This window comes from Henckelia pumila, chromosome 3 (assembly GCF_033568475.1).
Source record: "Henckelia pumila isolate YLH828 chromosome 3, ASM3356847v2, whole genome shotgun sequence".
NCBI classification, from domain to species: Eukaryota; Viridiplantae; Streptophyta; class Magnoliopsida; order Lamiales; family Gesneriaceae; genus Henckelia; species Henckelia pumila.
The window spans coordinates 58,548,794-58,691,034 of NC_133122.1; the positions used below are offsets into that span (position 1 = coordinate 58,548,794).

A 142,241-nucleotide genomic window follows, 5' to 3' on the forward strand; every position below is an offset into this window, starting at 1 on the left:
AGTTTCCTAAAAAGAAACAGGTTCCACTAGTGCTTTTCCTGTCCACCTTATATCCACCAAAGCCGGCATCACAGTATGCTTTTAAATAAAGAAAGAATTTTTCGAATACCACAAGCCGAGATTTGGAGTATTTGAAAGATATTTGAAAATGTGTTTTAAGGCGAACATATGTGATTTCTTTGGACATGATTGAAATCGTGCACACAAGCAAACACTAAACATAATGTCCGGTCTACTAGCAGTAGCATATAATAAGGAGTCAATCATACTACGAAAGGAAGATTGATGTGCTCATCGGTGTGGATGATGATTTTGTGTTCTCCATTCCAAACTTCTTTAGAATCTCCTTGATGTATTTGCTTTGGTTCACAAAGAACCCATCCTTGCACTGTTTGATTTGCAATCCGAGGAAATAGTTAAGTTCCCCCATCATGCTCATCTCAAAGTGTTCCTGCATAAGCTTGGAGAAATCTTGACAAAGAGATTCGTCAGTAGAACCAAATATTATATCATCAACATAAATTTGCACAATCAAAAGATCATTTTTGACATTCTTGGTGAATAAAGTAATGTCGATATTTCCTCTTGAAAAACCATTTGAAAGCAAGAAAGTAGACAATTTATCATACCAAGCTCTAGGAGCTTGTTTCAATCCATACAAAACTTTGTTTAATCTATACACATGATCAGGCAGTAAAGCATCAACAAAGCCATCAGGTTGTTCAATATAAACTTCTTCTTTCAATTCACCATTCAGGAAAGCACTTTTAACATCCATTTGAAATAACTTAAAATTTCTAGAGCATGCGAATGGATTCTAGTCTAGCAACAGGCGCATATGTCTCATCATAATCAATGCCTTCTTCTTGACTATATCCTTTAGCTACAAGCCTAGCTTTATTTCTAGTGATAGTGTCATGCTCATCAAGTTTATTCCTAAACACTCATTTAGTTCCAATAATAGATCTATCATGCGGCCTAGGAACAAGATACCAAACATCATTGCGTTTAAACTCATTCAATTCATCTTGCATAGCAATAATCCAAGAATCATCTAATAAAGCATCATCAATGCACTTAGGTTCAACATGTGAAATAAAAGCAAGATGATTGCAAATATTATTAAGAGAAGAACGAGTGGTTACACCCTTCGAAGGACTTTCAATGATAAGATCTATAGGATGATCTTTGTGAAGCGTCCAATCCTTCGGAAGTGGTGTTTCCTCAACAGAAACATCTAAATCATTTAGACTTGATGAAGCCATCTCTTCTTCGAGTAATTCTACATCATCATTGTTAGTGCGAGAGACTATTGACATAGATTCATCAAATACAACATGCATAGATTCTTCAACAAGTAAAGTACGTTTATTAAAAACTCTAAAAGCCTTACTTGTTGTGGAATATCCAAGAAAAATACCTTTGTCGGATTTGGCATCAGATTTTCCAAGGTTGTCCTTACCGTTATTATGTATGTAGCATTTGGAACCGAAAGCTCGAAAGTAAGAAATGTTAGGCTTTCTCCCTCTCCATAATTCATATGGAGTTTTCTTGAGAATTGGTCTTATTGATACACGATTAATGATGTAACAAGCAGTGTTAATTGCTTCAGCCCAAAAATATTTTGGTAGAGAATGCTCACATATCATGGTCCTCGCAATCTCCACAAGTGTCCTATTTTTCCTCTCAATGACCCCGTTTTGTTGAGGAGTCCTAGGACAAGAAAAATTATGACCGATGCCTTTCTCTTCACAAAAAATTGTAAAACTCTCATTTTGAAATTCAGTTCCGTGGGCACTATGGATCTGTTTTATAGAAAGATTTTTCTCATTCTCAACTCGTTTGAAAAAAGTTTTAAAATAATCAAAGGCATCATTTTTGTGGGCTAAAAACAATGTCCACGTGTAACGTGAGAAATCATCCACAATGACAAATGCATAAAGCTTCCCTCCTAGGCTAGCGTTCCTCGAGGGACCACATAGATCTAGGTGAAGAAGTTCAAGGGGCATAGAAGTAGATATTAAATTTTTGCTTTTAAAAGATTCTCTTGTATGTTTGCCAAGTTGACACGCATCACAAACAGAATCTAATTTTAAATTGAGTTTTGGCATACCAACAACTAAATCAAGTTTAAAAAGTTTTTCTATGGTACTAGGACCAATATGACCTAGTCGTCTATGCCAAAGAATATTGTCATCAACATTCAAGGATACAAGGCTTTTAATATTTGATAAAGATAAATTGTTTAAAGAAACCTTGTATATATTTTTACTTTTATATCATTTGAAATTTATGGATTTGTCAGTCATGAGTGATATAGGCCCCGTTTGGATTTGGTAGACATTTTTAAAAAAAAGCACATTTTTAAGCTATAATTTTTTGCTTTTGAAAAAGCTCTAATTTTGACTTAAAAAAGTGCTTATATAAGCACTTTTCTGGTCAACCAAACACTTTATTAAATGAAAAGCACTTAAAAAAGTGTTTTTTTGGCCTGGATTTTGAAACCAAACGGGGCCATAGTGCAGTGTTGGGGAGTGAATTTGACTTCATAACCTCTATCGCACAATTGACTTATGCTTAGTAGATTATGTTTAAGCCCTTTCACTAGGAGTACATCATCAATCAAGCAAGATTTAGAAATACCTATTGAGCCGATTCCTTCGATAACTCCTTTGATGTTGTCTCCAAATGTGACAGATCCCTTCTCCTTTGGTTTGATGGATTGGAGTAGCTCTTTATTTCCCGTCATATGTCTAGAACATCCACCCTGCAAAAATTGATTTTGGTACCCTTTAGTTCTTTTGGGTCCACAATGTTAGAAAAAAGAGATATAAAATAGACTTCTAAGAGTTCAGTCTCTCATAGCAACATCATCGTCACTTTCTAAGAGTGCTCCCAGTAGTAGGTAGGGCTATGGCCTCTTTAAAAACCTATTTTCTTGGATAGAGCAGCGTTCATCAGGAAGACCAGTCGCAAGTCAAGGCAGTTTAAACCGGTTTATGATGAACTCCCTTAGATCATGATCTCATAATGCCAACTGATGAGTTGTTAAGTACTCTTAGGCCTCCATTTCATATAACTCTTTTGATCATTTTGAAATCTCAAGGATCTACATTTATATCTAGCATGACTAATTTTACAACAATAAGAGCATGTAGGGGGTGATCTCATTTTTGCTTTAGCAATTAGACTAGTAAAGTCTATTGATTTCTTACCGTACCTTATTCCACCCTTATCAAAACTACATTTCTGCATGCTAAGTAGATTATTCAATTTATTACTACTGACATTGAAATTATTAAAAGATTTTTCTAAGTGGGCTATGTCATCCTTTAATCTTACGTTTTCATGCCCCTTAGTTTCTAATTTATTTTTAAGGTTTTTATTTTCCTTTCTAAGTGACTTAGCCATATCAAACATTTGTTTATATGCATGTAGTAGTTCTTCATAGGAAGGTACCTCGTCATCGTCGTCGGAGATGATGTCATCACTTTTAGCCATGAGGCAGATGTTTGCTTCCTCCTCGTCATCGTCGCTATCACTCCAAGTGGCTATGAGTGTTTTCTTCTTTCCCTTGTCAACTTTCTTCTTGAGAGGACACTCATTTGCATAATGGCCTTATTGTTGACAGTTGTAGCAGGTAACTTCTTTGTCCGTCTTCTTTTTGAAGTTGTTTTCTCGCATAAATCTTTTGAATTTTCTTGCAAAGAGTGCCATATCATCATCTTCATCTTCTTTGGATTGGCTAGATAGAGCAATCCCCTTTGCCTTGATATCTTATTTCTTTATTTCCTTCCTTGTTGACAGTTCCAACTCATGGGTTTTTAGAGTCCCATGAAGTTGATCAAGGTCATAGGAAGCGGTGTCGCCTTTGTTGGATTCTATGATAGCCGTCCTCTTGGCATCCCACTCCTTGGGTAAGGCGCGTAGAGCTCTCCTCCACACTTGTTTGGTTGGATATTGTTCCCCGAGTTGGGCTAGCTCATTGATAATTTGAGTAAGCCTTCGGAACATAGTATCTACATCTTCATTTGATTCCATCTTGAATGTTTCGTATTTAAGTTGGAGTAGATCGATCTTCGTTTCTTTGACTTGATTAGTCCCTTCATGGCATATCTCCAACTTGTCCCATATCTCTTTAGCGGATGAGCACATTGAGATCCGGTTGTACTCGTTCATATCTAAGGAACAATGAAGAATATTCATGGCTTTAGCATTTTGAGATATAAGTTTCATATCCTCCTTAGAAAAGTCGTCCATTCCCCTTAGGAATTTTGACACCCTCAACTTCTTTAGTAGGTATGTAGGGACCTTTCACAGTAACCTTCCAAAGGTCATAATCTACGGATTGGATATATAGGGACATTCTGTTTTTTCAATATCCGTAGTTTATGCCATTGAAAAGAGAAGGACGATTTTTTGATTGCCCTTGAGCATAGTCGCTCGCTAGATTTGCCATAAGAACCTTTTTGAAAATATTTTGAAAAAGGTGGCTTTGATACCACTTGTTAGAACCTAATGGGGGGGGATTTAGGTTCTATTGGCAACTTTAGCAATTTAAAGCGATTATGCAAATACGCAAGCGTAAGACTTAAAGCAATTAATAATAAGTGCAGTAAATAAATGCGTAATGTAAATAAAGCAGTAAAAGGGATAAGAGATGTTTATGGAAATTCGATGATAAATCGTCTACGTCTCCCCTTCTTGGTTAAGATCGATTAACCAAGGATCTACTAGCACTTCGAATGACTTGGCTTTGATGGCTCCAAGGATAACCTTACAACTTGACACGATCACCGCGCCGATACAACTCAATACTTGGCCTTAAGAGCTCCAAGGATAGCCTCAACAATCACACAACACTTGGTTTTGCACTCAAGTGTTTTCACCAACGATTTTCACAACCCCGGATACAACTCGATATATGAATATATTTTGAAAGCTCAAAGGGGCTACAAATTGCTCAACAAATAGCTCAAATAATGCTTAAGAGGATTGAGAGACTTGAAGATGTTGGGATACTTGATATGGTCTCGGAATGTCTCTATTTATAGTTGAAAATTCGGCATCGATCGGAACTTCCGTTCCCAGCATCGGAGCTTCCGAAATTTGAATTCTGAGTCACGCGGTTTGTACAGGATCGAAACTTCCGATCTCACTTCGGAGCTTCCGATCGACGCATTAAATATGTTGTCGGGCAAAAGTCTTCCGAACAAGATTATCAGGCCGCCGTAGTAGATCGGAACTTCCGATCTATGATCGGTGCTTCCGATCTCGTCACTTCGTAGCTTCCGTTCTGTTTCCGAACAATATAAAATTCCTTGAAAATAGATCGGAGCTTCCGAACCATGATCGGAACGTCCGATCGTCTCTTAGCTTCCGAAGATCCTTCTGATCCTGATCGGAGGTTCCAAACTCCAATCGGAACTTCCGAACTCATAGTATTATAAGTCTTTGAAATTTGTTTCTGATCTTGAATAAACTTGTACGAAATTGAGCCTTGAAAATTTTAACTCTGTAATAAGCTCATTGTAAACATTAGTAACATTTTAACCTAGATTTGTTAATAATCAAAACATAAACAAAAGGGCCTTGTTAATGCATTAAAAATATTAATCTCACAATCGAGATTTATATGTGTTTAAGGCGTAACAATACCGATACAGTTACTCTAAGAACACAGACCGATGAAAATTGAGCTCGGAAGCCCAATTTCATCTGCCCAAAAAAACTCTTTTCCCTCCCAATTAAGGGTGAGGAAACGGCCGCGTGTGAAAGTTTCTGCGTGCAGTCATGTTGGTAGACCTCGCGCGAACAAGCCCGCAAACATTTTATTTTTTTTAGTTTTTCTTTAAAGAATTATGAATGACCGGATTTATCCGAGATCGACAGACAGATTAGTCTGGTCGTCTTAAATAATATTAAAATTAAAACTAATTAAATTTTAAAAAATAAAATTATCAAAATGTCATTTTTAATTGTGTGTATTTTTTAATCACGTGTCACTTTTAATTATATGTATTTTGTAATTATATTTTTTTAAAATTTAATTATATTATATTTTTAAAATTATGCGTGTGTTTTCAATTTTAATTATGTGATTAATAATGTGTATTAATGTATTTTTGATCAATTATGAATAATTTTACTACTTTTAAATTTGATGATGTCGGAATTTTACCTCGGGTTCGGTCTGGTAGAATGGATCCTCCAAATTTCCAATGAAGCAGGTCGGGCCAGGTACACCAAGTTCTGCACAAGCAACAGCTAGGTCATGGGGCGCCGAAAGTGTTTTCGGCGTGACCCCTCCGATGCCTAAGTCAGTGTCTTGAAGGCAGAGAGTATGATTAATGTGAAAACTAAGAGATATGAGTGCGTGAATGTAAAAGTGAGTAATGAATAATGAATACCATAACAGTACATGTATTTATAGTAAAAATAGAGTAAGTTACCTAGTCGAATTATAACATGTCATGGAGTAGGACTCTTCGCTCATTGGTCCGCCCTTGAGTTTATCCCTATCTCATTCATATCTGTGCAATGGTCAAGCTTATCTCCAATGTATTCAAGTTCCACTTGACCTATAAAACATACCAAGCCCTATTGGGCCCCAGCTCGAGTCAGCCCAGTAATAAGCAGCCCAGGTCTTGACATGCCCTAACAGGTAGAAAACTGGGCTGGACCTGATATATAATAATAATCCCAAAATTGGGCCAACCCATAATGAACGGGTTCGGGTCAAAATAATTTTCCGGGGCATCAATAGTACCTCCCTAACTGGTCTAAAAGAAGAATGAAGTTAGACTAAGAATTCAGTTCGGACCCCGAACTATGCATGTGTCATTCGACCAGTTCAGAATTTAATTCATGCAATGTGTTTCTTTTGGGCGGTCCAGATCAGGATCCACGTGATGTGTTTTTAATGAACGGCTCAGATGTCCTCTATTGGTTCATTTCCCGAAGCCAAAAAAAAACATTGCTTGTCCCGTCCCGAACCGTAGATCAAGTTAAAAATCAACGGTCCAGATCGATTCACCACCTCTATATATACTGGGCGGTAAAAATTTTGTTTTTTTACCTTTCACTCTTGTACTGTTACGCTGCAAAAATTTCAAGAGCTTGCCCGACCCGGACTGCTGCGTCTGTCTTGTTTGTGTAAATCCCGAGCTACAACTCTTTCACCTGTAAGTCTTACCGTCCTTACACTAGGTTGATTAATATGTCCTCCCCAGACGAGACTTCTATTCGGGAAATAGTAGCCTTTTTTGAAGCATCCAATTCTCCCTCTAACAACCCCGAGCCCTCCGATTCCAATAATCCAAGCTCGGAGCTGGATCTGTCAGAGACTCGTATAGAAAAATTAAAGCGACTGCACAAACTTAGGTCGGATGAGGCCCGATTATATGCCAAAGGGAAACAATGGTATGAAGTCCTGGCCTCCCATCTAAGTCCAGACCTGGGTCCCCTCATTAGGGAGAAATCGGGAATGCCCGATACCTATGATCTTATAATCCCGGGTCGTAAAGACCGGGCTCACAGACCCCCCCCCTAACTTCTTGAGCTTCAGCCTAGATCAGATCAAGATGGGTTTAAGATTTCCAGTCCCGAACTGCGTATCCTATTTATGTCAATACTTTTGTGTGTGCCCGAGTCAATTATCCCCGAACTCTTTTAGTTCAATTCTATCATTAGGTGTCCTTTTTTGTTTCTTCTGAATTCCCTTAGACATAGGAAATTTCATTTACTTTTTTCAAATTAAGAAAACCGCCCCGGGCCGCTTCTATATTTCCATGCGACCCGAATACCCCTTTTTGAAGGGTAAGCCTAGCTCACACAAAGGCTGGACAAACAGATACTTTTTTGTCAACCCCAACCAGCCATGGGAATGCCGGTCCAACTGGGCTATGAACTTCACCAGTCCTGAACCCCCAGCCCTGCCTACTCATAATTTCACCAATTTTATCAACACCATGTCCGCGCAAACTTTTGATATTGAGAGCCTGATTGAGGAGGATCTGCTCTGTCATTATGGTTTCAGTGGGAAGGGAGTAGAGATCCAAGGGGATGTAGGTAGTACCCCTGTACCCGTGCTATCCTTATCTTAGACTGATTCCCCTTATGCCTTTTATTTACTGTATTTTTTTTTATTTGTTTAGACGACAGGATTAGATCTGCCGCTATGCCTGCCAACTTCAGAGCTGCACTGAAGAACTTGAAGAGGAAGAAAACAGAGGATAGTGAGGCCAGCACTCATCCCGAACCTCCTCCCACTGAACAGTAAAAAAAGAAAGCTTCCAAAACCAAGGAAAAGCCCAGCACTAATCTTCCCGAGCTTGAGCAGCCGTCCATTGTTTCCTCGTCCCGAGCCCGTGGCAAGGAACCTGTAATAGAGTTCGGGTCCCTACCTGACGCTGAGCCTCAAGGAATGCCCGATCAGCTCGGGGTCCCAAAGATGTCATTTTTCTCAAAGCCCGACCCCCAAGGGTGCCTGGGCATAATGCAGAACTTAATTTCCCGTTCTAACTTGAAAATCCTACAAGCGGTGCCACACCTAGAAGCTGAACAAAACTTTGCTTTGGCATCCTTGCAGGTATGTTGCGATTTTTCAATCTTACCTTGTATACTGATCTCGCACTTACAGAGCTGGCATTTATTATCACAGGCTTTAGCTTGGAGAGGGGGGATCACTAGCCGAGCTTTCAAAACCCGAGAGGAGCATGCCCTGAATCAGGAAGCCTTCGTAACTCGGATTTCTGAACTCACACGAAAGTCTCGTGAGATGAAGAAGGAGCATGACGAGGAGGTGACCGAGATGAGGGTGGAGATTGAGTCCGGGCGAGATGCTCTTGAGGCTGCCCACAAAAAGGCTGCCGATCTGGAGGTGGATAAGATTGAACTAGAGAACCGAGTATGGGCCCTGACCAAGGAGCTTGAGGCTGCGAAGGAGGTCGGGAAACAGGAGTTCCTGAACTCCGTGGATTTTGCCAACGCTGTAGCTGAGAAGGCGGCTACCTTTTTTGATGAAGGCTTTAAAGGGTGCCTTGCCCAGTTCAGGGCTAATGGGTATTCGGAGACCGAGCACCCCGCCCTTTTCCTGGACTGTACCAAAGCTCTTGACGACATGCCCAACGAAGACTCAAAAGAGACCGAGCAAGAGAAACCAGGAGATCCCGACCAGGGCTCAAAGTCACAGGATGCCTCCGCCCCTTGATTATTTGTATAAATATTGTTTAAAAACATGATCTAAATGGTAGACCCTGCGAGGTCCTTGATTTTGGTTGTTGCCCAGGTAGGGCTGATACATTGTTTACTCTTTCACGTATGAATGTTTTTGCCCAGTTCAGGTTTATTTAAGAATTCTCCTATTCTAACATGGTTTTACTGTTATAAATGTGCATGCAAATCCAGCCACAAAATTTATCAAGTATAAATCATTTAAGGGCCCGACCTACACATATACCCGGACTGGTTGAATTCCAGTTGAGTCAAACTTTACCGTGTAAATTACTGAAAGCTCGTACTAAATATACCCGGACTGGCTGGATGACAAAACCATAACCTTAAAAAATTTTAAGGACTCATCCTATATGCACTCGGATTGGCTGAAAATTTAATCAAGAATTTATTGTGCAATTCATTAAAGGCCCGATCTCAATATATCAAGACTGGCCAAACCGAGCCAAATTCTGATACTTGAAGGCCCGAACTTAATGTGCCCGGGCTGATTGTAAGAAAATCAAGCTACAATTTATCGTGTATCATTAAAACCCAAGCTATATGTACCCGGATTGGATGAATGAAAATCGAATTCATTATACCATTAAAGCCCGACCTCTACATGCTCGTTCTGGCTGAATGAAAATCAAGTCATAATTAATCAAGTGTATCCCTAAAACCCGAGCTACATGTACCCGGACTGGATGAGTGAGAATTGAATTCCGACCTTTAAGGGTGCTTGGACTGGTTGAATGCAAATTAGTACCTTTTATAAGCTCTTTAAGCTCTACTGTGATCCTCGAGATTGAATCATACTTGGCTTTTTAATTACCCACCAAAATGTGGGTGTTAGTACTGCTCATTACTAATTTTAAGTACCAGACCTGTCTGGGTTTTGAATTCCACTGGAGGGCCACTGAGGTGGACTTTGTGTGTCAGGCCTTCCTGGGCTTTGAATTCCACTGATGTGGGCCACTGAGGTGGAATTTGTGTGCCAGACCTTCCTGGGCTTTGAATTCCACTGATGTGGGCCACTGAGGTGGACTTTGTGTGCCAGACCTGCCTAGGCTTTGAATTCCACTGATGTGGGCCACTGAGGTGGACTTTGTGTGCCAGACCTGTCTGGGCTTTGAATTCCACTGATGTGGGCCACTGAGGTGGACTTTGTGTGCCAGACCTGCCTGGGCTTGGAATTCCACTGATGTGGACTTTGAGTGCCAGACCTGCCTGGGATTTGAATTCCACTGATGTGGGCCACTGAGGTGGACTTTGAGTGTCAGACCTGCCTGGGCTTTGAATTCCACTGATGTGGGCCATTGAGGTGGACTTTGAGTGCCAGACCTGCCTGGGCTTTGAATTCCACTGATGTGGGCCACTGAGGTGGACTTTGAGTGACAGACCTGTCTGGGCTTTGAATTCCACTGAGGTGGACTTTGTAGGGTAAGTTCCATAAAACAAAATTGACTTTTGCATTTAAATTGTTCCAAAAATTGACGCTAAACAGGACTTACCATAAAGTAAACAAACCAGGACTGACTTCTGCAAAATATTGAGAAATAAATAGCGCAAAAAGAATGACTAACTGGTTATCCAGCTTAGGGAGCTATAGCATGATGAGGCCCGAGCTGAGCTACTAGGGATAGTATTTTTTCAAGTGTTGAGCATTCCATGTCCTTTTACCCCTCTTGCCTTGGGCATCTTCCAAGTAATATGCAGCTATTCCAGCTTTTCCTATCACCTTGAATGGGTCTTCATACTTGGCCTCTAGCTTTCCTCTTTCCCCTGGATGTTGTATCTTTCGCATAACCAAATCTCCCTCCTGGAAAACCTTAGGGTATACTCTTTTGTTATAGGCCTGGGTCATTCGTTTGCGATAGGCTGCGAGCCTAATTGCAGACCGGGACCTGTGCTCCTCAAGTAAGTCCAAATCCATTGCTCGCAGTTCTTGATTGTTTGGGCCGTATGCCATGATCCTGGCACTCTCTTGTCCGATCTCTGCTGGGAGAACAGCTTCAGTCCCATACACCATGCTGAAAGGGGTTTTACCCATACCGGATCGAGTTGTAGTTCGGTAAGACCACAATACTGAAGGGAGCTCGTCTGCCCACTTGCCCTTGGCTGCATCCAATCGTGTTTTAAGGGCTTGGACTATCGTTCTGTTGGTAACTTCGACTTGTCCATTCCCTTGAGGGTATGCTACAGAGGTGAAAACTTGTTCAATCTTCATTTCCTGGCACCATGCCCGAACTTTGGATCCACAGAACTGTCTCCCATTATCTGATGCCAACCTGCGAGGGATTCCGAAGCGGCACACTATATTTTTCCATAGAAAATTGAGCACTTCATTTTCTGTAATTTTGGCTAAGGGCTCGGCTTCAACCCATTTGGAAAAATAATCGACTGCGACCAACAAAAATTTTTTTTGTCCTGTGCTAACAGGGAATGACCCCACAATATCCATTCCCCATTGATCAAAAGGACAAGCGTCCACCACTGCCTTCATGTATTCTGCAGGTCTCCATTGTAGGTTAGCATGTCTCTGGCAATTATAACAAGAATTAACCAGATCTGCTGAGTCTTTCCGCATGGTTGGCCAGAAGAATCCTGCCAAAAGTGCTTTTCGAGCTAGGGCCAGACTGCCCAGGTGACTGCCACAAGACCCTTCATGAATTTCTCGTAAGACATAATTGGCCTCATCAGGACCCAAAAATTTTAACAAAGGCTGAGAGAAAGATCGTTTAAACAGAATTTGATCGATCACGACAAAGCGGAGAGCCCTTCTCTTAACTTCCTTTGCTTTCTTATTATCACTCGGTAATTCTTTCTTGATTAGATATTTGTGCATATCATATCGCCAGTCTCCTTCCGGTACCTGAGCTATAATTTCATCCAGAGTTTCTAGTTGCGAAACAAGTTCCCGACCTGCGACAATGAGATCAGATCGGTTACTCAGAGCACTTGCTAAGAGGGCCAAGTAATCTGCCTTCATATTTTCAGTCTGGGGGATGAGCTCTAAGTTCAACTCGGTGAACCCTTCTTTGGCTTTGTCTAATGCTTTGATATATCTCAACATCTTCTCATCTTTACATTCAAATCTCCCGTTGCTTTGTTGGATTGCTAATTGGGAATCGGAATACAGATTAGCTCGGGAGATGCCCAAGTTTCGTGCTGCTTTGAGCCCAAGAAATAATGCCTCATATTCCGCTTCATTGTTTGAGGCTTGAAGTCTAACCTGATTGAAATATTAGTTTCTTCCCCCCAAGGTGAGATGATCACAATTCCAGCTCCGCACCCGGACTGACATGATGACCCATCTACGAAAATCTTCCATAATTCTTCTTGTTCTAGTTGTACTATCTCCGCTAAGAAATCAGCTAGGGCTTGAGCTTTTATGGCTGTCCGGGGCTAGAATACTCACTCAACTCTATAATCCATCTGATAAGTCTCCCTGATGCATCTGGATTAGCTGCAATTTTTCCCAGAACTCTGTTGGTGAGCACCGTGATGGGGTGTGAAAAAAAATAAGGACGCAATTTTCTCGCAGTGATAGCTAAAGCTAAGGCTAGTTTTTCCTGCGTTAAATAGTTGAGTTCAGCTCCCTTCAAGGCATGACTCACAAAGTACATAGGCTGATGATTTATTCCGTCCTTCCTGACTAGGACTGAACTGGCTGCTCGGTTGGTCACCGCCAGATATAAGAACAATTCTTCCCCTTGGATAGGCTTATTCAACACGGGCAACTGCTGTAAGTAAGCTTTCAAGTCCTGGAAAGCTTTCTCACTTTCATCATCCCATTCAAAATTTTTCGTTTTTCGCAGTGCCTTAAAGAAAGGGAGGCTTTTATCTGATGATCTGCTTATAAACCGGGCCAGTGCTGTAATTCTTCCTGTTAATCTCTGTACTTCCTGTATATTCTTGGGGGAGCTCATAGTAATGATGGCTTGGACCTTTTCGGGATTAGCTTCGATTCCCCTTCTTGTAACCATATAACCCAGAAACTTTCCAGCTCGGACTCCGAAAGTACACTTGCTGGGGTTTAGCTTAAGCTGATAGTGCTTTAAAGTCTGAAAAGTTTGAGTTAGGTCGGTAATGAACTGGTCCGAAGTTCGGGTCTTGACCAGGATATCATCTACATAAACCTCGATATTTTTTCCAATTTGCTGCTCGAATACTCTATCCATCAACCTTTGGTATGTAGCCCTGGCGTTTTTGAGTCCAAACGGCATGACCACATAGGAATAGGTTTCTGCTGATGTGACAAAACTGACCTTGTCTTTGTCCTCTTTTGCCAAGGGAATTTGGTGATATCCTTGGTAAGCATCCAAAAAGCTAAGTAATTCATGCCCTGCAGTGGAATCGACAAGCTGGTCTATTCTAGGTAGGGGGTAGCAATCTTTAGGGCATGCTTTATTCAAATCTCAAAAATCTACACACATACGCCATTTTCCTGTAGATTTCGGGACTAAGACTATGTTAGAAAACCAGGTCGGGAAGTGGATTTCTTCAATATGCCCAGCCCTGAGTAGCTCGTCCACCTGCTCCTTTATTACTGCATCTTTTTCAGGACCGAAGTGCCTTTTCTTTTGAATAATAGGGCGACAGCCCTTTATTACATTGAGCTTGTGCTCTGCAATTTCCCAATGGACCCCTACCAGGTCTGAAACTGACCACGCGAAGACGTCTTTATTTTTTTTGCAAGCATTCCAGTAGTAGTTGCTTCAACTCTGCTTCAAGGGTACGGACAATTTTTACCATCCCCGAAGGAGGGGAGATCATTATTTCTTCAATTTCTTCTTCAGCAGTGACAGATGTGTCTTCTATCAAGTTGACTTTTTCCATGCCAGCAAATCCAGGTCTGTCAACATTATGAGTCCTGGCTACTTTTTGCTCTATTCTGACTTCCTCCACATAACACTTTCGTGCAATAACTTGATCACCTTGCACCTCACCGACCTCATTACCCACTGGGAACTTAATTTTCTGATGCAGAGCTGATGCGACGGCCATAAAAGTGGTCATGGCAGGTCTACCCAGTATGGCGTTATAGGCAGACGGAGCCGTCTACTATAATAAAGCTCACAATCCTGGTCTTGCGACCGTTGCCTTTCCCAAGAGTTAGGGGTAGATGTACTAACCCAACAGGCAGGATTGCATGACCCGTGAAACCAAAGAGTGATGTGACGATGGGCTCTATTCTGTACTATCCCAGGTCCATTTGATTGATAGCTTCTTGGAATAGAACATTGACAGAACTGCCTGAATCCACAAATATCCGGGCCACATCGTAATTCGCGACCATGGCCCTTATTACCAGTGCATCATTATGGTTGTTAGCAACCCCTTTTAAATCTTCCGGCCCAAAAGAGAGGGTCGGGCCAGTGTTGACAATTTGATTGTCAATCTCCATATTTATTAATTTTTGGCTGCTAGTTTTCCTAGCTCGATTGGAATCTCCATCAATAGGGCCTCCTGAAATCATATTGATAATTCCCCGAGCAGGCGGAGCCGGTCTTTGATGAGCTCGATCATCCCTGGGCTGGTCCTGATTTGGGCGATTGAAATCCTCATGAGGAGGAGCAGTCCTAGCTCTCTGTCTCGATCTTCCTCGTTCTTTCCTGTTCGGACGGTACCCCTCTTGTCGGATCAATATATTTTTTATTTCAAAATGTTGTTGTATTATCCTCTCAATCTCCTGATCTAATTGTCGGCAGTCTTCTGTAGTATGCCCATACTCATTATGAAAGTGACAATATTTATCTGATTGCCTATTTCGGGGTCCATTTTCCGTCCACGGAGGCCTTTGTGTGAGTTTTCGATCGTCACAAATTTGTAGGGCTCGGACTTTACTCATGCGTAAAGGAGTGAAAGAGGTGAATTCTCCCAACAATGCAGGTCGGAATGGCTGTCCCATCCCTGAATTATTGTTTGGAACCCTATTGTTCTTTGGACTTTTTGGCCGTTCCCTCTTCACAGCTGCCCACGAAACCTGTATCTCTTCCATGTTGACATATTTTTCAGCTCGGGCAAGTAATTCTTCATATGTTTCTGGCGGCCTCTTTATTAGAGATTTAAGAAAATCTTTTGTATCCAGCCCTTGCATGAAGGAACTGATGAGCAGGTCTGGAGTAGCCATGGGTACCTCGAGAGCCAAGGCACTAAACCTGCGGATGTATGCTTTCAAATTTTCATGTTCTCGTTGCTTGATTGCAAAGAGGCTGAAAGTAGTGGTAGGATGCTTTTTGCTGCTAGCAAAGTGATACAAAAAGGATTTGCTGAAATCCTTGAATTCCTTGATCTCCCCAGGACGTAGCATATTGAACCATTGCTGGGCTGGTCCTATGAGAGTAGTAAGGAAAGACCGGCACTTAATCTGATCAGAATATTTATGCAACAGAGCTGCATTCTCAAAGCGTGCCAAATGGTCTTCAGGATCCCCTTTGCCATCATACTCCCCAACATGAGGCAATTTTAACTGATTGGGGAGGTCGGCGTCCAATATCTCCTGAGTAAAAGGAATGTTTCTTGTTGTGGTAGCTAGGTACCCGGACTGTTTTTTCCTTAACTGCTCCATCTCCTCCTTCAACTTTCTGATTTCATCGAGGTGGGCATTATGATCAATGTGCAGTGGATTGGCCCCTGCTCTTTTTGCAAAAGCCCTCTGAACAGCCTGAGCTACTAGTACCTTTAAATTTGGGTGATCTCCATTCTGATTAGCCATCGAAACTCTTTTTCTTCAAATTCCCACAGACGGCGCCAATTGATGATGTCGGAATTTTACCTCGGGTTCGGTCTGGTAGAATGGATCCTCCAAATTTCCAATGAAGCAGGTCGGGTCGGGTACACCAAGTTCTGCACAAGCAACAGCTAGGTCAAGGGGCGCCGAAAGTGTTTTCGGCGTGACCCCTCCGATGCCTAAGTCAGTGTCTTGAAGGTAGAGAGTATGATTAATGCGAAAACTAAGAGATATGAGTGCGTGAATATAAAAGTGAGTAATGAATAATGAATACCATAACAGTACCTGTATTTATAGGAAAAATAAAGTAAGTTACCTAGTCGAATTATAACATGTCATGGAGTAGGACTCTTCACTCATTGGTCCGCCCTTGAGTTTATCCCTATCTCATTCATATCTGTGCAATGGTCAAGCTTATCTCCAATGTATTTAAGTTCCACTTGACCTATAAAACATACCAAGCCCTATTGGGCCCCAGCTCAAGTCAGCCCAGTAATAAGCAGCCCAGGTCTTGACATGCCCTAACATGTAGAAAACTGGACTGGACCTGATATATAATAATAATCCCAAAATTGGGCCAACCCATAATGAACGAGTTCGGGTCAAAATAATTTTTCGGGGCATCAAAATTTAAATAGAAATTAATTAAATTAAATTAATTATTAATATTTCAACACCATCTATACAAATTCATCACACCACTATAGAAACATACAATGAAGTTATCAATGATAACGTACATCATCATGCGATCAAGTTATCAATATATTCATCACTCTAAATTCTTCACATTGTTAAACATGCTCTAAATGTCTCTCACTTTATAATATAGTAATAGATATACTAAATTTATATAATTGATTTTGAAAACGTACACAATTTACAATAGAATCGCATAAAATCAAATGTGATTCCAATTTTTTGTCCATAAAAAATATTGACATAGTTTCTTCTTCTTCTTCTTCTAATCCGACAATCCGACATAGTTCCTTCTTAGAACAGCTATATATATAGTTTTGGATTTTAAAAAAACATTTAAAAATATACAAAATTTGCATATTGAATTCAATTTTGGCTGCTTTATATTAAATCATTGCCGAGGGCAGACGAGGGTGTTCTCCACCGTATTTCTTATTCATAGAAATTAAATATTTTTATTTTAATTTACAGGTGACATATCAAAACTCAAAAGATCATTAAATATTAAGCAGATTTGTACATTTTGTGGTTGTCTACTTGTCTTTTTTCTTATAATATTATTATATAATAATTTGACGTGCTTCTTCTATCATCTTTTAATTATTTGCACATCAAACGTTCTTATTTGCTAATTATCAAACAATCGCCATCGATCGGATTAATTAATTTGATTAATAAAAAATTTAGGCGTTAAGTTAGGTGTAATTAGTATCGTTAATTCCAAAAATTATAATATTTATACCAAATAATTAATCGTTTGAGAATTTTTATGATGATCAGGGACAATGACTTCAGTGATGAAATTCGATAACTAAAACTTAAATCGGTTTATAATTAATAATTAACGACAGTCGACAGATTAATTAATTAAGCTAGCTAGCAGTGATATCAGATGCAACAAAATCAAATCCTATTAATTACTTTTGAATATTTGATCATAATCTCATGTTTTTGTGAAAAAATAATTGATGGAAAAGCCCCTTTCACCTTCCCAACTAAATTATCTTGATGGAAAATCAGACCCTGATGTTATCAATAATTACTTCATTTCTAGGCTTAATCATATTTATACTCGATCAATTTGTTTATATATAAAATTATGATCTTAATCAAATAACAGAATATATAAAATTAAATTACAAAACAACTAATTATAAACCTTAAAAACTATTTTTAAAAAAGTGAGTAGTTCTTCCGTGAGACGATCTCACCGATCTATATCAATGAGATGAGTCAATCTGATCTATATATGTTTTGAAGTGAAAATTAATTATTTTAACATGAGAAGTAGTATTTTTAAAAAATATATATATAAGATTTGTTTTATAAAATTGATTTTTAAGACAATCTCATACGAGTTTTTGTGTTCAAATGATATTTATTTATTTATATAAAATGTATACACATATAGGCAGCTCCTAAATGGAAATCACATGTTCTCTCTCTACTTTTGCAGGCCAGAATAAAATTAATATTTTAGGAGTATGTTTTAAATTATAATTAAAAAAAAGTATCCTCAATTAGTAAATTACTTCTGGGCATGATCAAATTGGATTCGGGTGTTGGCGTATATAGTTTTGACGGATTATTCTATGCTACACTTGTAGTACTTTTCCCCCCATAATGTGGTCAAATATCAACCATTGGATTATCAACACTTATGTCACTAGTAGAAAAATCGCGTAAGACTTCGGTTAATAACTGAAGTCGTAGAAACTTAATTATCGAAGTAGTGTCACGTGAAGTAATAGAGTATTTTTTTTACTTCGCTGAATCGCCGAAGTCTTATACCTTAAATTACCGAAGTCTTTGGTCATTTTTTGGAGGCAAAATTGGACCGATGCCGAAGTAAAAACATATATTTTACTTCGCTCAATTCATAAGTTACGAAGTCAAACATATGCTTATACTTCGCTTATTAATGAAATTACTGACGCCATAGAATAGCTTTTACTTCATCAATTTCGTTAACAGACGAAGTGATATAATATCTTTTACTTCGTTAATTTCTTATATTACCGTAGTAAAATGCATTCTTCTACTTCGTCTATTAATGAAATTGCTGAAGTAATAGAATTTGTTTTACTTCGGTATTTTGATTAAAATACGAAGTAGAAGATAATGATTTACTTCGTTTATTCTAAAATTGCCGAAGCAATAGAACACATTTTCTAAATTAAAATTTAGATACAATAATGCCATAAATATATTTTTGAAACATAAAAATACACTAATAATATTAATAAATCCATCCCGAAACTACACATACATAAATCAACAAGTACTCTATCCACCAAAATAACCCGAAATTATATGCCACATATCCACACATATTCCTCAAAACTAAACGTGTATACATCCACACGTATTTCCTCAAAAATAAGTATTATCCCAATTTGAAATGACATATTCAACCACCTAAACGTGTACACATCCACACGTATTTCCTAAAAAAAAAGTATTATCCCAATTTGAAATGACATATTCAGCCACCTACATGCGAGTAGACAAATTCACTCCATTCACTTCTAACTTCATCAAATTGTTCTTGACTGTACGCCTTATTCTTGATGCATCCTACAAACTGAAATTTAAAAAAAGATAGAAATGTCACGGTAAACCAACAAGGTAACTAGTTGCAAATTGAAATCCAAAACAAAGGCAGCAACCTATTTTCAAAAACAGCTTCCTGGAAACTAGAAGTGAATGATTTGAAATAAAAAACAAAGGCTGCATCCATTTTATTTGTATTAAACTGTCTTTGTTACCTGACATACGACCAAATTACATGTATATATATTCACTTAACTGTTATTAATGTGAGGCCACCCTCCAATGAGCTGTAACTTTTAACAAGAGGTTTCCAGAATTCAGTGAACCTATTTTATATATGTTATCATACACTTGTCCGTATCCTTGCAATTAGGACCACTGTATAATGCGATCTTTAGCAACTAGCTAGAGCTAAGTCATGCATCGTCATAACTTATATATAACTTATATACAAAAATCGTTTATACAAATTGTTATGGGATTGGAGTTCATTTTATAAGTTATTTTATAAACTATTTTAAACGCTTATTTTCATTCAACAAGAGACAAAACATCACATATATGTTTGAAGGAAAAAAATACATTGAAGAAGAAGAAATTGTTGAGCAATTTAAGGAAAAGTAGAATGCATGGACACAACTAGAACCATGTAATTAGTTAAATACATTGTTCGAATCCTTAAGCTTATCCTCATGCAATAGGAGAAGCATTACACTTGCAATAAACAAAGAAACAAAAACAAGGCAGAGTGCTGCTTCAAATAGCTAGCTAGAAATCCTATGACCCAAAACATAAAAAGCACAATCTCCATTACATAAACACACAAAAGAGAAGAAGAAAATTTCATACCAGCAACAAAAATGCTGACTACTATCACCACTTTTTGAAATTCTCCTGCCATCTCAGATAATTCAGCAATCCCCAGGGATAGTTCCCCAGCAGATAAGGTCCCCAATGCACGATTAAATCCTTTATTAAGTGTACCCCCTACAAATATATACCATAGATAGATTTCATCTTCTAATTCTATGATGAACATATTAGTTTACACTTTATTTGACCACAAATCTACTGTTACACTAAAAGCAATATCTAGAATAATTCAAGGCAGTGTACTGGTGCTTTTGTCTACCTGAACATCTCAGATTTCACTTTTGCTTTCCCTGGAAGGTTCATCCTAGCAGACATGTCCATCTGAATCAAAAAATAAATAATATTATAAAGTTAATCATCAATAACAATGGAACCATAATAGAATAATGTTGTAAATATTCAGTGTTAGACATTAGGTACATATATACATGAACCTCCTTTTGCACCTTAATAAAAATATCAGTTGGAACAGAAAGACCCTCAGTTTGCAAGTCTTTTTGCAGCAGCATTGCTCTTTTTGATTACATCAGCATAACTTAGTGAAACTTAACTTATCTTAACCATGAAAAAACATCATGTAAAATCTTATTTTTTATATGATACAGTGGGATAAAAAGTTTGTTTCACCTTCCTTTTGAAACAACATAAAATATTGGTCAAAATTGGGTAAAACCAAATTTCCTAGCTACTTGTTGTATATATAAATACCAAGGAGCGCTAAGTTCTGAATCCAAATCAAAATTTGGCAAAGCCGCAAAAGATAAGAATTTCAATTTATATAAGCTTGATGAAAATTCAATTTTTCAATATAGTGTAAATGCAGAATCGAATTCTCGAGCCTAAATGGAAAAACCCAAGCTAATGCTAATTGTGATGGGGTGAAACCTTTTTTGGTAGCCATTTCACAAATCTGCTAGTGGACAAGCTTATTAGTTTCAAAATTTTCTTCTTGGAATCTAGGAACTCCCAGAAGGGTCATCCCACCCAATCCAAAAAAAAAAAGGAAAAAAAAATTAAGAATAAAATAAATGACAAACTAGATACAAAGACTATGAATTATAATACCAACAAATAAAAGGAAAACCGGAAATAACATACCTAGAACGATTTGATATGGTAAGACAGAGTATTATTGAATTTCGAATTCTCTTGCTCTGAAATTGCAGCAACGTGCATATCAATTGGCTAAAATGAGCCAAAATGCTAAAAAAAACAGAGCTGGAATGATCTTGGGCTTACGAATCAACTCTGTTATTCTTTCTTTGGCCTCCTCAAACTACAATAAATATCAATTAAACAAAAAATATGCAAAGGTAAAAGATATTGAAAGTAAACTTGAATAAACCTTTTGTAAAGAAAAGACAAAATCTAAGAATCGGGAAAAGGTGACGGCATTCTTAAACCCTATTTTGCAATTTTCCCTCATTTTCCAGTAAAGGTAACATAAACTTCTCTTAATAAACGTCACATATGATGCAGCATGTGTGATCCATGTAGGAGATGTAAACTATTAGTTAGTGGGTTGAGACTGTAAAAAAACATATATCTTCGTATAATGGACATGAATCACTCTGTTCAAGAATATTATCATTTTGTGTTATATAATATAATATATATATATATATATAAAGATAGCGATAAAGAAAAATATGTGATGCCATTCAAATCTCACAAAAAAAAGTTTCACCTTGGGCATGAAGCTAATAATATCAAATTTCAAAGAAAAATCTTGCTACAAGAACTAATGTTTGTTTTAGTTAGCACCAATACCTGCAAATCAAATTCTGATCTATTAAGCTTCAGAAGGTACAACAAATAAAATATATTATCGACATCAGCATCCAATGGAATCCAATACGGCCGCCGCTCAGCCTCCACATAAGATGCGTTACTTCCAATAAAGCATATATATGCACACACATCTCTACAGAGCACCATCTTTAGTTAAATAACTTGAATACATATATTTAGTTAAATAACACAACATAAATCAAACTCTTGACATCTATTTATAAATTTAATGACATAATTATAACTAAATTAGTGCAAAAATCGTGTTAAAACTGCTCTAAAATAACGTTGCACAAGGTTGGAGATGCACGCACGCATGCAATATTCCTACATTATTGATCAGATGGCCACATCGACTAAAATTGATATAGTGTTTGTAAAGAGTTTTTGATATGTTTTTTTCTAAACATTTACCTCTAAAGTTCAAACATTACTTTCGATTATGCACAAACTATTTACAAGAGAAGATCAAAAGGATGGTTTGCAAATTAAAACAACAAACTCCATCTCCTTCATTGTACTCTCTATTATACTTCTTGTACTCTTTATGTTCTTTTAGCTACTCTATGATGTTCTTGATTTATTTTCATAGAAAACTGTCTACTACTACCATTTCATTTATGTGGCAAAACCAAGAAAGTCATTCCAAACTTTAAACTTAACTTACATACTACTTGAAAATGATTCCGAATGATGCTCAAAAAATGAAAAAAACCAAGAAAATTCAGTACATATATATTTAAGTTTAACTAACATACTTCGACTAGCAATTCAAAAACACAACTCAGAAAAAATTAATTTAGAGAACAACTGCATTACTTTTCAGAATGTTAGTGACCCTCGCCTGAGCTAGATAAACATAATCCTTCAAACCAAGGAGCAATTCTGGTATCTGAGATTTGAAACATAAAATTCATTAATGAGCAGAAACAAATTGAAAGGGATCCTATTTCTAAACTGACTAGACATCAGTGTATATCATGAGCATAAAAAATCTTCTCTACGCTCAAGGAATTGTTTGAGTGTTGTTAATTAACAATTTTTTTGTAGTGATATGAGAGGCTAATACATCAGGCTACCCTTGTTTTCGCATCATTCTTGTCTTTAGTGATACAACTTCAACCACTAAAGCCTTGTAGTATCTGATGCTGTTCAATTAACTTACACTTTGAAACTTCACTCTGGAGAATAAAGTGGGGCAAAGAGATAAAAATTTAGTATACTTCAGTGAAGCTAGTGCAGCTCCGGTTTGTCAGCGAAAGGAACAGGGTAAACAAGGCTAAATTAAATACAAGTTCCAAACATATTTGAACGAGTTCCTGGAAACGTACATAACAGTTATATGACAGTTACAGTAACACAAGCCCTCAGGCCCAAGGAGTACCTGAAATAAACTCACGAATCTTATCAGGATTTTGAGCATTCAATTCTGCACATTCTATTCCCTTTGAACCAAATGGAACACCGACAGACTTTAGTACTCACCAATCCTGAAAAACGAGGTTATCTTCAATTACGCATCATAATGAAACATGGTTCACTGGAATCTGGAGGAAATCATTCTATTTCTATATTTTATTGTCATATCATCTAGTATAGTCATTTAACTAAAGCATTTAAATGGTTTTTTTTTCTTTTGGACAAACTACAAAAGCTCCTAGTTTACAATTTTGCAGTTCACCAGCCCCGACACATTTCTATAGCTCATGACTATTTCACCTAGCTAGCAGTCAGTAAGTTGATGAAATGAATTCAACCAGCCTCCATGAAAACACATCAATTTCGGGTAAATCCAGTCAAACTGAAAATATATTCGTCTACATAAATCAACATTTCATTAAGAGTTAAGACACAACGTCAACTGCATTGATAATTAATTCAATAGGCTACATTTTCTACAATTAGTTTCGACATCTTCAAAAACTAAAAGTGACAGGACAGTGAACTTACAATCACAAGTACAGTTCGATTTAAGTTCAGATTAAAGTACATGCTTTGCGGCGATATTCCATAGGTGCATATTAACTCGTCAAATGTTCGACATTTTTGTTTTTGGTGATGAAACAATTTAAAAAACAGGGGAAATGGAACAAAGACCACTAATATGCGGTTCATAAGCATATTTTTAGTTTCTTCGAGGGAACAAAGATAACGAAACATTGAAAATCAAAATCAAAAAAAGGAAACCCGAATTGATTTTTTTAAAAAAACATAACCCGATTTCAGGAAAAAAAAATAGAAAACTCATCCAAAAAGTACATTTAAAACCTGAATCGATAGGAAAAGAGAAGGATTCATACGATTATTCCATCGGCGAGAAGCTCCTGGTAGTGGTGGAAGGCTGGAGTTGTAAATCGGCGGCACGCTAGGGCTAAAGAAGGGGATCGATGGAGTTCGGAAGAAGGGATAGGTGGAGTTTGGAAGATGGCGAGCAGCTCTTGGTGGTGGTGGAAGGCTGGAGTTGTCAATCGGCGGCGGGCGCTGGGGCTGAAGAAAGGGGATCGATGGAGTTGTGGAAGAAGGGGATGGAGTTTGGGTTTTTTTACGATTGTGTAAGTCAACGACAAGGTTTAGAAAGATATAGAGAATTTACTTCACAACTTACCATTAAAATTTTATTTTTTCACTTTTTACTTCAGCAAAACAATACCTGCCGAAGTAATATGTCCTAAAAAATTAAGTGAAGCCCGTGTTTTTTTAAATACCGAAGTAAAATGTGTGTTTTTACCTCATTAATGTTATTACCGAAGTTATATATTACATATTACTTCGTAATTGATAATTGCCGAAGTAAAATGCGAAATTTCTACTAGTGTGTCAATTTCCATAAAAATATAAGGGTCCTACGTGATCTATTGATATTGAAATATGGGGAGAAACAGTACTCCCGGTGTAGCATAGACTAACCCTAGTTTGACAGGATCCACGTACAGTGTATCACTCGAGCTTATATGGATTTAAAATTTGTGAATTCGATCACTACATGGTCAACACCAAATCTTTTAGAATCGTTGGATTATTATTTTATAAAAACAATATTAAATTTTTATACATAAATTATATCTTCACAAATATTAAAGCCATATATGCTCGAGTGAATCACTGTGGATAATGTCAAACTTTAAATGCCAACAGATTAATTATTATTTTATAAAAACAATATATATTAAAGTTTTATACATAAATTCTAACTTCATTTCATTTCGATATTTCTGTACTACCCATGCAAACGCCCAACGATTTTAAATATTTGAAGGAAGGTACGTATATGACTTTAATTTCCAATATTGAGGCATATGTATAAAATATAAATAATAAATTAAACCAATATTGGAGAAATCAATTTCCAATACCCATTTGTACATGTATCATTAATCGATAGCACTCAAGCCGGCAGAAGTCAAGAGTATAGCACAAATACAATGTAAATTAAAGCAGATTGTAGATATGATATAAAACTTACATTTTAATTTGTGAATACATATATATCGGGAAAAATTTCATGTTAGTTCAAGTGAAGGAAAAATTTACTTATAGCCCAATAAAAAATTACATTCAATATTTTCGTATTGAAAAATTTGTGGAGAAATAAACTGTATCTAGACATGATTATCTGATCATTAGACATTGATTTCATTGGTTACAGAAAATTAAAGGGGTAGAGTGATTGAGAAAACAATACAAGACAAGGTTTGAAAAATAAGTGAGTGGTTTGTGATGTAAGAAAAGGGTTTTCAGAAGTTGATAATTAGGTCTTAGTTTTTTTGGAAATATTTATTTTGTTGGTTCAAAAAGGTTGATTTAGAGTAAAGGACAATTAGAAGATTGGAATTGTTAGATGATAATGGACCACACTTTGTCTCATCTCTAACAATTAAATCACATACTATGTCTATGTTCTTGTAATTGACATGAATATCATTCCACAGATTTATAAGCATTCAAAGTCGAAGAAGATTTGAATTTTTTTTTATAAATTAATTAGACTGGGAATCATAATGTAGACCATCTTTTAGAAATTAGAATAGGAGCCTGATACTAATGTGGAGCAAATGAACGAACCATAAGAGGATTTGAAGACTAAGCAAGTTAATTTAGTTTCGTGTGATTGTAAAACATATGGCCGTAAAAATAATGATTATAATAGTAGTGTAGTACCAAAAGACTATAAAAGTATAGGGTTATTTATACAGATATCTATTTTATACAGAGATTTGTATGGTGTTATTTGTATAAGATTGACATAGATGCGATCAACGTAGTTTATCTAACCAAATCGTATTGGGCTTTTTGACTAATTTGGGCCCTTCAATTGGTGGGTTGGGCTGCCAACCGAACTGGGATTTAGTGTTGATTTGGGCAACCGACCGTTTCGATAAATTTATACAATATTCGGTGCGACCGATAACAATATTAATTGATTATATTACTATGTATGATTTTTTCGTCTAAAATTTGACTAAATTTATACAAATCAATATGGTTATACATGTACATGGTTTATCATCCATATGGATGGATTCTTTATGGTTATACATGTATAGTTTTTTTTAAAATATATTAATGTGAGGTATATATATCAGAAAATTTGAATCACACATGTTAAATATGACGAAATTTGAATCACACATATTAATGGTTACACACATTTTAAAAATATATTATTACGCGATTTTCACGACCTAAATATTATTGGGTTAATTCTATGAGTTTATTCGATGCACACATAAATAATAACAAATAGTAACGATTGCAAGATTTCACGACATAAAAAATATCTTTCTGCAAAATGGACATAAATAAAAAGAATTTAGTAACTTAAGTTAAATGTATCATTTTCAACGCCTTTCTTGTCAAATACGGTTGACTTCAATTTCCCGTGATTTGGTTTATTTGTGTGAGACAGACTCAACCTCAATTTTTTTTTCCATGGCCACAGAACAAAGTCAACGCATTCCTACTTTGAGGTAAATTATAATATACTATTAAATAAATTATTTCTGGATTTAAAAAAAAATTATTTCTGAGAGGGCATTCTTTTAGCGCGTAAAATTTCAAGTGGTTCAACTTTATTATATTACCGTATAATGGATTGTATTTATCTAATTAAATTCACTTAAAAGCCTTTTTATTTTTTTTTTTATTGAGAGCCCGTTTGGAAACAGTAGACATTTTTAAAAAAAATACTTATTTTTTAAAATAAGTACTTTTATTAAAAAATCATGTGTTTGTTTACAATAGACGTTTTTTAAAAAGCACTTATTTAAGCCCAAATAAGTGTTTTTTTAAAAGCAAAAAATATTGGTTTTTTGGCTTCTACTTATGTTTTAATTTAAAAAATTATTTTTTTAACATTTATCCAAACACTAAAACTACTTCTACTTTTTTTAATAAAAGCACTTTAAAAAGCTGAACGTATTTAAGTGCTTTTTTAAGCCAATAACTTTTGTTTCCAAACGGGCTCTAATACATATATCATATTAACTCAGTATTGTAAATCAAATTTTGAATAAATTAAATAATGATGAAATATAAAATTTGTCTATAAATTTTATTTTTCCTCTCATTTACTTAATATATGTGGGAAAAACAAACAATCATATGAATTTTAGAAGGATTGAGCTAGTATTATCATTGTTGTGGATTTGTATCCTATTAGTTATTTGTTTTTGGAGAAAAATGCACTACAGTAAAGACAAATAAATAACTATATACTTCACCACCGTTTTCTTTTCTTTTCTTTCTTTTTTGTTGATATATGTATATATATTGTAGTAGATATATAACTTGTACTAGTTTATAACTAATTTTTTCTACTTTATATGTACAATTGTTTAATTAATTGATAAGTGGATAACGTTCTTTAGAAAATATTGATTTTAAGTTTTAATACTTCATCTAAAAAAATTTATAAATTATTACTTGGATATATATGTTATTGTTTTTTCAAAATTATTTTGAGATTGACATTTTTATCGGGTACGTACATGTATCATAATTAAAGACATCAAACATTCAGTTTTAATAAATTTGATGAGTTATAATTAATCATTCTAAAAAATATATATACTTGAAATTAATAATAAATTTAAATGCTTAAATGATTTATTTAAAGGGATAATATTTATTCATATTTCATCAGTTCCAACTTCCAAGTACTCGATATATATGTGCCAAGATTATAAGTACTCTTTGATAATTTGTCAATATGATTTTTTTTTTTTTTGAGACTAATTTGTCAATATGATTAATAGTTCCCGGATTGGACAATTTCTGTCACGTCATCGCATAGGTTGCAACAAATAAGATCCGGGTCAATTCACACCTGAGATTAATTGGTTTCTTGAATATTTTTTTTTCTATTAACTTAAAGGAATTTTGATAAATATTATTGCTTCATGTGTCACATTTTCAAACTTTAGTATATATATGGTGTATAATTTAAATTTTCAACTCCCATAAATAATTCTTGTTCAAATATATTTACCAATTCCATATATAGCTATTTCACATTTCAAATACGCGTATAATTGCTTGAAAACTTGGCGTTTACCTTATGTTATGTGGTGTTCAAAAATTATTATTCAATATTTATTGTGACAAGTCACGTTTAAGTTTGAATAATTTTCAAGTTTTATAGCCTATAATAGTCAAAGATAAATGATGATGCCTAACCTTTTGCATACAAATTGCAACCAAAAGACGATATATTCATACTTTCTAAACCATTTTGTTCTTGTGCAGAAAATATAAATTCCGTCTTTTAATTATTTTTTAAATTTTTTTTATCAAAGTACTAAGATGATCCCGCACGATGTTGCCTATATTTTCGCGAAAAAATGATTGAAAATTGACAGAATTAATCAAAAGCCGATTTAAGACGACTTAATTAATTACATAAAAACTATACAATAATTAACTTTATAATTATTTCCACATTTTATTTCTTGTGTTTCAGGTATATTAGTCATTCAAAAATCCGCAGTCATCCTCCGCTGAAACGAGACCCATTCAAATTTTTATATAATTTCCCATTCAACAGTCAAACAAATTAACATGCTTTCCATCAAATATTATAAAAACATAATACATAAAAATTTCAAACTCACAACACTATATATACACAACAACCACACCCCATAATATATATCAACATTAATTTACAAATAAACAAAATTATATCACTTAATTCTCAGAGTATCAGCTAGCTAGCTAGCCCAGTTTTTATATTAATTCGTTTAAAAATATATTTTATATATAAAAAAGATGAGGGTTTCTGCAAAAAGTATATTGTTTATGATGGGATTAATCTTCGTATTCAGCATGAAATCACACGAAGCTGCTCGAATTCTTGGCGAAGAAAAGGAGCAATGGATCATGAAGGGACCAAATCTTTTACTACAATCGTTGGAGGGCCGGAGTCTAGCTCGAACACCGACGCCTAATGGCTGCACATGGATACCCGGCCCGCCAGGCCCGCCATGCAAGGCGTCCATCAGTGGTCGGAACTTTGCCGGCAGAGTAGTGAATGCTCCTCCGCCGCCTCCGCCACGGGTCGACGATGCTTACCCCGGGCAAAATATGATGATGGAGTTTGGTGTGGCGGAGGAGAGTAAATGAGAGATGAAATCGATCGTTTGCATGCGGAAGGAATAAACAGAGATCATGAACATAAATAATTTGACAAATATTTCACACTGACTTTAATTTTGAGAAATTTGTATTTTTACTTTTTCGTTGTTTTTTATTTTTGTTTCGTGCGACAACCAAATTATTACCCATTTTTCATTCTTTTGTTGTATATTTATTTATTGAAGGTAAGGGAAATGACCTTTTCTTCGTTATGTTTTTCATGAGCATATTTAAAACCTTGAATTTTTTGGCTTTTTCTTGGATTGATGATGAGCTTGTTAGTTAAATAATCAAATCGTACGTATATATATATACATTCGTATAATAATATACACAAGGATTGAGTATAATATTTTTTGCCTAAATAATTTGGGATAACTTAAGTACTACTGTACTACCTCAATTTGAATCGACGAATCTGGTAATTTTTTCATATTCATATGAGTATATACGTCTTTGCTTTATGAATAGGATATTTTTTGGGCATTTCTGATTGTAATATCAAGTCTAATTCCCATTGGCATTTTTCATTTCCAGGGTTTTATCCTCAACTACTAACTTAAAAAAGAGGCCAAATAAACTTTCCGGTTATGAATAGTGTGTATTGACACTGGAATTAGGGGTGTAAATGAACCGAATCGAGCTGAATAATGGTAAAATTTTAAGGCTCGAATTCAGCTCGATATAATTATATTCAAGTTCGAGCTCGATTCGAAGTTAAAGCTCGAAATATTCGAAAATGTTCGAAATGTATATATATTTATTATAATTATATTATATTAATTAAATATTAAAACTCACGAACTATTCGCGAACTATCCGAACAAAATAATTTTGGCTCGAGCTCGTTCGAAAAAAAGTTCGAACATGTTCTAATTCAGCTCGAGTTTGAAAGTTCGAATACAAATCAAATATTTATCGAGTCGGCTCGAAAATCTCACGAATATGTTCGATTTGTTTGCACCCTAGCTAGTTTCAATCTTGAATCTGTTATTATATACGAGACTCAAATGATATATGGACATGCAAGCATGATAACTAATTATATGTTGTTCTATACTCCACGAATCTAGGAACTTTTGCTCGGTAAGTTTACTAATTACTTTTAAAAAGTACTAATAATACAAGATCTAAAAAAACAATATAAAAGAACTTTTAAAAAATTTTTCATGCACGGGACCACTATAGATTACATTATATATATAGTGATTTAAATAAAATTTATCAAATATAGCATAAATTTAATCATAACTTATAATATATATAGAAGGTATAGAGTATTTGTTGATATATATATATATAGCTAATTAAACTAAATTAAATTAATTAAGGTGGTTAATGTTGTTTGTGTATATAGTTCGATTGGAGGGTTTGAAATGTTCAATTCAGGCTGAGATTTTTCCGAAGAAAGACTAATTTTCTATTAACAGAAAAATTTTCCAGTCAATAAAAGGAAAATCAGAAATTAAAAACAGAAACGGAAGATTTTGGTCCAATTATTTTTATTTTCTCACTTGGTTAGCGGAACAAGTTTACTGCATTTGCATCAAATCTCACACGTCTCATCATATGGGTTGAATCCATGCAACATATCAAATATATTTGGAAAAGTTAATAAATCATTTACGCTCGAATAATTACCTAAAAAAATAATATTATATAATTAAAGTTTTCAGCCTTAAACTCAATCAACTACGAATCACATCATCTGACTGTTCCGCTTGGAACGGTCGATGCTACCCTTCGGACAGTGTTAGAAGATAAATCTAAGAGTTCAAATTTTTTCACTCGAGATGTTCGTGCGAATATCACATGTGAAAAAAAATTTGGGCCCTTAAATCTAGTACATAGACATTGTTCATGTGCTAGCATTGACTAAACCGTTTTGCTTATGCATACTATACATGACATTTAAATTTCGCAAACCTGCAAAATGCGAAGATGTCTGATTTTTATGAAACAATGTTTTCCACTCTTTCAAATTAGCCATACAAAAATTCGCAGTCATCTTCAAATTAATTAAGTTAGACTTATTCAAACTTTTTTATAATTCCCGTTCAACTCTCAAATAAAATAATAGAATATAACGTGGAAAAATAATAAATTTTCAAAGCCACCAGTACGCGCGTACTATATATACACAACAAGCACACTGCACACCATATTATGACGAACATTTAGTTTACAATAAACAAAATATTGTATTCATTTATTTTGTTTGAAGAAAAATCAAGATGAAGGTTACTGGAAAATGGTTCTTATTTATAATGGGATTGATCATCTTAGTACTCAGCATGAAATCGTACGAAGCTGCTCGAATTCTTGCTAGGGAAGATCTGAAGGGACAAAATCTTTTATTACAGCCCTCAGAGGGCCGACGTCTAGCTCGAACACCGTCGCCTAACGCCTGCACATGGATGCCCCGGGGGCCGCCGTGCTGATGCAGACTAGTCGCTGCTCCGCCTCGGCCGCGAGCGGGTAATTGATGATGTTTATCCTGGAAAAAATATGACTATGTTTGTGACAAATAGCTTACATGTACTGCCTTCCAATAATTTTGTATTTTCATTGTCTTGTTCAGTTCATGAACCATGGTCTCTTCTTTTTTATTTTTTGGGGGAGAAAATGATTGTCTTTCGTCCAATTGTACAAGTTGGGTTATTTCCTAGCCTCACTCGATAAATATAAAAATTGAAACCGTAAAGTAATACGTTTTCATTGATCGATTGAATAGGATATTTGTTTCAAAACTTTTCGTCTTGTAAATCATCATATATAGCTCCATCTTTGTCCAATAACTTGATCATTTTCATTTGTAGGATAAGTGTATCCAAAACTTATGGAGAGTCCGAAGGTGTCGTATTTCGCAGGGTAACCAAAATTTAAATTTGTTCAATATTCAATGTAGACTGAAATTCGAAAAAATTAAAGACCGATTTCCTAATTAAAAGAAAAATATTTATAACTCAATAAAAAGGAAATTAAAAATCAAGAACCGAAGAAAAAAAAACAAAGAAGGAAAAATTGGTCCAAGTTATTTTATTTGCTTCCTTGGTTTGCGGAATATGTTTACCGCAGTCGCATAAAATATTTGCGTTGAATCCATGCAACACGTTTATACTTGACCAAATAGCCCTTTTTTTTTTTTTCTTTTTTCTTTTTTTCAAAAAAAAAAGTATCTCATGAGTCATGAAGAGCAACGCAGCTTGGTAAAACAAAAAAATAAAATAAAAAATCACAAAATTAAACTTTTATGAGACGGTGTCACGAGTCAAGTCAATTTACTGAGATAAATTTCGTATTTGATCCACAAAAAAAATCAAATTTTATATCAAAAATATTATTTTCATTTAAATATAGATTGGTCGACTCATCTCATGGATATAGATGCGTAAAACCGTATCGTAGAAACTCTACTATCATATATGTGAGCTAAAACTTCAGTTGATTCTTACACTTTGTATAAAATAAAAAGCATGTCAGAACTAATACCTGCACTATAACCAACAAGACATACACTGATACACAGCAATGCACATCAAAGGCATTACCCAAATTGAAAAGAACAAAACATCAACTCCCAACCTATGCTCATTTTAATTCAAATGAACCAAAAAAATCAAATAAAGAAAATGGAATCCATGAGTATTTAATTCTGTATGTTCCATCCTTCAAGCAACCTTTCTTCCACTTCTGGAAAAACTATACATGGAGCAAACCCGTAAATCACAGTCACATTAGGCAGACACCTGATCAGTTTCATCGATCTTCACCGCCGTCTTCATGTTTGGATCATGTGGATTGCTCCCCTCCGTTACTCTGTTTTCATCCCATGTATTCAAGATTTTGGAAACTGGAAAGTGAAAAAGAGATACATGTAATTTATATCTCAATATCCCTGTCAATATCAGCTACTTTCTTTCCAGTGTTTCACAGAATATGCACCATGATTTTGAGTCGAATGCAGCTGATTCAAGAACACAGTTTTCATGGAGTAACAATAATTTTTCCAGTCACGGGATTGAAAATGTATTAACTCAAAAAATCAGTCATGGTTAGGAAGTTGTTACTCTGCAAATGAGAAGCCTCAGAGGATTAAAAGTCATCTTTTATTGAATTCAACTTGTCTCAACTCTTGTAGCTGATGAGATATTTCAAGAATTAGATTCAATCCATCCTTTCCATTATGAAGCAAGTTAGATGCATGCTTGAGGAAATCTCGGTCAGTCTCAAGTGCATCCAACCTCTGGTGAAGTTCTGCAATTTCCTTCTCAAAAGCGGAGGCGCCGGTTTCTAATGGTTTCGCTCTTTTCCCTGGAACAAAATCATTCTCCTTGGCACGATCTGGATTCCCATTTGAAGGATACACGTTCTTTTGTTCACATGAACCATTATCTTCATTTTCTCGACTTATTGATGCCTCTCCGGTACGAGGAAGATTCCCAACCTCGTTTTCCATCTCTTCACCATTTTGAGCTTGATGGATCTTTTTCTCCAACTTCTTCAAACATTGCAAGATGTAGTGTTTTTCATCCACAAATTGCGAGGCTGAACCATCCATGGCTGGGTTACATGTTCCATTAATGCTCTTTTTAATATTATTATAAGATCTCGAATCACTAGAAGTGCCAGGATTATTTTCTTTACTGGCTCCTAATGATTCATCACCAAAGTTGTTTCTGTAGAATTCTAACTCCGCTTCAAAGTCCTGCAATTCCTTCTCCTTTTCAGCAATAACATTGTTGGCTCTATCCAGCGCCTCCACATCATACTCTGCTTGTTCCTCCATCATTCTTAAGTATTGCAACGCCTCCATGCGAAGTGACGCTTTCTCCTCCTGTAGTCTGGTAATCATGGCCATGGCTTCATTTGCTGCAACCGCAGCAGCGTTTCTTTCTTCCTCCAATTCCTTGTATAAAGAATTCACGTAGACTTTATCCTGCTCAACCTGTTGTTTTAGTCGATCAAGCATACTTTTACCTTCAATATCGTCACCACCGGTTCCCTCCAAATAATCATGTTGGTTGCTCTCATTTGCCTGATAAGAGGAATCCTCGGGTTTTCTAAATTCAGTGTGTTCATTATGAGCTCTAGGACTTCCATCCTTCGAAGACAAGCCTGCATCAGATGTAGAATCTTGTTTTAGGGACTTCGTATCTTCTTCTTCTTCTTCTTCTTCGCTTTTAGCAGAGTCACGGGCTTTGATTGGCTCAACCGGTTGCACGCTTGATAACTCTCTATTTTCCATTATGTGAGTCGAAACATCGGTCATGTTCTTTTTATTTGACTCTGATGAATGAGCATCGTCTGAAGAAATTCCTGCAACAGCTTCTATATGCTTCACCATAGATGTAGTCCCTTTTTCCCTGCTTTCGTCGTCATTTAATTCTGCAAATTCAAATTCACTTGTTAAATCAACCACAGATGCTATAATGATCATGTTTGTTATCTCCCGAGTCATTTCTTGCGTAGATGGATGATATGTATGCTTTTAAAATACGTTAAGATCGAGAGCTTACCCTTGAGAAACGACGAGGCGTTAGAAGTCTCTGCAGGCACATCTAAAGAATCTTTTCCAACACCAAGTGGTTGGGAACTGTTGTCTAATGTAGCTAGCTCCGGTGTCACGAATGCGCTTGGTTTATTGTAAGCTTCTGCCCAGTTAAGCTCTCTGAGACCGTGTTCTATGAATGTATCTACTGATAAAGAACTGAAATTCTTATCATCACTCAAATCCAGCAGATTTGGTAGATCAAGAAACGAAGGTTTCACTTTCTCATCCTGTGTTACAGGTGGACCTTTTAAGCTGGATTGAGCATTATAGTCTGGTTTCCTTTCAATTTTACAGCGACAACTCGCATTTCCTTCTTCATCATCCTCTGAGAATACGACCTCAGACTCAGAATCAGAGGAGATTTTCAGCTTCGTATAGCCCACGTGAGACAGCGTGTCGACACTATTTCCTAAAGCAGAATGTTGCATCATTGGCCCTGAGAATTTCTCTCTTAACCTCTTCATGCTATCCCTACGACTAAAACGACTACGACCTGGCACACGAGGCAAAGGAGGCTTCAAATTGGCTTTAGAAGCCCCAGTACTAACTGGAGAAAGCCCGAGTAATCTTTCAGCATTAGATTTAGCTCTCCATATCTTGTTGCAGCAAGAACACGTCCTACGCCCTGAAGAGCCAAATCGTGTACCCTTATTCAGCATTAAGTTTTGGAGAATGGATCGTTCTACATCAACCCACAGCTTACCAACCAACAACCTATATGTATCAGAATTAGATTTTTGCTGCATAATAATTGGCAAAAAACATTCTTCACACATCCCATTAACATCGGCAAGATTATTGTGTACAGAACAAGGCACTAGAGATGACATCTCTTCTCTGTGGTTTCTGCATACTAAACTCCAATAGTTTTCTGGTTTCTTTTTCCATGGAACAAGATTGAGCCTCGAGCATAACGGACAGGGAGTTTTGAGCTCACAGTAATGAGCAAATTTTGTGAGCAAATATGAAAACGCCGCGTCCACGAATAGCAAAAACATCAAGAACCATTCACAAGCTGCGGATGACAATAGAGTCATGAATCCAGGGGATTTCCTCTTTTTCACAGATAGAACCTCAGCAGCCATTAATTACCAGAGTATGATCCCCAACATTCACATAAATCAAATCCCAAATTGCTTCTCACTCTTCCTTAACTTAGAAAATATTAAAGACCCTTCCACAGGAAAACATCAAACATCGACAGCAATCTGCGGCATTAAAAACAACGAAAATAAATTAAATCAAACAGCAATCAGAAAGCTAAAAAAAATCATTAAAAGCCAACCACGAAAACTTTTGGTCTCAAGAAAAATTGCAACCCAGTATCATCTAAAAGGCATAAGAATCAAAGCACACTCAAACCCATGATTCATAAATTCACATACATATTCATCATGATCCCGATTTCAATCAAGAATTAAAAAAAAAAAAAAAGAAAAAGAACCCTAAATTTTGATCAACCAATCATGTAAAAAAAAACCCATTTATTGAATCAAAATAACATCAACAAAACAAACACATTGCAAGCGTGAATCGCAAGATGCGTAGGTACCAGTGTTTGTTGATGCAAGACTGATGAAGGGAAAAGAGAGAGAAGCATGAAAAGGATATGAAAATATGATGAAAATGGGTGTGATTGCTAATTGTAATAATCTGCCATGAAAATGATTATGCAACCATTAATTATGCAAGAAAATGGAAAATAAAATTTAAAAAAGAGACCCAAAAAAAAAAATTGGTGGGATCGTTGTCCCGGAAATAACTGACCGTTGAAACCAACTGAATTTCGGATTTCCCAGGCTCTGACCTTGTAAGCAAATAATCCTTGTTACGTCATCCTACGTTTCTTTATTTTATAATTATAATTTTTATTCCACAGTTTAAATTTATTTATTTACGGCTATAAATTTATAATTGTGGCTGAGAAATCAAGTAAATTTCTTGGATTATTATTGTTAGATTACGAGAATTGGCATATAATAAAAATCTGTTGCATGGGTGTAAGATTTTTCTAGCCATACATTTTTTATACAAAATTTCATACGAGATCGTGTACAATTTTGTGAAACGCGATTCATTCCGTTTTTATACTAAAATATTTTTTTTACTGTAAATATAGATCTGACCGACTAACAAGAAACTTGTTATCACTACTACTACTACTATTATTAAGGTATTTATGATATGTCACTAAATGTACTGTCTTCAAGATATTATTATTTTAAATATGAGGTGATATATTGATTAAAAAACACACACACACACACAACAATTTTTAATTTTTTGTTTAAAGACAATGTGAAATAGGGACATGCAATCTAGTAAATAAGTTGAAATGTCACATGACACACCAAAATAGTCGGTTTGATATTGTTTTGTTTAAAATACCAATAGATAGATGATGATGAATTGATGATAACCTTTTGTTTTGTAGAATAATTCTACGTTTTATGTTTTAGTTAATTTTGAATATATCAACTAAAATATAATTTCCTAAAAATTGACGATGAATATGAGTTTTATAAACATATAATGTTAACACTTAAGCATGCGCATGATGTATGTCGAATAATTGGTCATATTTGATGAATTCTAAAACATTATAATAACAATTAATAAAGATATCAAAGTGATTGTCATCATAAGTAGACTTTTCCCAGTTCAGAAAATTATAAGTACCAATTTACCCAACAAAAAAATAAAAAAAGAAATTTTCTCAATATATATATGGTTGGAAAACTTTTTTTATTTTGCTTAATAATATATACATGGTCGAAAGCTTTTAATCAGTCAATTGGCAATATTATACAACATATTATTTATTTATTTATTTATTTATTTTGCTACTGATAAATTCGTGAACACGTTTGATTAGATGTGGGAGACGTGTGATCATGATTTGTGAAGGGTGATTATGTCCCAAAAAGTGAAATTATGTGATTATTTTTATATTTCTAATCAAGTTTGTCTCATGATCCTACTAGAGTTTAAAATTCATAAAATATGACTTTTTTTTTGTTTTTAATGACGTGAGAATGTGCAGCTGTTTATAAAATATTACTCTTACTCGAACTCATTCAAGTTAGGCTCGATCAATATTTTTGTTTAAGCAGAAATCAAATATGCATCTAGATATTATTAAAATTGTACTAAAATTTAAAATACAAGAAAAATCTAATCAAACTCGAATTAGCTTGATGGAATACTTGAATTCGAATAAAAAAATGTTACTTAGTTATCTAGGCTTGGTCAACTTTTTTATTTTGAAAATGATCGGCCCTAATATATTTGAGTGCATTTGAACATTGGTTATAAAAGTTGACCAAACATAAATAACTAAAGTAGTAATTGAAAATGTTTAAGAAAGTGATTATGAACTTTAATTTATAATTTTTTAATTTTTTTTAAATAAAAACTCATAATTGCACATAATTTTATAAAAAAATTATATTCATTTTTAAAAATATTTCGAAAATTTTATAAGAAGATCATATTCATTTTAAAAATATTTCGATACACTGGCTAATAATAATATCCTGTAAAAAGCACTACGGCTTCATTTATGGGCCCAAACAGTGTGGGCTAAAGTTATTAAATGCCATCTTGTAAACATTTGGGCTGATTTTGTAACAAGATCTTATAGGGCTTTTCTAATCTTCTAACTGAGCCATGTTTTCTTTGTGATCAACAGCCCAATAACATTTGAACAGTTGAACTATTTCTTGCACCATCGACGATCTTGATCCGCCACTTCCGAAGATTGGAGCATGGTTGCTGATTCTGCTCGGTGTCTCGGGATTTTATTACAGAAAATTTATCAAAACCCATGAGCCGATTACCAAGAAACCTTACTGTACGTGATTTTCACTTTTTGAATCCCATTTCTCGTTTTTCTTGTGTTCAAAACTGATCGGCATTGGGTGTTTGTCTCAATTTTCAAGCTCGGGGGCATCAGGGGTTTTGCTGTTCTTGGTGCGAAAGGATCCCATTTACAAAGTCTGAAGATCGAAGGGATTAAAGACATTATTGCTGTCGCTTCTGGCAAAGGCGGCGTTGGAAAGTCCACCACTGCTGGTACTTCAGGACCATTTTTTTCTTCAATCGTTTTCTTTTGCCCCTTCTCCTCTTCATTGTTTTTCTGCAGTAGGTGTATATTAAGTGATTCTTGTTGGTTTTACTTTTGTCTGAAGCATGGTTTGCGATAAATAAGGTAATATGGCTTTTATATATTGCTGTGGCGGTCATTCCTACATGCTGCCTAGGCCCTGAGTACCAGGATGTTCAGGAATCCAGCAGAAGTCCGATGATTCCATAAGAGAAATCAGCACAGCAAGTTAGCTTGTTGGGTTTGGTTTGCCTCCCGTCCTATACAGAGGAAATTTTGAATTTTTACTTATAATTGTTCTTAAAGCTCGTATCTTGCCCCCTTTGAAATAAGAAATGGTCCATTGGCTCAGCTTGATAGATTTTATGGGTTTGCCCCTTCTCTGCGCATTTGTGGCGAGTGAGTTAATTTGTCTGTTAACGTTGCCATTATATTATTTAATTCATGTGGTACATTTGTAGTTAATTTGGCGGTTTCGCTTGCACGTAAGTGTCAGCTCAAAGTTGGTTTGCTGGATGCTGATGTGTATGGGCCGTCAATTCCAACAATGATGAAACTCCATGGAAAGCCTGAAGTGAGTTCAGGTGGTACTTCAATCTCCTAGATGTTTAGTTCTCTTTTACCTGTTGCAAGATAAGCAATAAGTGGGATGGAAGCAATAGAACCTTTTTGGTAGCTAGTTTAATGGCATTTTCAATTGCTGGCATAACAAGCCCGCTTTCACTCTTCAACCAATCTTGTTACACAGTTTCTAAAAGTTTTTCAATTAAAATTTTAGCATCTTGTGTGTGTGATCGAACCGAGAAGCTCTTACTTTGTATAATTTTCATATCAAATTGAATCATTGAGCGAGTGAATATAAATTCTTGTTAGAGGACATATATTTATGCTTGACTCTCATGTTCTTTACATGTTTATTTGCTGCACTTATTTTTTTTATTTAGAAATTTTAAGCCAGCTCCTCTCATAATGTTCTTAATCCTGATGTGTGTGGGATTGTGCTGTCTTTGAAGCATTAGTTACCCGGAAGTGCTATTATGTACTTCCGTGTTTTTGTAATTGATGGTAATATTTTATGATCGTGCATCTTTACAGATAAGAAAATGATCCCAATTGAAAACTACGGGGTCAAGTGCATGTCAATGGGATCTCTTGTGGCCGAAGGGGAGGCAATTGTGTGGAGAGGTCCTATGGTAGGCCTCGCAAATGTGACCTATAGTGTCTTTTGTTGTGTTTCCGATTGGTTAGAGAGGGCCGCCGGTGAGGAATAACATGTTTGTTTCTCGGATTGGTACTAAACCTTATAAGCAATTTTAAACACACTCAATTCCTTCAGGTAATGAAAGCACTAGAACAGATGACAAGGGGAGTTGATTGGGGGATCCTCGATATTCTTGTGGTGGACATGCCCCCTGGCACTGGTGATGCCCAGATATCCATCTCCCAGAGATTGCAATTATCAGGTTAAGACTTGAAAGAGTTATTTTCGAGATTCGACCTAAAACTTTTGCTTTGAAGCACTTTGTGGCCAAGTTTTGAAACAAGGGTCACTTAACATTTCATCGTAATGATTTATATGATGTGAATATCACATGTTGGATATCGTTCTCTTGTTATGTTAACTTCTTTTCAAACATCTATACTTAGGATCATCTGGATTGGTTGCAGGATCACTAATTGTTTCAACACCACAAGATGTTGCGTTAATTGATGCTCGAAGAGGTGTCAGAATGTTCTCCAAAGTCAATGTGCCGGTATGATTGTTTCTCGAGCTATAGTAGCTTGTATTTTGCATGCTTCTTGAGAGAACCCGACTGCAAGCTTACGATTTTTCCTAAGTCTGAGAGACTGCCAAACTGGGGAATTCTGTATGCTTATCATAATGGTTTGAAGTAATAGATGGGCAGATTACTTCCACGAACAAGTCCAGCAATCTAATGTGCAGTTCAATTTTTAACCGTCGCTTCTATTAATTTGAATCATAATTTATTCTCGAGTCACTGTTGTTCTTACAGATTTTAGGAATCGTTGAGAACATGAGCTACTTTCGATGTCCAAACTGCAGTGAACCTCACTATATTTTTGGCAAGGGCGGGGCTCGAAAAACGGCACATGAAATGGGTTTGAAGTTTCTTGGTGAGGTATTGTTTCCATATACTGTTTGACCTGTACTCCACATGCCTATCCCGTCCCCAATTCTCTTCCTAAACTCGATATAAAATATAACAAATATGCAAAGTGGAAGCATGCACCAGAGCATGTTAATAATCATTATACACATCAAAGTAAATGTGTTTGACCTGTTGAATCAATCGGCTTCGTAGATACCGTTGGAGATGGGAATCAGAAGCGGTTCCGATGAAGGTGTTCCTGTTGTAATATCCAGTCCCGATTCTTCTACATCGCAAGCCTATTTTGACTTGGCTCATAAAATTGTCAGCGGACTGAAAGAACTGACCGAAGAGCCATTCTCGAGGCCGGAAATTAACATATAAGAGACGCAGCTAGTTGACTTCAACAATCTCCATGGCCCCAGACCTTACACTCTGTTTTGTAAGACATGGTATTGGCGTGCTACTGTATATGCCTGTGCATTACATATGCAGGCAAAATTTTGTATTCTTGGAAATTAGTTTGAAAATTTGTAAAATGCTGGTTTGCATAATCATCACTTGAACTTTGCAGTCTCGATAAAAAAAATAAATAAAAGTAAAAATAAAAATAAAAATCCGAGACTACAACATCTGCCCAGTGTGGTTTACTATCTCCGGCTAATTGCTTTATGTTTGACAAAAAGAAAATATAGGGTCCAAATCGTGGTCCAAGTTGGTGAAGGTGATAAAGATATGACAAATATTAGGAATTCGATTTCTCTTGTCGACATTTTCTTGGATTAACCTGTCGCACGTGACTTGATCAGTGTGGTTTACGTGACAAAAAGAAAATATAACAAAAAATAACTCTTAGGTCAAGTTTTCTGGTAAGTTTGGGTCGAATTTTTCAGGTCTAGTTTTTCATCATTGGGAAAATATTTCATCTTGAGTCCAAATTTTTATAATTGGGATTTGGGTTTTAGATTGGGTCGAATTTTTCATTAAATTGGGTCGAATTTTTCATTTTGGGTTTGAGTAGAATTTGGTTCAATTTTACAATTGAGTAGAATAAATTGAATTTTATTGTGGGCAAAATTATTTTTTAAACATCAATCCCTTTTATTCCATTAAAACACGATCACTACCTACTATTTTCTTAATTTCTCAGGATCGAACCTTATCAATAATTTGGTCTCACAGATTCTGAGAGGAGAATCGAAGCTTTCTAGCTTCAGCAATGGTGGAGCTGGAACGACACTTTTGAATATATTCCCCAAACATCTTTGCTTTCCTCTTTCAACTTCAACTTGAAATTCCCTTTGATTTTCGTTCCCATTTTCTCACAAGCATTCCGTCAAACAAGACACGGTTATTCTTTGCGATCACATCTTGCGTTTTACAGGAACCCAATTCTGGATGCATAATCACGTCGCCTTGTCTCTTAATACCAATTATGTACCTTTTTCTTCACTCCCAAATTCCCTCCAGAACCCTAGATTAAATCCCACTTCGGCGGGGGAGGGTTTCGGTTATTATTGTCATTCGTTTTTGAAATGCAAGGGAATTGGGTTACCGGTTCACAAATGGCGCCGTCCTAGTTACTTCAGCTACGGAAATGGTTCTGTCGAGGATGAGAGGATTATAGGCCTTGGGGTGAAGGAAATTGATGTGGCTACACTGGGGAATCTATGTGTTGATATTGTGCTCAATGTCCCGAAACTGCCTCCGAAACCATTGGATGAACGTAAAGCTTACATGGAAGAATTATCCAAGTTGCCTCCCGATAAGGTTCTATCATATATCTAAATTTTCATAGAGTAGCTCATCTTTAAGATTTTTTGGTTAGTTCTTAGTCATAAATATAAATTTGAAGCTGTGACCATTTGATGCTTGCATCAAGCTTGAATTTTTAATTTCATTATAGGTATTAAGTACTACGGTATTATTTTGTTGAACAATACTGATGAAACTCTGTAATCACAGGACTTAATGATATTTTTCCTCAGATATACATATATATGTGTGTGTCTGTATAATTATATATATATATATATAATAGATTTATATGAAATCAAGATTTCATACTTAGTTGAGTGGAAAAGGTTAGGACTAGATCGGAAAGAGCTGATCTTGGAGCTTCCCAAACACTTGCTATAATCATCTCGTCTTAGATATTATTATTTGTAAGGAGTGGAAACATGCTATTATTTATTCATGAGCAACTTTTAGGACGTCAACTTTGATTATTAAAAGGTTAGCACATATCAGGGAAATAACCTAGTTGCAGATGATGGTACCTATTACAATTCAATCTTATTTAAAGGGTGGCAACTATAATCAAGAAACAGATACTACTCCTTTAACTACCATTAAATTGTGTTTCTGATAGCAGTAGTTAAAAGAGGCATGCTGGGAAAAGTATGGGATTCTCCAAATAGGAAGCCCCTTACCTATGCTTTAGAAGTTAAGAGGTTCTAATTTCTGGATGTTCGACATGGGGATGACATAAAAGGTTTATTGTATCAATCTCAGACTGAGTTATGTTGTTGTATTTACATTATTTGAACAAGTTAACTGTTTACTGTGCTGAGTCTCATCTTTCTAGAGCTGTTGATAAGTACTTGCAATATGGAACTTGTGTTAGCTAGCGACCAAATAGTTGCAAATCTTGATCTTCCTTCCAACAATTAGGGTTTTCCTTTATTTTTATCCATTCATCTTCTCTTCTATTTTTAAGTTTCATTCAAAAATACTTAAGTCGTCAGCATTTGGGATATTGATTATAAAGTTCAATTGATAGCGATACTGGGAGGCTGGTGGCAATTGCAATGTGGCTGTGGCTGCAGCTAGATTAGGTCTTCAAGTTGTTTCCATCGGTCATGTTGGTGATGAAATCTATGGCCGTTTCCTCTTAGATGTGCTTCATGATGAAGGAATCACTATGGTTGGTATGAATGAGCAGAATGATGTCATCGATAGTCTACATGCAGCCTACGAGACTCTTCAATGCTGGGTTTTGGTGGACCCCTGGCAGAGGCATGGTTTTTGCAGGTATAACAATCAGTCAAGAATGTTGAGCTGTTGTCCATTTGATTAACATGATAGATTCTATTCAGTGAAGGAACTTCCAATTTCTTTTCAGTCGAGCAGATTTTAGTGACGAGCCTGCATTTAGTTGGATGAGCAATTTGTCCTCTGGAGCAAAGAAGGCGATAAGAAGGTCCAAGATCATTTTCTGCAACGGTTATGGGTTTGATGAACTTTCCCCTCGACTGCTCATGTCTGCTTTGGATTATGCTGTTGAAGTGGGAACGTCGATCTTTTTTGACCCTGGACCACGAGGAAAGTCCCTGGTTGTCGGAACGCCTGAAGAACAACTGGCCCTTGATAAGTACTTAAGAATGAGTGATGTTCTTCTATTAACTTCTGAAGAGGTGCGAATTTTGATATATAATTACTCCACATACATCATTATAATTTCCAGATCAATGTGTCAATTCTAACTATTTGAACTCATCATTTTACAATTCAATTAAGGACCGTAGACTTGCCATTATTCTTGCTAAGTGCTATATGGAGTTGATGCAGCTCTTTTGTTCGTGGTTTTGTGTTATTTCAAGCTCTAAATTATATCGTTTATTGGACTTGTTCCACAGCTTTTGTTTCTACTCCTCATGTGCAATATTTCTCACAGAAGTTGTCTCCTTATTCTCCTTATTTTCTTTCTTTCGTGTTGAACTGTTGTTTGATCTATTAACTATGACCGGTAATAAATATGTACCTAGGCTGAATCATTGACTGGCTCCAAAGACCCAATTTTAGCGGGACAAGAGTTGCTTCGGAAAGGAATTCGCACAAAGTGGGTGGTAATAAAAATGGGCTCGAATGGTTCAATCCTAATCACCACTTCAAGTATATCTTGTTCCCCTGCTTTCAAGGTTTCACTGTATACATGACACAGTTTTCCCTCGCTTATTCTTGTCTTCCCTATTCCGTCTCTTCGAGTTCTTGTCGTTTTTTTTTTTTTGGAGTTCTGGTATATATCATGCTTTGGTGATCCCGATCTCTTCAATATTTGAACAGGTGAATGTCATTGACACAGTTGGGTGTGGAGACAGTTTCGTGGCCGCAATTGCATTTGGATACATTCACAAATTACCTTTGATATGTACATTGACAATTGCTAATGCGGTGGGCGCTGCAACTGCTATGGGTTGTGGTGCTGGCAGAAACGTCGCAAAAACAAATCAAGTGATGGAAATCTTGAGGGAATTCAACCTCAACGAAGACGACCAATTTTGGGACGAATTGCTTGAGGAACATTCTGGCGCAGAGGAAATAACACTGCTCACGAAAATGGTCGTGAATGGAAGCAACAAATGGCTCAAACGCGCTTCCTTGCAGAAGGCCGTCTGTGAACTCCTACCTAAGCTTCAATCCTCACAGACAAAGCAGGTTGGAGCATGTTGATTAAAACCTTCCTCTTAAATTTAAGTACAACCTGGACAGCTATCTGAGCTACATGGTGGGGGTAAATCAGGAATTTTCACTTATGAAGAAGGTAAAAAGACCACAGCTTCGACCGATTTTGTCCGCTTGATTTTCGACAGCGCCGTTCGGTATTCAATAGAAGGGTGCATCAAATTCTTCTTGTACTATAGTATTCTATCTCACCAGGTAATGGAAGATGTTAACCTGTCCAGATTTTTGAAGTATCCAGTTCCAAGAGCACTGTAGGTTGTTTCTATTTTATTTAAAACTTTAAATGATACGGTTTAGATAATTTGTAAACTTATGCCTGTGATTTAGATAAATTAATTATCCAATTTGAAGGGTTCTTGCATGTTACACCTTATTTTTGTCATCTCTTTTGTTTTTTTTCGAAAAGGTCATCTCTTTTGTTTTAAATATGCGTATCGAGGCAAGTAAGCTATCGGCCCAAGTAATAAAATCCAATTTTTCCAACAATTAGATTATCTAATTTTTAAAGGGATGCACACCCAATTTGACTCGGTCCAAAACGAGCGTGTGCTTTATATAATGAATAAATGAATTTGTTGGGAAACAATGACATTTGTACTTGTTTTTCGTTTCTTGTTCCTCTTATGTTTTAGAGTTGTTATTATTATTATTGGTTAGAATTATTAAAACAAAAGATATGATCATATGATCCATGTTATTATTATCAAAGGAAAATTAAATAAATAGTGGATAACCCAGCAAATCTTGTTGGAGATGGAATTGGATTCGCTGTAAATAACTATAATTAAGTTGAGGAGACTACTGATTTTTAGGTGAAGAAAAAGAACACATCACAAGTTCACAATAAATAGTCGGCTTCCTTTTTCAAAATCAAATCATCTATCTAGAAGATAATTTAATTTAAAATATGGACTTAAATAATAAAGTGTCCATATTTTTTTTTGGGCAACTTGTAGATAACTACATAAATCAAACTAACTTTCAATTTACTTCCTATATTTGTCTTTCCGAAAATTCCCTTGTCGTTATTTTAATCATTATTATTTCTTGAATTATCAAATGTGGAATCGGATTCAAAATCTGATTCACTTGATTCATCAAGATAATAAATATTTTCATCGTCGGATCAAAATTCAATTGTTTCTACGAGATAGAATCCAATAGTATATATTTCTTCAAGAAGTTTAATTTTATTTTTTTTTTCGTTTCGTTTTGGACATTCATTCGCATAATGTCCTTCTTCATTGCACAACCAACATGTGCAATTCTTTCCTTTACCCTTTGGGCAAGGTGGTTTTTTGTTATCAAACTTTTTATAAAATTTTCTTTTATAAGGTTTTCTGAAAAAAAAAATTTTAAATTTCTTAAAAAGATTTATAAGGTTTATTAAATTTATTCTGTTTCTGTCGTTTTATATATTTGTGTAACATGTTTGTTTTGCAACCGTATTCTTTTACTGTGAATTCCATTTTGTCACAACAAAGTTTATTGTTTTGTTTGTAGGATTTAGAGATTCTTTTATTTAAAGTTACTTCATGACATTTCTTTGTTATTATGTCTTTGATGAATTTAATAGCTCCTCCAAAAGTTTTAGCATAAGGACTAGTTAAGAATTCATCTTTACTGTTTATAGGTATATTAGATATCTTATTAAAGATACTTAGTTTATAATGTTTCTTTTTATCAGCATCTATTAATTGATAATAGTTTGTTTCATAATCACAAATAAATTCTTCTAAGTAACATAAATTGCATAATTTAATATTATCTAAAATAAAGATTGCTCTATTTTGTTCTATGTTCTTAGCTACCAAATTAGCATCATTATTAGAAACTCCTAAAAATTCTTGGTACAAGGCATCAACAAATAGTTCGAAATATCGATGTCCTGTCATTCCTTGTGGTAGATTAGTAATTACTAGGTTTTCAGCTCAAGTTCTTACTGCTCCTACCAGTGTCATTTTTATCATCCCATGAGTTAAAACTTGAATATTCTCATTTTTGTCTAATAATAGTGTTAATTGAATTTGTACTGATAGTTCATTTGCCCAATGATCTATCTTTGATTTTCTTTCTTTGGCTGTTGAACAACCTAAATCTAAGATATTCTGTTTCACAAATCTTGATGTTTTTGATTCTCTAAGAATATCTCTAACATCTTTATAAGATCCAGAGAATTGGTCTCTGTTATATTTAAATTCTTCATCATCTCTTCCACCACTACCTTCTACATTCGTTCGTAGATTTAATCGTGGTCTAGAATCATCTTCAGATTCTGATTCTGAAATATCCATATCTCTGTATTGTTCTGAGTCCTGATGTGAATGATATAATTCTTTTGTATTTACTCCTATTTGTTCAAAATCAGATGAGTCGGTTTCACTAAACATCTCCATACTTATGTTTGTCATAACTAAGGGGATTTCTATACCATGATTCAATTTTGAATGGTGGTTCTTTTTCCATTTTTCTTTTTCCTTTATCTATTGGAAGAACTTCCTTAAGATAGTTTAATATTTCATTACTATGTCTTTCTTGTTCAATTATTAATCTAGTCGTTGCTAAATCAATATATTCTTTGAAATTCTTCTCTAATTCTTGTATTGATAGATTGATCTTATTAATATTATTTTCTAAATCTCCTAGATCTTTTTTTAATTTTATTAAGGACGTCATTGCGATGAGGTTGACTCATTAACAATAGCTTGTTTAATTTTAAGAATATTTTGATTCATGGTTCCAATCTTATCAAGAATATCTTCATCATTTCTAGCAAATGATAATGATCTTCTTGGTACAGACTGTTTTGTGATTTGGAGTCATCTGAACTCCATCTTTTATAGGGATTTATTTCTTCAATAAATGCTTTTCGAGGGTGTTCAATTCTTGTAATATTTTCAAACATTCTTTCAACAGAAATAGTTGGTTTTGTTGAAATTATTCATGTTTGAGAATTATTACTTATTGCTAAACCGACAACATAGTTTATATTGATTGGATGGTTTCTTGTTAACATAAGATTATTTCTATAAAAGTAATAATCTAATGTTAAAATGTCATTTATGTTTTTATCAAAAAGAGATATATTGTATTGTGGATAAATACAAAATTTTATCTTTTTGTAACATAAATTTCCTTCAATTTTTCCAAGGATAGAATCCTCGAAATTACGTATTCTTTTGTCACGAACTGTTATTTCAATTGGTGTATCTATTCCTTCTCGGTAGTGAGCTGATATTATTATTTCAATTCCTCCGATATGAACATATTTCAGTTCAGATCGTTTTTTTTCACTGGCTTTTGCCATGATGGTATTAATATCTTGAGTTGTTAATAACTTCAGAGTATTAGACCTTGATTTGTTATTTATTTTACAAGATCGTTCTTTTGTACGAATCGAATAATAAATTAAATTTTTTCTGGGATTAATAAAATTTGAAATCTTACTTAGTATTCCTGGTTGGTCTATTATATTTGTTTTTGAATTAGAAAACCCTGTTTTCTGTATTTCAGCAAACTTACTTTGGTTGAATATAATATTCAAATTATACTCTTGGTTTTCTTTAGATTCATTGATCTGACTGTTTTAATTTGAAATTGTTACTTCTGTCATTTTAACAGATGATAGAACTTCTTAATTTTCTTAAGGCTATTAAAAGCCTTTTTGTTGAATCTATCTGTTCTAATAAATTCTGAAAATCTTCGAAATTATCAATTGAAGATTAACAATTTTTAAGATGTTTCAAATTGTTTTCAAAATTTTCTATATCAAAATTTATATTTTGAGAATATAAATTAAAGATATTCATTTTTGTATTTTCATACATTTTCCATTTAGTAAAAATTGGTACTTTTATTATTTTGTTTTTGTTGATCGGATTTCGATAACAAAGTTTGTTCTTATTCATAACATATTGTTATGTCTTCAATTTCATCGTTTTCAGAAATTTGAATTATCATTTTCCAGTTGCTTGAAAAATGTTCTTTTTTATGATTTTTGAAATAAAAGGTTTGGAGATCTTTTATTTTATTCCATAATTGATCTATTTGACGTAAATCTTTTAGTAAGATTATTTTATCAAATAAATTTTTAATCTCAATATCTAAAGTTAATCTAGGCATTAATAATCTGCTTTATTTAAGCTCTGATACCAGGTTGCGGAATTTTTAAAATTCTTATGAATTTTCTGATTCATGGATTTACAGATCTGATTCATTTATAACATATAAATGTTTTCATATTAGTTTGGTTCCATTCATGGGTTATTAATACAAATTTTAGTTGATAAATTGATTCAAATATGGTTAAATCAGAAGTATTTAAACGATATTCATGAAATGTATCATATTCATGATCATCTTTTATTTCGAACCAGTTTTTTATTATTAATCTTCCATTTCTTATAAAGGATGATGACATGATTAATGTATTTTGACTATTTCTTTGAATTAAGGGCTGCAGGAGGTTTAGGAAGGTTACCTTGTTTGAATAAATCTTGGTTTTGAGCAGAGGCCAAATCCTTGCTTTCCCTTAACGATCACTTGATCAACTGGTACTTGCTCTATGGATCTCCAGGTTTACTCTAACCATGAATATTCAATGGTTGGTTTCCAACCTTATCCTCCTTACGCCCTGCTTGTTTAGTTATTAGCCATAAGGCTTATTTTGTTTCTGATTTTATGTTTCTTAGTTTCTGATAGTTTTCATACGTCTTGTATGAACCAGATTGTAAGAAACTTTAAGAAGAGAGAGATACTCAAACTTCACTTTTTTTTTATAGCACAAAACATCTACTTTTATAGACGTGGAGAAACGCATACATAATTAAAAATAAAAGAAAAGAGGAGGACCACCCGACACTACATAATGGAAACAGCTCATTTTACATCTGAGTGGATGCCTTTAACATGTGGTGTGGTCCACGATTTCATTTGTTTTTACATTGTGTCACTCTCTGAATCATTGGTGCATTCGGACCATTTCTTTATTGGTTTGTCTTCTTTGACAGCTGCTTATTCTGTCTAAATGGGTTGGCAATGTCCACATTTGTGAGTGAAAATCATTGTTCTTAGTCTTTGACATAACATTTGTTGGGTTTCTCGGGTCATGTCAACTCTTGCTTCATAGATTGGAGCTTCGAATTGAGCTAACATGGCTTGTTCTTTCTTTTGGATTGTCTCCTTGTGTCCAGTGGTTAATAAAATTTTACTGGTTGTAAAATTTATTTTAACCTTTGAGTTTCCATCAATCTTTCCTGTCTTTGAGATCATATCAATCAATGTCTTTATTCTTATCTCAGGAAGTGTTGAGATATCCATTACTGGTTTCTCTTCATTTGATCCTTCGAATAAGAACTTGTCTTTTTGTTTTCGACATTGAATATATATCATTGGTTGATAGAATTTGTTATCATCCCAATCTGGAAGGGTTGAGTGAATACTCAATGTTAATACTGGATCGTCCTTAAAGACTGCTTTCTTGAATTGGATGATACTATTTCTCAACTAATATGGAAATAGATTTATTTCTTGATTGTTGGGACTGACTTCCAATCCACTTAATAATCCATTTGAAAAGAATCTTGCGACTTCATGCGCTGGAGCACCTTGCAGTGTTCTTGCTCTTGATATGCTCTGTGTGTCACAAGTTTGTAGTCAAGATTCTGCAGATGGTTTTTGGCTATTCTCAAATAGTTTAGTGTTTCAAAGAATTCAGTCTTGAGTTTTTCTGAAAAATTTGTTTTTTCAAAAATTGGTTTTTGTGGTCGCAGATTGACCATCTTTCTTTCTTTCTTTTCAAGGGCACTTTTAAACGTCCTTTCTTCTTTTTTATTTTTCTCGGTGCTGGCTGTGTCCACCGGTTCTTTTTTTCTTTTCTTTTTCTTTGTCAGTGTTGGCTGTGACCGCTGACTGTTTCTCTTTTATCTCCATTATTTTGTCAAATGGAGTTGCCATTTTGATTGGTGTTCTTGGTGAGGATGATGATGATGAAGTTATCATCTTTTCTTCTGTTCTTTGAATTTTTCTACTCAAATTCCTTTCTTTTAGTTGAAGAATTTGAATTTTTTACTGCAATTCAATCAATTGTTCTTTTAATTAACTTAGTTGCTCCATCTTGATTATACTCTGCACAAGAAAACATATTTATATATATAATGGTTAGTAAAATAACTCTTTTCGTGAGTAATTCGGATAGTTTTATTATGCGTATCATTGCATTTATAAATTTTTTTGCAAGAATTGAATCAATCTTAAATTGATTATTTTACTCAAAGAGTAATTTATGTTTCTGAATATAAATCTCATTTCATTAATTTATATTCCCCATGCTTTCTGAGGCATGTTCGGATGACTGAAAGTCATAAAATAATTCATGTTTCTGAATATAAATCTCATTTCATCAATTTATATTCCCCATGCTTTCTGAGGCATGTTCGGATGACTCACAGTCATTTTTTTGATCACTTAGGATCTCCTTTGTTATTCCGTTACTACGGATAGTATAGTTTGGATGAAGTTCTCTGGTTAATGCGTCGGGTAATGAATTATCTGTTCTTTTGACATGTTGGATCTCGAACTGATAATGGTTCAATTCCAATTGCCATCTAATTAGCCTTGCTGCATTTCTCCCTGCATTTCTTGATATTTTTCTTGTCTTAAAATATGTTAAATTCATATTATTTGTTCTTACTAAAAACGGTTTAGAAATAAGATAAATTTCATAAGTTCTAATTGTGAATATTAAAGCTAATAATTCTTTTTCATTCGAATGATAATTTAATTGTGCATCTTGAAAAGTTCATGATGTATAGTTGCATAATTCTTCATTATTTCTAGTAGCTGTTTTAGTAAGTTCTTCTAAATTTCTTTCTCCAGTATAAGCTTTTAAACATGCTCCCCAGTATTCATCTGAAGCATCTGTTTCAATTATTATTATATCTTTATTTGAAGAAAAATATAATTCAGGAAGATTACTATTTTTTTTTAATAGTGTCTATGTAATTAGTATCTTCTTTTGACCATTTCCACTTATAGTCCTGTTTAAGTTTTACCTGAAGAGGTTTTCTGATTTCTGCAAGTTTCTTAATGTAATTTCCAGAATAAGTTAATAATCATAAAAATCTTCTTAATTGATCTTTATCCTTGATTTCACTAGAAAAATCATGAATTTTCTTAAGTATATGCGGTTGTAAACAATGTTTTCCATCTTCTATTTGTAATCCTAAATAATTTATTTTTGTTTTGAATAATTGTGCTTTCTTTTCAGAAAGTATAATTCCATCTTTATGACAAATATCTAATACTGTCATGAGATCTTTATAATGTTGATCTAGTGTTTTTGAATAAATTAATATGTCATCTATATAAACACAACAAAAATCTATATATGATTTAAAATATTCATCCATATATCTTTGAAAGATACCTGGTGCTTGTTTAAGTCCGAAAGGTAATACAGTCCATTGATACTGTCCTTTTGGACAACTGAATGCTGTAAGTAATTGTGTTTGTGGTTCTAGTTGAATTTGCCAGAATCCTGATTTACAATCTAAACTGGAAAAATATTTCATTTCTCCTATATAAGATAGTAAATCATTCTTATTTGGGATATAATATCCATCCATAATTGTTGCTTTATTCATCTTTTGATAATCAATTACCATTCTTTTCTTATCAGTATCTTTCTTACTGACATAAAAGACTGGTAAAGAGTGTGAACTTTTATTAGGGATGATTATCTTAAGTTTTAATAATTCTTGAACTTCTTTTTCAAATATTTTTACATCATCCATGTTACATCTTCTTGGTGCTTTATGGATTGTGATATTAGGGTCTTTGAGTTTTATTGAAGCAATGAATTGTTTTCTTTTCTTAATTTTGTCCTGAGGATTTTCAGAACAAATATCATGAAATTTTCTCATGATTTCTTTTTCAGGATTAATCGTTAAAATATTTTCTATTTTTAGTTCTATTGGATTTGTATTTCGTTTATGAAAATTCTTTGTAAATCCTTCATTTCCTACGCGAAATGCTGTTCGTATTTTGGGAATGTAAATCATTGATGATCCTTTGTTTAAAGTTATGTGATCTTCAAATTGTGTAAAGGGAAGATATTCTCTTAAAAAGTTATTTTCTATTATAATGTCAATTCCTGATTCTATTTGACATATAATGGGTATTACAAATTTTGTTTCTTCTATTTCTATTTTTAATTTTTCTGCTACTGTATTAAGCATGATTATTGATCCATCTCCTATTCGAACTTTTAATCCTTTATCATATTTCTTTCAATAATGATTTGAAAGTATATGCTTGCTTTCTAAATACATACTTGCTCCTGTATCAACATAAACATGTATATGATATGGTTTATGTTCTTTGATTTTAATTTGAATTTTTATATATATATTATTTGGATTAGTTTTGTTTTTATTATCTTTGTTTTTATTATTCATTCTCTCATTTTTTTTATTTTTTTTAATTTTAAGAGATAAGGGTAAAATTGGTATTTAGAAACAAAAGTTTCTCTCTCCAGGGAGTTGAAAGTAAATTTTATTTATGTAGAGATTTATAAATAAGTTATATAGTGATTTAGGGAGTGATTGACAGTTAACCCTTTCTTTTTATCACTCTTTATTAAATTAATCAAAATTTAATTTTATATTATCGTATGAAAATTTATTATGATATTATCCTCACAAATTTAATCAGTATAATACTGGTGATCCCAAACTCCATGTGGACAAAGTCACAAAACTAAAAATTCGATCGAGAACATCAAATTAATTATCCTCCCAACACCTTCTAGAGCTTGATAAATGGTGAAAACTTTGATTCCCCTCCCAACACTTACGCGGACGAGCATATCACGTATACAAGACTTTTCCACTATAGTTTACTCGGCGAATACTGAAATAACGATAATATGTACATTACCTCGCCCATGTTCATTACACGCAACTGCAATATTTTAATGCATGTGAGAACGTACAATTAGCCATGTGAATCGCAATTCCAGATTCTAGAAATAAATTAGATTGACGAAAATGCTTACGTCTTTAATTTATTGACCGAGTTTCCAGAAATGGCAAAAGAACTCCAAAATATAAATACTACGATGATGATACACCGCATATATTTACGTAAAAATAAATATAGCACAAAGTGGAACCAACATTTTATTCACATTATAAAAGGATTTACTCATTTAGATCATTTTATACAAATTAAATGTACATTGAAACAATACGTGTACAGATAGAATCTCACTTACCACAGTCAATTCTCGCGGCTTCATAAAATTATTCACACTCCTAAAGATTTCGACACTTTGTTCCACTTTGTCTTAATTATTTTGTAAGTGTCATTAGTTTCTCTTTTATTATTACCTATTATAAATAATTGCTTACCGTGCAAGAGTTCTTATACACACAAAGTGTTCGTTCTCTATCTCCAAGCCCATTTTGTGGTCTCTTTTGCTGACACCAGTGGGGCACTTGTCTAATTTAAATTCAACAAATATTCAATTATACATAGGCGTTAAGCATTCAAATCTACCCATATCTATCGAAATTTCAGTAAAAATTATTCACAGACACGAGACAGAACGTCTGGTCATACGAGATTTACTTGATATTATTTCAAAGTTGACCAACTATGGTATAAAGATGATACGTTTTTGTTTTTGTTTTTGTTTTGTTTTTATTTTTGTTTTTTTCCACGTGAACTTATGTTGGGTTTATTCGATGCTGACAAATGGACAAGCATCAATGACCCAAATTCATTTTGCATCTCAATGCAAATAAATCTGAGTCTAGAGTAACTATCCCATAAATACCATCCAATTTTACCCACGAGTGACTCTTGAAATCTAGAAAATGATTCTGTTCACCGTTGAATTTATTGTCGGGGCCCAAGTGCCAAACAACAGAGCTTGAAAGAGAAGTGGGCGAACGAGTAGTTTCCTGTCATCTAATTTGTGTTCAGTGTCCCTAATCCGACATCATCGCTTGCGTCAGTTCACAGATCATTACCTATAAATAAATGAAGCTTTATTTTGTAACCATGAAAAAATTCATTCAGCAAATCAAGAAACCGAACAACAAAAATGGAATCCCTCCATTTCTCATTTCCACTCGCCTTATCCATACTTCTTCCTTTACTTTTCTTGGCATTTGCCATATTCAAGAACTCGCAGACGGCTTCCTCTAAATTCCCAAGATCATACCCCATATTCGGTTCATTTTTCGCACTCTTGAAAAACAAAGATAGGTACGTGCAATGGACTTCGGATTTAGCATTGGCCAGCCCGAATCTCACGCATACGATGCGACGTGGTTTCGGGAAGAAGGTGGTTGTAACAGCCAATGCAGCTAATGTACAACACATTCTCAGGTCCAATTTCCAGAACTACAACAAAGGTCCCTTTCTGAGAAGCACTTTAAGGGACTTACTTGGAGATGGCATTTTCAATGCTGATGGTGAGAGCTGGAAGTTCCAGCGACAAGTTGCCAGCCACGAATTCAACACCAAATCCCTTCGAAAGTTCGTGGAAAACGTAGTGGACTCCGAACTTTCGGATCGCTTGATACCTATCCTCAAGAAAGCTGCGTCCGAGGGAACTGTTCTTGATTTTCAAGATATCCTTCAGAGGTTTGCTTTTGACAACATTTGCAAGATTGCTTTCGGGTATGATCCCAAGTACTTGCTGCCATCTCTGCCGGAAGCTGAATTCGCAGTAGCATTCGAGAATGCTGTGAGACACTCTAGACAAAGGTTCAATTCATTCGTACCACTTTACTGGAAAATCAAGAGGGCTCTTAATATAGGGTCCGAAAAACAGCTCAAAATTGCTGTCAAACAGGTCCGAGACTTTGCGAAAGAGCTGATCAGAGGGAAGAAGCATGAACTTCAAGCAGAAAATTCACTTGAATCCGTTGATCTTTTATCAAGATTCTTGAGCTCTGGCCACTCGGATGTAGATTTCGTCGTAGATATAGTGATAAGTTTCATTCTGGCCGGGAGGGACACAACTTCTGCTGCATTGACATGGTTTTTCTGGTTGCTTTCGAGTCATCCCGAAGTGGAAAGCCAGATACTGAATGAAATTAAAGAGAAAGCAGAGGAGCCATCGTACGATGAAGTAAAGGACATGGTTTACACCCACGCCGCAATTTGTGAAAGCATGAGGCTTTATCCGCCGGTTCCTTCCGACACAAAGTCAGCGGTGAGCGATGATGTTTTGCCTGATGGGACAGTGGTGAAGAAGGGGATGAGGGTAGCCTATCACCCCTATGCAATGGGGCGAGTGGAGAAGGTGTGGGGCGCGGATTGGGCCGAGTTTCGTCCTATGAGGTGGCTGGAGAGGAAGGGGGAGGCCGGTAAATGGAGGTTCGTGAGCCGGGATTCGTACACGTATCCAGTGTTTCAGGCTGGACCAAGAATCTGTCTAGGAAAGGACATGGCTTTCTTGCAGATGAAGGCCGTGGTGGCCGGCGTTTTACGGCAGTTTAAGGTGGTGCCGGTGGCGGAGGAAGGGAAGCAGCCGGTGTACATATCAGAATTGTCGGCCAAGATGAAGGGTGGCTTTCCGGTGAGGATTGAAGAGATGGCTGAGTCGGGGTCCAAGTCCTCATGCACCAATTGAATGAGATGATGCATATAAAGTCTCTACATCCCATGTGTGCTCATATACCAAACACTATCTATTACTTCTATTAGTATGTAACAAAGCAAGAGTGTGGCATTGTAACTAATATTAGTATTTTTAAGTTAACTTCCAAAAATAAAAAAACCTTACTCAATAAATAAAAAAAAATCAGATAAAAAAATGCAATCAACAATTTATATTTATTTTCATACAACTTTCACAGCTCACGTTTGACATATGTTAATTTCAAAATTTTGAAAATCAGATACCAGTAAATTGGTGGTCGATCCAATATTCCTTCCTTCACCAATGATTTTGCCGGAGATGCTTGTTCCCTGTTTTCAATACATAAACCTTCTGTTTCCATCTCCTGGAAACAATTTTGCAAAGAGTTGAAAGTGATTCGCTTCGTTACATCTTCTACTTCATAAGCTGGCTTCTGTTGGAAAAACGAGGAATCAAGTTTAGAAATTCCGAATAATTTCTCTCCTTTGATAGTATAGTCTACAACTATAGATGTGGTGTATGCATCTGATAAAAGATTTGAATTCGCCATTGTTTTTAAGAAGCTCCACCACGGCAGCTGCATCATTATTCTCACAAAATCCTCGCATAAGGGTATTAAAGGAGGCTCACACCCGGATCACACCCATTCTTTTCCATCTCAAGAAACAAATTATTTTCCTTTTCCAGCTGCCCATCCATACAAAAACCATGGATCATTATGCAATATGTCAAAGAATCTGGCCTCCCCAACTGACTCAAATCTCTCGGACAACTCGCAAGCAGAGCCGTGTTTTTCTGCTTTCCATAATCCATCAAGTAGACGATTACAATGTTCGGATATAAAGAGCAAAAGCCAGGCTTTTCAAGAGTCTGAAACAGCTGTACCGCCTCTCCAACGAAATGGTTCTTGCAAAAACCATCTAATAATATACAATAGGTGGCAGAATCTGGTGACAAATCATATACTTGCAACTTAGAATAAAGTTCCCATGCCTCCAGAACTCCTGCCTTCCCGAAATAGTCCAGTTAACTGAGTGTTAAAAGTAAATGTGGCTGGCTGGTATTTCTTGCTGAGCATTTCTTTGAAAAGTCTCATAGCTTCATTCAGTTTGTGACACTTGCAATAACCATTTACAAGTACAACACATTGTAACTACTAACATCCAGTTCAATGCCCTTTGCGGCAATCATATCAAACAACTCTCTAGCAGTATTCAACCTTCCAAACAGTACCCATCCATCAATGTGGTGAATGCTATAGCATCAGGCATTTCACCTCTCTGAATCATCAGTTCCAAAAACCCATTTGCTTCATCGGATTTTCCCTCTTTGCAAAGTGCATCGATCCACCATCTCAATAAACAAACTCTTTGCCTGATCCCACTGACTCACCTTACAGAAACCATGAATTAAAGCGGAATACAAAACCACATCTGCCGAAACTCCTTGTCCCTTCATTTCTAGAGATAAACTCTTTACCCTTTTCCACCAACCTCTCTTTGCAAAGGCCTTCTATAAGTCAGCAATAATAAATCAAACTGGGCTCAAACTTTGTTTCGTTCCCAAGTTCCTCATGCAACCTTTATGTTTCCACTCTTTCAGAACCCAATCACTTAAGTCCCCCAAGTCTCAAAATTAGTATGAAAACCCATTCAAACAATTTTCTTCAACAAGTCAAGTGCATCACCAATCTTACCTTCCATGCACAGCCCCTTATTCAATGAAGTAAAAGTAACAATATCTGAATCATAACCCCTTTTCACATCCCACTCATGACAGCAAAACCAAGTTCAGCCCTTTTTAATGCACATTAACAATTAAGCAAAACATTCATCCCCACAAAATCAGGTAAAAAATTAGCTTCAGCCATTCGGTTATACTAATCTATACATAAAAATCAGATCTTGATACATCTTAGCTGTATCATTCCCTCTGCAAATTCTCCTCTGAAATCCCCCGGCCGCTGGCCAACGTAAACAAGGGACCTAATATTTTTTAAAATTAATCACATTTAATTGAAAAAACCATGACAAGAATATTATTCAAGTAAAATCCCTTTCAAGCCTATTTTTTGTGCCATTTGGTGTGAAAATGAACAAATGGGGAGGAAGATTTGTCGATCGCATTATGTACACAAATAAAATAAATTGGATGTACACAAAACGAAACATAATAATCACGAGGATATAAATTATATAAACAAACAACAAAAAAAATATGTAATTTAATCTCAATGAGAGGGCAATCTAACTTGGCAGAGACCACTCAGACCAGAGTGCGGACGATGGCAAGATCAAGTTGGACTAGTTCAACAAATCTGTTTTCTTGTTGGGTTAGGGGCTGTTGTTTAAAGCCCAACAAAAAAAAACTTGAATCGATGGTTAAAGTCAGGCCCAATAATATATATTTAATCTCGTTTTAACCGATTTTAAAATTAACCGAACACAAAACTGATTAAACCGACCGATATTTTTGGAGGAAAAAACTTTGACCGGTCCGTATTCCAAAGAGCAATATTTCTCTTAATGGTATGAGGAAATATATTTGTCACGTTTCGAATTTTGTATCCACGTGAAAAAAGTAGAGATATCATTAGGTTTTTTGTCTTGTGAGTTCGTTTCACGAATCTACATAAGATGTCGAGCCAATCTAATTCACAATAAAAAAATAATAATATTTGCATAAAAAATAATAATTTTTCATGAGTCGAGTCGATTATAAATTTCATCTCACAAAACTAACTCGAAAGGTTGTCTCAAATCGATTTTGAACGCATGAGAAGAATATTATCGTGTTTGAGAAAATAGTGAAACAAAGGAGTAAAAGCGTGGATGCCTCCTCCGTACCAGTCCTGCTTTTATTTCATTTTGTTTTGTTCTACCAAACTTCGGCCGCCTCGCACATTAGTCATTAACAAGTCTTTCGCCCCACCAATTAATGCTTTATTTATCATTTAAAGTTTGTTAATTCTTACCTATTGATTTAAAAATAACAATTGAAAAAATAAAGTTCATTACTCTATTTTTATTTAATTTATTCACAAAATAATTTTACGTTTTGCAAAACTTAATTAATATGATTACATTATTAAAAAATACAATAAACAAAAGCTAACATATCTGAAACAACTGAAAAAACAAATATATTTAACTGTGAGTTTGAGAAGGAATGAGTATTATATTGTTACTTTAAAAAAAATCAACGAGACAAAAATGAGAAGTTATATAAAATTTTTAGCTAATATTTTAAAGCTACGGCAGTCTTAAGGGCCCTAGGCAACATGAGTTTTATGTAAAAAAAAAATTTAAAAAATAATCTAGACATCAGATTTGAATTATCAGTACAAAAGATTCTTGTTCCACAACAATTATTGGTGTTTATTTCTTCTATGATTTTGTTGTTTAAAATAAAAGGATTCTATGAATTGAATTTTCAAATATGACTCAAATAGTTGACTACCATCTTTCCAAAAACATGTTTTTTTTTTATTTTAAAAAAAGTAACATTTGGATATATTTATTGAGGGGAAAAATTTGTAAAATATTAAATATAACCGATCAACCTTTTTTTTAAACAAAAAATGATCTCTTCAAGTGTATTTATTTTCTTAATAAAAAAAGTTGTCCGAAGTTAAAAAACAAAAAACAAAAAAAACTAATTAATGCTAGTGATTGACAATTTGGGGCGAGAATGTGTGTAAAGACTTGATGAGACGAGTAAGCGAGTATAGGCACGAGGAATCGGAGACGCGGAATTGCTTTACATGATAATAATAAGACAACGTCCTAAAACTTCCATTCATAACATTAAATATTATATAGTTTAATATGAACACCACTCCAATTGGATGGTCCATTTTTTTAATCACATCTCTTGATACGGAAGATTCAATAATTCAACGTGTATCCACTAAACAAATTGATCATAAGAGCATGTCTTTTTTAGCATCGTAACTATATACGTTTTGTTACCATTTTAAAATTAATGGATCCGCTTTCAATGATCCAATAAACAACTCAACCCAGATTGATTAGATATGTTTTCTGTTCTGAATTGGTCACGTTCGGATCAATTTGAGCTGAAATTTATTCTCTCAACGTTAATCATAAAAAAAAATCAATGATATAATACGTGAGATGATTTAACTAATTAATATTATTTATTTAATCGACATATTATATACAACGAAATGAACGCACACGTTTTAATGAAAAGATTTTATGCTACAACAATAGATTCATCGTTGAGATGTTCACTCGTCCATCTCATCTCATACAAATACATCGAAAATATTTACGTGAATGTAAATAAAATCTATGTCTCGGTTTGAGTTTGAGGTCGCATTTAGATATTATAGAGATGGTAAAATATTGTGTGACACGCTTGCATTTAATGCGTGTCTCACTTAACATTTAAAATATTTTATTTTATGAATAAGCAAACCTGGAACGTGTCGGCTACGCAGAAGTAGCTATAAATAACCACCAGATTCCCAACTTCGAAGCCACTAAAGTCCATGAAAATGGTCGTTGAGAGACTTGAAAACGCCGCCGTACCGCCGCCATTCTACGTAAAGAAGGGGCCGCAGTTCCGCGGTGTCAGGAAGCGTCCGTGGGGGAGGTACGCCGCCGAGATTCGAGATCCGTGGAAGAAGACGAGGAAGTGGCTAGGCACCTTCGACACCGCCGAGGAGGCGGCGCTGGCCTACGACGAGGCAGCCAGGAGTCTCCGCGGTGCCAAGGCCAAGACGAACTTCACGTACGGCGGCGTTTCCCCGGTTCCGCCGCCGTCATGGCGGTCGCCGGACTTCTTCAGCGAGACCGCGGCGCGGAGGTCGGAATACACCGGGTATAAGATAGAGGAGGTAGGCGCGGTGGTGATGAACGAGCAGGAGAAGCGAATGAAGAGCGAGAAGAAACCGTTTCTGTTCGACCTTAATCTTCCGGCGCCGCTCTTTTGATTTCTCCGGCGGTTATTAGAAGCGGAAGTTGTCGCCGCTCGCCGCCGGTGGATATAAATATTTTGGTGGTGAAGTATTTTTAATCATTTTTCCACTTTTGCCCCGATATGATATGGGGGGTTTATGTATGTATAGTAGTTGACCATTAGGAAAATATTGTGATTTGGCCATTATTTTATCTACTACATGCCTATTCCATTCTGATCCTATTATATATTATATTATGTACACATTTTATTTTCATACATGCAATTTATGTATAAATTTTTTATTTTATCTTTGTTTTACTCATTCAAAAAATTATTTTCTTCATTTTAATTATATTGTTCACATTTTTTTTTTTGTCTTAAAGATATAATCATATATCATATTTAGTAATATTTTTTAACATTTCTTTACAAATATATTTCTATTAACTACATCTTAAAATTTGTGCAATTATTTTTCAATACACTGAATAGGGATAAAATAAAAAGTTTATATAAACTTTGTTTTCTCAATATATTTTTCTTAATCTGTGTGAAAATCTAAAGATGACAATATATATGGGACGGAATAACTATATATTTTTTTAAAGAAACAAAACGTGATTAGATAATTGAAACGAGCAGTAATTTGCTCAGTGTAACAATAAATGTTTGCAATTCCGTGCACGAGAAGCTTAATGAGTATTCAATTTAGGATGACTTATTTTTAATAAATTGCGATACGTTAATTAAGTTTGTATTTATAGCAATTTGGTGGCCGCCTCCGGCCAAACATTTGTGCAAATTTGACTGTGATTTTCGTACGATTTTAATTTAAATTTTCTTGTTTCATATTTCATTCGTCACATTTATTTAGGTTTTTTTTCGCCTGTCTCAATTATATAGTTTGATTTTCATATTTAATGTTAGTTTTCTTAATTTTTTATGAATTTACTCACATTAAATTAATATCATTAAATACTTGTATGATTATTTTATTTTATTAAAATTTTTAATAAATAAGAATAAAATGGAAATGTTTTTTTTACAAAATTTACCTTTCCAAATAATTTCTTAATTTGTACACACAAAACTAAATGAGTGAGACGGAAAGATTATTTGATATTCAAGAAAAAACAGAGCGATTCATGAGATGGTGAAAACTACGAATTAAACACGATATTGATTACTATTTTCGCATGAGTGTGTTAAATGTAATTTCTACCATCTCCAAACGAAACTACGGGAATTTTGCCACAAGAAAATAGATAAGTCGTCATCATGTACTGAGACACCATTGTGATATTTGTCAAGTGTCAAAACATTATTTGGGTCGATTTCATATTTCTTTTTAGGCTCAGTTAGTCAGTTATATATTAATGAGGAAAGTGAATCAATGATTCGTCGCCAATAATTGACACAAATTTAGTGTCAATCCATTGCACTTAAGATTCATAAATTCAGATTTTATATGCCTTTTCTTACTTCCAAATTTCTTCGATCCATCAATAATCATCTTATGGTCAAGAAGTATGAAATCGCATGATTGACAACATTTTTCTTATATACACACACGTACGTAGAGACGAATATTTACTAACTTTAGTACGATGGTGACTCATCTTTTATGCATGTTTATCTCATTTCTTTTCTGTAAAATTAGTTACTAAATGAGGGGGCAAACAAGAAAATCACAAGCAAATGCTATAAATAAAAAGTGACATCAGAATGTTCTACATTCTTAAAAAACAAAAGGTTAGTTCGGATTCAGATTCTTTCTTGCTAGCACATTTTCCTAGTTTTGATTTTCGCTAAGCAACTTTTGGCACCAGAAGGCCTCGCATCGCAAACCAAAGATTTCAACACAAAAAAACATCTGGGATACACCTGTAGTTCCTCCCTGAAAAGTATGTACACGAACCACGTCGCAATGCATCATTCATGAGTTAGCCGATTGTGAAGGCAATCTCGGATGGTTATGCTCCCCTTCGTATGTCACGATGAGCATAGCAGGATCCTCCAAGCATCTTTCCACATGTTTACGGGCCGGACAGCCTCTCATGCTACTACATTTGTAGTATCCCCTGCAACAATTCAGAACAAGATTACAACTAACAGTAAATGCAAATTCTCGACCTGTATTGGAGGCAACTTCAAGTTTCTCAAAATGCAAAGCAAAATTACTCCTCTCATTAAACAAAATCAGATACATAGGTCTGCAAATATACCAAGAAACAAACACAAGAATGGTAATATTAGATTTACTTGATTGTTGCGGATCAAATAAAATTCTGTCACAGACAAACATATCTCTACTTTCTTAGCATTCAAGCGCTGAGAAGAATAAAAACACTACCTCCTCTCATGTATGTTCACTTTCTAAGTAAGAAACACGTATCCAACACAATCTATGAAACTAAGCATGAGTGCACGTTAACAAAAGGAATTAATCAAGATATTCCAATATCAAATAGCAGCAGTTAACAACTCCCGTAAGACAATTTTACACAAGACAACACGTGGCGAAACAACAGTGCGGCGAGCAATCAGTTTAGACATACCGGGGGTAAGGAGAGCCTTTGATTGGTTTCTGACCATATTTCCTCCAAGAGTACTCATCAGGGGGGATATCAGCCAACTTGTTACTGATAGCAGGTACTTTGATAGACCTCTTTACCCTATGCTTCCTACTCAAAATGCATAAAAAAGTAAATAAAAATCAGAACCATTCCAAGAAATAAATGGCAATTACATGGGATAAATTAAACAAACATTTCAGGGGCAGATAAATTCATTTCTCAAGCCTAAAAATCCCGAGCTCGAGTAACAGTTCTGATTCTAAACATGCCATATTAAGTAAAAATCAAGAAGCTAAAACAATTACCTCTTCTTAGAACAATGGCATCTACCGCTGCCACCGCATTTCGAGCTTCCGCCTTCTCCCTTTCCAGAGCACCTTTTCTTGTGATGGAAGAAGCTCTGATCCGCAGACCGAGCCGCCCCAATCAAACCGAAGGAGCTTCCATTTACATTCGCAACACTTCCATCCATACTCAATGAAGAGATAAATGACCTGGTTGATGACATGGTGGGAGTGCATGTAGAGCTATCAAAATTCAAGCTAACACCACTGTTGCTGAGCCTATACATCATTTCAGCCTTATGTTTCAATTGCTGCTGCTGAAGTTGAAACCTTTGCTGTTGCTGTTGCTGCTGCTGTTGCTGGAGAAAATGGTAGCTCGTTAATGTTGTTTGTTGGGCCAATGGAAGTGAACTTTGGCCATTTGAACTCATTTCAAGAGAAGGGATTCCTAGAGTGAGGACATTTTTCACGTCGGGCGGGATTTCTTGAATAGAACTGTTGATTTGAAGAGGCCTGGTCTGCTGCTCATCTGATCTACAGATGGGATTTTCCAATAAAATATTGAGGGGTAAAGGAGCTTGAATTTTCTTAAGTTTCCTCACTCTAGCATGACCGCCGCTAGAATCAAGAAGAGAGACAACTTTCTTGAATTTGCACACAGCGTCTCCAGTTTGTTCAACTAAATTTCTATACAGATTATGATCTTGCGGCTGGGATAACAGATTAATCACTCTATGGCAACTTTCAACTGCTGCACTATTTGCCCTCTCAATCTCCATCTCTCCCTCCTCAGATTAAGCGCAGAAACAAATAAGTTAATCAAACAAAACCCTAATTCCCAAGGCAGACACACCAGATTTCTTGTCAACAAAAGAAGATGAGAAAAGGTTGGAATTTGAAGGGAAAAAAAAGGTCCAAATCTACTGATTCAACAGATCTTCAACCACCCCATATGAGACAAAAATCAAAACCTAACCCATTTTTGGCAAGCACTAAATACATCCTTTTCTAATAACAATCGCGAGATTATCAAATATACACGCACAAAAAGATTCATCTTGGATCACACAATCCTAAAATAAATCAAGAACAACAAATCCCAGATAAAACACAAATGCCAGAACAAGAAAGCAGAAGCTAAGGGTCAAAGATAAGGGACCAAAAAGCAACTAAAGAATGGCACTTTGATTGGAATTTTCAAGAAAAATGCTGTCAAGCCTAGATTCTTTCAATGCCCATAAAGAGAGTTTATGCTTATATGCTCATGGAAGAAAGAGTAAAACGAATTGAAAGGTGTGAAAGAGAAGACTTTGCTTTACTCGGCCTCAAAATTGACAGAACCAATAAAAAAAATATATCACAAAATGCAATCTTTTCTTTAGGACATAGTTGTTTATTATATAATCATCAGAAACATAAATTGAATTCTTAGATAGAGAAAGTGGTGCAGTGGTACTATGAGGAGGCGCATTATAAATAATCCTGCGCACCAGGGGGCAGGCAGGAGCTAAATTGCCGTCTGTGTAACAGATTTCAAACGTGGGGCCTACTTGGGAGATACTATATGTGTGTGTATATATATTAGTATTTGTAAATTTAGCCAAAAAAAATAGTATTTGTAAATCTTTTTTTTTTTCTTTTATAAATGATGGGAAAAAATGTGAGCTTTTAGGGGGAAAATGAAGATAGATAGGGATATGAAGATTATTAATAGGCTCATGTTATCAAATGTTATGTTACAAACTATGTAGGACAAAAATATATAATAAATTTTGATGTCATGTTGATACACTAAGGCATTGTTTGGTTTGATGTATTATTAATCTATGTATAACTTATCTCAATCAATTTCGCCTTATTTTCGTCATATTTTTTTTATCTATTTATTAATTAATAATTTTACATCAATTAAATCAAATAAGTTATAATCTATCCATCAAATCAAATAATGTATTGACTATTTTTTCTTATTTATTTTTAATTTACATTATATTACTTATCTATTGATTATTTATCATATCACTCAAACCAAACGGTGCCTAAAATGATTATTAGAATATTTTTCAAATATTATGTAATAGTAGAGATTTATATTCATGTGATTTTGTCAAAAAAAATTATAAAATTATTTGGATCGACTTATAAAAATATATAATCTTTAAAATTATTAGAAAAACAAATATTAACAAACAACGAGTTAAAACTCAAAGACTATCCAATCAAATTTTTAAAAAAGCAATTAGATTTATTTATTTTAGTTAAATAATTACCATCCATAAAAGATAAACCAATATATTTGACAAAAAAATTAATCAAATAAATAAATACGTTATTTATATAAAATATTTATTAATACCTAAATTTACTATTAAAAAAAACCCCTTTTTGGTATATATAATATAAAGATTTTGTAATTTGTTGTCAAATTTGCTACTTCCAATGCAACATTTAGTGGCTTGTCCTTTTGCTTGGAAGAGCATCTAATACTGGCCCAGCTGCCTAATAAATGTGACTTTGCTTACCTTTTTTCTTCAATCAAATTAAGTACTTTAGACTTTAAATATCGATAGATAAAACATTTTAAATAATAAAAAAAAAGAAACTATTTTAAGACAATATCTTACTTTTGGCCGTGTATTAATCATTTAATTAAGCTTAACCATTTTACATAGAATCAGAGGAGCTAAATAATTTGAAAAATTTTCTATCAATCATTTTTATTATTTTCCAATAGATAATATCATCATAATCATTTTGGACAGTATAACTGGAGAAGTAAATGGTGCAAGACCAATTGGAAACAGGGAAAAGAAAAGATTGCAAGAATGATACATACTTTCGAGGCTATGCTTTATTATTATTATTTTACATGCTAAAAAGCTTTAAAGGGAAATTTTGGTTTTGGGATCCGATGGAGATTGTGCCTTTACACTAGAAATAATTAATCTCATGAAAATTTTATTTCTTGTGGCTAAATCCATCAATTTTGTGATTTTTTTTACAAAAAATATCAATTTTGTAATTTTTTTAATGGAATGATGTGGAGATTTATCTAACTATCTAACCACGAAATCACAAGCGGGGCCTTTTTAATTTCAAAAAGTGATCCAATCTAGTCCAATAAGATGTGGAATACAATAATGGATAATTTTTATTTAAGAAAAAATCAGCAATTAAAAAAACAAACAACAGCCTATGTAAATTAACAATATTTTATATCTATATTTTGAAAAAATCAGATATAAAACAACCTGTCGTATAAGAAAGAGAGAGTAAATGTGTCGGAGTAACATAAAGTTGAAATGTATTTGATTTTTTTAAAAAGGAAAGATGTATTCTCAATTCTGTTTTAAGGGGTTTTACATGGATTGGTGCAATTGGTCGAAAAAACAAAAATTAATTCAATAAATTATTGTAATAAAAATTACCCCAAAAACGTAGTTGAAATAAATAAAAAGTCAACCAAATATCTTATACCTCCTCCACTTTCGGGATTCAAGCAAGCAGGCGGCAGGCCTGGTTATCAAACAGCACAAGAATCACAACACAACATGGAAAAATAAATTGTACAAGATGGCAAAATCCATAGCGTTTCTTATCACCCCACATTAGTTTCTGTCCCAAAGAAATATTTACATTCCCAGCTCCACGACTCTTACCGATGAATCTGCATTTCATGGAGAACTCATTGGACTAACCGGGGATGTTCTCGAACTAGAGTTTTTGACGACATAAATCAAGTGTTGTGACCTTCCAACGAAACAAGATTCGCTTCAGGTTATAAACAACTTTAATTTACACTGAACAAAGTAACAAGTGATCGTTCAATAAAGGTCAAACCATTTTCTAGTTTCACATGGATATATACCCAGCCTTGTGTCCGTCGGTTTCTGGATTACAAGTTTGGCACGTGCCGTGCCAAAGACCTGTCAATGTATAGATAATTTAAATTTGAATGCAATCAAATTAAAATCATTTTCTTTCTGCATTATTAGTCCCATAGTACGAGTTTTGCTTCCCAAATACATCAAGTTGGCCCCCATAAAAATCATGGCCCTCCCATGCAGAAGAATGCCCCAAATACCGCAAACCATGCATACAAGACAAATAACAAATGCAACCAATGATTTGGGGGGCGATTCCAAGGATACAAAATAATTCCTATGAGGATGATTGTAACAAACCGTGTTACATGCACGTTATGAGTACCAAATCAAGTGGTTGGTTACCTATACGGTTCAAAGACCATTCTGAAGTGGCTGACAAGCTACAAATTCCTTTCCCAGGTGAGGCACACATCATCAGCTTCTTTTGTTCTTCGGATCTTTACAGCATAAAAGATTTAAATATAAAAATAACCAAAGATTAAGATAGGTTCTTGAAAGTAAGCAAGAATCACTATCATTTTTCATGTTTTAACGGGTGAATCAGAAAACAGGGCGCCACATCTTTTACACATAATGAAAATTACGGGTTTGCATGGGTAGGGACGAATATATAGATTGATCCTAACTTGGAAAAATAATCACATGGTTTCCAATATTTGATACCAGGGTGTAGCCATAAATTGATGCATCTGTTTGGAAGCAGATGACTTATCATCCAATAGTATATGCCAACAGAACACTGGCAAATCCAGGTATCATCTTTAAACCTTTTGAAGTAAATGATCATGCCTCCAACAGTAGCCCTGGAGAATGCAGGGGATTGAAGATTGATCAATTACATCCTTAAACAGAAATTTACGCGCTGCCAAAGGTGCATGGACAAAACTAACTTACATCACTCGTACAGATGACCAATAAAGAGTGCTAAACAGCAGTATACCAATCAAATTCAATATAAATTGATATGTCAAACACAGTTAGCTTCCCATTGTAAAGATTTGGTAAATCCAATGAGCAATCAGGAAGCCAATGCCAAGATGACTGGAACTGTACAAATTCAGTACAAAAGTTTGCGATCTTGGAAATTAGATGCTAATCTTACAGGCTGATTTTCAGGCATGCACAGTGCACTTTGTAATTGGTTATGGAATATGAATTACATGATGGAGTTCATAAGAACAGAGCAAATAAAAGGTTACATTTTATAAGACACCTTGAATCAAATAGAGCAAATAAAAGAAGCAGAGACGAAAAGGGGTTTATAAGACATCTTGAATCAAATAGAGCAAATAAAAGGTTACACTTATCGCTCAGACAACTATTTCATGGAACATTAACCAACTTTTGGGTAGCGGCAAGAAATTAACACCACATGTTACCTAATCTCAGAGAACTGAAATGAACAAACAATGGATCAGGACTGAACATAATAAAAGGAATACAGTTATTTCATTGGAAGAGTATATATATACATCGAATAGAGGAATAAAAGTTTGATATATATCATTTAATTAATTACAATGAACCCACTGCCTAAGCTGGCAAAGATATGATAACCAAGACTGTAAATGCAGACGATAGCATTCTTACGACTTACAATTTTGAAACAGAGAAGGAAAGGTGTAAATGCATCTGAAAGAAAGATATGAAAACAGCATTTCTTGAAATATCATCTGGCATGGACATCAGTTTTAGCGGAAATTAAGTGTTTCAGCTCCATCAAATGTTCATCATTTGAAATGTTGAGCATGGAGCGGAGATTTGTCAATAATGCTTCCCGTTCCCAACTTAAGGGACCAGAAGCATATAAAGCTTCCAAAGTGTTGCTATAAGCATGCAACTCAAACCTATGGATACTGACTTCTAGTTTCTCTTTTGAAGGAAGTGGACAAATTTCTCTCACAGAATCTGAGCCATAACATGATTCTGCGTCACTACAAAGGGTATCTGTCAACTGGCAAGACAGTGGTATAAAATGACTAAACATGTTGTTTGCCTTCTGATTAGTCACACTACAACTACCTACAGAAGAGGCATCACTCTGAGAACTACTTGACTCGGAGATTCTGAACCTAGAACATCCAAGATCATCATTCTGTTTTGCTCTCTCGGCTTGATTAGATCTATAAGATATATTTTTAAAGGAAGCATGCATGTTTTTTTTACCCAAAATCTCTCTTGGGTAAGCAACAGCATCTACCTTTCCGAGAATTGGGGTAGTAGTTGTTCTCTGCCTTCTTCCATCCTTCTCAACTGCTCTGAATTTACACTCAGGTTCATTATGCGCTTCGGCCATCGAGTCGTCATTGATAGATATCCTCTTCAAAAACCTTGCAGGAAATGCATGAGACTTCCTTACGCCAACATCGTTGCGAACAAAATCTTTTTGGGTTGTCAGACATGGATTGGATAATGGCACCTGAAAGTTCATCTTCTGATAACAATTTGAAGTTGATGGCTTGCTAGCTCTTGTGTCCTCACACCTTTGGGAATTCTGAAGCAGGAAAAAGTTAAGGATTAGATATTGCAAATCCAATGGCTGCTCAGATATATCAATGCACAAAAAGAAAAGATTTATCAAAATATAAAATAATCAAACTGGAATTCGTTGCCAGACACAATTTCAGACATAACATGTCTACAAAAATTAGATGACATGGACTTTGGTGTGAAAGATGTTATCCACAATTTCACTACTTGGCTAGTTGCACTCCAAATTCCATTCAAATGGGTAGCATATACTCCTTGGGAGGCTAAAGCGAAAATCTTGAATGCCCAGGAAGATAGCAAGATCAAGTTTTAGCATTCAGCACTAAGACACATTAACAAGGAACCATACATATGCATAAAAACTAATAGTCAAATAAATCAGTAAAAAAGAAAATTTTAAGTCATATGAGCCCATCCAACGAAAAGAAAAATGATTAATAGCACCGATCGTATTAAAATGAGAAAAAAGGCATATACCTTTCCCATTAAAATCCACTTGCCATGATGCCAAGTTTGTCTCAACCTTACGTTTGATCTGTCGATAATTAACTCCTTTGAAGACCCGATTATCCTAACTAAATATTTATTTTGAAATGCGGCAGCCGGGCGGTAGATCTTTCTGCTCATTTTTTCTCGTTTGGAACCCATATTCTTCACGATAGCTGCGATATTCCAGGAAAACTGATAGAATACCTCCACAATGTCACCAGATATGCAGTTCTCTAAACCTTGGACCAGAGGAGGGTCTGGTCTCACAAACTCCCTTGAAACAGTCTCCACCATCAGTTCCTTTTCCCCACCAGGAAATGGATCATATCGAAGGCATATAGAGTGGCCATTGCATGATAGCACCTCCGCCAAACGCCATGAAACTGGCCCCTCTTTTTTACTCATAACCTCTACTTTATCTCCGTTTCTGAATCTCATTATAACTGATGTAAGATATATATGAATGTCCTGTATTAAGAAAAGAAATAATTCATTGCCTACATGCCAAACTGAATAAATATATATTGGAGAGAGATTTTAAAAGTAAAATCAAATTGGCATCTAAAAACATGGAATAATTACACATCAAGGACAACCATAACCACCTAGATATTATAAGCAAGTTAAAATTGCATCACGGCTATATATTGATATAGATTTCTAAAGTTCAGAAGGTTTTTATATGATCTGCCACTACAGAATTCTAAAATTCTTTAGGTTCTTAAAAAAATTACCAAATCACCAAGTATATCACCCACAGTTTTTTTAAAGCAATTCAAATCAGTTTGAAAATTATTAATTAACACAAAATTTTCAAAAAAAGAGAACAAATCACATAAAAATGGTAGATATTCACCAGTTCATCGACAGATAGATATAATAACACAACAATTACCATTAATTTAATATCTTAAAACTCAACTCAATATTTAAAAAAATATAAAATTAAATGGCAGCAAAAATTGATATCCTCTCCCAAATAACAAGGATAAAAACTATAATTTTGCTTCAGAAAAAAGGACGTAAATAAATTAGAAACTACGGAAAACACCGATTTTTATCAAAATGCCCAAATCTAAACAAATAAATTTCGATGAACTTACCGGATTGAAATAATCGAAACTGAAACCCTAAAACCGAAAATTACTCACCTGTTCTTAAAATTAAACCCGAATTATGATATGGATGATCGTATTACGATTGCTTTGATTCTTATAACACTCTTAGAAACACCATTTCAGAATTTCACCAATCATATTCTAGGGTTTTTTTATTTTCTTGTAGATTTATAATTGGGGCCAAAGTAAAAATAAATTGAATTTAGAAACTGGATTGAGGGTATTATGGGAATATGAGAAGATATTGGGTTGGTTACGCTTGCGTAGGTGCTCTCCTTTGTTTTTCTATGAACTAGTGTTCCAATCCTTAATTTCTTATATAAATGACAGTAAAAGATATATCAAGAAATCCATATGAATTACTAAACAAGCTTCTTCCTAAATAATAATATTTTTTTATATAACAAAACGCGACTTTTCATAATATACGCTTAACATTTCTTAATAAAATATTTTTTTTAAGTGCAACTTATTGTAAACTAGCGAATAAAATTATAACATCAAAAATGATGTATTTGTACAAAATTATATATCAATTCATTTAAAATAACCATGGTAAGTAACACAACGTTAATTTAAAAAAAAATTGATGAAATTACAGAGTGTAGAATCTAGATTATACACGTAAAACAGAATAAAGAATGAACATTTGAAAAAACAAAAAAAAAAATGCATATTTGGCATATTTACTTCTATTTTTGTTTTTGTTTTTGCCGATATATTTACTCCGATTTCTGAACAACTTATTTGTACAAATTATTTCCAAATATTAAACTATTCTGAAGCCAACATAAGAAACGTATGATGGAGCAAAACACCCTTGATATTCTGAAGTTTGAATAATACGCTTAATCTTGGAAGTCAAGTCTTCAACACTCCATTGGTTCCCAAAAAGACCAAGGGCCAGTCAGACCAGAGCAGGTCGTTGTTCGAACCGGACTCGAGCCTTACGACAAAACTCCTGCTTCTGGTGCTTGTAGATGCTCGTTAGTCATGAATATATTCGAAACTTAGAAGAGTAAAGCTTCCTGTTACCAACCAGTAGGGGGATACACATTCTACTTTTCAACAGCTTGCTATTTTTGAAGAATGGAGAAAGTGTTGCTCATAGTTATGGTTCAAATCTTTAAGCATTTTGCAACTACGCGTAGGCGGGTTTGTTCTGCATAAGAGGAATTGGGAGTTGGCCAAATGTTTAAGAACTTTAAGAAATGCAACGGACCATTTCTCGGTTTGTTCTTTGCTCATGTGATTTCGCCCTTATTTGAACATCAGACTGGGAATTAATAGAGGAGAAAAAATGCGATCTTTCTCTCTTCCTTCAGGCCTGCAAGGAAAAGCATTCCACAACAAAGTTTACTTGTATGTTTCCTAAAAGCAATAAACAGGATCTTGATGTAAATCGCAGTCATGTTGAATAAAAACTATGGAACAGTCGTCGAGCCAAAATTTTAAAAATGATACCAACAATTTTTAATTGAAAATTTAAGAGCCTAATGCCTTGAGCAAAACCTTTCTAGCTAAATAGCAAGGTCTGAAAGAAACAAAAAGAACCCAGAAATATCACGCTCAGATTCCAAATTTAAAAGAGGATTCTGGATCACATTTCTACAATGCTGGTAAAGGTCAGAGAATTGCACAGCAGAATTCATATTCAAACACAATAAGCGGCAACGAACATAATACCAAATGATGATGCTGCATCAATTTTGCTTGTTACATGTATGCATTTTGTCCCACGAAACTAAATTCTTCACCTCTGGGCTTACTGGCCGGTGAAAGCCGAGTTATTCAGAATGTTACCACAAGACTTGTTACATAACTTGATTTTGAGAAAGTGAAAGCTGACTGCAAAGTGATAAGGATGCATGAACTGTTAAGTACCTCAACTTCGTAAATCATGCTCACTCCGGAGGCTTGAGTTCCCATCAAAGCACAACTGCACGAGGAGAGAGCAACTTTGAGGACATACCATAAAATTTAAAAATAAGATGATGAATGGATTTAACAACTCGACGGAGGATATTTCTCCTTTTAAGCAGCAAACTGCGCTATTGACGTCCAAGATGAAGGCTCATGCACATGAAGGTTACAGGGACATTGTTCTGTTTCAACTCTCCAATCACAAGAAGATCATAAGTTGCATCATCAGGAGTGAGACCGACCCCCCATCAAGCATTTCATCATGCAATCTAAAAGCCTCCATCAAATTTCCATCCCTAAAATATCCATCAAGTAATGTGTTTTAAAAAGACATTGGGTGTGACATTCTTTTTCTTCATCTATTTCAGCATCCTGGCAGCATTTTCCACTTATCCTTTGTTACAAAGGCCTTATTCTAGAACTGAGAATATGATAACATCCGGCATATATTATTGGCATGCATTATTGCTTGATACAAATCTGAGGCGAGAACTATATTTCTCTCCTTGAGCAGCACATCTATCAAATTGGTGTAAGTTCCAAATCGCACTCACATTCGATGGGAACACCCGGGGCCAAAGATTTGCAGGCTATCCGTCTCTCAGTCTCATCTGCTTACCCTCTTTCAAAAACCCAGACATCATCACATTCACAGTGCCACAATCATAACTCAAATTCTTCACCCCCAAGTCATCAAACATTTCCCGTGCAGAATCAATCATACTTGCCATGACCAGTGCACTCAAAAATTTATTCAAAACAAAGATATCGGGCATTATACCACTAGAAATCAATACATTGTAACAACCATTGCATCTTTCAGTCGCTAAGCTCTAACACATCCATCCAACAAGTAATTAAAAACACGCGGATTCAGTTCAAAACTAAATCTCTTGGCACAATTCCGGATGAGGTGGGAGAATCATTAAACAAATAACGACTCAGCAAATTCCTAGCTACAATATAATGTAAAAGAGTTTCCATGACACGGGTTTTGGCTCAAATCTGAGTTTTCTGAAATGGGGGCTCAAAACGTTTGGATTTTGACCAAGTTCTGGGATTCTGGGGTTGAATGTGGCTTAATGGAACCTAGTTCAATTGATTAATCTAGTAATTAACATTAGTTTTATTTGATATGGTTGGATTTTTTAAATTTTTTTATTATTTACTAATAAAAAGCAATTCAAGGCATCATAAAAAAGCAATTCGAATGATTTGTTGAAAAGTCTATAAAAGTGGAAGATTCTTGTAGGTTCAATAAATTCCCACAATGGGATTCTTGATCAAATTCTGCCCCCACATACATACACGCGTATTACATATTTTGAAACACGACTTTAAATAGATATCGTTAAGTTATTACCCCCTTAAGTCATTAATGTTTTCTCCAAGCTTGAAATTGGAACCCGCCGGCCCCGTCTCCCACTTCGTCTTGATCAGGTGTCGACCACCGCGTTAGCGACGCTCAATTCCCCCCGAAACGACGGCGTATAAACACTCCACGAGCCTCACTTTTTTCTTATTAGCATTTGCATTTACATTCTCTTCTAGGGTTTCCTCTGCTGAATTCATATAAACAAAGAAATGGCATCGTACGCCGGCGGCGAAGGCGGGGCCTTCTTCCGGTACAAGTCCCGCACCCAATCTCTCTTCGCCACGCGCCGCCCATGGCGCGAGCTCCTCGCTCACCCGGCCTCCTACTCCATACCCTTCGGCTTCGGCGAATTCTCCTCCCGCCTAAAGCGCAACCTCAATCACTTCCGCGTCAATTACTCCATGATCGTGCTTTTCATTCTCTTCCTTAGCTTGTTGTACCACCCCGTTTCGATGATCGTCTTTATAGTGATCTTCGTATTCTGGTTCCTCCTGTATTTCTTTCGAGACGAGCCGATCGTGGTGTTGGGTCGGATGTTGGATGACCGCGTGGTGTTGATTGCGCTCGGGATCGTGACGGTTGTGGGTTTGGTTCTCACGCACGTTTGGTTGAATGTTTTGGTTTCGGGTTTGATCGGAGCAGCTGTCGTAGTTTTGCACGGGACTTTCCGGGTTACGGAGGACTTGTTTTTGGATGAAGATGAAGCAGCTGACGGTGGATTGCACTCCGTAGTAGGAGCAAGCTACGCTAGGTTTTGAAGTTTTTTTGCAGAATTACATTGTGAATTAGGATATTTGATTTGAATTTGCGAACAGTTTTGCTTAGAAAAATCATATCAAAGGTTTGATATTTTCCCATCTCAATTTTAATAATTTTCTTGGGGTTTCCATATTTGATAGGTTTTTTGTTCAGAAATTCAGATTTTATTCCTTTTGGGTGAGAATAATGGTTGTCATATGTAATTGGCAATTTATAAAAAAAAAGACGAGATTTGTGTGTTTCATTTTTCGATTGGCATTAAAGTAAGGTAAGAACGCCTTCGGAGTGGTTTCATTTAAATTTTTTTCACGTTTTTGGTTCAAGAAATGCTGGTGATTGCAGATATATCGAGTAAGAGTATCCATGAAAAATGACCCCAAAGGCTTTAGTGTAACAATGAAAAGCTTATGGCTTACAATATAGCATAATGGATCCGTGTACTCATAGCATCATCGTTGGACGGAGCTAGACACGACGGCACTACTCTGCAGAGAGTAGAGGACCGGGTTGCCAATCTCGATGTGAAGAGTGCAAATTGTAATAAAAACTCAACATTGATGTAATAATAATAGGAAGAAGTTTTGAGGCAAAGGCCATAAGAAAAAGGTAAGATGAAAACCGATCCTCCAAGGAGTTTACATTGCCGAGTACAATAACTGTAAATACTTCAAATGTAGTAACAACTATAGCGCAAACGTTGAAGAACACATTAATAACTAACAAAGTTGCTACAGCAGCAGGTGTAAAGAAAACACGGGCTAACGAGAGAGGAGAAATAACTCAATAATATTAAGATTATCGGGAAAATGGGGTGGGGTGGGGTTGGGTTGGGGCATTCAAGGATCAGCAATTTTGCGAGCGTAGCCCAAGACCATCACGAAATCCTTCGCAGATGAACCAATAGTGGCCGATACTCTCTCTGTGGAAGTAGCTTGAAGCCATAGATCCACGAGATTGTTCAATGTCAATGTGGGGATGATTGCCTGCCCCATGCATTTGATTTCAACCTACAATAATTTCACAGCGAATATGATACAATATCATTGCTGCAAAGACAACTATGGCACCCTTAAAGACTCCATCTTCTTCACAATAAATGTGCAATGAATATGGTTCATCATATGGCTATGGCCAGATTAGATACACAAACACGTGAACTTAAAAAACTGGTTTATCAATCTTTGCAACCATTCGCACTTAAAATATAAATTTTAGCTTATATATATATATATAGAGAGAGAGAGAGAGAGAGTTTTCCGTGAGACATGCTCACAGACTAAATAAACCAGATATAAGCCAGATTTGTGTCAGGAGTGATTAACAGTGACTGAAGTTACCTCCTCTTCTCTAGCAAGATCTAACTTCCTCGTTAGATACTTTTGAATAAAAGAAACGGGTATATTCCCATCCCTGCAAAAAAAAAAGTGCATTCGGTAAAAAGACAATTACTCAGCAAAATAAATAGATAATGTTTTGAACATCAGCACGGGAGCCCTACTAGGGTAAATCCAGCTGAATCGGGTAAAGTGTACGAAACATTGTGAAACTAAGTTTCGAAGTATACATCATGAAAATTTTATGTACTTATTAGTCAAGAAAAATAAACAAAGAACCTCTAAAGGGAGTGAATTTTACTCGATGAATCCCAGAAGGCGTCAATAAAATTAATCTTTAACCAAAAGCCAAAATTCATGGGACTGCCTGAGTAATCTGGAGACATCCAACAAACACTAAATCCTAGAACCTCACTTGTTCCAACATTTTTAAAAAGCAATGGTTTTACCATCTCATTTTCGTGAATGCAACCATTTTTAAAAAGCAAAGACTTTAAAAATAAATAAATTTTGGCTCGACTCAGAGGATTATAAAGACCAAAAGGTAGTTGACAGAAAAGCAAGAACAAAACAAATGGTTTACATCATTCAGCCATAAACAGCACCCAATAACACAAGCAACAGAGATACCATGGGATGGATGTGTGGTGCATGCAACTTGGTTGTTGCCGCCGCCAGCCTGTTATACTTAGGTGTCATATTTGAGACATCATTGGGTGAATCAACTGAAAGCAGAAGCATTGTACACTACAGACGAGAGATTTATTCAGCGCTACAACTTATCCTATGTCACTAATCAGAGTATTTTAAACACATGCCACCCCAAAATTGTCCCGTGGTGACCTCGAACCAGTCATTATCAATTGCCGCTAATTTTATACTACAAGCGAGTTGCTGAAACTGATAGTTTGTATTTATGGTGTTCCAATGTAACCTATAAATGATGATATGTGAGTGTAGAGAGGTTGGATGTAAAACAATATCTTCTCAAACAATACAACAAACCATGATTACTACAAATATTTACAGATAACGGAACCACATATGGATGCAAACAAATTGGCGATTAAAAACCCAGCAGCAAAATCAATTCCTACAGATAATACCCATTTCAGACTAGCCCAACACCATCTATTATCCACAATCCTGAGGTGAAAAGGGTGAGATTCATTGAAAAACTATTGCCCTGTGCACAAGGAATGACCAGATCTTTGAAAAAAAATGGGGGGAAACAAAAGGCTAGAGATGATTGAAAATGAACAGTAAAAGCAATAGAACCAATATCTGATACCAGTAACAACATCAAGAGCATAAAACAGATGCCCATTGCTTTGTTACCAAGTAATTATACGAACCAAGTCCTACAAAACCTGCAGGTGACGACACGCTGGATTCAAAGAGAGGAATTAAATCTCGGACCCTAGATTTTTGTTAGACAGAGTGCCAGATTGCTCCAAAGCCGTCAACCGAACCAAAAGTCTATAAACCTTCCTAAATTTTTTTGCATATTTAGTTGATCAAACAACATTTGAGGCCAAAGAATCTTTGAATCAAGAAGCATGTCGGACGTAATACCTCCAGTGTTATAGCCACTTAAAATTATTTTTTGTTTATTGACCTTTTGTTTTGTGTCAACTGAGTAAATAATGTCCTAAGTAACAATCGCATGCCTCCGGCAGATGTAAGAAGACAACAATAGAAAAGAGTAAAGACACTGTTAAATTCAAAATTGCAATTATTTTGGAAAGGTATAACGAATGAAGCTTCTGAGAACTTACTTAATTCTCAAGTAACCTGCAGAAATCTGAGGCAAGGGTGTTGCATCTCCTTCCCTAAACATATATATCACAAATAATTAGAGAAATATAGATGTGATTTATGTCAATAATTTTAGCATGATCATTCAGAAGATTACACAAAAACTGCTTACTGTTCATCAGCTGCCACTAAGGAGAACCAAATTGGGTGGTTTTTTCTCTCAAATCTAGAACTTGTGGCGTCGATCAGAGCTTGGGGAGGAATCCTACATTCTCCAAAATTTGGTGCTTTCTTCTGCCGAATTCTACGCAGTTTTTTGGGCTTTTCTGATTCTGGAGGAATATAGTCATTCTCATCTTGAGCTTTTGATTTCTGCCTGTGTTCCTTGTTCTTGGCTTTATTAAGAAGTCCATCACTGTCATGGGATTGCAAAGCTGGTGATTTAGCAACTGAACCTTGGGCTCCGTACTTTGAAGATTTGCTCCTGTTTGCTGCCTCAACCAAACAAGTTAAAGGCTTCCAGATATCAGCTTTTCCTTCCCAAGGCGAACCATTTTCTCTTCCCTTATCAGAAGTATGGTTATTTGATGGCTCCCCAGCAGCAGAGTTCTGCAACAAAATATAAGTAAACATGAATAGCAGCATCTGGCAATGAAAAAAGGGAATTCGAGGCCCCCAAATGCAGGAAACATGTACTAATATTCATAAACTTCAGAGCTATACCCGTACCTGCCTCGTATTTTGAGTAAGTTTGTTCAATGTCTCTGGTGAGCTAGAGCTTTCAGGATGGTCCTCAGTAGAGTCATCATCTTTCTTAATTGGTTTCTCAATGGTAAAACTAGAACCTCGTGATGCTTTTCTTGCAGTGGATTTTGACCTTCTCCCAGTCATTCCACTTTGTGCTGATACTCTGGGAGTGCTAACCACCAGAGATGATAGAGACCTTTCTTTTCTCTTTGCAGGTAATGCAATATGAGTTGCAATTTCAGGGGACTTCATTTTTATCCTCTTGTAAGGAAATATTTTGGCTCTTACATCTTGCAAATTATGATCCGGCCTGTTAGTGTTAAACAAATTATAGACATGATTAAGGACAAACGAAGTTCCATGAACAAAACATGCAAAATCCTGTTAGAGTAAACAAATTATACAGCAACAACACAGCCACACATGCAAAATAAACACAAATGAGGCCATTATCGAAGTGTACAAACAATACCACTCACACTCAATGGTATGAAGTTCTCACAATATGTGCAAACATGCAAACATTCCTCAACAGAGTGTTGTGGGCATGTTTATATCTGCACCTATACGCATGAGAGAGAGAGAGAGAGAGAGAGAGAGAGAGAGAGAGAGAGAGCAATAATGCACAACTGGACAAAAAAATAATGAGTTTGAAGACCTGACCTCAACTTCTCCAATGGAACACAACCCAAATCTATATTGCATACGGGGCAGCATTCCATTTCTTCGTCAGATAGCTTCTTGTATATACATTTCTGGCAAACTATGGCGATCATGGAAAAGACCATCAAGTTCACATCAAAAGAAAAGGCATAAAACTACACCATGAAAACTTATAAAACATTTATTGAGGCTCAAAAGGTCCAAATGAGGAAACATTAAAAGATGCCTTTGAGAGTCAGAGACACAAAAAACGAATTATATTAAGTGCAACTTTTCATCTTTCTCCAAACACAGCCAGTGCTTGCCACAAAAAAACGAATTACATTAGATGCCTGATAACCCATAGTTAATATCTCCCAAATTTTTATCAAGATCTTGAGTCCCAATAATTCAAGCCTTCACTAGTAGGGTAGGCAAATGACCATTGAAAGCCATGTGTCCCCAATCAGCTTATATGTTGGTTCGCTAATACATCAAAACCAAAGCAGATAAACGTCCCCATTTGGTAAATTAAAGATATTCCTATTTCCAAGAGTATCACCGTTAAAATGTTCTACGACACATGAATCAAGCCATTAGAACAGGAAATCCATAAAGAAATTCAGCACAATGAAAGCTCGACGAGCATATCATTCCCAACTGACAAAAAATAAACCACACGTTAACATAACGCGACACTTCAGAAAAGAGAGCAACTCACACGGAACAACCAAACCATGAAAACAAGCTCAATTTACCCACGAACAAATCTAAATACCCTAAAAATTAGCACGCAATCTGAACGACAAACCCAGATGCCAGCAGACCCAGATCACCAAGAAACCCAAAAACGCTAAAAAGCAAGTCAAAATTGGAATACCCTCCCACGAATACAGGAAAAATCATGATTCAAAAAACACTATCGAGCAGCACTCACACGTGTGAAGGCATTCTACAATAGTTGTGGCATCGCGGAAGAGCTTGTGGCAGAGGGGGCATGTCATGCATGGCACCACCGCCTCCCGCCTCACCTTCACCACCTGATGCGACATCGTATAACCCAATTCACCCAAATCAACGATATAAAACCCCAGCTCTCGAACCCACGTATCTTATGCGGTGCATGCTGGCGCCATCTCGTGAAGTGACAAGATTTACGTCCACTGCTCGTTGCTACACCTGCATCTGCATTAAACCCACATACCAAACCCACAATTAACACCACAAAAGCATTAAACCGCGAGCACCCCGATGATAAAAACACACATAGAAGTGAGGAGGAACACACGGCCACACACAAATGTGAAAAGGGATTATAGTTGAATGGACCTATAAATCTGAGGAAAGGGGAATCGGTGAGATGAGATTCGGGGGCAAATAGAACGTGGGCTACGGCCGATGGCGTGGCGTCGACGATCTCTCCCTCTGCGTGTATGAGTGTGTGTCTGTGTGCGGGGGGTTGGGTTTGGAGTCGAAATCGAGAAAGAGAGGATTCGGCTTCGTATATCTTCCAATTAGTCCAATTAGTTGGAAACCAATTTTCTTTAATTGCTTTCTAAGTAAAATTAATCCATTAATTTACAGTGATTCTTTTGTCTATTGTACATGGATTTTGAGGACTCTCTAGTAAAATTTGAAAATACGTCCCGCAACGCGTATGTGACGTCACTAGTATTTTGTCACTAGTATTTTGTCACTTTCAAACGTTGGATCGAATCAAATATGAGATTCGCATAATAAAACTGATCTGTGCAAGAGTCTTCTTTGGATTCTTTGCAAATAAAAACAAAGGAATATTTTTTTAAAAAATTATATTTTATTATTGTACGCGTATAAACACGACTTTGCACGTGTATAACACGATATATAATACTAATTCAAGGATACGTATCATGTGTATATATATCAAAACATGGTTTTTGTGTGTGCTCACGTGTATATAATAAAATTTAAAATATTGATGTATGAATCAAATTAAAACAAAAAACAAAAAATTGTTATTATTGCACGCATACAACACGAGTTTGAACGTGTCTCGCACGTGTGTAACACGATGTGTCTGTACATATCATAACATGATTTTGCGTGTGTCTTGCACGTGTATAACATGATATAAAACACTGGTTTTTGGAGAATTATTGTGTATTATATATCACAGCATGATCTTTCACGTATTCGGACATGTATGACCTCATTTAAAATATAAGAAAATCATAATATTAATCTCGTATGTTTGTTGTTTTGCAATTTTGGTCAGCTGTATTTTCAAATTTAAATATTCGTCATATATCTTACAATTTTGATGTTTTTCTATCGAGAATGGTGAAGCCGAATGGGGAAAAAAGTAATGTTTGTGTATTACAAGCATTTAAATTATGTTTTCCGAAATATTTTCTATGACGATTGTTATTTTATCATTATCATTATTAAAATCACCAATTTTTTTTATTTGTCAAACATTTGGAAAATGAAAAAAACAAACAAAAACAAAAACAAAAAAATATTGCAGAAAGAGATTGGCCCGTGGTGCCGGAGATAAAATGCGCCGGTGTGGTGTGAGGCATGCCTCTGACGTGGGGCTAATGTTGACTCAAAAAAACGAATAAAACATTTTGTTGGACAATTTTATTAGTTTTACAATAATTAATGAATAACTAAATGATATCAACCAACAATATTATTATTACAATAATGTTGATTTACTGATATCAACGTTTTTATTTTATAGTAAAACTAAGTTATAATAACGTGAGACATTTTGAAAAAAATATTTAAAAAATTCTTACGGGTCGACGTATCAATCTCGTCTTTATTCATTAGGCATACAATAAATAATTTAATGACAAATAAGAGACGTCATTATATTTGTATTTATTGCGGAATTTATCTTTGGATCATCTTTCAATATCTTTTTGGATTTGTATACTATATTCATCACCCTAAAATATAAATGATTTGTAATTGCAATATAATCTCTGGATGTTTTACGCAAACGTTTATAAAAAAAATTAATATGCTAGCCACGAGAGATTCGTACCATATGAATTTTGGAGATGACAAATTTGTATTTCAAAACAAAAAACATTCGAAACTTAAGACTATTTTATTTAAATATATCTCAATAAAAGTTTACAAGTTTATTTTAAAAAAATAATATATATATATATTTATAAACCTAAATTTGGTTTGATCGTCGATTAGTTTGTAACGATATTTGGTTCTTTAATCGCCCACGTTTTTGGTACTATGATATAATATAAAGTTTAAATTGTCATTAGAATTCAGATTCCAGCTCATTTAAGAACCCCACCAAACCATTCGTGGGCTGTTGTTTCTAGGCTTTTCGCATCGTTTTTGAAAAAATACATGGGCTAAAAAAACCACGACCCAAACTTAGCCTTCGTGGGCTATATATACACACAAGGAAAATGGGCCATATACGTACAAACACACACATAGAAAATTGTTGCTTTGCACACTCATGGTAAGCAATGGTTAAATTCGTACTAACATAAAGAATGTGTACTAACATTAAATCTAATGATTCAAAATTGGTATGGACCCATATGGTTAAATTAAATTAGGACTTTTAGATATAGTGTGACGAACTGACTGTGTGATATACTTTCCTTGTACTTAGCATCTCATTAGCGGTGATATCTTATACTAAAGGTAGTATTAAAGTTTTGTATCGATGATCTATATGTCTACATATGAATATAATTAATATTATATTATTAGTATGAAAAATTACGATACATTAGATCTACGATCATGACGATACTCCTAAAGTAAGTTTAACTCTACCCTCACGAATCATAAGCAAATATGATTTGGGTGAGGATGAGTGCTTATTGAAATCGTTGTATAATCAGGTTTTGTTAAACTAAAATGTCAGGTCCAAAAGTTCACTAGCTTGATCACGATGAATTAATTAATTTATATGATTTATGCATGTTAATTGTGGAATTTATTTGTTATGCTTAGATTAGGTGATTTATATTATGTCTGATATTTAATATGTACATGTTGCAAGCATTTTAATGTTTTCAGGTTGGACTTAATTATGGATTAACGGACGGGAGTAGCCTTTGAATGGATAAGAAAATTATTTCATGTTTGCATAAGTATATGTTGGTGCAATTGTATTTTTACGGCGAGTGGAGAAAAATTTAAAAGTTAAGTCTTGATGTTTAATGGGCCGGAAGCATAGTAATCATTTAGTTCGTTCTTATTATTTTTCAAAACTGATTTTAAAATCTTTCTCCCTCTCCCAAACCCTCATCACGTTCACGCAGTGCACCAAGTTTTGATTGATCTCGTCAGTTCGAGGCTAGGAACGACTCAAGGAACATGTTAGAATCCAATTCACAAAGATCATGCAAATTTTTAATATTTTGAAATCATCATTGAAGAATATAATTATTTTTCATATGAACTCTAGGTATGAAATTGACTTTCATTGTTGTTTGACTTTCATGTTTCCATGAGTACGATGTAAAGTCGTGAATTATGATGTGTTCCGGATGTCCTTGGTTAAAGTTTAAGAAGATTCAAGGTTTAAAAGATTCAAATCTCATATTTTTTGTGTGGGTTGATTTGGATGAGTAGTTGTTTTCAATTCGTTAAAAGTGGGGTATTTTGATTCGGAATGTTTGAAGTTTTCGTGTGTTTAAGCGTGCGATTAATTGATGTTTGAATTGTGTTTAAATTGTAGAAAGGAGAAGGGATTTTTAAGAAAAAGTGCAGAAAATTCGCAGCAGGTTTTGGTGATCTAAAACACTGCTTAAGCAGCACTGCCTGCAGTCACGCAGAGGCAGCGCTTTAATCTTTTATTTTTTATTTGTAGTTTGTTAAGGTCTATGAAGGGTCTTTTAAGGTCTTTTATGGTGTTTTGAATATATTCAAGAATTTTATTGGAAAAGTTTTCAAGTTTTAAGCCAAGGATGGAAAGAACGACTCATGTGAAGCGACTAGTATGTGTTGCATTTAAATGATCATTTTTCTCATGAAGTCTTACCAAGTATGACGTGCAATAAGATCTCATGAAAATTCTACAAGCATAATATGATATGATACGATGAATGATATGATGCATGAAAAATATTTTGATGTTATATGCGTTTTGTGGTGGCAACACGAGATTGGCACTTTGGGATGTGCTCCGGAGTGGCGTTTCCAAATTATGGCTCATGGGATCGAATTACACGGGGTATGCACTTCGAGATGAGTTTTGAAGCGGCTATCCGAAGATTGAAAGTTTAAGGGAGAAAACTATATGCTTATTGTACAACGACCATAATCACAAGAACTTATGATGTGCTCTTACGATGGTTGTCACAAATACACATATTTTATCACCCCCCAAAAGTTTTTTATGTTATGGTTACTTTAAGTCATGTCTTTGCATGAAAATTTTGATGCTATTATTTTCTCATCTCAAGTTTAAATAAGATTTTTTTTATGTATGCTCTTGCTAAGTCTTTAGACTCACTATACTTGAATGGTACAGCTAACGAGGATATCGATGCTTTCATCGATGATTTTGTAGTTAGGCATGAAGAGGAGCTGGGGGTAGGTTTTGCGGGGGATGCATGAGTGGAATGTTTTATGATCAATTATTTTTGAGCAAATAATATTTTGTTATGATGAGAGCAGAAAGGTATTACGGTATTTTATTTTGATAGCCAAGTTGGCATTACCGCAAAGATTTTATTCATGTTTTTATTGATGTACTTTTAAATATTTTTATTATTTAATGAAAGAGATTTTATTTTCCGAAACATTTTAAAGATGTATGTTCAGTAACGTTCCAAGAGAGTTTTGGAGATGTTACATAGAACGTGATTCGAATATATATATATATATATATATATATATAAATAAGATGAACGTCATGTGAGCAGTGTCCACAAGGAGTACAACGTAACAAAATTATATATATTATTATTATTAAAGTTCGATGATCTTGATTTTCTTTTTAGTAGAAAAATGAGTTGTTACAATTGAGTCTCGAACTCGAGACCTCGTTCCATACTTGAGATCTTGGTGTCAGATGAACTACACATCATCGGCTCGATGATCTTGATTAACTTGGTATGGTGGAATCATTTTTCAAATATTTCATAATCATCATGCAACCTCCACCATTTACGCAACATTTAACTCAAATTTTGATTTGCATTATCCGATATCGTTTCTCACAATTTGTAACCTCTTTCGATTTTTTTTTATCTTAGTCAAAATCCTCATGATCAAGCTTCTGTGTATTCATACAATTTGAAAAAAAAACACACAAAATAATTGTGTGTGTATATGTATATATGCTCGCAAGTCTGCATAGATGTTGTAATGGGTTAGGTGCGTCACACCGCTTCTGGCCCATCTGACCTTCTGAAGAATTTGTATTTAAAAGCCTGGTGGTACAAGTTTGATCCCTGGAAAGGACAAAAACTCCCCCAGCAAGATGGTGAGAAGACCATGAGTATGGATCTGAGCCGCCCAAAGCCGAGACCAGATGGGCCAGAGCAAGAGGGTGGGGCCCAGCCCATTACAAAAAAAGGGCGCCTTTTTATGTAATGGGCTGGGAGCGTCCCACTGCTTCTGGCTCATCTGGCCTTATGCTTTGGACGGCCCAAACTCATACTCATGGTCTTTTTCCCGCCTGGCTGGAAGAGTTTTTGCCCTTCCCAGCAAGGGCGGGGCTGTGTATAGGCACAAATTTTTTATATGTAAATTTTGACTAATTTTGGAATGATTTGATATTAGCCCGGGTAATTCAATTCGAAAAATTAAAGCATTGATGACTTGAAATTCTAGCCTGGGTAGAATGATAATTCTGGCTCCGTCATTGCTTCTTAGGATCGAACTTGCACCACAGACTTTTAAATACAAATTCTTCTAATCCCTGGTACCACTTGAGCAGTAGCTCAAATATTTCATTGTATTTGATAAAAACGTGTAACATTTAAATTAGCGACAATAAATTTAAGGGCAAATTATTTTAAAATCCCCAAACCCAAATATTTCTTTCTCTTAATTCCCTGCACTCCAATTTCTTTGTTTCAACTCCCTAGTGGTCCCCAAATTTGTCTTAATAAAGTGTTTAGCATTTAATCATTTGTACGTGGCATTGTTTTTGAAACGACTCTAACTCTCTAAATATAAATAAATATGCGGAATTTTTTTTTTTTTTTATACTTACTAAGTAAAAATATGTACATACATGCCCATACATATATGCACAAAATAAATAGATTTAAAAATAAATAACTTAAATAAAAATGCAACCTTTAACAAATTAAATATCTGAGTCTAACATTTAATAAAATACTGACATAAGCAAAATAAATAAAATTTGCATGCACTGAAAATATTTAAATAAGATGAGTAATAATATCCACCACTGAAAATAAATAAAAATGTATAACACGATAAAAATATTCAAAACATGACGTAGACTCAGACAACGGTCACGGGGTTACTGCTTGTCCGCTCATAGGTCCTCGCCGCCGGTGGGTACTACATCCTTCTCTACGTACTCACCTGCACCATATCAGTGTAGTGAGCCTAGAGGCCCAACATGCTAACATAACAAGGGTTTAAAATAATTTAAATCACTTTAATACTAATACATAACATATACATGAATGAGCATGCTTAAAAATATCATGAACATAACATAAACTTAAATTAAATTTGAATATCATAATAATACATAAACATTGTTGAGCAAAGTATTTTCTAACATCGAAAGGTCGTATCCATAGTGTAACCATACATACATTAAATACTGATCAGCGTGGTAAACCAACGTACGTGGCGGTGACGAATCACCTCTTAAATTGGCAGTAAACTGACATTCAATAGTTCACATATGGGGATGAATCCCCCTTAAATTGTCACACTACTTCAACTTCCCACATAAAATTATTTTCTTTTGCTCAACTTTAAACATTAAATCGTGTATAAAAATTATTTCATGAATGCATATACTTAAATAAAATGTATGTCCTTCATATATATTTAATTTAATTTCATACTAACATATAAATACTAAAAATAACTTCCATGCATAAAAATAATTAAATATATATTCAGGACACATGCAATTTCTCATGGGTTGTACTGAACTGCTGGCCCTGACACTCAAGCCCATTTTCTTAAATTCTGGCCCATTAACACTGAGACTAGCCCATTAACATACTTAAGCCCAAAAATACATTTCTAAGCCCAATTAATTAATTCAAACCCATTAAAACATTCCTGACCCAATAACAACCTATTCTGGCTCAATGGCCCAAAAGCCCAAAGACTGGCCCAATAACTCCTATGGGCTCCCAAGCCCATAAAATTATTGGCAAACTTAATTAAATTTAATTAATCCCAAAAATGATTAAATTTAATCCAAAATAATTAAATGGAGCCCAATCAAATTTTGGGATTTAATTAAGCCCATTTAACCCTTAATTAAACTTAAAACTTAAAAATAAAAATACCCGAGCCCGACTCACTTAACTCGGACTCGGACCCAACTAACATGACCCATGACTTACTGACCTGACCCGACCCGGCCCGCCAGAAAACCCATATCCGTAACCCTAACCGTGAATTCTATCTTCCTTCTTCTCTAAACCTGTGCCCAGCTGAGCAGCTTCACCAAAAACGTTTGTGCTGCCTACTCCGACCACCTATGGCCTTGAAACCACTGCCCAAACTTAGACAACATCAATACGGTTCTAACCCAACAAATTTGACCTCAAACCAAGTCCTGTAGTAGGAGAACGAACCAAAACACTACAGGCTTTGTTTCTGCTCGCGCGCAGAACGCAAGCACGGACTTCCGGCCAATCGGCCGGCAATCTCCGGCCACCACTGGCCGGAGAACTACCTGTAATACCTTTTCCAATGTCTTGAGGTTCTAACCCAACTGGAATCACCTTAAAACATGCTCTGTGGACCGAGAACGAGCCAATCTCCCAACCCCGCTCAATCTGCGCGATCTGCTGCGCATCAGAAGGACTTGGCTTTGGTTCCATCCCTTTCCAACCTTAAACACCAAGCCAACCCAAGTCTAATAACCCTAACACACCCCTCTGAACCTCGGACCAGCAGCCAGCCCGTCTCCCATGGCAAAAACGTGAGCTTTAGCATGAAAAACAAGTAAAACCATGAGTTGTTCATGTTCTAACCAAGAAACTTCATCATAATCGTAAATAACATCAACTAATCAATGAAAATCTGACATGAATGAATTAACTAGCTTATATGGTGTTCAAGAAGAGAATTCAACATGCCTTTATAATTGTTTGATGAATGATCACGCGTTTACGGCTCCGGGACGACGAAAATTCTAAGAAACTTGAGGATCGGCTATGGCTTGAAATCTTCTGTCAAAACGTGAGAATGGAGGCTGAAGAATATGGGGGGATGTCTGCTGAATGGGTGGTGGGGTTTGGGGTAGGTTTAGGTTTTTATTTTATTGTAGATTGTAGATAATATCTTAAAAATATCTCACTAAATTAATATGTAAATATTATACCTTAAATATAAAGTTTTAAACTCCTAAAATATTTAAAAGTCTGATAACACAGCCAAAATCCCGAAATATAATATTAGGGAATTTTTAAATATTAATAAAAGTCATTAAAATGACTTATTTTGGCTAAAAATAAACCCTTAAATAAATATATAACTAAATACTAAATTTTTCTTGACAAAATACCTTAAAATATTATTTTAAGGCTCATAAAACTCATAAAATATTTTTGGCTAAATATTTTGGTATCTCGTCCGTCCACGGTCCCGTCTACGCGATCAAAACAATTAATTTCCATAAATCATGAAAAATCACTAATTATGGGTTAAATGCTTAAAAATAACTTAAAACATACACACATAATTTCACATAATTATTTAACCCATAATCTAAAATTCTAAATAAATAAAATCCCTAATTATGCATGCGAATTTACGTATTAAAAATACTGGATGTTACAATTCTCCCCCCCTTAATTTGAATTTCGTCCTCGAAATTAAAGTACTTACCCGAACAACTCCGGGTAGCGAGTCCTCATGTCTGCCTCGGTCTCCCAAGTAGCTTCCTCCTCTGAGTGATTCAACCACTGGACTCTGACCATCGGTATGACCCGCGTCCTCAATCTGTGCTCCTCCCTAGCCAAGATCTGTATAGGCCTCTCCTCAAATGCTAACTCCGGTGTCAACTAAAAAGGCTCAAAATCCAACACATGTGACGGGTTCGAGATGTATCTCCGAAGCATGGATACATGAAATACATTGTGCACTGCCGCTAGCCCTGGTGGTAGAGCTAAACGGTAGGCCAACGTGCCAACTCTTTCCAAGATCTCGAATGGCCTTATATATCTAGGGTTAAGCTTGCCTCTCCGGCCAAATCGCACTACTCCCTTCATAGGTGACACCTTCAGGAATACGTGATCACCTACAGCGAACTCCAAATCTCGTCGTCGAGTATCTGCATAACTCTTCTGACGACTCTGAGCAGTCCTCATGCGATCCCGAATCTGGGTCACAATATCAGCAGTCTGCTGCACTATCTCAGGACCCAATAGGATTCTCTCTCCAACCTCATCCCAATGAAGAGGAGATCTGCATCTCCTCCCATACAAAGCTGCATAAGGAGCCATACCTATAGATGCCTGAAAGGTATTGTTATAGGTAAACTCCACTAATGGCAGTCTAGTCTCCCACGAGCCCTGAAAGTCGATGACACAAGCTCTCAGTAGATCCTCGAGAACCTGGATCACTCTCTCAGACTGACCATCTGTCTGGGGATGGAACGATGTACTGAACAAAAGTTTAGTCCCCAATGCAGTGTGCAAACTCTTGCAAAACGTAGACGTAAATCTCGGATCTCTGTCTGATACTATCGACACTGGGATGTCATGCAGTCTAACAATCTCCTTGATGTAAAGCTCTGTATACTGTGTCAACGAGTAAGTAGTCCTCACTGGCAAAAAATGAGCTGACTTGGTGAGTCTATCCACGATCACCCAAATAGCTGTGCAACCTCTGGCACTCCTCGGTAAACCAACTATAAAGTTCATCGTAATGTTCTCCCATTTCCATTCCGGAATAGGAAGAGGTCTAAGAAGTTCTGCTGGACGCTGATGCTCAGCCTTAACCTGCTGACATGTCAAGCACTCTGACACAACTCTCCCGATGTCTCTCTTCATCCCGGGCCACCAATACAATAGCTACAAATCTCGATACATCTTCGTACTTCCGGGGTGAATGGAGTACGGAGATGTGTGAGCCTCTGCTAGAATCTCAGCTCTCAACTGATCGACGTTCGGTATCCACATCCTACCATGGTACTGAACAATGTCATCCACAACTGTATACAGAAGACCACCATTGGCCTCATCTCTCTGTCTCCAACGCTGCAACTCCTCATCTGTAGGCTGTCCCTCTCTGATCCGATCCCGTAGAATCGGCTGCACCGTCAACACTGACAAGCTCGGTGCATGACCACTCGAGTAAAACTCCAAATCAAACCTCTGAATCTCACTCTGCAGTGGTAACTGCACTGACAAACAAGATACCACTGACGACTTCCGACTCAAATCATCGGCCACTACATTAGCTTTATCCTGATGGTAGCTAATGTCACAGTCGTAATCCTTAACCAACTCCAACCATCTCCGTTGCCTCATGTTCAACTCCTTCTGAGTGAAGAAGTACTTGAGGCTCTTTTGATGAGTGAAAATCTTGCACTTCTCGCCATACAGATAGTGCCTCCAGATTTTATAAGCGAAGACCACTGCTGCTAACTCCAAGTCATGTGTCAGGTAATTTTGCTCATGAATCTACAACTGCCTCGACGCATAAGCAATAACCTTATCACACTGCATAAGTACTGCGCCTAAACCTAGCTTAGACGCGTCGGTGTACACCACTAACTCCTCGTGTGGTACTGCCATCGCTAAAACCGGTGCAGTAGTGAGTGCTTCCTTCAGCTGATCGAAGCTCCTCTGACAGTCTGAACTCCAAATAAACTTCGCGTTCTTATTAGTTAAGGAAGTCAAGGGTACTGCAATAGAGGAAAAACCCTTGATGAACTTCCTATAGTATCCTGCCAAACCCAAGAAACTGCGAATCTCCGAAGCATTCTTCGAAATACCCCATTTCTGCACTGCCTCAACCTTCAACTGATCCACTGCAATCCCATCTCTAGAAATAATGTGGCCAAGAAATGTAGTGACCCTGCATGGAATCACCTACTAACTGGCAACTAATAGCATGCATTAAACTTAATACAGCAAAATACTTAACAGAGTAAAAACGTGCGGAAACTTAACCATAATTTACATATCAGCTTAGTAATATAATCCAGGCTTAAATCTGTAATGATACAACCATATTGAAATTCTTAAAATAAACATTATACAACTAACAAATCATGTTGTATAATAAATTCCTCAAGGCTCCTGCTCCCTAGTCCTGCCTTGAACTACCAGCTCCGTTCATCCTGCGACCTGCCCCATGGAATAGGGTGTCCAAGATAACAACTAGGACGTGAGCGCTACGCCCAGTACATAGACATGAGTAAACATATGTATATAATGCATGCAACATGATGACTGGTACAGGGTCATCTGAAAAGTCATGCTCAGTACCGGCGCCACATGAGTGCTGCCACCGCACGGATCAACCTCTGGTACAGTCTCTTTTCCTTGAAGTTTTGATGCAACGTCAAGGCTTGACTAAAGTCCCTGTCAGCTAAATTGTAGGCTATTCTTGGATAGATAACTCCTACAATTTTTCCTGCACAAAGATTTCCTGAGATAGTACCCAGGACAGCATCTTGAATATTTCTCATTCTTTTATCGCATACTACGATATCTATGGGTGAATCTTTTCCTTCTTTAAAAGTTTTCTTGATCATTATTTGGATTGCTCCAATATGAATCCAAGACATCGTCCTTGCTACCTCACCTTTCAACTTTTGCAATTCCTCTCTTATTTCTTCAAAAGGAATTAACTGCATCTCTATTTGATTACTTGTTAACTCCATGGGGATTGCCATTTCCCTTCTGGATACTTTGTAAATCAAATTATGTCTTCTTTGTCTAAGCCCTAAGTTTTCTAAGACTCTTTCTACTTGTCCTGCCGAAAATCCCTGGTACTTTTGTAACGTTGGATTTTCTCTCATAATCCTTTGGACCATATTATGAGATATCGTGGTTTGGCTAAAGAATCCAGCCAAACTTTCATGTGTTTCATGCCGAAACACTTCTTCTTTATTCTGATTCTGATTCTGATCCATCCTCAGAATCTTCTTGACTAAACAATATCTCTTCTTCGTATATGCTTTCATCTGAGGGGATATCCTCAAGTTGATATACCTGGACTAGATCTTGAAAGAAGACCGCATCATCCATATCTGGTGTTGCTTCAAAGAGTTTAACTCCTTTTTTCTCGTTTTCTGGATAATTTGTAGATATATGTCCTCTTTCTCCACATGTCCAGCAGTTGCAATCCTTGAAACTTTTACTTGCTCTTGTATGAGTTCTTCTGAAAGTTCTTTTTGATGGTGTTCTTCCTCTGCTTTGTGATGAGCTTGTTACTGGGGATGTTCTTGTAGGTCTACTTCTTTTTCCTGACCTATAAGATCTGGCATTTTGTTTGGACCAAATTGTTCTTGGTTTCCAAGAACTTCTCATTCTTTTATTGTAGGGATTACTTCTGAATTTCTTCTTTTTAAATCCCTGTGATCTGTTTCCAATGATCGTTGGAAGATCATTATCTTTACAACATAAAGGTGTACGTTTATTTATACCCCTTATTTTCTTGTAGTTCTTCTGTAATGCTGCCATATGGCACCATTCTGCCAATTTTCCTTTCAAAAAGGACGCGCGTCTTGCCAAAGTGTCAAGATGACCTGGAACGTATTCTTTAATCAACATTTCTCTCCAGGGACTTGGCATTTTTGCGAAAAATAGCTGAATAGCTACATTTTCCTCGACTCCTGAATTCCATCTGTATTTAGTGAATAACATAATGTATTCATCAACTAAACAGATATCATGTAACTCGAGGCTATACAGAGCTTGAGTATATCTTCTTTTTTTCTCTGTATCTTGATTGTTGAAATAGTCTACCCCTATGAATTGTGCTTTAAATAGGGTGGCCATTCTTTCTCCAATTTCGCTGAGGGATTCTCCTGCTAAGATTGATTCCTTCGTATCTAGCATAGTCATCTCCAAGCAATCTTGACAGATCCCATTAGACTCATTTCTAGAAGTTTAATGAATCCTTCTTTATTGAGATCTAATGTCCCTGCTGCAATTCTCATAGCTGACGTCCAATCATCTATAAGATCTTCTCTGTTTTTGAAGTCCAAAACATCAAGGTTTAACATAACCCCGTAAGGATGTATTGGATCTAAAACAGTTTTTCCGTAAGGAGTTTGATGGAGTGGGATTTTACTCCTTCTTGATCTGGTTCCTGCTGGATGTGAATTTTCTCCAACCTGAAACTCACTATGTGGTTCTTCTGTTTTAACCACATATATTGGGGGATTCCCTATGGGTTGTTCACCCTCAGGGGAGTTCATTTTTAGATCTACTACTTTGAGATTCGCAAAAGAATCCGCGAGATCTTGTAGATCCTCGAGATTTAATCTCTCTAAAGTAGTCATCAGATAGTGTTTTTCTCTGATACTGCTTTTATAAGATTAATCATCCTTTCATCATCAGCTAAAGGTTTTTGAACCATTTTGGTTTTACCTTTCTGATGTAACAACAGTTCGGTACCAAACGAGAGTGATAACCTTCGTCCTGTATTTCCTTTTCTAGAACCTGAAGTTTGTTCTAGATTTGTGATTTTAGTTTGAAGATCTTTTAGGGTTACAAGAATTTCTTCTTGTTTCTTAAGGATTCCTTCAATCTGCCGAGGTATTTCATACAGCTGATTGCTGTAATATTGTACCGTCTTTTGAATTTCTCTAAGATCTCCAGAGAGTTTAGAGGAATCTGGGGTAATTTCTAAAAATTGAGAGTTAGAAATCATCTTTCTGTCGTAAGTAATCTATTGTGAACAAATTAACTTGTTTATAGGATTTCATAAAATCCTTTTGATTCAAACCTTCGTTTGAAGTCATCTTTTGTAAAAAATCTTCTCCTCAACAAAGAAAAGTATGAGTTAACGAATAATATTAAGTCTGAATATTTAACCTAAAGCTCTGATACCATTTTTTCGGATGATTCAAGTACCATAATTGAGCACAAACATTGCATAAATGGAGTACATAAATGCATAAATTGGGTACAAAAATTAAACATTGGATTTGACCAAGTTTGGTGGTCCTAGGGAGTTTTAAGAAAGAATTTTTATTGTAGGGATTTATAAAAAAGTTAGGTTTGAATTTAGGGATTTATTCAATTGACTCTAAATTTAAAAGGTAGATATATATAATAATTTATTTACGATGATACCCAGCTTCTTATCTTTAATTTTTTTTTAATGAAAATGATATACTAATGAACAAAATAAGGTATTTCAGGATACCTATCAACACTGGTCTCCTGTGAAACTGAAAATCAATGTAACAAAATGCAGCCACTAAGTTAATTACTTATTAATCAACACACACACATTGAATGATATATTTCACTATATTTAATGTTAAAATAAATAGTAGTTACTACGGACATGATAGCTCCTTTATAACTGTGGTCCAGCTCCAGATATTAAAAAAAACACACAACATTCGACAACATTTCACAATATTTAATAGTGTTAGAGCAAATAAAATATAAGCCACACGAATCGATGTGGAGTGGGGGTATCATACGAGATCAGGAGGGTCAGATATTGATAGTATTTGGGCGAACTTTACTGATACCGAGTTCTACTGTTCTTGGAGAATTATTTGCAATCAGAGATGGACTTCGGCTCGCCCTTGATAGAGGATTCAATCGAATAATGGTTTTTTCTGATTTATTGTTGGCCGTACAAGCAGTTATGGCTCCAACAAATGATCTAAGTTATGTCGGTATTTGTACAATGGAGATTTTAATGTTATGCTCTGAAGCTAATCGTGTACACTTTTTTCACGCTAGGAGGTCGGCGAATGAAGTAGCTCATTCTCTAGCTGCGAAGTCTTGTATCAAAAGATCACTCTATTAATTAATAAAGTTGCAAGTCTTCCTTTCAAAAAAAAAATATATAAGCCACACATTTTCGGCTAGTTTGAACAAGATATATATGTACAAAAGAAATGTTTGCTATTATTATCGTACGTATTAAAATAACACACTTGATTAAAAAAAATAACACACGCACATTATATATATATATATATATATATATATATATATATATATTAAAGTTGAATAAGTATGATTATATGAACCAATCAAATTATAACGAATCAAAGTAAAAGAAATGAAATTCTTGTTCATCTTGCACGAGTCATGGATTATATATACCACTACGAATTAGTTAAAACTATAGATTATACACGGTTACCATGTTCACGCGTGATTTAATTATTATGAACACCAAAAAAAAAAAAAAAAAAAGGAAAAAACAAACTTGTGGAGGAGAGAAATAACGTGTGTGAGCATTGAAAGAAATGGAATAAATTGGAGAGTTGACGTTTGTTAAATATTATTAGAATAATTCTTATGAGCGAAATGAATGTGCATATCAATTTTATGAGATGAATCTATTATTTATATAAAATTATACATTTTTTTGAATACTTTTTTTTTAGTAGACGAGGAATATAATTTTATCCTAGCTGAGAAATAGACCTGGCCAAGGGCCGGGTTGGACCCGGACCCGGATCCGGACCGGAACCGGCCCGTGGTCAACGGGTTGGTTAACCGGGTCAACGGGTTCAACCCGGAACCGGGACCGAACCGGCCATTAGGCGGTCCGGTCCCGGTTTTCCCTTTGGAAAACCGCCGAACCGGCGGGTCGGCCGGTTCCGGTCCCGGTTTTCCCTTTGGAAAACCGCCGAACCGGCGGGTCGGCCGGTTCAACTCGACGGGTCCGACCCTCCGGGTTGACCCAGCAGGTTTATCGTTTTAAAATAATATTTTAATTTTATTTTAAATAATATATATTTGATATTCATACATAGGTGAGATTTGAACCCAAAACCAAATGATTTTGGGTCTTCATTTTTGCCACTAGACCAAGTGTTAATTTGTTAATATTTTGTGATTGAATATAATTAAATGTAATAATATTTTTTATACAAGATGTTTAAAGTTTAAATGTAATATATTTTTTATTAAAATAAATAGAGTTTTTAATTGAGATAAATAGAGTTTTTAATATAAGATGTTGAAATATAATATATATTTTTATTGAATAAATATAATAAATTTTTTATTGATATATATAATTTTTAATATAAGTTGTGAAAAGTTGAAATGCAATATATTTTTTATTTAATAAATATATATATTTTTTTATTGAACTAGATAAAGTTTTTAATATACAATGTTGAAAGTTGAAATGCTATATATTTTTTATTGAATAAATGTAATATTAGGTTTTGTCTATGCTACGCCCGAATGGGGATTCAATGGCCCATGTTTTTTGGGATTTGATATGATCTCATTTCAAATGAGATTATATTAAATTCGAAAAAACATGGGCCCTTGGATGCAACACATGGACACTGCCCATGTGCTAGCATAGACAAAGCGTAATATTATAAGATGTTAAAAATGGAAATATAATATAGTTTTTATTTAATATATGTATTATATTTTTATTGAGATAATGAAATATTTGATAGAGTTTTTAAAGTTCAATTTTACAAGTTTTTTTTTACTTTTTTTTTATAAAAAAGCCAGGGTCGAACCGGACCCGAACCGGCGGTTCCGGGGCCCGAACCGGAACCGGCCACGAGCGGGCTGGTTAAGGGTCGACAATATCCGGGTCCGACCCGGATCCGGACCGAACCCGGCCCGTGGGCAGGTCTACTGAGAAATCATCTTTAGAATGTCGAAATCCACATTTATATATAAAGATTTAAAAGTAATATAGTCGTTATGTTTCCTTTACTCAATTAATCAAGATCGGAGCTGTATTTGATAGAATCAAACCCTCTCTTGTTTTTTTATTTGGTGTGGTTTTTATCTAACCATCTAATTTAACTCTTATTACCAAAATTATTCATCTTACTTATCATTATTTTTTCTGTATCGTGTATTATTTAAATTTCAATATATATTAACATAAATAATTTATAAATAATTTGTGAAAGCATATTTATGATTTACGTATAATTTTAGCCAAATTAACTAGAAATGCATTGTCTTATGTTTGATTTTTTTTATTATCTCGTTTTATGTTTGATACATTCAATATTATTAAATATATTACATTATAAAAAACATTAATAAATGCTAAAAATACTAACTATAGACTATTTTGAATTACAATGATTATTTTTTAGGATTTTCGGGTAACGTTCATAAAATATTTGAAATATTAATTATTTATAACAAATATAGTTTAATTTTTCTAAAACAGTACGCTGATCGTTTAATATCAGAATAATCGTATTCAAACAAATTTAAAACATATTATTACTATAACTAAAACTATTATAATCTATTATTGTTCTAAATAGCACATAATTATTTAAATTATCGCGATATAATTTATCTGGCTACATTGGAGGATGACATTATTGAAGGATTAATAAATAAAAACAATGATTGATGTAGAAATTAATTTAATATAAGATGATTTTATAGCGTGTTTGATATATTTTTTGATTGTGGGGATATTATTATTATTGTTTTTTTTTTTTTTTTACTTTTGAACAAAATTAACCTTAAACTACATTAAAATTGCATTTTTTTTTCCGGGGAGTAGGGAAAGGGTAGAATTTGAAACAATCCTTGTGATTAGAAAAAAGTGATAGTTAGTACAAAGGAGATGTAGTTTTGTTTTCCTTCGATTAATAGGATTTTGAGAATTATTTGAATAGAATTGTTAAAAATCCAAACAAGTGTTTAAATCATTCAAATCAATCATAATTCCAATTAATCCCTCGTATTAGACGGAACTTTGAAATAAATCCTGTCGTTAAAAATAAATGCGACTTAAATGCATTAAATCGGTTATGAATACCTAGGAAGGTATTGGTCCAAACAACAGCAGATGGAATTGCCTTACATGAGTCATTATTGATCTCGGGCCCTTTCAAAATCAAAATTAGACCAAATAGATCTACATATATAGCGCAAACATCACGTTAAAAAAACAAATGTACTGATGAGATCCATGTGGTTTTTTTAACGAGATGTTCGCGTGAATATCTAGTGTGGCGTGATGTTCGTGTAAACATCTGAAAAATATACTGAAATGACATTATTTATCCCGATGTAGCATAGAACTTCTCACATATAATATATATATATATATTTAATTATAAATTATAAATAGTATTTTCATTTATTTATTTAATAACAGAATAGTTTTGTATCAACAAATATTATATTTCTCACATTTATGTGATTTTTTTTATTACTTTACATCAATTATAATTTATTTTAAAAAATAAATCGAGTTGTGGGCCAAACGCAACCCATACATTTCACAAATATTTTAATTCCACGCGATACACATAGAAAATGAAATCACTAACTAATTGTAGATCTCATCAATTAAACTCAAACAAAAAACATAAAAAAACATATAGAAGTCGAGATATATAGTAACAAAAATGTTTATTATTATTTTTAGTAGAGGGAAGAATATATTTTAAATAAAGATCGAGAAAATGTTTATACATAAAAGTGTATACCATCTAATTAACAACATACTCATCATAAAAATCAATCGACAAAAAATATATTGCAACGAGTATCGCCCGAACAATGATAAGATAAGTAACGGAATAAATATGATATAGACGATATTCAGATAGTGTTTGAGAGAGCTTATTGGAAGCACTTTTTCAACTTTTCTTAGAAACAATTTTCAGCTTTTTCTTCACAAAAGTTTAAAATTTTGTGATTTTTTGTGAAGAATTAGCTGTAAATTACTTTCTAAAAGCTATCTCAAATATTATCTTAATAGATTTAAATTAGATGATAATCAAATTATTCAAATAAAGTCAAGTTCTTGCTTTTAACCTAATTTCCCAACAAAAAAAAAAGGACATACAAATCACATGCCACCCCTGCGGAATCAATTCTTAAATATATTAGCCTCGTTGTTTCCATTTTCTCTCAACTTTATTAATTTAATTTAATTAAAATTAAAATCATATTCATATCATTTAATAATTATTATTATTATTTCCAAAATAAGTAGCAATTAATTATTTACTTTTCTGATATGAACGTGCCACCTCCACCCCTACCCGCCTTCGTCGCTCAATACAAAAAATATATCTCCAATTCGATCCCATTTGATTTGATTTGACAGTACACACACAACACAAGTGTTTTCCGCGGATCTTCTTCTTATTCTTCTTCGCGAGCAATTGTGGAAAAACCCTAATTTTTTTCCCCAGGTTTGGTGATTGCTGTTTCTGGAAATCCGAGAAATAAACGTGTAGAACGATTTTTGTCGGTTGCTGATGCAAGTGATTTTTGATTAGTCTGATAGTGCGGAGGGAATTGATGAGGGGATTTCGTAGGTGTACGAGGATTTTGATCCTCTTTTTGCTTGGTCTATCTGTTTTCGTTCCTGTTTTTCTACTGTCTCATAGGCTCAAGCATATTAATTACGAAGGTGAGTATTTTTGGGCTTGTGTGTGTTTGTTTGTTTTTTTTCCCTTTTCCTGGTTGGGTTTATTCTGAGTTGTGTTTTTTCCTGTTGTTCTTCTCTTGTTGCAGTGTCCAAAGAATTCGTGGAAGATTTGTCAATCATTGTATGAATCTCTTCTTTAGAGCTTGATTGATTGGTTGTGCTACTTGTTTAGCTGATTTTCAGACGGGCTTTCTTGCATATGCATTTCTGCGGTGCTTTAGTATTTGTCGTACTAGTTGGTGAATTGATATTGCATTTTGTTTGCTTTGCTATAGATTGTGTTAATCGATTCCATCTGTAGAAAACTTAGTTCCTAGTCTTGAGTTTGTTCTCTCTTTCTTCCAGTAGTTGACGAATGTCGTGTAAGTATGAAGAATTCTGAATCAAGATATCACTTTTCGAAATGCCTTGGTGTTTGGATTTGATTAACTATTGTTTTCCTCATCAATCATATGCAGTATCAATTCGAACAAGAGTCTCAAATTTTAAAGATTTTAACATCCGAATGTGGGTATTTTTTTTAATAAAATGAAGTGATATGCGCTGCATTATTTTCTTGTACAGAAACGCCGAGCTGAGGCTCAAACTCTTAACCTAATAGAGCAGGTAATCAACTAGATACATCGTTTGTTTGACAGAGGTCATGTATTAGTTTATTTTGGTTTCTGTATTCCTGAATGTGATCATGTTGTTCAGCAGGATGCTGAAGGCTTGAAAGAACCACTCCCAGTGGTATACAAGGATAATACCTCAAATTCTGAAGTTAGTTTTAGTTCTGATGAGTTTAAAAGATCTGATGAATCCAGGGTTTCTGCAGATGGGGCTGACATGTTAGTAAATAATGGTTGGTATTGTTCACTTGTGTTTTTTTTTTTCAAGATTAAATTAAATGTTGATATTTTCATCGAAATTTTGAATTACTTTTGACTCTGCTCTTGTTGCGACTCCAGCTGCCAGATCTGATACAAAGGATGGTACACAGAAAAGGCAGCAGGAGAATTTGCAGGGGACAAAGGTACAATACTCTGGTTGATATAAATGACTTAATATCAGAGTTTTTATTTCGTCATTGTATTTAACCTTATCGATGGCGAAAATTTTCACATATCCTTGACACATATAGGATCAATCGTTACAGTTCACGTATAGTGTGCTTTAAGTTTCTGGATATATGTTTTTAAGTTGGATGCATAACTTAACTTAGTGGCTGTATTTTCAGTTTATTTGAATGACACTGGTTGATTCGTTACTTGTAAGACAACCAATGTTTTGTAGTTTTGGGAAGCACCTTCACAGGTTTTTTGCGGATGAAATAGATATGATTGCAGTTGTGGTTTACTCAAAACCATCAATCTCACAACGCATGATTGCATTAATTGGTCCCTTGAAACTCCCCTACAGTTTTTAGTTGATAATTTATTCAGGGAGCTGGCATATTTGTGCATGAGATGCTAGAAAGCATGCTCCAGCCTCCAGTTGTTTTTTTACTTTTCGTCCTTCCTGTAATCTGATCATTTCCATTTTATTTAACCATTTCGTCCTTCCTGTGATTCTATCATTTCCATTTATTTTGATTATCTCATATATGGTATCATGAGGGGGCAGTGAATTATCATTTCACTGGGATACAAGAAGGACCAATTATCTGCCTCTGAACTGCTCCATTTTGTTGGGTTCATGATGGCTGGGATCATGCCATGTAGTAAATCTATTATATGCCCAAGGTACCATGAGTTCAAGGATGATATCAGGCTGTTTTATTTGTTTATGCTCTTTGATACTTTCACCATAATGCATATTTCTGTTTCTTGGAGGCTCTAGTTTATAGAAAGTCTTATCGTTACTCCGTGAATGGTATATAACTTTGCATTGCGTTATTTTATTTTATTTTTGGGTTGGGGTGTCTCTTTTTTCCTTCTCTCTCATTACTTTTTAGCTTCATTGTGTTTCCCAAATAATGCTTGTTCTTTTGTTTAATAAAGGAAGAGTCTCATGTAGATACAGTTCCGAACAATAAGGATGTACCTGGCATGCCAAGGAGGACTCTAGATGAGAAGTTAAAGGAGATGAAAGACCAGGTGATTAGGGCCAAAGCATACTTAAATTTTTCACCGGCAAATAGCAGTTCTCATTTTGTGAAAGAATTGAAACTTCGAATTAAAGATGTTCAGCGAGCCATGAGTCAGTCCATTAAAGATTCTCGTGTATCTCGAAGGTATGAAATTGTCCTCAGTTCTTTAAATCTCATCTATGCCAAATTTGAACTTATTGGAGAACCAGAAGAGCTTTCCACGGTTGGGTGAAATCCATTTGACTTGCGATGCTGACGAGCAACATTCGTTGTTATGTGTGATGCCACTGTACCATTGTTCACAAAACTTCTAAATGATGTTTGATGACTTCTAAGAATTGGATGTTAGTTATAGTTTTAGAATGATTGTTTCTGGCAATCCATTTTTTGTTAGCTGGTTGTGTATCGAACTAGCTGGCAATCCATTTCTCTGTCTCTAGGTCTCGATGGAATTGACTGTTGGTGATTTGATTTCCCTTATTTCTCCTTGAAAATATTTTAGACTTCCTGTCCATTAATATTAATATTTGAACCATTTGGTGTGTTAGTACTTCTCTCGAGGCTCTCATGTAAAAGCTAGGTGATACCTCATTCCACGTGGATAAAAATTGCACTGAAATGGGTTTATGATGAGATCAATAGACTCTTCTAGCAACTTGGTTTATAATTTTCTCAAAGCGAGAACGAATACGAAATAGTTGCTATAGAAGCCTATTGTGCAATCGCGCTTGCACGAGCTTGTGCCAAAGGCATGACAAGTTAAACAACAACTTATATAGTGTTAAATAAACCAATTATATGTTAGTTTTATTATGATCGTTCACTCCATGGAAATATGTACATATCAGGTTTTATCTTGGTGGAATAACAAGTTACTGTTATATGAAAATTCATTAAGGTTAAAGATAAATCAACACTGCTTCTTCAGTGCTTTACAGAGAATGAAAGCAATGGATTCTACACTGTTGAAAGCCAGTCGTATATACCCTGATTGCACTGCTATGGTGAAAAAACTTCGTGCTATGACCTATAATGCTGAGGAGCAGGTCAGGACACACCGGACTCAAGAAAATTTCCTTAAAGAGCTTGGTGGAAGAACCATCCTAAAGGTCTTCACTGTCTTTCTATGAGATTGACGGCTGAATATTATGCTTTGGAGCCTGAGGAGTGGAAGTTCCCTAACAAACATAAAAGACAGGATCCTGATCTTTATCACTTCGTTGTGTTCTCTGACAACATATTGGCTTGTTCAGTTGTTGTGAACTCAACTGTTTCGGCAGCTCGGGTAAGTGGTCTACTTTGCTTCCTTTCTTCCTGGTGACATCTTTTTCCATTTTCTTTCCTGTTATTCATTCGAAACTTTGAGCAAATTACATTGAAAATTTTTAAGAATGCTCTAGTTATGAAAAAAATTCGAATTAAGGGAAGGGTTTCGTTGGACAATCTAATATTTTTGGGCATGCTTCTCAGTTCTGATTTTTAATTTCTTTTTGCTACATGACTTAAATCTTTAATGGCATGTTGATTGTGAATTTATGCAAGGAATTATAACTTTCAATCATGAAGGATATCCGGTTTTTTCTATTGTTTCACTGCCCTTATATTTTCTTTCTTTATTTAAATAGGATAATCACTAACCATGTTATCTGTATGGTGCCTTTACCTAATTACGCAAAATTGTGTGAAATAAATTAGGTCAAACTTTGTTTTTGAAAAATAATCCTTAAGTACGTGAGTATGCTCAAATACACTTGAGAGGGTTATAAAAATAAGGTTTGACCAAGGTTATTTTGCTAACTATCTCGCCTAATTACTTCATTGATGAAGGGATTGATTCGTAAGTTGAAGCCAAGATATGTGGCTACCATGATGATAGTTTTTATGGTTCTTCTTTTTGCTCGAGAAAATATATTTTTTGCGAAAATAAACTATGTATAAAGTATTTATCTTTGGTTTATGCACTGTACTTTTTGGATGCTCCGCTAAACTTTAAAGTCACAAAAACAACTGATCGTGACAGCAAAGTAGTTCAATACCTATTGGTGCCTGGGTTATTAGTAATGGCTCGACGTTGTTTCTCAGTCATGCATATGAATATTATTAAAACGTAACCAAATTTTCTTTACTTCACAGGAACCCGGAAGAATTGTGTTTCATATAGTGACAGATTCGCTCAACTTTCCATCTATGTCAATGTGGTTCTTATCGAATCCTCCTGGCAAAGCTACAGTTCATGTCGAGAGCACAGACACTTACCAGTGGTTATCAACCAAACACGATGTAACTACAAAGAACGAAGCTTCCGTTGATCCACGATACACTTCTGAGCTGAACCACCTTCGATTTTATTTGCCAGAATTATTTCCTCATTTGAATAAGATTATCCTTCTTGATCACGATGTGGTGGTGAGAAAAGATTTAACGAGACTCTGGAGCATGAAAATGCGAGGCAGGGTAAATGGTGCTGTCCAGACATGTGACGAAGGGGAGCCTTCATTCCGCCGTATGGATATGTTCATCAATTTCACAGACCCCTTACTAGCAAACAGATTTGATACCAACACATGCACATGGGCCTTTGGAATGAACTTGTTCGATCTACAACAATGGAGACGACGAAGTTTAACCCAAGTTTATCACAAGTACCTTCAATTGGTGAGTAAATAATACTTATTACCAGGGGCAGATATCACAGAAAGTCGACCCGACAGAAAATTTGAAATTTTGTATGCACTTTTTCTAAAACTGCTAGTATCACACCTTCAAAATCTTTTGAAAATTCGGATCTGCACCTGGTCGCATGCTTCCCTTCTATATCCTTGATACAATGGTGTTTGCAAATTTTAACAAATTAACATCGTCTCGTAGGGCAATGACAGACCGCTGTGGAAAGCAGGGAGCTTGCCCATTGGATGGATCATGTTTTACGGACAAACAGTCCCTTTAAATAAGAAATGGCACTTGCTCGGCCTGGGTTACGACTCCAACGTGAGGCAGGAGGACTTAGAGCAGGCGGTGGTCATACACTACGATGGACACTTGAAGCCATGGTTAGATATTGGGATTGAGAAGTACAAGCTGTTCTGGAAAAAACACGTCAAGTATGAGCATCCTTTCCTACAAAGTTGCAACATCCACGAATAACTAGAGGTCCCAAATCACAGGTTTCATATATGAATTGTAAGCGTCACATTTTTTCATACTTAATTCTTTCTCATTTTTTAAAGCAATTTTTAATGTAAATTTCCACTCCTTGTTTAACCAAATATTTAATCGGCTGTAACATATTTTTTAACGTTGAGTTTTTAGCTATTATATAACATGCCAAAATTTGGTGAGATTTTTAGGCCCCGAGATTGTGTACATACTTGTTACGACGCATGAAAAACTACTTTATGTCCAATCGCTGCGGCATATAAATTTATAATAACAACAATTAAGTTTTCATCCCACTAAGCAGGGGCGGTTACGTGGATCCTCTAATATAATATATATATATATAAATTTTCAGATGCCCAACCAATGATGTTTAACTCGTCTCCCACCATTAAAACTCGGTATCATGTTTTAGTTATGCGAAAAATAAAAAAAAACAACTAAAACCCGATATCGGATTTTAGTGGTCGAAGACAAGGTGGAGAAATATTGTTGGGCAGCTGAAAAGTCTTATATATATATATATAATTTTGATATGATGAAATTCCACTGTTTGAGCTTGATGTCCACCAAATTCTATTTTATCTTATTCACATATTTTTTAAAAATAAAACCGCATAGCTTGTAGGCTTTTAAAACAACTTAGAGAAACTTCTTATTTCTTAAAATAACTTCACAAAATACTCCATCTTTGCTATCGAGATTTTGGAGGTCAAGAGTCTCAAGACTTTGAAATCCTAAGCAAAGTGATCAGATAACCTGGATGACTCAAGACTTTAGGCGTCGACTAGTCTAAGATTGGGGAATCATCGGGTAATTATATCCCTTGAATAAGTTGTTATGAGATGGCGTGTCTATCCACGTGGCAGTGACGTACGATGTCCCAAGTGTCAACCTCCGGGCGGCCTAAGCTGCAGCCAAAGTTTGATGCGATGAAGTTGCTGCTTATATACTTTTGAGGTTAGATTTGTTCGGACCACAACAGTTCTCACTCCTCAAGAGTAGAAATATAGAGTTGGCCAAATCTCTTCTTCATTCTAACTAAAATACACGATCAATCGGCCGAACTTAAAGTTCTCAGGCTTTCACACGACACGACTGAAATTTGAATAGTTGCGAGGCGGAGGCCAATCATACATATATAAACTACACTTTGAACTGAATTCAAAATGGAAAGGATACCGAATACATATCAAGATTTCAAGAATCAACCCTTCTTATCACTAAAGTACAATCATTTCAAAGAACCGTTGCATTTTCAGAATATTCATGGAAATAAAATCATTTCAAGGAATTACCTCCAAGAGGTAGTGTTTTCGGAATATCCATATAGATTACTGGCGAAAGAAAAAACATTCCTACAAAAATTAGAACTCGTTCAATCCACTACCCCAAATATGATATATTATGCCTGATGGTAGTGATGCAGCTTGTACAACAGCACTTTTCCAGCAGCATTACCCAATGCCATAAAACCCCCATGAGGGCTGAAGTCCATACAGGTTGGATACTGCAACGTACTGTTTGATTGAGGCCAGTTTGAGAAAGCTGTGAGTGACGGAACATGAATCAGCTTCAAGCTGTTCTTCTTCATTCTAGAACTGATAGCAAGAATTTGGGCATCGGGGTTAAATTTCACAAAATCAACCTTAGTTGTCAAGTTCTCTATTGCTTTAAGTGGTTTCTTCTTCGAACCCAAGAATTCATCTCTATCGTAAACATTGACGATACCACTATCTGAACCAGCAGCAAACAAATTTCCAACTGGGGAAGTACACAGAGCCGAACCATTTATGCAACCTTCATCCATACCTATATGAAAGCAAGACATTGTTCTGATATCCCAGTGGTAAATCCGGCCATCGCCACCAGAGCTAAGCAATTGCTGCCCATCTTTAGTGAATGCAGCAGATCGAACGGTTCCATTCATTTTCAGGGTTCCGATGAGTTCCTTGGTCTTGGATGAAACCAACAAGATATACCCTTCATGGCCAAGAAAAGCAATGGTATTTGAATCAGGCGAAACTTCAAACGACTCCAAGCTTTTCTCCTCCCTTCCTGTGAGAGGGCCTATTTTATCCACCCTGGCTTTGACTAAATCAAAGCTATAAGCAAACTTTCTTCTTCCCGATATGATAACCTGAGACCCATCAGGTAAAAAAGAGGCATTTCTGATTGGACAGTCTTCGAGGAATATGCTTTGGATCTTTTCATTCTTCTTTCCATCAATTTGAAAGAAACTCAATTTCCGATCTAATCCACCAACAAGAAGCAACTGTGCGTTCTTGTGGAAGTGAACAGAATTTACCGAACCTTTTGAGGGATCCTTCACATTTGCATCTATCAGTCTCGAGTACTCAAGAAGGCCAGGTAATAGTTTCATACTCCTCTTTACAACAAGATCTCCATTTGTTCTAAGGATACTATCAATATCTTCAGGATCCTCGTAACCACTGGCCATCACCACCCCACTTTCTTTATCTGAATCGTCATCAGAGCTATAATCTCTCGCCTGGGCATTGGGTTGTGCCCAATCAGTACCTGGATTCATCTTAACATGCTGTGCTCTCAATCTTGCAACATATGCAGAGCCAGAAATCACACTTTCATCCTCTTCCTTCCTTAGTTTCCTCAATCTGTTCACTTTAGTTATATTTATACTGATTTTCTCCTCCTCTTCATCCACCCAAACAGGTTTTCTTTGCTTGTTTTCCTCTCCCTCACCACCTCTTTTACACAACCCCACATCCTCTTCATAGACAGACAACACACTATTCGCAGACCTGTCAGTGAAAAACAATGTGGAGCCATTGTCAACCACATCTCTGGCTTCTTCTTCATCGTCCTTTCCAAATTCAAGAGGTGAGCACAAGGAGCCAAACAAAAAATTCTCCAGCTTCTTCATTTCCTTCGCCTGTTCAATTTCCGTTGTGTCATCTTTTTCCTTTCCCCCACGTTTTCTCTTCTGATTCTTTTTAACATCCAAATCAAATTCTTGATCGCATTCAACCCTTTCTTCCTCTGCCCGAGCAAGTGTTTCCTCATCTTGATTACTCTTCTTCTTTTTCTTGGTTGACTCCTTGGGAACAGCGTTTTGAGAAATCAAACTCGTCATAAAGAATGCGCCAACAGATCCAATCCACCTAAGTCAAATAAAAACATCAAACATTAAGATACTGATGCAAACAAATCGAAATAAAGCCAATAAATGTACTTCGATGTTTGTGGACTTCTGTGATTAAGATTGACCGAAAAAATTACATTGTTCACCCAAATTTCTAAGTTAATGTCAGAATACGCATAACTCAAGCCCAATTATCGTAAGACGTACGTAAGTCAAGTGCGGGATGATGCAATAATATTGAATCTCATCTTTAACATCAAACTGACTCGTATAAAACCTGTAAAATAAACCTTGTTTCTTGTTTTTGGGCATTAACTTGGAATTTGGCATGAACTTTAACATTCAAGTTTGAGCTCGAATTTGAGTTGAGTTCAAGTTCGATTGGTTTGAAATTCGAATTTGGCTCGAATAAAATATCACAGATTAAATCATATCATAAACACTGACCAAATACAATGCTTTTCTTCACCTCTTTGGTTAAGAAGTTCTGCTGCCGCTTGGATTACAGTTTAATAAAAATAAAAAGCAAAAATTTATTGATATTATCAAGTTTGGTATATCAACAAAATGATAACAAGTACAATAATCACACGTTCTTCACTTTCGAAAAGTTTTAAACAAATTATTCACAATAAATAGAGAAAAAAGTTTCGAGTATCGCTTCAAATATTCCGATTTTCAATCAGAAAAAATACACCAGATTCATAAATCTATAACTAATACTCTCTAGTTTTAACTTCGACTTACAGCAATCAGCAACGAGCACGCCTGAAAGAGATGGTCGGATGCTATACCGAGAAGAACGGCGGCGGCGGCTCTCAGCTAGAGGGTTTAGATGCGGAGAGACGATGGGCCGAATATAAATAGCTTTTATAATTAAATATTTTTTAAAATAACCTCGCATTTGCAAAATGAGTCCCAAATTATATTTAGAAATTAATTTGCCACGTACTTTATTTATGAGTAATATTGTTTTTTTTAGGAGAGCCCCAGCCCAGCGCCGAAGCGCGCCTGCCTCGCACATTTATGAGAAAGATTCGTTACATAAATTATTGATAAATGTCATATTAGTATATGAATTATTGTAATAATTTAATTGATATATGATTATATTAAAAAGTCAAGTTTACCTTTAATTATATAATTTTTTAAAAAATACGGACAATGATTTAATATAGAAAGAAAGATCCCAATTTAGTATATATTTATTAATATTTTAAAAATATATTTAATTTAAATAAATAATTATTAATGAATAAAATATAAATATTTATAAAAATATTAAGATACTTATTTATTATAATTTTAAAATTAATATAAATTTATTTTTACACTTTTAATCAATAAAAGTTACTTTGAAAAATAAAATGTGCATTTAGTTGAATTTATTAAAAATAATTGGACTTAAAAGCAAATTTAATAAATGATAAAATCGACTTTTTAGTTGTATCATGCACCGATTAAGACCCCGTTTGGTATCAAAAGCCAGACCAAAAATGCATTTTTAAATTTTTTTTTTTAGTTTATAAGGTGTTTGTATGATCATTTAAGTGCTTAAAAATACTTTTTAAAGTCAAATTTAGAGATTTTTCAAAACCCAAAATTAGAGCTTAAAAAAGCAATTTTTTTTAAAAAAATCTATAAAGTTCGTTTCATATACCAATTTGACATTTTATCAATAGTTCGTGTATCAAAATGAATTTTAATTTTAATTTATTATGAGATAAATTTTTGCAATTTATTTTATGTTTGGGGTTAAATATATTTAATCAATGTTGGTAACAAATTACAATTTCTCTTTGGTGTTTCAAGTTATTCAAATGAATATTTCACCAATTTTGATGCATTAAATAAATTGTAGAAATGCTCATTTGTTTTGAATGAATATTTTTATTTAATTTGAAGAAAGACACTTATTTATTAGACATATTATCGTGATATTTTCTCACGTGTTATTTTGTGAAATATATTTTATATTTAATCAATTCATGAAAAAATATTATTTTTTATATTAAAAATATTATTTTTTATGGATCGAACTGATCATCTTCCGCGAGACCATCCTCGCCCTGCCTTATTCTCATCCTAAAATATTAGTATATTACTACGAAAAGCATAAAAAGATATTGATGGACTATGGATGGTGTGGTTTTATCGGCACTACGATGTTTATAGGGTTAATGCACTATTTATTTTATTTTGTTTTTTGAATAAATGTTGATGAATTATTTTCTTTTAGCTAAAACTGTATGAATTAATTTGTGTGTTTGTTTGTTTTTTTAAGAATTTTTTTAAAAAGAATATAAAAAACTGTCTTCAATATATATAATAGAGAACACGCCAGATAATTTTTTTTATTTCAATGAAATTTTATTTTTGTCTTGTAATGTATCACTTTGTCATTTTAGTCATTTAAATTATAAAATTTCAGTGTTTATCTTATGAATTTTTAATTTTGCAATTCGAGTTTTTTTTCTTTTAATTAGAAGTGTTTCTACACATTAGCATCTATCTCCACTACATTTGTTCTGCATCACCACCAAATCGAAAAAATGATTAAAATTATAAAAAATAAATAACAAATTAAAATTGAAATTTGATAACATAAAAAATCAAAATCACAAAAAAGAAAAACATAAAAATAAAAAAAACAATTTTCTCTTTTGTAATTTTTTATGCATTTGATTTATTAGTATTTGAATTAAGTAGTATTTTATTTTAGAATGCATGTAGAAATACTTTTTGAATTTTTAAATATTTTGAATTTTTAAAACAATAGATAAACAAAATTGGAACCGCCACCATAAATTGGAGCTCAACGATGGAGGTTTCGCTTTCAACCAGCTCCAGAGCACTGCAGCAGTCTCCATCAGGTTCCAATCTTTCTTAAACCTTACACATCGCACTACTACTAGGGTTTAAAATGTCAGGAAATTACTTTTCCGATTAGGTTTTCGACCCCGTGCCCGGAATCCATTTCCATTCGCGATATTGTTTTACAAATCAATGAATTGTTTTCACAGAGGATATATGTAATCATGCTACTTCTCTGGTTAATTTGTGTTGGTTTTGATTGTATTTACTTGTGGCGGCCAAATGCATGACGATTGGCAACAACCTGCTCTTGCATTTTTCAGATTAACTTCAGACCTTATCGATTGATTTTAACATGTTTGCATATGCTCATGATACTCGTGTATTCGGTTTGTCTCAGAGATGAATGACGGGTTTAACGCTAGAACGGGATGGCAGTTCAAATCTGCATTCAGCTCAAATCGGTCTCGGTAAGAGGCTTCTCGCTGTTTAGAATTTAGTAACTTATTTAATTTTAGGATCACATTGACATTGTTAAATTATACACGGAAAAATATTAAATAGAACAGTTCCAACATGTGATAAGTTTGGTTTTCATTGATAATGTTTCTGATTTTCCCTGCAAAGCTAATGTGAAGGCATGTGGTGTTTGGTTCATTTGATGAGAAAACGAGTCCAATTTTGCTTCGTAAGCTATCTTGATTGCCCAAATCAATGCAAGAACTTTTGAAACTTAACCAGTTGGTATAACTTTCATTGAAATTGAATCAATATATTCATTGTGAGAGATGAGCTCTGCGTTAATTGCCAAATTGGTGCAACGGCTCTTGAAAATAATTCGACTGGTGTGTTTTTTATTCCAAAATTGGTTAACTCCTACTTTATAAATCAGTTTGGCCACAGTTACAAAAATGTTAATTGGCATATTGACTTTAAATTAAAACAAATTAAAGATAATTGAAACATTTGACGTGCTTGGTTTTCTTTGATAACGCTGTTGTTTAGTCCTGCAAAGAATTTGGTGAATTCATGCGGTGTTTGGTCAGTGAATTTGGATGATAAACTTTCAGATAACATTGATTGACATGGGAAAAACTCGAAGCCACAACTGGAGTTAGGTTATGGAACTAGGGCTTCTCATCCCTTTAACTCCGTGCAAGCTAATTAGCAAACCAACCAACCAACCACACTGAGTAGAGAGTAAATGATATATTAATTATCACCTGACAATGCTTCTATCATGTTTATTTTTACCCCTCTTTAAAATTGAAGTCTGTATTGTAAGTTGTAACTACATGGAATTTCATAATAAAGAAAAACGAATTGACAAGTGAATGAATGGAAAACACACATTTTAATATACTACAAGATAGGTATCTGATGATGACATTATTGGGCACATTATTGAGATTTTAACAGCCCAAAAAAGAAGACTTAATGGGACGGGAGTACTTGTTTATGTTCAAAACAATGAATAGTTATCAATACTTCACACTTTTAATATTACAACCAACCAAACATGTAGTACAGACACAATCCAGTAACCTGCTCCATCCATCTCATGCGTTTGTCCTTTGTTTTCCCCTTGTTGGACCACAAAAACACAAAGATCAAACGAGCAAGTTGTGGTTGAATTTATTGAGTCTTAGTTTCTGTTCTTGCATTTCTCCACGGCTCTTGGCGCTGAACCACGAAAATGAATTTGGTCAAACAACTGTACTGGACTGTAATGTACAGAGTGTGTGACAATAACAGGAAATGGCCTATTGGGGGGTATAGTAACATCATCACTGGTAGTTCGAGTGGATGTGTTCTTATCTATCTATTGTTGTCAGGTATTTTTCACTAAAAATTAACGACCCTCGTTTTTTTATGTGTTTTAAGTGCGCACTTAGCCTGAAAGTTCTCTATGGAACAAATCTTACATTTGTCATAGAAATAGTAAAGATCACAAATAGCTTTTATTAAGTAGTTTTGTGATATCGAGTTTTGTTAAGTATTTTTATATCTGATCACACGACAGACAATGCATCAGATTACATATTGTACCGAGTCCGAAGTAAAAAAAAATTACTGACCAGTCGAGACCGATGATAATTTTCATTTAAGATAATGTTCTAGCTTAGTGATGTGTGTAGCACACCCCCACAATATATTGTTAGTTTTGAAGTTTAGTTAGAAATTTTTTGAGTGCTAAGTATTCAAAACCGGTAAATTCATGATAAAAAATAACAGCACAGCTTCAAAGAAACTAACCGAGTCCTATAGCCTCTGTTCCTTTCATAATGCGTAGACGCTTGCATGATCCAACAAACATCCTAGTTGACATGCATGAAATCAGGCTGTCTGGATTTTTGCGATAATCATGAAATGAAACTGTTGTTTTCTTTTCTAGTTAGTAAGATTTGGATGACTTACTCCCAAGGGACATCGCCAACAAGCATCCAATCCCCATCCTTGTCTTCATAAGTTGGAACGTAATCAGAACCATTTAAAAGGTCCATGAGCTTGCTCTCATTCATGAAGTCCATCATTCCTTGAGAATCACATTTTCCTTCAATAAAAGTAGAGTTTAAAAATTTTATAGCAAATCACCAAGTGAGTCATTTCCTAAGTTACTCGAGTTTTGCCAGCTGGTTCGGATTAGAAGTTTTTCATGTGAGATTGAACTCTAGCAGAAGAATTCATGTAAAAGGGACCATCTTAAGCAATTTCATGCTTTTCATGCATCTCTAGATCAAAATGAGACAATGATACCTTTTGACCGTGACCGACACTAGTTTCCGAAGAGCGGTATCGAATAATTAAATCGATTTATCATGTGTGAATAATACTAACTAAATAAACCATGAGTTGAAAGTTCCATTATGACAAAAACTTTCAAAAATCAATGCTGTATACTCTTAAAAATAAAACCTGAGTCCATGAACGCGCGTGGTATAATTTTGTTTTTCTGAGACGAAGTAGTTGACTTACCCATGGTGAAGGAACCGAACATTTTGCACAATGCCTCAGAGAGCTCTTGATATGCCTTGTACATCTTCAAGTCAACTTTGCGGAGGTAGGGTGCACCATCCATGCTTACTTTGACATACACCGCTGCTCCGCCAGCAACAGTGGTTCCCTTCTCAGCGTGATCTGAGCTGTTCTTCTGTACAGCCATAACATTTTTCCGGAATGATCGAACCGGCGGCCATCCCACGACCTGGGTCCTAAAAGATACACATCGGGTGAGTACATACTTGAGTTATCACAATTAATCTTTCTGGGTTTAGCTTTTTGTTGATTCCGATTTTGTCTTGCTGAATGTCTAGCTAGTATTTTTTCCTTTCTTGTCGAAAAGGAGTAATCTTTAGAACTAAACATCACTAAAACGAATAAATGAAGAAGAAACACAGCTGAGCATAACTTCAAAATGTAAACAACAAATTTTCAGAAAAAAAATCCCAAGTATAACACACTACTAGAGGAAAAAGGTTTATATTTTCTAAAAAACACATGTTTTTATTTGAGAAGGATCACCCTTTCACACAAGCACAAGTAAAGCATTTAAAAAGAATGGCTTACTTAGCAGGAGGCTTCACTGGATCATTTGACCCGGGTAGCAGATCCTCTTCCTTCCCATGCGGCAGATCACTCTCCTTGGAGGAGAGATTAAGCTTCAAGTCCACAGTTTCTCCATACCCTCTTTTCCCATAATTAACAATATTTTTCTCTCCTCCAACGTGCAATCCTAGCCTCAGCTCAGTTTCTTTAAAATCCATGCTTTTGCTCTTTCCCTCCTCATAACTTAGCATACTGTCAACCATTTTTTTTTAATATCACCGACAAGTTCTTTATTTTTTAAAATATTTCACTCCACTTTTCTTCGCATAATCTCTTCTTGATTTTGCTTTTCGAGACGAGTTTTTATTGGTTGCGAGAAAGATAATGGAAAAAGTTAACACTAATAGAGAATGAGTGATTATGGAGAAGGTAGAAAAGTTGGGGGAAGAGTGTGCCTGGGCAAAATGGGGTATTAATATAGGCGAATGGGTTGGAGTGCATGATTAATTGGAATGATGACACGTGGATCAATCAGTAATCTGGATATCTAATCTTGCTGGAATGGCCATTGGACATGGTGTACGACGGTAGCCTACTTTCCCATGCTTACTTGCTGGAATCTGCTGGCTACCGTTCCTTTTTCTAAGTTATTATTTTATGCTAAATCAGATAAATACTTTCCACATAGCATGCATCAATATCATTGGACGAACAGTACATGTTTCACGTAAAACCCATCCAATGACATGAAACACTGTGTTGGCCATAGGGAGGGAGTATTTTTCATGCTTGACTACGCCTTTTCTCACTTTGCTTAGAATTTGTGTATAAACGTAACTAAAAAATACTTTAATTAGATTAAAATTATATCAAGAATTAAGAATGCGTTTTTACACTGAAGCTTGTAATTTTGATGCTGGGCCACGTTTTGCACTTAACTTCGGGATTCAGTTGTGGAAAACAAGTTCGTAATGTATCGAGCTGTTCTTGGTTCCATTCAGATTTTGAATTCTAATTGCTTCGCCAGGCTGAGCCAATACTCTCTCAAGATATTCATTACTGGTAAGTATCAGTAATACCTCCAAACCTTTGCTTTCTCTTGGATTTGGATCCGGATTCCTTATATTTGGATTTTCAAATAGCACTTTTTCACAAAAGACAATTCTGCTGCTTTCACATTGCTGGAGTTCAATTAAATTATTTGAACCCATAAAAAAGTAAAAATGCATGTAACAATCACAACAATGGTCTAATGTTATTTTACAAGATCTTCAGTTTTGTTTTTTGGGTTGCATTTTCTGCATTGCTTTCTTTTACGTGGCAACTACATGTATTTTGTTCATTTCTGACAAGTTAAAGAGAGGAATTTCGTGGAATATGAAGCAATTATGTTTGGGCTCCATTAAACATGTGTACTATATATTTATTTTTATATTGACATTGCATTTAATCCATGCCTGCATATGTATCACCCCGTACATTACAGCACATCAATGCATGAACAATTGTTTCTATGAGTTAATTGATGTTCCTCGCATCAGCTATGTTAATTTGAACCCAGAGTATACAATCAATTAGTCTTAAAAAAACCTTTAACTCTCAAGATTAATTGAATCCATTTTAGTGTAAACTCATGTGCTTACGTAAATACATGGCCGATGATGTGATAAAAAAAATAATTGAAATACATGGCCGATAATGCTCCAAAATACAGTTGAAAGGAAATGGGTCCCAAGACATGTGCTAAGATTCATAGGTTGGGTACTTCGTAGGCATGTGATAAATCGGTGGGCCTAATTGCCTAAACGAGTCAAACCAATTTCCCATGTGCATTCTGCATGCATTTGCACATCCTTTATTTCATATACACAAACAATAATTTTAAAAAACTCTGCTGTTCATTTCACATACATTTGTTGTTATATGAATTGATAAATCAAATATTTTTATTGTGTTCATCGCCGGCCCGGTTGCCTTACGTGCAAATTTATGACCTTCGTGTGATTAAGATAGTGTTCAGAATTCTTTTTAGGAATAACTTTTCTTTCATTAAATTTTTGGGTTTGAATTCTGTAATAGTCATTTATTAACCAACTACTTGTGTTGGTGGAGTTAAAATTTGGAGGCAGCGAGGCAAAACAAAATGTCGTGTTATTTCCATAAAAATATATGAAAAATAATTTTGCTCATAAAATTTGAGAAATCGAGCTATTATATATGTACCCTGGCCATCCCCCCGGTTGTTAATTATATGGCATTTGTATGACCTATAGTACCAAAAAGTGAGGGAAATCATGGCAAGTCTTGAATTTGACTTTGTAGGCGGTAATATTATATAAATTTTTAGTCTACATTGTCTAGTTTCCGCAGCTATGCCTTAACCTTGTTCATGGGACAATCTGATGACACTATTGGAGCCTCTCACATGTGGAGTTGATTATCGTTTTTTAAAAGTCAAAATTATTGTTTTTTTTAAAAAAAGGAGTCGGGCGTCATGATAGACCAATGATAAATTGATCAGAAATTTTTGATGTTTCAGGCTCTCAGTATTCCATTAGGCGGTGGTTTTAAATCATTGGTTCTGGGAATTTGGTCAAATGGTAAAAAAAAAATGTGAAAAACAATCATTACATTGTGGAAGGAACAATACTTTACTCAATGTCTAATAATTAAGTATATTGTTCAGGAGTCGTAGCATAAGAAAATAGAAAGAAATTACTTTGATTTCCTACATGCGGCCGATTGTCTTTCTATTGTCGAGGAAATAGAATGTCAACATCTTTAGGGCGGATGTGTTAAAGATTTAAAAACTAACAATGGTGGTTCCAGACTCTTTCTCTTTTCACATAACATAATAATTTAGAATCATGTTTTTGAGGTAAATCTATATCATATACATTGATATTTACATAAATTATATCAATATTTACATAAATTATATCGTGAAATTTTGTATTTATTGTATTATTAGATTTTTTTTATAATTGATATTTTGATATGTGAAATTTTGTATTTATTGTATTATTAGATTTTTTTTTTATAATTGATATTTTGATATGCAAGTACTGATGTACATGTAGCATATTTGGTAGCCGAAAAATCGAATAGCATTTTCAACTATTCAACTACTTGAGTCTAAAAAAAATTAAGTTGGGTGATATTCGTGGAATAAAAACAACACAAAAACTCGTGGATTGTCATTACATATTGCACAACCAACAGATTCCTTGCATAAACAACCAAAATTGTTCAAAAACCATCTATCGAAACAACGTACTACAATCAGGGAAAACATATTTCAATCACGAATTGCATCACAAGTTTTTTTTTTTTTTTTTCTTTCTAAAAACACTTCTTCGAAAGTAGTGCCACCCATGTATGCCAATAATGAACAATAAATTAAAACACGAGCATATAGTCTTAAGGGAGAAGTTCATGAAAGTACATCTGTGATTTCAAACGTGTAATATCGAAAGTACCGTCGATTTCAATTTAATATATTGGACGCCAAATACACATCCTATGTATCACGGAAAAATATTCTATAATTGTCAGTTTTGATTTCTAATAATAATTGTTTTATTCCAATATTTTGCCTTATTTTTGTCATATTATTTATCTATTTTTTAATTAATAATTTTACATCAATTAAATCAAATAAATTATAATATATCCATCAAATCAAATAATGTATTAACTAATTTTTTTTTTTTATTTTTAATTTACATTATATTACTTATCCATGGATTACTTATCTTATCACTCAAACCAAACAATGCCTAAGGTTATTATTTGTATATGAAACTATAAGTATAATATATGTTGAGGTTTAAGAAGTGAGAATTATACATCGATATATATATATATATATAATGTAATTAATTATTAAAATTAAAAAGGTACTTATTATGGTGGGTGGGTAGGGTCTCATTCTGGAATTGTGAAATGTGATGGGCCATATTGGAACCCCAAAAGTCCAAGTCCAACGTAAACCCACGTGTGACGAGGCCCATATCTTTGAATAACTCGCACGTGTGTACAGCCTCGCAAAGTACTGTGATGTTTCCCATTCCTTGAACCTAGGATACACACAACACTATTTATCTCTCGTGCAATGTATCCTTGTTTTACACATTAATTATTTTGTTCCTCATCCTCCTCCTCGTTCACGGTCGTAACGTACAAAGATTTCAAAACTAAATCCAGCAACCAAATTTGATTTCAATTTGCTGTCCATGCATGTTCGTAGTTAGATAGGTCCACTAGAATTAATCGTAGTACTGTATGAGAAGGTGGAGAAAGGCAATATGCCTTGCGATGCACATATTTGCAATTAGGGGTGCAAACGAGTCGAGTTATTCGTGAGCAGCTCGAGAGTAGTTCGGTCAAAGCTCGACTCGAGCTCGATTTGACCGTGGTCGAGCATCAATCGAGCTCGAGCTTTAAATCTATGTGTTCGAATAACTCACGAGCTACTCGATAACCCACACATATATATAAAATATAATATAAATATATATATATATATATATATAATATTAAATTTATTTATTTATTTTTTATTCATATATATATATATATATATATATTAATTTTCGAGCTTGATGAGTACAAAATTTACTACTCGATCGAGCTCGAGCTCGCACTCAAATAGTCAAATATGAGTCGAACTCGAGCTCAAATAATGTGCTACTCGAGCTCGATTCGGCTCAATTATACCCCTATTTGCAATGAAATCAAATTAATAAGTGGACCCTTGTGGCTTGTAGCTAACATTAATTAATTTCCCGAAATGCGAGTCGAATTAAGTAATGCCAGCTAGCTCTTTAATTATCTCGATGGATGAGGCGTCATTATTTTCCCAGCTTCAGTAATCATGTTTTGATGCTACTTTCCTTCCACCATATCATGTGCTGTGCTATTCTCCCTTGGTGTGCTGTATTCATATATATGTTGGGAAAAATCTTGGTTTAGTCTTAAATATTTGGACACATTCCCGGTTCAGTCCTAAATGTTTGGACGTTCCCGGTTTCATCCCAAATGTTTCCCAAAAATTCTCGGTTTGGTCCCAAATGTTTTAAGTTCCCGGTTTGGTCCCAAATTTTTCAAAAAGCTCTCAGTTCAGTCCTAAATATTTTACGTTCCAGATTTCGTCCCAAATTTTTTCCAAAAGTTATCGGTTTGGTCCTTCCATCTACAAACAAAGCGTGATAAAAAAACTTACAAATAAAAGATAAAGTTAAATAAAATAAAAGCTAATAATAATAATAATAATAATAATAATAATAATAATAATAATAATAATAATGTCTTTCAAATGAAAATATAATCTAAATTATGCAAAATAAAATTATAGAATAAAACAATAATTGAACCGTGCAATCTTATAGTTAAAAATATTATCAATCACAAAGAAATAAACAAATGTTTTAGTAAATAACTAGTATTACTTATTTCACAAAATATTTGAAATTTTCAACAAACTTTTCAAGAGAAGAAATACTTATGGTTAACAATTGATAAAATATAATGAATTATTTGACCACCATTGAAATAGTGAGATGAAATTAAGTTTTATTTAATAGTAAATTTTTCTCATATCATAATTTTTTAATTTATAAAAAGAATTTTAAAAAGATATTTTTTTCCAACCTCCAAAATTTTTCTTAAATGTGCAAACATCATGAATGAGAATATAACAAAATTAATAGAAATGTGAAATAACATCATTAAATTTTAATTCCTCAAGTTCCGTTTATTTTATTTAAGTTTTTATTTTGTAGCATCATGAATTTAATATTCTTATTTTGAACATTGTGTAAAATTGATTTAAATTTGGATAAAAACTCTAATAAAATTTTGTTTTATTTACAAGTTGTGTAATGTTAAATATATAATAAATAATAAAACTCAATTATAAATGATAAACACTACGCGATGTTAGTTTTAACACACGATGTAGATGGAAGGATCAAACCGGGAACTTTTGGAAAATATCTGGGACGAAATCGACAATGTAAAAATATTTAGGACTGAACCGAGAACTTTTGAAAAATATTTGGGACCAAACCGGAAATGTAAAAACATTTAGGACTGAACCGGAAATTTTTGGAAAACATTTGGGATGAAACCGGGAATGTCCAAACATTTAGGACTGAACCGGGAATGTGTCTAAACATTTAGGACTCTCGAAAGATATCCCACGGAGGGGATACATTTTATATGAAACAGATTGTTGCACTTTTCGCAACCATAGTACCAGAACCTCGTGTCGATGTCTTCTTCGCAAAACTCGCAGAAGTAGTCACAAGAGTACTCGGTTGTCATGATGTCCTTGTTGGTAGTGATCAGATTGAGCGGATGCACGTCGAATCTGTGCTCGATCCGCTTCGGTAGCAACGCGCAATGAACGTGTATCACGAAGCTACAATCCACGCAGGCGTAAGCATACCAATACTTGTCAGGAGTCGAGCAACAGTTCAAGGTTTTTCTTTTATTGTACCGGTACCTCACTTCAAAATGGTATAGAACATGCTGCCTGTGAGAGTCGTGTTTGACGAATCTCGGGGCGCATAAGCATGAGATATCTTTTATGTTTGAGGCAAAATAATATATCAATCCATTGCTAGGGATGTCGCAGAATCTGCAGTAGAACAAGGAACAGAGGCTTTCTTTCTTAAAGAATGATTCAAAGTTAGTCAATTTCTTCGCAGGAGGCTGCGAAGTCGCCCTATGATATCCTGGCTGAAATTGCCTCTTACCCTGCTGCTCTCTCTGAATCTCCTTTCTGTCCTCCTCAAAACGCAAAGCTCTGCTAACTGCAGCCTCATATGTGGTGACGTCCATCATCCGAACGTCATGCTTGACTTCAGCTCGCAATCCCTCAACGAACTGCCTTAGCTTCTCTGGTGCACTGTCTGCAATCAAGGGCACAAAATGACAGCCCCTCTCAAACTGACTCACGTACTCCACCACTGACTTGTCCCCCTGATGGAGACTCATAAACTCTCGGACCATGCGACTGCGCACATCCTCCGTGAAGTACTTGGCGTAGAAGATACGCCTGAACTCTGCCCAAGTCAAGGTAGAAAGGTGTACTCCCCTGACAGCGCCCTCCCACCATAAAGCTGCATCTCCCTTCATCATATAGGTTGCATACTTGACCCGGTTAGCATCAGTAATCCCCATGTAATATAAGATGGTCTCCAGAGATCGAATCAATCCCTCAGCAACTAGGATCGGTAGTGCCCGAAAACTCCTTCAGTCCCTTCTTCTGGAACCGCTCAGCCACGTCCTTCTCATGTGACAGCCTCGGGCGCGCCGCCTGCTGCTCCAACAGAGCAGTAATCCCAGCCATCATGTTTGCATTGGCCTGCTCCAATGCTGAAAAAGGGTTCTGCGGAGGTGGAGGTGGAGGTCCTCTGCGTCTATTCATCTGTCTGGGAGGCATTCTGCACCACCACGTTTTTCTTTACGTAAATCACAATGCATAACTTAAGGGTTCTAAAACTTTACTAACATGAAAATCTTAAATCATTACATATGCTCCTTATAATTCATAAGAAAACAATTAAAACTTACAGACCGGTAGTAGGATTTCTGAGCTTCACGTGGCAGATAGACCCCTCCAAGAACCGCGCTCTGATACCAATTGAAACATCTACAACTAATAAATGCGGAAAAAACTTTTTTTTTTTAAATAATTCTATATATATACGCCCATACATATATGTATAAACATAAAAAAATAATATTACTACATAAAAATAGCTTAAATACTCGCTGAAAATATCATTATGCATGAAATAAAAATACTAAGTTTGATAATGCAAAATTCCTAAAAATAGAAGGAAATGAACTTGTTTAAAAACTCAACATAATAAAAATAATTGTTCCTTAAACATCAATTAAAATCTGCGACGGTCACGGGGCCACTGTTCTGTGAGCTCATACGTCCTCACCACCGGTAGGAGCTACAAAAAAATCACCTGTCTCACCTGCACCATATAAGCGTAGTGAGCTTGGGGGCTCAACATGTCTAAACTTGGATAACAAGGTTTAAAATAATGCATCACATAATCATACTAATACATATACATGATACATGAGCATGCATGAAAATAATTTTCATAACATAAATGCTGAATCATAAATCTTAAGCCTAAACATTATCTTTCTTCATCATACATAACATAGTTGAGCATGGTATTTTATGAAGCAGTCTATGGTTTTATCCGTAAGTGTGACGCTTATCTGTGTCGACTGATCAGTCTCATAAACCAACGCACGTGGAGGTGATAAATCACCTCCTATGGTAGTAAACTACCACATAAATCATATATCATATGGTGGATAACCACCCTTATGTCACACTACTTCAATTTCCATCAAAAAAATATTTTTGCTCAACTCATACATAATCATAATCATATCATATAAAATTTCATGAATGCATGCAATAAAAATTGTCCGTAATATATATTTAATTTAATTTTCATAATAAATATACTTATACTTAAAATATAAACTTCATGCATAAAAATAATTAAATATATATTTCGGACTTAATTATTTTTCATGGGTTGGTCCAGACTGCTGGTCACTCACTCTAAGCCCATTAAGCTTAAATAAAAGCCCAATAATCATATCTTAGTCCAAATAACTTAATTAACTTAACTGGGCCTAAATAAAGATTTTTAAACCCATTAACCTAATTAATCCCAATAAAACTCTAGACTGGCCCAAAAATCTACTGATTGGCCCAAAATTATTCATGGGCTCCCAAGCCCATAAAAATCATTGAGCTAACTTAAATAAATTATTTAAGTCTCAAATAAAATTATTTGGAGGGCCAAATAATTTTCTAACTAATTATTAAAGCCCAAAATCCACTTAACTATTAAATACTTAAAAATTAAAATACCCGAGCCCGGCCCACCTAACCCGGACCCGGACCTACTGACCCGACCCTAGACCTACCAGACCCGACCCGGACCCCAAGACCCGTCCCAAACCCAGCCCCAGCCCAAAACCCAATCCCCCATTTCCCAGCCCTCCTCGACCGCGAGCAGCAGGCCTTCTTGGCCTGCTGTCGGCCAGCTCCGGCCGCCCCTGGCCGGAGCGCTGCTGCCCAGACGTAGACCACGTCTGGTCGGTCCTAACCCACCATGGCTCAGCCCGAGCCATGGCCCCTACCTCAAACCCGAAGCCTCCTTCCACTGAACCCTAAACTGCCGACTCCCATGACCCATCTCGATCCCAGCCTTGAACCAGGCCAACTCCAGCCCTTAGCCCGACTATGGTTCTCTTCCTAGGACCCTAACTCACCTCTTGACTGAGCCCTAGCCCCTGGACCGAGCCATGCAATTAAAAACGTGAGCCATGAGTGAAAGAATCATCAACATGCATCAAAACCTTACCTACATGCATAAATCAAAAAGTTCATGATAAAAAAATCTGGAATAAAACCATCATGCATGAATAGTAGCTTATATGGTGTTCAAACGAAAGAATAGACATGCCTTGATAATTAAATCGACGAAGATAGATGCGTTTACGGACTTCGGAACGACGAACGGACCAAAATCTTCAAAGATGGAGCTTGGTTGGATCGGCTATGGGTGTTTTCTGCTGAAGAAAGCGTGAACAAGGTTGAAGAAAGGGGTTGGAGGCGGTTGATGGTTTTTTAATCGGTCATAGGGATTTAGTTTAAGTTTAAATTTGAGTAGATAATAGGTTTAAAATCCCATTAAATCAATATATAGATATTATACCTTAAAGATAAAAATTTTAAGCTCCTAAAATATTAACAATCTGATAACAAATCAAAAATCCCGAAATAATAATATAGAGGATTTTTAAAAATTAATAAAAGTCAATAAAATAAATTATTTTGGCCAAAAATCAATTATTAAATAAATATATAAGTAAATACTAAAATTTTCTTGACAAAATACCTTAAAATATTATTTTAAGGCTCATAAAACTCATAAAATATTTTTGGCTAAAAATTTTGGTATCTCGTCCGTCCACGGTCCCGTCTACGCGATCAACTCAATAAAATTTCTCAAAAATCTAAAATATAATAATTGCGGGTTAAATGATAAAATAAATTTAAATCATGCCTATAATTCACATAATAACATATAAATGTCATTTAACCCAAATATAAATTTTAAATAATTATTTTTCTTAATTATACATGCGAATTTACGTATTAAAATTTTTCGGGTGTTACAAAAGTCGTCCAAAGGACCAAAACCAAGGTTGCTAAAGTTCAAGTAGCAACCCTACAACGTCGAGTCTACTTTGAGTTTACACATATATACTTTATTTCGAAATTTTTTGGTACCTCATGAATTATAAGTCATCAACACGATAATTAGTACTGTTTTTTCAGTTTAATTTTATCGAAGTTAATGGACTATATTAAAACAGTGTATGATATTGCCTCCAATAAGAACTTGAACTTTGCTTTCACAAAAAAATTGCTTCCTATAAACAATCTCAATTCTCAAACACTATCATACAATTTGGTTTTTTGTTTTCATTTATTTACACCACCAATTTGTGAGTAATTTAATTTTTAAGATTGATGAAACAACTAGCTAGCTATTTTAATTTGTGGCTAATAATTATAAAACTTAAATTTGATATTGGGTGCATTATTGGGTTTAGCAATTAATGCCGAGTTTTCATGATTGGACAAGCAAGTGAATGGTTTGTATATAACTTACGTTCACGAATTCTAATGGTGCTCGCAATTTAAACTACATTAATCGACACATATATTTAAAACAATGTCGCTAAAGCCCATCATTTGATTTACAAAGTAATTGTTTAGATATATTTCGTTTTCGTAAATGCAGCTAACTTATTGATGATGGAGGCCTTCTTTTATTGTAAAAATGATTTTTGGATTATTATAACTGAATTTCGGATATGATATTTTATCTCAAATTTGGGACCTCAGTTGTACATGCATGGAGGATGAAACCATCAATATATCAATATGATATCACATCATAATTCGGATAAAAAAGAACTAACATTTCCAAGAATCGAAAAATATGAGACTAAAACTGAAATTTTTATAACATAATAAAAATCACAAATATACAAACGCATTGAACCAAAAAACAATCATCTCTTAAAGATAATGAATTTAGAAGTTTGATGGGAAGATAATAGAGCCGTGAAGGAAGGAGGAAATGGAGGATGAAGATTCAATCAACAATGTGGAATTTGATTCGTGTCAGTCTTTAATTAATTTAATATAAAAATATATATTAGACATTTGGGCCCACTAATGAATACTCACATGGCCCAAACGAAACCCATCTACCGACAAGTCCTGGACCCACCTCACATGCCCTGCTCTTCCCGTTTCATCGATACATTATTCAAGTTGCCCAGTCAAATGTTTCCTTGTAATTTATTCAATGCGTGTCTAAATATATCTATATGCTATATTGTAATATAAACATAGACACTTTATATCTATCTATCCATCTATCCATTTATTTATTTTAAAAAAAATTTAACAGTCTCACATCACAATTAATTTTGTAAGATCAAATATCATATTTGAGTTATTTATATAAAATATCAATTCTTAGTATAAAATGAGTAAAATTGACTCATCTAACTGATAAAGATCATTCAAAATTTGAGACTGTCTCACAAAAAACTAGTTTGTATTTATAACAATTTTCTATAGAGACATAATTATCTCTATTGTCACATATATGATGTTAACATATGTGACCGAAATGCTCTACAAGCTAATTATCTCCTGATTTTAAATTCATGGATTTCGATTGTAGATTTATTGTTAACCATTATCAAATCTTAAATCCAACCTATTTATTTACACATTTGTTATATAAAGTAAAATGTATTTTAAATGATATCATTTTTATATAAAATTCATTATAATTAACATAAAATACACTAAAGAATTGACTTCGAAGGTCATAATCTTACTTTTTTAAAACAAAAATAAATTTAAAAATTCATGAGTTTAAAATCTTTGCGCCCTACATAAAATATTCAATCAATTAGCTACATCATGTTAGTTCTTTTGAATTATACGATATGCTCTGCAACGAGTAAATATGATCCAACGTTTGGTAAAAATGCCCAGAAAACAAAAGGCCATCCCCACCGTTGGTTCGGTACACCACAGCTTTGAAATTCAGCAGTTGTGGGCTGGTCCCACTCTTGTCTCCCTTTCCACAGACTTTGACTAAAACTTGTCTGTCCTTTAAGCGACACGTGTATCTGTACAATTTATTTCATTGTCCCCACAGCCACACGCTCTCGCGGCAGTGTATCTCACGCACACGGAGAATAAGTCACCCACATACGACTCTCTATAAAACTTTGCCCTTCATTTCCCACGTTAAACGTGTACCAAATTCACATTATTACACGGAAATATTCGCTCAAATCCTGCAAAAGAATCAGTGCTAGCTAGCTATATATTTAACAAGAAGAATAATTAATATATATATATATATTATAAAGATCAAGAAGCGACAGAAGTTTGTGTAGAAATGGAAGGGCTTCTGGGAAACGATAATGATCTGAATCTCAAGGCCACCGAGCTGAGATTGGGTCTTCCGGGAAGTGATTCTTGTGTTAAGAACACTAACAACAAGAGATCTTCATCAGAAATGGAGGATGCACGCCGAAATGGTGAATCCGCAGAACAAGAATCTGACCATGCCCCGGCTCATAAGTATGTTTTTTTTGCATATCCATATATATTTTATGAAGAAATCAAGATAGATGGTTGAATTGTGGATCATGTACATGCATATATTGTCAGTCATGTTGCTGATTCTGTGAGTGTTTTTTTTGCAATTTTCAGAGCACAAGTTGTCGGCTGGCCGCCGGTTCAGTCGTACCGGAAAAATGTTCTGAAGAAGCTCGAATCAGAGGCTTCCGGGATGTTTGTGAAAGTCAGCATGGATGGGGCTCCTTATCTGAGGAAAATTGACCTCAAATCGTACAAGAATTACTTTGATCTACTCAAGGCTTTAAAGAACATGTTCAAGTGCACCATAGGTGTGTATATACATATATATCATTTATAATATTGAGAAATGAAGAAAAAAAATTGAATCTTTGGGTACACATATGATGTAAAATATTGATGGGTTCTTGGTGAATATGGTTTTCAGGTGGATACTCGGAGAGGGAAGGATACAATGGATCTGAATATGCACCAACTTATGAAGACAAAGATGGTGATTGGATGCTAGTTGGGGATGTTCCATGGGATATGTTCATTACTTCTTGCAAAAGGATGAGGATTATGAGAGGATCTGAAGCTAAAGGCTTGAGTTGCATGTAGATTTTACTTTTTAGAAATAAGTGCAAGAATATACAAGCATCCATGCATGGCTGATATATAGGATTAAGGGTTTTTTTTTTTCAAGAAAATTGAGTTGGGTTCATCGAAAAAGGATTATATATAGGGAAGTTTTATGTACAAATTTGATGATAGATAACAGCTTTATGTTTTTCTTTCTCATGTTTTCTTTCAAGAAACAATTATATGTACCATCTTCTGGAAAACACAATACAATATATACATATGAGTCATGCATAATTAATACTTGGTGATCTAATGTAGAGAAATTTCAAATTTCCCATGTGTAGGGAAAACTTTATATATGCTCAGCAATCGGCTTGTTTGAGTTTGGTTTTGACAGATTTCATGTAACTCAATTTATAGAGGGTACGTAAAAATTAAAATCCAACAACATTAGCAAGTTACTCGGATCTCGAGTGTGATATTTATTTCCCACAATTTTTTAAAACATAATTTCATTAATACTTTTGATTAATTTGTAAATTATATTTGGTTAAAATTAAATTGCAATTTAGTGAATAGATGTATATTTTTGGGACCTAACATTGAATATGATCTATGTGATCTAAGCTAGCAATCCCCAGATTTCATCCATCCACGAAGGTACCATAGAATGTGATGCTTTAATTTAACCATAGCTAGCTGCCATTAATAATGAACCAAAATTAAATTAAAATTAAGTAGGTGGGTATAATATGATTTGTATATTTTGAAATAGGTAGATTTAGTACTAAAGCCCATTTCTATTATTTTCAGTCCCCAAATGAAAAACGCATGCAGGCTTCAATCTCATGATATATGCATCTGTTTGATATATTGAAATATGGAGATTGAAAAATGAAGAAGATATATAACATAGGTAATTGCTTTACTCTCCCTCTTAGGTATCCACCTTGAGTTTGAGCCGATTAGCCATCCTATATGTACCTATCACCTGCACAATTACAAACCAAAGCCAGCAGCAGAAACCAGACAATAAAGAAAACCAAAAAGAACGAACAGGAAAAATAATGGGAAGAAATCAGCGAGCTCGGGCTCAGATAACTAGAACCGTCTCTCTTAATCAACCAGCAAGCCAAGGCAAGGCACACAAGGATTCCCACGACCCTTCTGTTCACGCTTGAACCCCCTACTCAGTAGGAGAACACCCAACGACACCAAGGAGGAACGAGAGAGAGACTCACACAGAGCAACACAAGGCTCAAGAAGAAAACGAAGGACACAAGGTCACCTGAGAGGAAGATGGAACGCTCACGAAGAAAGCCAAGAACGCACAAGTTCTTTCTGCGGCTGCTCAAGCTCTCCCTCTCTCGATCTCACACTCTCTCTCGATCAGCAGATAAGGTTTGGGGAGTAGGCTTTATACAAGGGCCTAATTAAATGGGCTGGGAATAATAGAAATAGTTGGGCCAAAGCCCAACAAATCTCCACCTTTTGCCCCAACGCCGGTTCACTGGTTTTGGAGAGTCACCTACAGTTATCATCATCGCCCCACAACAAAAACACAAAGTCAGTATCAGTCGGAAGTATCAAAGTTTAAAATTTTCAAACACGATCTAAATTTTTCAGCAGATAAACGCTTAGTTCCCATATCAACAGGATTAAATTCAGACGGAATCTTTTCAAGATAGACAATACCTTTAGCAACCACATCACGGATGTAGTGGAATCTAACATCAATATGTTTAGTTCTATCATGAAAAACAGGATTCTTACACAGTTGAATGCCAGATTGACTATCAGAAAATACAACAACTTCACCTTCAAGAAAACCAATTTCAGAAATGAGAACTTTCAACCAAATATGTAGTGACCCTTACCCGGATCACCTACTAAACAGAACTTAGGCATGCAATTAACTTAATAAACAGATATCAGAATAAACTGCGAAAACATTACTAAAATTATAATCCCAAGGCAAGGAATCTGTAAATATCCAAAATAGATTATACAACCAAATCGAAAGCTGTATCAACCCAAAACAACAGAAATAAACCTAGACGAAGCTCCAGTTGACCAACCACTGCCTAGCCCCTCTTGGATCCACCCGCCTCGTCCAATCGCAAACCTGCCCCATGGAATAGGGTGTCCAGAAACACAGAGTACGAGATGTGAGCATAAAACGCTCAGTACGAGAGTATGAGTATACATGCATGCAAAGTGAACTCCCTATAAACTCGAGGTCAAGGATCAGATAACAGAGATAGACCGGGCCCTGGTATGTAGCACGCTGTGCCGTCGTTTCAGGAGGTGGCTCCCATACCATAATACCAGTGGATATGCCGGACCCAAATCGATGGAAGTTCAACCACTAACAGGATAGGGAAAAACCCTACTAACAAACATCTCGAAGGAGATAGCTCAGTATGCAAATGAATGCAGCATAAATCAATGATATATAAAACATGCAGTCACATAATACATGCATACTCAGTCAGGATATCTCGAACAGTACTTTCGTACCTCAAATCAGTGCAAGCTCTACCAACTCTAGGTCCACGTCTATAGTATGCTCTACACTGCCAAATGATACTACTATCATTATAGTGCTCTAAAAGCCTTAACTAAGCTATTGCATACTCCTAAAAATTTATAGGAAGCAAAAGCTATACCTTCGTCCGTCGTTAGCCCTTTGATATCGATGCCTCCAGAACTTGGGCACAACTCTGTTATGACTTTCGAACGCCTCGACGACTCCCGGGTCAAGCCTAGGAAGGCTAGAACAACTCGAATACGACTAGAGTAGAGAGAAAATCCGGAATTGGCAATTGAAAGTGAATTTTCGGCCTTCTATTTATAGACAACGATCGAAGCCTCCGAACCTCGATCGGAATGTCCAAACCTCGATCGGAACGTCCGATCCTGCCATCGGAGCTTTCGAAGATCCTGATCTGCCACATGTCAAAATATCACTTGTTGACTTCGGATAGGGGTGATCGGAACTTTCGATCCTGATCGGAGCTTCCTATCTGCCACACGTCATGCCTGACGTAATACCATCGTAGCTTTCGATCCTGCATCGGAGCTTCCTGTAACGACCCACTGTATCAAGACGAGTCTTTTCAGCGTGCTTATGTCCTCACTCACACGCACCCTGGAAAACTTCCCAGGGGGTCACCCATCCTATAATTTCCCCAAGTCAAGCACGCTTAACTTTGGAGTTCTTATGTGATGAGCTCCCGAAAAGAAGATGCACCTTCTTGATATGAGCAGTACATATGAAATCTTTTAAACCCTTCTCAACTATGTAGTCCCATACCTACACAGTCTCAGAATCCCCTCTCATTCCGGCACGGGATCGGTTCATTCATGTCTCCCTCCGCCTAGAAGCCTACCAGGAGCCGCTCATTGTCCGTGCAACCTCTTGGCACCGGCGATCACTCCCTGCCTCCTCAGCCCCGGGCGTCACATGCCCACCAGCTTCCGCTTGGTTCGTCCCCGAACCATACCGTACTAAGAGAGGTCGGCTCTGATACCATTTGTAACGACCCACTGTATCAAGACGAGTCTTTTCAGCGTGCTTATGTCCTCACTCACACGCACCCTGGAAAACTTCCCAGGGGGTCACCCATCCTATAATTTCCCCAAGTCAAGCACGCTTAACTTTGGAGTTCTTATGTGATGAGCTCCCGAAAAGAAGATGCACCTTCTTGATATGAGCAGTACATATGAAATCTTTTAAACCCTTCTCAACTATGTAGTCCCATACCTACACAGTCTCAGAATCCCCTCTCATTCCGGCACGGGATCGGTTCATTCATGTCTCCCTCCGCCTAGAAGCCTACCAGGAGCCGCTCATTGTCCGTGCAACCTCTTGGCACCGGCGATCACTCCCTGCCTCCTCAGCCCCGGGCGTCACACTTCCGATCCTGTTCGAAGCTTCCGAACTCACCTTTGAAGCTTCTGAACTCTTTCCAAGTAATTATGATTAATTCCTTAATTACTGATTTTGGTTACGGGATACTACATTCTCCCCCACTTAAGATATTTCGTCCTCGAAATCAGATCTTAAGTACTGAATGTAATACAGAAATCAGAAACATTCTTTATTCAAATCAAACGTTTACAGAGTTTGCAACTGAATACAACTTAAGAATGAAATCAAAACAACTCAGGATGGTCTTCACGCATCCTGCCCTCAAGCTCCCAAGTAGCTTCCTTAGTGCCTCGGCGCTGCCACTGAACTAAAACCAAAGGAATGACTTTATTCCGCAAAACCTTATCCTTATAATCCAGAATACGAATAGGTTTCTCAACATAGGTCAAAGCCTTGCTCACCTGAACCTCAGACCGCTGCAGAATATGTGACTCATCCGCCACATACCATCGCAACAGAGATACGTGGAACACGTCGTGAATACTGGAAAGATGCGGTGGCAAAGCTAGTCGATAAGCCAAATCGCCAATGCTTTCCAAGATCTCAAACGGACCGATAAACCTGGGAGACAACTTGCCCTTAAGGCCAAATCTAAGAATTTTGCGAAAAGGTGACACTCTCAGAAACACTTTCTCCCCGACATCGAACTGCAAAGGCCTACGCTTGGTATTAGCATAGCTGGCTTGAAGATCCTGTGCAGTCTTAATCCGTTTCTTGATCTGATCAATAATGTCTATCGCCTGTTGAATAAACTCTGGTCCCTCAGCCTGTCTCTCCCCCACTTCTTCCCAGAAGAGTGGAGTACGACAACGTCGCCCTTACAACGCCTCAAAAGGTGCTATCCCAATATTAGTATGATAGCTGTTGTTGTACGCGAACTCGATCAATGGCAAATGATCCTGCCAGGCTGAACCAAAATCCATGACGCACGCTCTAAGCATATCCTCCAAAGTACGGATAGTGCGCTCTGACTGACCATCAGTCTCCGAATGATAGGTAGTACTCAAACTGAGAGTAGTACTCATCGCACGCTGAACACTCCCCCAGAATCTAGAAGTAAACCTGGGGTCTCGATCGCTGACAATGCTCACAGGCACTCCATGAAGTCGAACGATCTCCTGAATGTACAACCGAGCCATACGATCCACATTGTACTCCCGGCTATAGGCAATGAAATGCGCTGACTTGGTGAGTCGGTCCACCACAACCCAGATAGCATCACAGTTCCTCGGGGATACCGGCAAATGGGTCACAAAGTCCATTGTGATAAACTCCAATTCCAATTTCCATCTCGAAACAAACTGATAAACACTGCGTTTCATTCCCTTCCACCAGAAACGAGTACGTAGATCCTTGTACATCTTGTTGCTCCCAGGATGAATACTCAACTTAGTGCGATGCGCCTGAGACAAAATCTCCTCTTGCAACTCTACATCCTGCGGAATCACAAGCCTACCAGACAAACACAGAAAGCCATCTGACTGATAATGAAATCCAGACGAGCTACCCTCGTTAGCTAGACGAGCTAAACGCTGGGTCTTTGAATCAGACATCTGAGCATCTCGAATCCGCGAATACAAAGCTGGCTCAGATAATATCGCAAACATCTGGATACTCTGCAGACCTTTTTTATGCTTGAAGGTATATCCTGAAGTACAACAGTCACTGATCGCACTAGACATCGAACAAGTCTGAAGTGCGGATAGTCGCACTTTGCGACTCAATGCATCAGCAGTGAGATTAGCAGCTCCCGGATGGTACTTAATCTCGCAATCATAGTCCTTAAGTAAGTCCATCCAACGTCTCTGCCTCATGTTCAACTCCGCCTGAGTGAACAAATACTTGAGACTCTTATGGTCGGTGAAGATCTCAAATTTCTCGCCATACAGATAATGACGTCAGATCTTCAAAGCGAACACAATGGCTTCTAATTTCAAATCATGGACTGGGAAGTTGTCCTCGTGAAGCTTCAGCTGTCTAGAACCGTATGCGATCACATGCCCATTCTGAGTCAGGACACAACCTAACCCCTGAAGAGAAGCATAAGTGTATACCACATACCCTCCAGATCCTGACGGTAATGCCAGCACTGGCGCAGAAGTCAACCGTCGTCGAAGCTCACAGAAATTCTCCTCACACTCGGAGGACCACTCGAAATCCACACCCTTGCAGGTAAGCTGCATCAAAGGTCGAGCTAGCTGAGAGAAGTTCAAAAAGAAGCGACGATAATACCCTGCTAGACCCAGAAAACTACGGATCTCAGCAACCGTCGTTGGACGCGACCAATTACGCAAATACACCAAGATGTCGTCAATGAAGACCACGACAAACTTGTCCAAATACTCCCTGAAGACACGGTTCATCAGGTCCATGAATATAGCCGGCGCATTAGTCAAATCAAATGGAATCACAAGAAACTCGTAATGCCCATAGCGAGTATGGAATGCAGTCTTGGCTACGTCCTGATCACGGACTCTCAACTGATGATACCCAGATCTCAAGTCAATCTTGGAGTAAACTGAAGTGCCCTGCAGCTGATCAAACAAGTCATCAATACGAGGCAACGGATACTTGTTCTTCACAGTGACTCGATTCAGCTGCCGATAATCAATGCACAGCCGCATCGACCCATCCTTCTTCTTCACGAAGAGAACAGGAGCTCCCCAAGGAGATACACTAGGACGAATGTACCCCTTGTCCAACATATCCTGTAACTGATTCTTCAACTCACGCATCTCTGACGGAGCTAGACGATACGGTGCTCGCAAAATAGGCGAAGTACCCGACATCAACTCTATGCCAAACTCAACTTCCCTAACAGGAGGAAAACCCGGAATCTCATCAGGAAACACATCTGGAAATTCATCCACGACCGGAATACTCTCTATCCCAATGCTTTCAGCGGACAAATCAACTGCATAGATAAGGTAGCCTTCCCCGCCAGACTCTAGAGCTCGACAGGCTCTCAAAGCTGATACCAAGGGCATCGGGGGTCGCGCTCCCTCACCATAGAAAAACCATCTCTCACTCCCTTCCGGATGAAAGCGTACTAATCTCTAATAGCAGTCCACTGAAGCTCGATAGGTAGTCAGCATGTCTATCTCCAGAATGCAATTGAAGTCGTCCATCGTCAGGACCATGAGATTCGCAATCAAAATATTACCCTCAAACTCTAAAGGACAACCCATCACTAGACGCTTAGCCAAAGAAGATTGGCCCGTCGGAGTAGAAACAGACATCACTACGTCTAGTACAATGCATGGTAACTTATGCTTCTTAACATAACGTGCAGAAATGAAGGAATGAGATGCACCAGTGTCAATAAGTACAAGAGCAGGTATACCATAAAGCAAAAATATACCTGCGATGACTTTCTCATTCTCCTCCACTGCCTGATCATGTCTCAGGGCAAACACCTGGCCAGAAGCTCGTGGCCTCAAATGAGAACTCCCAGCAGGCTGTCCCTGCGACTTCTGCTGAACGGTGGCCTGAGAACCAGATCCTGAACCAGAACCAGAACCGCCTCCCCCAGATAGTGGACAATCCCTCCGGATATGACCAGTCTCTCCACAACGGAAACAAGCTCCAGAAGCTCTACGGCAATGGTCGGTCGGATGGTTCTTCCCACAGTGATCACACTTGTCCTTCTTACCGAAACGGACAACACCAGCAGAGCCAGAGGAAGAAGAAGTAGATCCAGACTTCTTGAAAGATTGGGCACGGGGACCTAAAGAACTAGCAGGTCTCGACTGAGAGAAAGACCTGTTCCATCGAATGCTGTCCTCCGCCTGGTGACAACAGCTCACCAAACCCTCGTAGGACATGTCGTCGCCAACCGCCACACGGTCATGGATCTCAGGGTTAAGGCCCTGAAGGAACAGATTATACTTCATCCCAGAGCTGTCAGCAATATCGGGGCAATAGGATAGTAGATCAAAGAACTTCTGCTGATACTCATCAATAGACATGGCTCCTTGTCGTAGACTCAGTATCTCACCTGCCTTCGACTGACGGAGTGCAGGAGGAAAATACAGCTTCTGAAAAGCTGTGCGGAACTCGGCCCAGGTGGCCACTCCTCTCGCCGCAACAAAAGGTGCAGAAGTAAACCTTCACCACCTGCGTGCACGTCCATCCAGAAGATAACCCAGGGTATCCATCTTCTGCTCCTCGGTGCATTGGAAAGTCTGAAAAGTCGTCTCCATGCGGTCTAACCAGTTCTCCGCATCCTCCGGAGACTCACCCCCAACCAAGGGCTTAGGCCCTGTCTGCAAGAATCGACGTACACTGAAACGGTCCTCATCTCGATGACGATGGCGGCGTTCCCGGCGAGGCTCCCGGTCGGCATCACCCCAACGCCCACCAATACTGCCATGAAAACTCTGGTCGTCACGATTTGCCATCTACAAAATTAACCTAACGGTTATCTTTATGTAGAATCTAAATCCCAAGAATACTTTGCATGCTCTGATACCATAAATGTAGTGACCCTTACCCGGATCACCTACTAAATAGAACTTAGGCATGCAATTAACTTAATAAACAGATATCAAAATAAACTGCGGAAACATTACTAAAATTACAATCCCAAGGCAAGGAATCTGTAAATATCCAAAATAGATTATACAACCAAATCGAAAGCTGTATCAACCCAAAACAACAGAAATAAACCTAGACTAAGATCCAGCCGACCAACCACTGCCTAGCCCCTCTTGGATCCACCCGCCTCGTCCAATCGCAAACCTGCCCCATGGAATAGGGTGTCCAAAAACACAGAGTACGAGACGTGAGCATAAAACGCTCAGTACGAGAGTATGAGTATACATGCATACAAAGTGAACTCCCTATAAACTCGAGGTCAAGGATCAGATAACAGAGACAGACCGGACCCTGGTATGTAGCACGCTGTGCCGTCGCTTCAGGAGGTGGCTCCCATACCATAATACCAATGGATATGCCGGACCCAAATCGATGGAAGTCCAACCACTAACAAGATAGGGAAAAACCCTACTAACAGACATCTCGAAGGAGATAGCTCAGTATGCAAATGAATGCAGCATAAATCAATGACATATAAAACATGCAGTCACATAATACATGCATACTCAGTCAGGATATCTCGAACAGTACTTCCGTACCTCAAATCAGTGCAAGCTCTACCAACTCTAGGTCCACGCCTATAGTCTGCTCTACACTGCCAAATGATACTACTATCATTATAGTGCTCTAAAAGCCTTAACTAAGCTATTGCATACTCCTAAATATTTATAGAAAGCAAAAGCTATACCTTCGTTCGTCGTTAGCCCTTTGATGTCGATGCCTCCAGAACTTGGGCACAACTCTGCTATGACTTTCGAACGCCTCGACGACTCTCGGTTCAAGCCTAGGAAGGCTAGAACAACTCGAATACGACTAGAGTAGAGAGGAAATCCGGAATTGGCAATTGAAAGTGAATTCTCGGCCTTCTATTTATAGACAACGATCGGAGCCTCCGAACCTCGATCGGAACGTTCGAACCTCGATCGGAACGTCCGATCCTGCCATCGGAGCTTCCGAAGATCCTAATCTGCCACGTGTCAAAATATCACTTGTTGACTTCGGATAGGGGTGATCGGAACTTTCGATCCTGATCGGAGCTTCCGATCCTGCCACACGTCATGCCTGACGTAATACCATCGGAGCTTCCGATCCTGTTTGGAGCTTCTGAACTCACCTTCGGAGCTTCCGAACTCTTCCCAAGTAATTATGATTAATTCCTTAATTACTGATTTTGGTTACGGGCTACTACAAAATAGCTTTTTTTAATGCTCCAGTTACAGCTACATACTCAGATTCGGTGGTTGAAAGGGCAACAATGTGTTGTAATTGAGATTTTCAGCTAATACAAGCACCACACAATTTAAACACATAGGAAGTTGTAGATTTTCTATTGTCCCTATCATTGGCATAGTTAGAATCCACATATCCTACCAATTTAACACCAGTTTTAGATTTGGAAAATTTTAAACCATGATTAACAGAGTCATTCAAATATCTCAACAGAAATTTGAGAGCTTCCCAATGAGAAACTTCAGGATCAGACATGTATCGACTCAAGCAGCTCACAGAATATGCAATGTCAGGCCTTGTGCTAACCATTAAATACATGACATGTAGTAGCCCGTAACCAAAATCAGTGATTAAGAGATTAATCAATGCTAATTAAATAAATTGGGTACCGGATGGATCGGAAGCTCCGATGGTATTACGTCAGGCATGACGTGTGGCAGGATCGGAAGCTCCGATCGCCCCTATCCGAAGTCAACCAATGATATTTTGACACATGGCAGATGAGGATCTTCGGAAGCTCCGATGGCAGGATCGGACGTTTCGATCGATGTCTATAAATAGAAGGCCGAGGCTTCACTTTCATTTGCCAATTCCGAGAATCCCTCTCTATTCCAGGCATATTTGAGTAGTTCTAGTCTTCATAGGCTTGACCCGAGGGTTGGCGAGGCGTTCGATAGTCGTAGCGGAGTTGTGCCCAAGTTCTCGAGGCATCGACATCAAAGGGCTAACGACGGATGAAGGTATAGCTTTTGCTTCCTAAGAGTATGATTTAGCTTAGTTAAGGCTTTTAGAGCGCTATAATGATAGTAGTATCATTTGGCAGTGTAGAGCAGACTATAGGCGTGGACCTAGAGTTGGTAGAGCTTGCACTGATTTGAGGTACGAAAGTACTGTTCGAGATATCCTGACTGAGTATGCATGTATTATGTGACTGCATGGTTTATATGTCATTGATTTATGCTGCATTCATTTGCATACTGATCTATCTCCTTCGAGATGTCTGTTAGTAGGGTTTTTCCCTATCCTGTTAGTGGTTGGACTTCCATCGATTTGGGTCCGGCATATCCACTGGTATTATGGTATGGGAGCCACCTCCTGAAGCGACGGCACAGCGCGCTACATACCAGGGCCCGGTCTGTCTCTGTTATCTGATCCTTGGCCTCGAGTTCATAGGGAGTTCATTTTGCATGCATGTATACTCATACTCTCGTACTGAGAATTTTATGCTCACGTCTCGTACTCTGTGTTTCTGGACATCCTATTCCATGGGGCAGGTTTGCGATTGGACGAGGCGGGTGGATCCAAGAGGGGCTAGGCAGTGGTTGGCCAGCTGGAGCTTCGCCTAGGTTTTATTCTGTTGTTATTGGATTGATACAACTGTTCGATTGAGTTTTATTATTTTTGGGTATTTACAGATTCCTTGCCTTGGGATTGTATATTGTTTATGGTTTTCGCATTTTTATTCTGATATCCGTTTAATTAAGTTAATTGCATGCCTAAGTTCTGCTTAGTAGGTGATCCAGGTAAGGGTCACTACATTTATGGTATCAGAGCACAAAGTATTCTTGGGATTTAGATTCTACATAAGATAACCGTTAGGTTTATTTTGTAGATGGCAGATCGTGATGACCAGAGTTCTCGTGGCAGTATTGGTGGGCGTTGGGGTGATGCCGACCGGGAGCCTCGTCGGGAACGCCGCCATCGTCATCGAGATGAGGACCGTTTCAGTGTACGTCGATTCTTGCAAATGGGGCCTAAGCCCTTGGTTGGAGGAGAGTCTCCGAAGGCAGCGAAGAACTGTTTAGACCGCATGGAGACGACTTTTGGGACGTTCGACTGTACCGAGGATCAGAAGATGGAGACACTGGGTTATCTTCTGGATGGACGTGCGCGCTGGTGGTGGAGGTTTACTTCTTCACCTTTTGTTGCGGCGAGAGGAGTGGCCACCTGGGCCGAGTTCCGCACAGCTTTTCAGA

At 35.9% G+C, this 142,241-nt stretch overlaps 13 protein-coding genes and 1 pseudogene across 18 annotated transcripts; 6 read left to right on the forward strand and 8 right to left on the reverse strand.

Annotated features, from left to right (window-relative positions):
- Window positions 1-14,416: 14,416 nt before the first annotated feature.
- LOC140888796 (uncharacterized) lies at window positions 14,417-15,934 on the reverse strand. The gene has a single exon (XM_073296498.1). It carries the CDS (start codon window positions 15,932-15,934, stop codon window positions 14,417-14,419), a length of 1,518 nt encoding a protein of 505 aa, XP_073152599.1.
- Window positions 15,935-32,935: 17,001 nt separating this feature from the next.
- LOC140891553 (probable myosin-binding protein 4) lies at window positions 32,936-36,688 on the reverse strand. 3 transcript variants are annotated; one of them, XM_073300105.1, is made up of 4 exons: window positions 36,604-36,688; window positions 35,017-36,259; window positions 33,568-34,885; window positions 32,936-33,350 (listed from the first exon to the last, which is right to left on the reverse strand). In XM_073300105.1, the coding sequence occupies exons 2-3, from the start codon at window positions 36,134-36,136 to the stop codon at window positions 33,600-33,602; spliced, it is 2,406 nt and encodes an 801-aa protein (XP_073156206.1). In that variant the 5' UTR covers window positions 36,137-36,259; window positions 36,604-36,688; the 3' UTR covers window positions 32,936-33,350; window positions 33,568-33,599. The 3 variants fall into 3 exon arrangements, with proteins under 3 accessions (XP_073156206.1, XP_073156205.1, XP_073156204.1); XM_073300104.1 differs by having other exon boundaries at window positions 32,936-33,464; XM_073300103.1 differs by having other exon boundaries at window positions 32,936-34,885.
- A 2,073-nt stretch (window positions 36,689-38,761) lies between these two features.
- Window positions 38,762-41,899, forward strand: LOC140891635 (iron-sulfur protein required for NADH dehydrogenase, mitochondrial). Its single transcript, XM_073300225.1, has 8 exons — window positions 38,762-38,904; window positions 38,993-39,125; window positions 39,618-39,740; window positions 40,252-40,349; window positions 40,493-40,619; window positions 40,825-40,910; window positions 41,172-41,297; window positions 41,481-41,899. Exons 1-8 carry the CDS (start codon window positions 38,878-38,880, stop codon window positions 41,649-41,651), a joined length of 891 nt encoding a protein of 296 aa, XP_073156326.1. The 5' UTR covers window positions 38,762-38,877; the 3' UTR covers window positions 41,652-41,899.
- A 478-nt stretch (window positions 41,900-42,377) lies between these two features.
- Window positions 42,378-46,104, forward strand: LOC140889856 (uncharacterized). The gene is made up of 5 exons (XM_073297589.1): window positions 42,378-43,037; window positions 44,050-44,300; window positions 44,392-44,683; window positions 45,035-45,187; window positions 45,333-46,104. The coding sequence occupies exons 1-5, from the start codon at window positions 42,666-42,668 to the stop codon at window positions 45,717-45,719; spliced, it is 1,455 nt and encodes a 484-aa protein (XP_073153690.1). The 5' UTR covers window positions 42,378-42,665; the 3' UTR covers window positions 45,720-46,104.
- A 9,689-nt stretch (window positions 46,105-55,793) lies between these two features.
- Window positions 55,794-57,584, forward strand: LOC140891387 (cytochrome P450 94A2-like). The gene has a single exon (XM_073299849.1). It carries the CDS (start codon window positions 55,840-55,842, stop codon window positions 57,376-57,378), a length of 1,539 nt encoding a protein of 512 aa, XP_073155950.1. The 5' UTR covers window positions 55,794-55,839; the 3' UTR covers window positions 57,379-57,584.
- LOC140888797 (pentatricopeptide repeat-containing protein At2g34400-like) lies at window positions 57,360-61,905 on the reverse strand (annotated as a pseudogene).
- Window positions 61,906-64,001: 2,096 nt separating this feature from the next.
- Window positions 64,002-66,636, reverse strand: LOC140890655 (probable WRKY transcription factor 21). The gene is made up of 3 exons (XM_073298598.1): window positions 65,198-66,636; window positions 64,875-65,000; window positions 64,002-64,397 (listed from the first exon to the last, which is right to left on the reverse strand). The coding sequence occupies exons 1-3, from the start codon at window positions 65,953-65,955 to the stop codon at window positions 64,253-64,255; spliced, it is 1,029 nt and encodes a 342-aa protein (XP_073154699.1). The 5' UTR covers window positions 65,956-66,636; the 3' UTR covers window positions 64,002-64,252.
- A 1,976-nt stretch (window positions 66,637-68,612) lies between these two features.
- On the reverse strand, window positions 68,613-73,424 carry LOC140891185 (uncharacterized). 4 transcript variants are annotated; one of them, XR_012152441.1, is made up of 7 exons: window positions 73,194-73,424; window positions 72,031-72,510; window positions 71,264-71,557; window positions 69,727-69,866; window positions 69,406-69,500; window positions 69,017-69,102; window positions 68,613-68,926 (listed from the first exon to the last, which is right to left on the reverse strand). XR_012152441.1 is itself a non-coding variant. In XM_073299538.1 (5 exons), exons 2-4 carry the CDS (start codon window positions 72,478-72,480, stop codon window positions 69,444-69,446), a joined length of 801 nt encoding a protein of 266 aa, XP_073155639.1. In that variant the 5' UTR covers window positions 72,481-72,510; window positions 73,194-73,424; the 3' UTR covers window positions 68,613-69,102; window positions 69,406-69,443. The 4 variants fall into 4 exon arrangements, 2 of the variants coding, with proteins under 2 accessions (XP_073155639.1, XP_073155638.1); XR_012152440.1 differs by lacking the exon at window positions 69,727-69,866; XM_073299538.1 differs by lacking the exon at window positions 69,727-69,866 and having other exon boundaries at window positions 68,613-69,102.
- A 3,044-nt stretch (window positions 73,425-76,468) lies between these two features.
- Window positions 76,469-77,349, forward strand: LOC140890516 (PRA1 family protein E-like). The gene has a single exon (XM_073298365.1). The coding sequence runs from the start codon at window positions 76,668-76,670 to the stop codon at window positions 77,214-77,216; it is 549 nt and encodes a 182-aa protein (XP_073154466.1). The 5' UTR covers window positions 76,469-76,667; the 3' UTR covers window positions 77,217-77,349.
- On the reverse strand, window positions 77,252-83,194 carry LOC140890515 (E3 ubiquitin protein ligase DRIP2-like). Its single transcript, XM_073298364.1, has 8 exons — window positions 83,028-83,194; window positions 82,636-82,883; window positions 81,720-81,819; window positions 81,039-81,366; window positions 80,482-80,918; window positions 80,330-80,383; window positions 78,555-78,627; window positions 77,252-78,224 (listed from the first exon to the last, which is right to left on the reverse strand). The coding sequence occupies exons 2-8, from the start codon at window positions 82,748-82,750 to the stop codon at window positions 78,054-78,056; spliced, it is 1,278 nt and encodes a 425-aa protein (XP_073154465.1). The 5' UTR covers window positions 82,751-82,883; window positions 83,028-83,194; the 3' UTR covers window positions 77,252-78,053.
- A 19,086-nt stretch (window positions 83,195-102,280) lies between these two features.
- On the forward strand, window positions 102,281-107,869 carry LOC140890870 (probable galacturonosyltransferase 6). The gene is given in 10 exon segments (XM_073299003.1): window positions 102,281-102,452; window positions 102,557-102,591; window positions 103,035-103,076; window positions 103,167-103,314; window positions 103,421-103,485; window positions 104,453-104,685; window positions 105,470-105,639; window positions 105,642-105,826; window positions 106,675-107,196; window positions 107,410-107,869. Coding segments are annotated over 10 exon segments (1,788 nt in total). The 5' UTR covers window positions 102,281-102,340; the 3' UTR covers window positions 107,686-107,869.
- A 1,233-nt stretch (window positions 107,870-109,102) lies between these two features.
- LOC140886239 (U3 small nucleolar RNA-associated protein 18 homolog) lies at window positions 109,103-111,646 on the reverse strand. Its single transcript, XM_073292756.1, has 2 exons — window positions 111,569-111,646; window positions 109,103-110,840 (listed from the first exon to the last, which is right to left on the reverse strand). Exon 2 carries the CDS (start codon window positions 110,810-110,812, stop codon window positions 109,103-109,105), a length of 1,710 nt encoding a protein of 569 aa, XP_073148857.1. The 5' UTR covers window positions 110,813-110,840; window positions 111,569-111,646.
- A 3,517-nt stretch (window positions 111,647-115,163) lies between these two features.
- Window positions 115,164-117,631, reverse strand: LOC140886241 (auxin-responsive protein IAA16-like). Its single transcript, XM_073292757.1, has 5 exons — window positions 117,203-117,631; window positions 116,612-116,847; window positions 116,054-116,189; window positions 115,892-115,953; window positions 115,164-115,318 (listed from the first exon to the last, which is right to left on the reverse strand). Exons 1-5 carry the CDS (start codon window positions 117,442-117,444, stop codon window positions 115,281-115,283), a joined length of 714 nt encoding a protein of 237 aa, XP_073148858.1. The 5' UTR covers window positions 117,445-117,631; the 3' UTR covers window positions 115,164-115,280.
- Window positions 117,632-129,598: 11,967 nt separating this feature from the next.
- On the forward strand, window positions 129,599-130,779 carry LOC140887475 (auxin-induced protein 22D-like). The gene is made up of 3 exons (XM_073294727.1): window positions 129,599-129,923; window positions 130,056-130,252; window positions 130,369-130,779. Exons 1-3 carry the CDS (start codon window positions 129,739-129,741, stop codon window positions 130,539-130,541), a joined length of 555 nt encoding a protein of 184 aa, XP_073150828.1. The 5' UTR covers window positions 129,599-129,738; the 3' UTR covers window positions 130,542-130,779.
- Window positions 130,780-142,241: the final 11,462 nt, after the last annotated feature.

Coding starts and splice junctions, on each gene's coding strand:
- LOC140888796 (XM_073296498.1), bottom strand. CDS start 15,934: ATGGCTAATCAGAATGGAGATCACCCAAATTTAAAGGTACTAGTAGCT.
- LOC140891553 (XM_073300105.1), bottom strand. CDS start 36,136: ATGGCTGCTGAGGTTCTATCTGTGAAAAAGAGGAAATCCCCTGGATTC. Junction 34,886..35,016: donor CGCCTCGTCGTTTCTCAAGG/GTAAGCTCTCGA, acceptor TTGAATTTGCAG/AATTAAATGACGACGAAAGC.
- LOC140891635 (XM_073300225.1), top strand. CDS start 38,878: ATGAGCCGATTACCAAGAAACCTTACT. Junction 40,350..40,492: donor TTGTGTGGAGAGGTCCTATG/GTAGGCCTCGCA, acceptor CAATTCCTTCAG/GTAATGAAAGCACTAGAACA. Junction 40,620..40,824: donor CCAGAGATTGCAATTATCAG/GTTAAGACTTGA, acceptor GATTGGTTGCAG/GATCACTAATTGTTTCAACA.
- LOC140889856 (XM_073297589.1), top strand. CDS start 42,666: ATGCATAATCACGTCGCCTTGTCTCTTAATACCAATTATGTACCTTTT. Junction 43,038..44,049: donor CCAAGTTGCCTCCCGATAAG/GTTCTATCATAT, acceptor TTCAATTGATAG/CGATACTGGGAGGCTGGTGG. Junction 44,301..44,391: donor CAGAGGCATGGTTTTTGCAG/GTATAACAATCA, acceptor ATTTCTTTTCAG/TCGAGCAGATTTTAGTGACG.
- LOC140891387 (XM_073299849.1), top strand. CDS start 55,840: ATGGAATCCCTCCATTTCTCATTTCCACTCGCCTTATCCATACTTCTT.
- LOC140890655 (XM_073298598.1), bottom strand. CDS start 65,955: ATGGAGATTGAGAGGGCAAATAGTGCAGCAGTTGAAAGTTGCCATAGA. Junction 65,001..65,197: donor TGCCATTGTTCTAAGAAGAG/GTAATTGTTTTA, acceptor CATTTTGAGTAG/GAAGCATAGGGTAAAGAGGT. Junction 64,398..64,874: donor AAAGGCTCTCCTTACCCCCG/GTATGTCTAAAC, acceptor GAATTGTTGCAG/GGGATACTACAAATGTAGTA.
- LOC140891185 (XM_073299537.1), bottom strand. CDS start 72,480: ATGAGATTCAGAAACGGAGATAAAGTAGAGGTTATGAGTAAAAAAGAG. Junction 71,558..72,030: donor AGTGGATTTTAATGGGAAAG/GTATATGCCTTT, acceptor TTCCTGCTTCAG/AATTCCCAAAGGTGTGAGGA.
- LOC140890516 (XM_073298365.1), top strand. CDS start 76,668: ATGGCATCGTACGCCGGCGGCGAAGGCGGGGCCTTCTTCCGGTACAAG.
- LOC140890515 (XM_073298364.1), bottom strand. CDS start 82,750: ATGTCGCATCAGGTGGTGAAGGTGAGGCGGGAGGCGGTGGTGCCATGC. Junction 81,367..81,719: donor GTTCCATTGGAGAAGTTGAG/GTCAGGTCTTCA, acceptor TAACACTAACAG/GCCGGATCATAATTTGCAAG. Junction 80,919..81,038: donor TTACTCAAAATACGAGGCAG/GTACGGGTATAG, acceptor ATTTTGTTGCAG/AACTCTGCTGCTGGGGAGCC.
- LOC140886239 (XM_073292756.1), bottom strand. CDS start 110,812: ATGACGAGTTTGATTTCTCAAAACGCTGTTCCCAAGGAGTCAACCAAG.
- LOC140886241 (XM_073292757.1), bottom strand. CDS start 117,444: ATGGTTGACAGTATGCTAAGTTATGAGGAGGGAAAGAGCAAAAGCATG. Junction 116,190..116,611: donor GTTCGGTTCCTTCACCATGG/GTAAGTCAACTA, acceptor CTTTTATTGAAG/GAAAATGTGATTCTCAAGGA. Junction 115,954..116,053: donor GTTGGCGATGTCCCTTGGGA/GTAAGTCATCCA, acceptor CATGTCAACTAG/GATGTTTGTTGGATCATGCA.
- LOC140887475 (XM_073294727.1), top strand. CDS start 129,739: ATGGAAGGGCTTCTGGGAAACGATAATGATCTGAATCTCAAGGCCACC. Junction 129,924..130,055: donor GACCATGCCCCGGCTCATAA/GTATGTTTTTTT, acceptor TGCAATTTTCAG/AGCACAAGTTGTCGGCTGGC. Junction 130,253..130,368: donor CATGTTCAAGTGCACCATAG/GTGTGTATATAC, acceptor TATGGTTTTCAG/GTGGATACTCGGAGAGGGAA.